Raw genomic sequence first — 144,179 nt, 5'->3', positions numbered from 1 at the left:
CACCAGAGTCATGTCATACCCTGGACTTAACTAATCTATACATCACGTATGGCAAAGGTAGGAAATATATCCACAAAAGGTAACTCAAAAAAAGCTCATTTTTATATTTTTAGTTTGTTATATTTTTAAAAAGTGTTTCCGGGAGAACAGTACAACAGTTCAAACAATTGGTTGCTAACTCCATACAAAGTGAATTCATTCTTACACCTTAGGAAACCGAACACGAAGTGTAGGCTATTCAGCCTACTTTACTTAGTCTGTTAAATGCTAATGTGCTCTCACAAAAAATTTCAATGGAAGTACCGTATAGCCTACTTCTCAACCACTGTAAGCCTACAGTCCTGATAAAACTTTCCGAAAAAGGGGGGTCGGTTTCTCTGCTGGGCTTCAAACAATCAAAGCTTAGGCCTACAGTAGTTTGCCACGTATAACGATTATATTGAAGTATGACAAAATTGTTGAAGTCTTGACAAAGTACTCATTCGTTTGTTGTATTAAGCTTTAGTAAAACATTGTCAAAAACTTTGCTAAAACCGTTTTAACATCAACTTTTCTTACATCTTATCACAATTTTAGTGATAGGCCTATAATTAATTAAACAACTAGCATTTAAAACATAAAAAATATGACCAAACAACCAAATAAAAATCTAATTAATCTTACTGTAGGCTACAATAAAAACATAAAATGTTAATTAAAGAATAGAATAGTCAGGGATGGGTAAAAATTACAACTCTCTCTTTTGAGGTATTTTTGATGGCACGTTACTAACAAAAAGCGATTCATTTCACATTTAATTTAGCCCTTTAAACTCAATGTGACCAATAAGTTTGTATTGGGGATGAAAGCATTTCCTTAAAACGCACAAAAGACATGGTGACCCAAAGAACATGAAGAAAACAGTTGATATCATAAGACATGTGTGAAAATTTTCGATGGCTCTTTCCGATTATAACAAATGCTTGGAACATTAACAGAAATATATCAGAACCTAAAGAAATTACCGCGAACACAAGCGTTCGCTTTATAATGTTTTTCACTACGCAATAAGTTTTTTCTTCCGATGTTTTCAAGATAGACTTGTTATTTGGCTTTGAAACGCACTTGTTCGCACTTTCATCACTTTTTCCAGGTTTGTTGGCGCTTTGATTCAAATGCTGATGTGATTCATTATTGTTTTGATTGATATTGAGCTCTGTGTTCGTTGTGTGGTGGCTCGGAGAATTTTGGTTAATACTTGCGGTTGCGTCTCTTTCAGAAATCACTGCAGTCACACTTTTGGAAGAACTCTGAAAACTTCCTCCAGTTATTCCTTTTCGTAATGGGTAAAGTAACAATCCCAATAAAAGAATTTCAGAAAACGCCAAACCTACCCCAATCAAAACCAAATTGACTATATTTTTGCTCTGTTTAGGGGCATATGTACATCCGTACATACTTGATGAATGGTTATTCGGAACGCCATTGGTACATACGCCAGCAAGGCCAACTGCGATGATCATCGCAATACTGAGAGTGCTGCAAACTTTTATACTTTTGCTTAGCTTTAACGTAAATAATTTACTGATGTAAAACATTCTTTGACGAACCCACTGGAAAAGAAAATTAGATAAAAGCACAAAGCCGTACATTACAGAAGCTGCATCGGCTGCCATTTCACATTCTTGATTTTTATCTTTGCCAAACCCGACGTTCATTGCCACTTGGCTTGACACCAATCTTCCTAGGCACATAACGCAACAGGTCACAAGAAGAGTGTAAATTGTTCCACCATTAAGTTTGTCTGAACTGTTTCTGTTATATGTCTTCCATTTTCTGGTTCGGATTCCATAATCGATCAGTGAAATGAGAATCCAAATTGTCATCATGGTCAAAATGATGTTGACGCTGACAGGAACAATCCATTCTAAGTCTTCAGTTCTGTCATATGCAATTGTTACGTTTTCAGTCTGATTAATGTAGTCGTGTGTTGTAGTCATAATGTCAATGTCAAAATAATTTTTTAGTGCTAAATTTACCCTACTTTCCTGTAAGATAATGTTTTGATATTAACTTGTGATATCAACAGTACTCCTACTAGCTGCTGTATGGTATATGCAACTACGAACAATAATGGTATGGTTTATTCGTTGTCGCTCCACAGTTGCTAAAATCTTTTATCTGCAAGGTATCGCCAATGTTCCATTAAGCTTAAAGATGTTTCCGATGACGATGGTATCTACATACGCTACCGTACCGATAGCTGTTGTTTCGACCTTCAGCGTTTTAGAACTTGTACAAACGCACAAATAACTTACAACTAATCATGAAGTGCAGTTCGCTGATGATGCAGCCTTGCTTGCCCACACAGAGGAGGCACTGCAACGCTTTAACTTATTGTTTTGCAGAAACTGCCATAATGTTCCGGTTAGTGATTAGCCTAAAAAGACAGAAGTGCTACATCAGCCTGTACCTAAGGAAGTATTTTTCCATCCTCATATTTTTGTCGACCAATTGGAGCTCAATGTAGAGCAACAGTTTCCATATTTAGGATGCACCATATCTTCAGATGCTAAGATTGATAAGGAAATAGAGTGCAGACTCGCCAAAGCATACTCTGCTTTTGGAAGGCTTCACAAACGAGTTTGGAACAATCATGACTTACAAAAAAAACAATAATAATGGTATATAAGGCAGTCGTTTTAACATCTCTCCTCAATGCCTTAGAATGCTGGATGCTATATCGCCAGCATGTAATACTCATAGAACGTTTTTTTCTAGCGTTGCCTCAGATTTATTCTAAAATTTACTGGAGCAAACATGTCCCAGACACTGGGTCTTCAACAGGCATCTATCTCTAGTATTGAATCATCTCTGTTAAAAAGACAACTACGTTAGGTCGGCCATGTTTCCAAGATGGACACTCACAGACTCCTCAAGATCACCTTATTCGGAGAGCTTTTCACAGGCCACGCAATGTTGGTGCCCCCAGGAAGAGCTTCAAGACACCTAAAAAAATCACTGAAATTATTCAACTTACACTCGACTTTGGATTAACCTTGCAGAAGATAGAAATGCATGGAGGCTCATTGTGCATGAGACCGCCTTCAAGTATGAAGAAACGCATATCACAAACCAAGAGGAAAAGCAACGCAACAGACAAAACCGTCGGAATTTTCCATCATCACCGGTGACAGGATTTACATGTTATTGTTGCGGCCGCACCTGCCAGTCATGCATTGGACGTTCTAACCATAGGAAGGCTTGCAAATGACGTGATTTTTAAACGGCTATCTTCGTTCCACAGTACTGCCATATTCTCATTCTTAATTTGTGTCGTATTTAGGATGTTATCACATTATTACCCGACTTATCCTTCCTGCGATATGCAGAAAAAACACAATCGGCACCGTTTTTAATATCTTCCTGATGACCTGACCTGGAATCGATTTCAGAACTACCAGCACTCGAGCTGGCGATAACAGCTCTGTCACTAAGGTGGTAATTACGCAGAATGAACGTTTTAACAAAAAAGGTAACTCAACATTTTGTTGGTGGAGCCTACTGCAAGATTTTGCGTAAACTGCAATGCAATAACCAGTCTTCCCTGATCTTACAACTTACAACCTAGACTCCTATGAGCATAAAATGATGTCTACTATTTGCAAGTTTGCATGTATTTGTTACCGAATATTTTGCAAGATTGTTTATTATGATAAGTAATAACCTACGAGTTTACTATTACACTTAACCGATGACGCCTGCTCAATACCGACGTTTTCGCTTTTTAAAACACTTCTGCATACGAACGTTTTCGCTACTTGTAGGCCAATAGGAACAACTTTCTGATATGGTTTCACTTTGTGGCGTTCAATGGTGACTAAACTTCCAAAGTAAATTTTAAAAAAATGTAAAAATAAAACAATGCTTCTGCATTGTAACAGACTGTATCGAATGGGGCTTTACCAAAAATTCAATAGAAGTATACATTCCAACTACTTTAGCCTAAGCCTGCAGTCCTGACAAAACTTTTTGAAACAAAGTAGCCTAAGCACTTTCTGCAGTGGGCCTAAGACAACCAATGTTTGCAGAAGCTTTCCAAGTAAGACAATGATATGAATGTATGACAAGATTTATTTTCTGGAGAGAGTTTGCTTTTTTGTACCAAAGACAGGCAAGATACAACAATACAACAGGGTTGAGCATTATAACAATATATTTGACATATTTACAAATAGTTTTAACAGTCAAACGTTTTCAAGTTAAGCCGAAAACGTTCGACTGTTAAAACTATTTGTAAATATGTAAAATATATTGTTATAATGCTCAAACCTGTTGTATTGTTGTGTCTTGCCTGTCTTTGACAAAATTGTTGAAGTCTTCACAAAGGACTCATTTGTTTTGTGTGGCCTACTAAAGATGCAAATAGCAAGGGTAGGGATCGCGAACAATTCCCATTGACATGTTAAAAATAAAAGATTGTTTTTCCGTACTTTTGAATAAACGTTAAGTAGATCGCACAAACAATATGGCCGATCGAATTTCAATAGATTCGCTTGTCCATGCATAGGCTACTAGCTACGCCAATGCTTATTTCATTCACAATTAAGCTCTTAGGCCCATTGTGTTGTCTCTTTCACTCAATCTTTTGGCTAACTAGCAACTGGCCTGTGTGGTTTTATTATAATTGTGTTTTGTTTTCCGTGTTGGTCGTTGCGGATCATGATCAATGCAACGTTTGATGGATTTTTACGGCTCCACAACAGAAAAGAAAATACTACAATACAATATTAACATAATCATCGCAGTTTTATAGATTTATATGCGTAGCCTTGTAATCTTGGCCACTAAACGCACTTGAACTTTGTGCCAACACCATAAGCTTATGAATCATTATCATTATCAACTTGTCAATGGTCATTAGTTGGAGATAAGTTGGTTCTCGTATTCCGCTCAACCTCTGGCTTTACTCATTCAAATGTTACCAATTCGTTTTTCGTGTTTTTCGCCCTTCTTTTTGGTTTCCCTGTTTGCAATGTTTCTTCAGTAGTTATTGTACTTTCCCGTTTGCTCGTTACTTTTGCTGTACTGTCCAGCCCCTTTCACTGACGCTTTAAGTATTTTTGCTGTTTCAATATCATGTTCGATTTTTCCCCTATTTTTGATAATTTTATTCTAGATGTAATTTTCTGTTTACTTTGAATATTTTTCCCCATTTTCTTGGCCGAATTCCAGTTATTTTGTTTGTGATTTATCATGCAACTGTTCAAATGGTTCATCGTCATCACAGTGCTGTGTGATCACCATCTAGCCCCCTTGGTAGAAGGTTGGCTTCCTTGCCTTCCCGTTCACTCAATCTAATTCTTCAACCACCGGGCGTAAGCCTGGATACGAAAAAAAAAGGATTCAGAAAATATTTCAGATTCGGCGGCACAGCTTTTAGACTGTAGCAAAATAAAGAAATAATTAAATAAAATGTTACTGGTTTCATTAGCATAGCCTATAGCTTATTTTACATGCCGTAACTTAGCCTACAGCTCTTAGTTGTTGGGCCTACCTTCCAAAATGACACTTTTCATAAATAATTTTACTTGTGGCAACTGTACACCACTGCATAGCTTGCTTATTCCATGGATCGACCATGGTTGCATCTACGCTGCAGGGATTGTTAAATGTAGAGGTCCGCTTTGCTCATTGTGTAGGCTACCAGTCCGTAATAATCCGACCTACACATTTCAAAATCCTTTGATAATTAATCAGTTTAAACTGGGACACACCAGCAAAGTATTGCTAATCGATCACCAAACCAAGAAGTAAAAACTTAGTAGTCTTTCACAAAAAATTGTCACAGAATTTTTTATTTGCTAAGCTCTACAGTCTACTGTATAACATCAAAAATGTCGCGCTAAAATTCATGCAAAGAAAAACGTCGCAGTTCAAGGAGAAACAAAAACCGGAGACATAGGCTACCTACATTATTTAAAATTGAAAAAGACAGTTTTGTCCCATTTTTCTCCCCTTAGGCTATCTAAAACCAAACGGTGAAACAAAAAGGAGCTTGTTTTAGAAGTTGTGTTTTGATTTATGTTGTTCATATTTCTAACTATATACAACCATGTACTGTAGAAGCGGTAACCTGTGCTAAAGTATGAACTTAGTAAGTAATATGTAAAATAACTATATCAAAGTTTTTATCAATGGTTTCGTTGTTAAATTTTGAAAGGTAAAAATTATTCTTGAGTTAGCACGTGTTCTTAGCTTTTTTTTGTGCATCATTTTTTAAATAGGCCTAGTGCCTGGTAAAACCAAAGCTGCCTGATAAACTGCCTGCTGAGTGGTTGGCCCCACTTTGAAATGACCAAACAGTTTTCCCACCCCCTTCTAGAATGACTTAAAAGTAATGTTGTTTGCACGAGTAAATACAAAAATTATTGTGTTTCTTTAATCCTTATTCTTATAACTGACAATGCAATAACACAATATTATGCTTTCCCTTATGCGGGGATCTGACAATTGGATTGTTCCTTTCTTGCTGTTTTGTGCATCCATTTATCTGTACGATTTAACCTCTCCTGTTTCCGGTAATGCGAGGGTTTGTGTGGCCAACAATCGTCTACTCATTGACGGCATTTTTCAATGCCACCTGGTCTTGGAGATGAGGCCTGCCGACCGCAGATCTTCTTTCACGTAGTTTAGTCAACGCTTCTTAGGACGGTGCGTTATCCCCATTGACGTTGAAGAACTGAATTTTCTTTAGCTAATCGACTTCTCCATGCGTTGTACGTATCCGTGCTGAGGAAGCCTTTTTCATCTCATGACATCTTCAAGCTGATGGATGCCAAGCCTGGATCTCAGCTCTTCCAACGTCACCTGATCAGAAAGACACTTGGAACAGATCCATCGTAGCCTACTATACATTATCTTTGCAAAGTAGCAGGTTTTTCTCTTCAACAGTGATGAGCCAGGTCTCACTTGAGTGCAGTAGAACACTCTTCACACACATATTTTACGCGTGATCTCAACTACCGAAGGAATACTCTTGACCATAAGAATAAACATACTGTATTAAGCACACGAAAACTCCTCCTGCCTAATTGCACGCCTTACTGCAAAGGCATCCGTACAGCCTCCCGATTGCCAAATTAAGTCACCAAAATAGCAAAAGGCAGGTATACGACGTCGAATTCTTCATCACCAGTTGTCAGAAGTTGGCTACGAAACTATATCTGTATTTTGATGTGAAGAATGCAAAATAAACTCTCCGTAGCGGTGATTAAGCAACAAGCTCAGTGACGTTTTTAATTTTGTTTCCGGTTGATGATCGCATCAAATCGTGGTGTGTTAGCGCGGAGTACTACTCGCATGTCAAGGATCAAATTGTTGTTTTTTGTTATGTGAAAGAGGCAGAAAAATCCTGGTTTCTTAATTATTCCTTTATAGCTAATCTTCATCATTCAGCATTCCCACACCCCCTAAAACAGCTCTCGCAGTTACCGTTTTTTTTCATTTGACAGATCATTTGATTGTTGTTAGCAATGAAATTATGACGTGTGTTTTGTGACAAACGATTCATGAAAGAATGAAGGAAAACCTTTTCTGCATGCAACTGGTTTTGTGTCTCGTTTGTTGCGTAACCATTGCTTTGGCTGAAATTAAGTATTGCAGAAGACAATATGAGCTTGATTCCGAGCCAGAATACAATCGATGCTTGGAGCCTCTTAAACCAGAGGATGCGTTATGTGGAACCACCAACAATGCTCAGCTCCAGTGCCACACAAGACGAGCCAGTTACAACTTTCACGACACCAAAGGCTGGTGGTTAAATGTCTGCCTCTTTCCCGTAGATCAACCTGGATTTAACAATACCGATATGTACGAGTGCGGGGTGATGTTTGAATATTACGGGAAAGTGAAGTGTGCAAGAAAATCCGATCCAAGCATATCCTTCACAAAACCTTGCAACTTTACTTTTTATTTTTGTCAAGAAAGAGACCCCATGGATTGCGTGGAGACATTTAGAAAAGTACTTGAAGGTTTGTGACATCTTTGTGACGATTAAAAATGCAAATCGTACTTTAACCGTAAAATGTTTATTTTAAGCACCTGCTGTGGATGAGAGGAGGTAGCTCAATAGCACGTGAAAGAGCATCAACAACTCAACGACAAGATATGCGGCTTGATGTCAGCTATAGTTCAGAATTAGGCCTAACCGGTGGATTAAGCACGCTCGACAACAAGTTTCTATATATTCTGTAGTTTCATTAAGTTAAATGTTGCATAATCAGAAACCTTTATCAAGTTACACTGCTCAGCATTATACTTCAACTGGGTTTTATAATATATTTTCACAAAATTGGAAACCAGTATTTTTAACGTTTTAGACGGAGGGAGTTGCGAAGCTAGCGACGACTGGTGTCCTTCCGAAAACCTTTATTCTCTGACAAACGTCATTCGGTGTGACAATATCACCAACATGATCCACCCCCCTGACTTCAAGTATCTTACGGCACTCAGCATCAGGTGAGTAACACCATCGATGCATATTATGTAGCAATTACCTACTATAGTCCTGCGCTCATGCTTTGTCATCAATGAAAAAAAAATGCACAAAGGCACGATATAAAAGCATCACTTTTGTGTGTTAAGGCATGTAGCTCTGTGGTTCTCAACATTTCAGCACCGGTCCAAATTCAAAATCTAAATTTTATAAAGAGTTTCAACAAAAGAAACGCTATTTAATGTGAAACTTGACGTTGGATTTGACTTAATAAGTTTTCCAAAACCAAGAGTAATAAGCTATTGAAAAATGCAGTTCTCAAAAGCTAGTTAAAATGATGGTTAATCGGTTGTGATAGTTGGATATAAATTCCGATCATTTTGCTGATAAATGCTTTACACATGTAAGTTATGTTGAACAAGCATTTTGTGGTGCATTGCTTATTAAGTTGGAATATTTTCTTTTTGGGACTCGATTTCAAAAATGAAGTAGATGATCACATTTGATTGCTTGTATCAGCATTACATCTGACTGCAAATCTAACAGCTTCAGCTGAAAATCATTGAAGGGCGATGGCTGCGTCTATTGCCATAGGTGTTGCAAATATTTTTATCAGATACAGGAAAGAGTTGATACCGATAATGGGACTGACTGTCAAATTCATCAGTCATGTCGCCAATAAGCCTTGTGTACTTTCGAATGATCCGTTACTTGATGCTCTGACTTAACCATAGCATGGCTGAACCATCGAAAGGGCAGTGGACATGAGCAGTTGAGCACGTCTCCATTGTCAGCATCAATATCTGCTACAAACTGCTTAAACCTTAAACTTGCCATAATCAATGATCAAGCACATTTGCATGAATCCTGTTTACTGTTGATGTTACGATTTCTGTCAAATTAGACATCTTCCGTGATTTAACAAAGATATTTATTGGTGTAGAATCTAGTGGTGCCATATCATAGGGGTAACATTATTCTATTCACAACATCTGTTAACGAGTCCATCAAGACCTTGATTCTTCCCTAAAATGGAAGAACACTCATCTGTTGCAACTGAATACAGCTTTGACAGGTCAAATGTGTTAAGGCTTGAATGACATTCACAAAACATATAAAACCTATCCATTTTATTATGCCCTAAATGGAATGCAAAGTGAGAAATTGCTCGCAAATGTTAAAGTCTGGTGTAACTCCGCTGATAAACACGGCTAATTGCTCTGTATCTGTAGTGTGGAGAAACGTTAAGGCATTTTTTGCTAGCACCTAAATTATGTGATAACTATGCATTCTCGCCATTTTGAGAAGTTCTTTTAGCACAAGTAATATCTTTTGATTTATTGATGAAGGCCGCAGGAAGACTGGTTGTGGGCGGTAAGCGGCACGATGGGTCGAGGTTGAGAATTACTGATGTAGCCCCTCAGTTTGGATATTGCACTATTTTTATGATTCGCTGTTTCCTCTAACGAAATTGCGGGTTATTGTATCTTTACTTCGAGTTACTTCAGTTCTTTGATCATATTTTTAGTAATAACAATACGGTATTAGAAAATAAAATTGATCATCACTGTAAAAGTAGCCTACTTGTAAAGGCACAAATCAATTTGCCAGTTTTTCATCGCTGCGTTGGTTGCTTGTATGCTGTAAGTGGAATATTTACTTGCGTTTCACTAACAAAATTAATGTTGTTAACAGGAGTTACCGTAAAAGAAGTATTTGAAAGCTTTCGTTTAAAATTGAGACATTAGCAGAACAATTATAATTTTCGGTTTAAACATTTTTGTTCATAATTTCTAATTGTGCTTTCAAAATAATCGATATTGGATTGAAGCTAGAATACATCTTCTTTCTTAGACCTCCTGATCATTGCTTGAAATCACTGAATTTTGCCGAAGAAATTCTCTTGATTGTTGGAGTCATCGGAATTATAGCGGGCTTGGGTATCGGAGTTTGGTGGTACAAGAAGACCACGAAAAAGCACCGGGAAAAAGAAAAATCTGATCCGATCATTCAAACAGTGGTAACCAAGCTTTTTCTACTTGCACAATTTAGTGAAAATAAAACGCAACTGATGTTAACTTTTATTTTATGGTTGTAAGAACTTTTGAATCTTCACAATTTTTCCTAAATTTGTTTAACAATAGGCAGTACACATCAATGACAGTTTTCATTACCATTAAGTTATTCTTCCGCTTTCCGTTGAATGTCACCATGCGTGGCTGCAAAGATCAAATATGTTGTGTGAAGCACCAAATCCTTAAATCAGCACGCTATTGCTTTCAGAAAATTGATTGTTAGATCAATATTGAGCAATACAAACACTGTTCTGCCAACAATTTGAAGCCTACAAAAACTTAAGAAACCATTGTTCGACTTTTTTCAGTGACGCCACGAAATACTTTGTCTCGTGAGTCGTGACAAGCCAAATTTTACAAAATCTTAAATTTGGTTATATTGCTGAAAAGTGTAACCTATACAAACCGTGAGCCTCCATACAAATATTCTACTTGTTATTGAAAATATGCAAACTTCTTCAATGTTATCATTTTAGGGTCATTCCATTTCCATGTCAACTCAACAGGTTATTGGAAAAGTGCAAGCTCGACCCTCTTAGATTTTCTTGAAATTCACACTAAAGTTTCATATTGATGTAGGTAATGAACACAAAAAAAATTTCAGTTCATTATTTCAAGACGTTTAGAAATAACAGCCCTTCAAAGTCACCAAAGTTCCTCAAAATGCGTTCGCATGTAAATTTTCCTCCATGTTTGGGTCTTCACAACTTTTCATGTAAAGCATTTACAAATCTGAAATTTAGTATTCTGATTAAGAAGCAGCCCTAGCTTTCATATCTACCATCAAAATTGCTAATTTCAAATTAGTTTTAGATATAGAACCTTTCAAAAATTGAAACTTTTTACATTTGAAAAAATTACATCAATTTTTGATGTCCGCTATCTCCCAAACCAATAGTCCCAGAACTTCCATTTTGCATATTATCATTCTATACTAGTTGGTAATTAACCCCAATGAGACTGACACCAAATAAATGTGAAATTATTGAAGTTTGGAGGGTGCAAAAATGAAGCGCAAGCAAAAAACTCAAAATGCGCCATCTTGTGGTTAATATTTGACCCTGTGGACAGTCATTCAGGAAGTTGAAACTTTCAGAAAAAATCTTCTTTGCCTAAGCTATAAACAGTTCAAGTTTCAAATATGTAACCCAACTCCTTCAATAGTAAATGCAGCTGTGAAATCATGAGTTTGACCATCACATGCAAAAGTCTTGTGGGTGTGAGGTAGTGTGGCTTACTTGGCAAACATGAAAATGTTTTGACTTTTGCTGAGGACACCCTTTTAAATTGTGAAGTTATCAGAAAAAATAACTCCTTCAAAACATTTTTGAATTTGAAATTGATTTAGGGGTGGCCCTCTCCCCCTGAAGTTCTGCGCCTTCCCCCCAAAAAACCAAATCTGCATATCTCAAAAACTGCTGGAGCTAGAGAAACAGTTTTTGTGTCAAAAGATGCAGAAAACATGATTTCCTATCTGCTTTCTGAACAGTGATTGTGCCTATCTTGAGTAGAAAAGCAGTTATTTAAAAAAAACCTGTTTTGGGTATTCTAGCACAAAACAGCGCTGAACAAGTATTGTGGTCCAAGCTATTCAATACACAAAGTTCATAAACTAACTTGTATATAACTGGTTAGTTTCAAGATAAAAATGAAACTAAACAAACAAGCAAGCAAACAAAAAAAAAAAGTCAAATGAATCAGTAATAGGTCACAACTCGCAGCTATAACTAAGTCAAAACAGGAGAGTTGTATTGTTTCATGTTTTTGTGAATCTCTGCTATTTACTGTTGACTTTTTAAGATCATAGCATGCATAACCATCACAACAGGTAGATGGCTTTTCCGTGTTTCAGCATAATTATCTTTAACTGCCTTGCTCAATAGCCAGGGCCCGATTAACCATGAGGCACACGAGGCACAGGCCTCAGGCCCCCTGGTTTTGGGGGCCCCCAATTTTTTTTACATTAGTACCGTAGACGTCAATACTTTTATAGGTTTCAAGCAGTGCCGTGTCAAGGGGGGCCTGGATCCCAGGCCCACCATCTCAAGGGGCCCACAAATAATACATTTTTGCATTTCAGAAAAGTGTTTTTTGAGTTGCTAAAGTTTATTGCATGTACTTGTCCATTAAGAAGATGATTTAGGCCTTTATTATACTAAAATATCTCAAATTTGGGGCCTATTATACAAATTTGGGGCCTATTGTACAAATTTGGGCCCTAACTACACTGAAACATCTCTAAAAACACCATTACTATCTAAAAACAAAGTTAAAATGCGATAACGTTAGTAACATGATCTGCAGAAATGTATTTAACATATAACAGGTTGGATGCAATTGAATATATGAATTCAAAAAGGGCCCAATTGCCACAAAGTGTTTTTGGCACAAATGTTTTAATTATTTTGGTCATTTACTTTTGTGGTGAACTTCGATAATGATTATATGCTTAAACATACTGGTAAGCATCATACCTATAAAGTTCACTCAGTGAGGATTCTGTGGAGAAACTATAGAGAAGTTGAAGTGCAATTGCTGTAGTTGGGCCCATTTCAAAATCAATGGAAAAATTGATAGGGTATTTTTTATGTGTTTACCGATATGTTTGAAAAATCTGGCTGTTTTTTTTAAGTATCATTTAGAAGACATAGAAAGAAATTGGAAAGCACAAATAGTGAAATAAAAAAAAACAACTGGAGGGCCCTTTTTGAATTCATCATCATCATAATCCATCGTCGGTTTGTTCCCCACTAGTGGGGGTGGCCGATTGTTTCCGCACAGCAATTGTTTTTATCCCTTTTCTCCATTTCACCCTGTCCCTTGCATCTTCCTCCTTCAGTCCGATTTTTTTAAATTCATCCTTCACTTGTTGTTTCCACGTTCTTCTTGGACGACCGCGTTTCCTCTTCCCATCCACCTTTAGATCTAGTGCTTTTCTAAGAAAACTTCCTTCCTCCCTCCTTATCACATGTCCATACCATCTTACTCCATTTGCCCTTGCCATTTGGTCTATGGTCTCTCTCATCTCTAGCATATCCAACAATTCTTCAGTCCTTTTTTCCCTTCTCGTTTTCACCCCACACATTGCTCTCACCATTGACCTTTCCGTTCTTCTCAGGATTGCCAGTTCACTCTCTCTCAATACCCATGTCTCGCTACCATATAGCATTGCAGGCCGCACACAGCTCCGATATACTTTTCCTTTCATCCTTAGTGAAAATTTTCTGCCATACAACATTTCCCCACATTCCCTGAACTTTGCCCAGCCCAATCTTGCCCAGCCCAATCTTGCCCTTGTTGTCACCGCTGCTTCACATCCACCACTTCCATCTATCCGATCACCCAGATAACAGAAGTCTGTCACTGTTTCGATGCCATGGCAGAACTCATCATCATGGCCTTCCACTTCATTCCTTCCTTTACTGCATTTCCCACAAACAAAACACTTCGCCAATCTTGTTGCGGCTCTCTTTACATTAGCACATCTTGCATGTACCCACTTTCCACATTCACATATTCAATTTCTTTTCATTGAAAGAAACCGGAAAGCACAAAAAGTAAAATAAAAAAATGGGGTTGGGCCCTTTGTGAATTTACATATTCAATTTATTTTCATCAATAAAAGTGTTTTGTTTTAAAAAATTGTTAGCTGTAAGCAAAATAGCATTTCAGATAGTTTAATTATCATTTCAATGTTAACATTTACAATACTATAATTATAAATATCCTTGACTAGTGATGTTGCGAGCAGGAAAAACCTGTCAGGACTGTACTTTTAGCAGAAACGTTCTTCTGTATTTACTTTTCCTGAATATATGCACAATTGCACATGAAATTGCTCTTATCGTCAAATACCTTATAAGCCTGGCATATCACATGTTGTACAGTACAAAACAAAAATCATTCTTAACACAAGGGACCTGTTTATTCATGCCACTAACCTAGGCTACCATACCCTAAAAACTTTAATTAACTTGAATACCTACATAAAATTATGAAAGCTTTGCCTTGGAATGAAATAATGTTGAATAAAAATAATTGAACACCTGATCCTCAAAACGCTTCACACTGCTTTAGTTTATAAATTCCGTACAATCACAATGTTTTCACCTTGGTTGACAGAACAAGTAATGTTGCCAGATAAAACATAAAAATTGTGAAAAACAATAATGTCACCAGATGGCCAAATCTGAATGGAAATTAATAATTTCTACAGTTTTGGTTTTATCCTCAGATTTTATCTGCGCGGTACCGGGCGGCAAAGCAGGGCAAAGTTAAAACAGTCAAAATTTTGTGTGATACGATGGTATGACCGCGTCGTGACCGATAATGTTCCATTGCCAGTATTGGAGTGGGTATACAAGTCTCCCCCCACCCCCCTTGGCAACTCATGACAAAGACAGGACTCAACCAAACATATAGGGTGAAACTACTTTACCTTTGCTTTACTGTTCACACACTTCAATCCACATGTTTTGGTCAATTCCTCTTTATCATGAGTTGCCAAGGGTGGGGGGGAGGGCTTGTATAGCCTACCAGCTCCCTAGTATTTTTTTTATTAGAAATTGTTAACACTTTTGGCTTTCATTCCGAGCAAAGATGTAGCTAAGAAATGATAGACCTGTGTTTGCGGTTACTTACACTTGTGTTGTTTTCTAAACTGGTGAGAAAGTCTATTGAAATGAACCACATTTCCATGTCGATGCAGTGAAAATATACACAATGTTATAGGTCTGCTTGACGATAGAGGGCCCAAAATTATTCTGGCCCCGGGGCCCACAAAGGGTTTAACACAGCACTAGTTTCAAGGAACCATTAATAAAATCTGCTAGTTCAAATTCAAATGTAGCCTATATTTTGCTAGTGTTTCCTGTATGAAATTGAAATGAGCTCAATTGCCAATCTGTTTTTTCATCAGATTTTTCAGAGATTTTTCATCCAATAATTTTTGTAATAAGTATAAAAGTGTTCATACTGTTAGAAAGTTGTAGGTAAATTGGCTAAAATAACATTTATGAAGTTATAGTTTTGCTTGAACTATATTTTAGCCCATATTTCATCATTCGCAGAGACTACATGGCATTGCTTTGAATTTTGAAAGCGATTACCAACAGGGGCCCCTAAACTTAGCTGTGCCTCGGGCCCCCGTGAGCCTTAATCAGGCCCTGTCAATAGCACATTGAGTTGGTAACAGTAAAATAAAGCAGCACTAACACAACAAAGCAAGTATGGTAGGCTACTGTAGTTAGCAAAGCACATTCAACAGTATGAGGCAAAGAATATTGCACAGCAAAATAATATAACTCCATAAGTGTACAGGATATATTTGTCACAGGATATATTTGTCACAGGACATCCCCGGCCAGAAATAAAAAATAAAAAAAATAAAACACTGAGATTTGCAAGTCAGAACATCTTACATAAGACTTAAACACTGAAAGCAAAGTAACGGACACAAAAGATTGTGGCAAGTCATTACAATTCATTTGCAGTGTGATGGCAGAATAATCATAATTCGATCATAGTCCATTGTGTTTAATCTGTACTGTCTGCCACCATGCCCTTGCAACTGTAGAGGACTTATTATACACAAAATATCCAGGAATGGAACCCAGTAGCCTACTCATTCGTGAGTGTTGAGAGCATCTTCTGATGTGATGCTGCTCTGCTACTACCTATTGCTGATTCATTTGTTTTTTTTTTTCTGTTTGCTTGCTTGTTTGTTTAATTTCATTTTTACCTTGAAACTAACCAGCTATACAAGTTAGTTTATGAACTTTGTGCATTGAATAACTTGGACCAAAATACTTGTTCAGCGCTGCTTTGTGCTGGAATACCCGAAACAGGTTTTTTGAAATAACTGCTTTTCTACTCAAGATAGGCACAATCACTGTTCAGAAAGCAGATAGGAAATCATGTTTTCTGCATCTTTTGACACAAAAACTGTATCTCTAGCTCCAGCAGTTTTTGAGATATGCAGATTTGGTATTTTGGGGGAAGGCGCAGAACTTCAGGGGGAGAGGGCCACCCCTAAATCAATTTCAAATTCAAAAATGTTTTGAAGGAGTTATTTTTTCTGACAACTTCACAATTTAAAAGGGCGTCCTCAGCAAAATTCAAAACATTTTCATGTTTGCCAAGTAAGCCACACTACCTCACGCCCCCAAAACTTTTGCATGTGATGGTCAAACTCATGATTTCACAGCTGCATTTACTATTGAAGGAGTTGGGTTACATATTTGAAACTTGAACTGTTTATAGCTTAGGCAAAGAAGATTTTTTCTGAAAGTTTCAACTTCCTGAATGACTGTCCACAGGGTCAAATATTAACCACAAGATGGCGCATTTTGAGTTTTTTGCTTGCGCTTCATTTTTGCACCCTCCAAACTTCAATAATTTCACATTTTTTTAGTGTAAGTCTCATGGGGATTAATTACCAACTAGTATAGAATAATAATATGCAAAATGGTAGTTCTGGGACTATTGGTTTGGGAGATAGCGGACATCAAAAATTGATGTAATTTTTTCAAATGTAAAAAATTTCAATTTTTGAAAAGTTCTATATCTAAAACTAATTTGAAATTAGCAATTTCGATGGTAGATACGAAAACTAGGGCTGCTTCTTAATTAGAATACTAAATTTCAGATTTGTAAATGCTTTACATAAAAAGTTGTGAAGACCCAAACATGGAGGAAAATTTACATGCGAACGCATTTTGAGGAACTTTGGTGACTTTGAAGGGCTGTTATTTCTAAACGTCTTGAGATAATGAGCTGAAATTTTTTTTTGTGTTCATTATACATCAATATGAAACTTTAGTGTGAATTTCAAGAAAATCTAAGAGGGTCGAGCTTGCACTTTTCCAAAAACCTGTTGAGTTGACATGGAATGACCCAAAGAGCCTTTCAACAAAGACAACAATGTATTAGAATAGAGTCAAAGCTTTTTTTCGGTTCTGTTGACCCGGTCTCGAGCAAAACTGATGACTGTGGAACACCGGTAGAAAACCTTTGACCTCAGTAAAATCCTTATTTTCTTTGTTAGTGCAAATTCAAGAAATCTATCCATATCAATTTTAACAGAGACTGGAATCTTTTCCTTCTGTTACCATTCGATCAAAAGTATATTTTAACAAGTATATGCTAATGTTAAATCATGAAGGCCAACAAGTTTACAAGAGCATGGTTTGAGATGCATGGTTTGAAAAATATTTTCAAAATGAGTTTTGAAGTTTTGACATCCGTAGGCCTACTCATGAAAATGAGGGCTGTAGTGTCGGAGTCGGAAGGATATTGGCATATCCGAAGTCGGAGTCGTTAAAAAAGGCTTACTGCGACTCCGGCTTCATACATAACAATAAACAATACAAATTTTTTTGCAATTTTTTCAAAATATTTTTTCTTGTTCCCTGAATTGCGCTCTTAGATTTTACCAAAAAGTAGAAGTGTTTGTTCTTGCCAGTTTAAAGTTGCCATTTCAAGTTCGATTACAAATGAGATTAATTTAAAATCAAAATAAAAAAAGACAACAACTTTAAAAAGTCTGACAACCCTAACAAATCTGGCAACACTGAAAGCGGAGTCGGTCAGTTATAAATTGAGGGTCGGAGTCGTATAATTTTTGCCAGACTTCACAGCCCAGGTAAAATTGCATAAAAATGTTGGTGCATCATTTCAACTATTCAGTTTTAAAGCAGTTGTGCATTTTCAGCTTACTTGGTTTCGAATCAAGTAAGTTATAACAATGTCTTATCATGTTATAGTTCAAAAATCTGTGAGCAAACATTGTCATGTGTAAAATACCAGAGTGACAAAGGGTGGGCTATATGTTGTGACATTAACTAATATGATAGTTTTCATTAGTTTAGTTATTGACAGATGATGTTGATAAATTGTAACATTACTTGATCGATATTATAATCATTTATTTTACTGAGTAGGCCTATGGCGTCATGATTGGTGACCTTTGCTTTATGTTCAGGAAAGTGTACTGAAAGGTCCTGAACCGTTCTTGCGATTTCGCGTCAACTCAAATCAAGAAACAGCGGAGCCTTTCACGGCTAAGAAGTTGCTCGTCAGGGATGGTAGTGATCATTCATCGCGTGACACTGGATTCGAGTCTGTATGCATGGCCGATCTTCTTTCTGTTGTGGAGGAAGATGAGGTGCTGGAAGTTGCACAAGAACCCGCTCCTCTTTACATGAAAAAATGTGAGACGTCCTCTTGGTATGACTCGAAAAAGGAAAATTGCAAGGCTCTTGTGATTGAAAAAGATCTCTTACCACAAATAGATGGTTTATCTGATCATGCAAAGGAAGTAAATTTTATCTTTACAGAAGACAATTCTTCAAGCTACCCTGTACCTCTAGTGGATTCTTCCAGTAACATTAATTTGGAAGATACAAATGATGGAAGTGGGTTTTTCGTTCAAACCTATACAAGCCAACAAAACGACACATTTGGTGCTATATCTGGATATAGTCGAAAAACTGACTTTCGATCATGTATTGATTAATTTTTCTGTACACGTTTCAAGGATTACGATCATTGAGTCACTTTAAAATTTGGAAGTCTGAAGATGAATTAGCATAAACAATGTGCATTGGAACGTGTTTTGTCAAAATAAAATTTTTGAAGAACTGCTTTCCAACTTTGGTTTACGTTTCGTACTGTACTGCAGCAGATGGGGGTGTTTCGTTCAGTATAGCCTACACTTTAACATGGGAAAAATTCCTCTATAAACCAGCTGACTGCAGCATTATAAGATTTCTAGCACTCGACCAGAGAGTTGATTCTTGCTTTGAACTTTGTTTGGTAGCCTAATTACAGAAAAAAGAGTAATGGCAGGGGTGGGAATTGCACCTACGTCATCTATTCTAAATGACTACTTTCCTAGCTTTCAAATCGCTAGGCCATGGTGTCGAAGGCGAAATGTTCACTTTACTTTCTATCAAAAATGTTTCGAAAACAACACAATATCACTTGCATAAGTCACATGATTGCAATCAACTGATCTGAATCTTGCTTTCTGATTGGTTAACAAACTTCATCTGCTGCAGTGATCTGCAGATTATAAATACCCATACCGTACATAATAATATTTTTATTGTATTTATTTTAGTGTTTATTGTTTGTTTTTGCATTGCATTGCTCACATTTTATTAGCATTATATATTGTTTTCCTTGCGTCATTAGAAAATGTCCAATTGTAAGTCGTTTTAAACAACAGGCCTGCAACAACCGTACAGTGTTCCTCAAGTAAACATCAAGTCCACAACAGCCAACAACAACTATAGAAAATTTTTCATGAAAATGTTGAAGAAAAAAACTGCTACGTTGAATTGTAACTACGTGAACCTAACTCTAATGCCCAACAGAAACGATAAAGCAGTTATTAGCCTACCATACGTATCATCGCAGAATGGGACCTTTCTGGTTTTGGCCCATATCTTCCTTGCTTCAGTTTAAACTGACGGCCCAGAAAGAAGAATACAAGTCATACTGATGCCAATAGGAGTCCAGTTTTTGGGTTAATCTGATAACGAAGTATCCATTTAATTTTTTGACTATTTTAAATGATGAGTTAGGGTTAGGGTTTGCAAACTTATCATTCTGAACAGCTATCACGATATTTACTGCAACCTAAACTAAACACAAAACAATGAGTTTTAACTGTGTTAAAATGTCTACGACTAGGCCTAAGTATAAAATTGAATAATCGTCACAGACCGATAAAACATATCTCATTGAAGCGATATTATGCTTAAAACAAATCTGTTATAGTCGTCATCTACGTTGAATATATGTAACTCGTGACCAGCGTCACTACATAATCACCGTTCAGCGTTTTCTGGTACAGACGTTGGAATTGATTACCACCGCACTGCGCGTGTAATCAATTGAGCGTTCTGTACCACGTTCCTCAGTTGATTGCTTTGCGTTTCTTTCTTACTATATATTGCGTTGATTTCATACACTGAATCAGTAAGTAACAAGAGGTAAATGGTTTTCTCACTTGGTTGGCTATCGCTACAATTATTATTGTTTATTTTATATTAAACGTCTGGAAATACAACAGACATTTAACTGGCGTCGTCGGCAGGATCTTTACAGAATTTCTACAGGATTTTAGAAACATGGAGAAACTGATCGAAGTCCTGCAACAACAAATTGCCAACCAAGAACGCCAGACGAAGGAGCAAATTGCCAGACAAGAAGAACGTCACCAAGAACAAGTACAACGTCACCAAGAACAAGAACAACGTCATCAAGATCAAATTGCCAACCAAGAAAAGCGCCACCTTGAACAACTACGAGAAATACGAGCCCAAACTTCAAGACCACAACCAACAACAATACAACAGCAGGTATCTTTACCTAAGTTCGTAACGTTCGATGCCACCACTGAACTGTGGACAGACTATTGGAAGAGGTTTAACACCTTTGTAGCAGCACATTCAGTCGCACAAGACAAAATGCCGCAGGTTTTTCTCACCAATCAATCACCTACAATCTACAAAATGTTAACAAATTTGGCTGCGCAGGAAACAAACCCAAAAGAAGTCAACGATCTCACCATGACGGAAATTACAAATTACATGGCTCAACAATTCGACCCAAAACGCTTCATCGTGAGGGAGCGATTCCGTTTCTGGAGCGAAATGAAGCGCAAGCCCGGTGAAACAGCTCAAGAACTAGCCATCCGCATACGCCAGGCAGCTGCCACCTGTGACTTCTCGTCCATTTCAAATCCATTGGACGAAGCTTTACGTACTCGTTTTATTTGTTCAATAGGTAACGAGGCGGTGCTTAAGGCGTTATTCAAAATCAGAGCTGATGAACTTACTTTCAAACGTGCGGTGGAGGTTGCATCAGAAACCGAAGAGGCAGCCAAGGTGGCCAAAGAAACTGTTTACGGCACTCCACCAGTACCAGTTGCGAAAGTAAGGACCATCAGTAAACCTCCAAAAACTAGGCAACTTACAGGTACTTTCTTTTCTTCTAAAAATAAAGAATGCTATCGCTGTGGTAATTCCAACCACAACGCCAATGACTGTAGGTTTAAGAAAGCCACTTGCCATTTCTGCAATATTACGGGACACTTACAGAGTGTTTGTCGAAAGAAAGCTAGACAGTTCAAACCTTCTAAGGTAAATTGTATTAAGGAAATTAACATGCTTTCTAGTTCTTGCAGAAAACCTCGAAATTCAAAGTTGGAAGTACCGATCTCCATTAATTCGGTAACCACACACTTAGAACTGGACACTGCTACAAATGGAAATTTCCTTTCCAACGACGTCTGGACTCGGGTAGACGCACCTCAATTGCAAGCACCAGTGTCGCAGTTCCAATCTGCTACCAAGCATCTACTACCAATCACGGGTTCTTTCACGGCCCAGGTAACTTGTCCTTCCACGGGAAGGTCAGATAATATTCCTTTTGTAGTCACGACAGTCAAAGGACTAAACTTGCTAGGTCGTGATGCAATCTCGTCTTTAGGAATTTCTATCGATAAATTCCTTCTGTCTAACTGTTCTACTTTACAGAGCATCCAGTCATGCGACAAGCCTGATAAGAGTCTGGAGAAGGCATGCTCCCTCTTATGTGACGAGTTCAAAGATGTTTTTAAGCCTGAACTCGGGTGCTTGCGAGATTATGAACTAGACATAGATTTTAAGTCTGATGCTAAACCTGTTTTTCTAAAACCTAGGCCTGTACCTTTCGCGCTAAAGGAGGACTTAGCACAAGCCTATGATTCGGGCATTGCACGTGGTGTATGGACACCAGTTCAGTTTTGCGATTGGGGCACACCGGTTGTTCCAGTCCGTAAGCCTTCAAACTCTTCAGAAGCGAAGGCCAAGTTACGCATATGTGGCGATTATTCAGTCACGGTGAACCCTTCCCTGGAGACCCATCGTCACCCGTTACCCTTACCAGAAGACTTAATACAAAAGTTGGGTGGTGGGTACGGTTTCAGCAAGATAGACTTGGCTGATGCCTACAATCAGATTCGACTTGGTCCTGACAGTCGAAAACGACTCGCATTAAGCACTCACCGTGGCGTACTTTTACAAAATGTTTTACCTTTTGGCATATCTTCTGCTCCAGGTTATTTTCAGAAGATCATGGACGACCTTACAGCCGACCTTCCAGGGGTCGCAGTCTACCTAGACGACATTCTTGTCAGTGGCACTACTGCTGAGGAGCATCTCCAGAATCTTAGACGGCTCCTCGATCGACTTCACTCAAAAGGCCTGAGGTGTAGGAAAGACAAGTGTAAGTTTGCACAACCTCAGGTAGAGTATCTCGGACACATTTTGTCCAGGCAGGGCATCTCCAAAGGTCCTAAGGTAAACGCCATACTGGAGATGTCTGCCCCCACTGACGTATCTTCTCTTCGTTCGTTTTTAGGTTCCTTACAATTTTATTCGAAGTTTCTACCGTTGAACGCTTCTACTGTAGCAGAACCACTATACCATCTCACGAAAAAGGACATTCCTTGGAGATGGGGAAAACAAGAGGAAAACTCTTTTGCTCAGCTGAAGCATCATCTATCTACTGATGAGGTTCTTACACATTTCAATGCGTCACTTCCGGTAGGTATCGCATGTGATGCTTCTAGTGTGGGCATCGGTGCTACTTTGTTTCACCGTTACCCAGATGGCACAGAACGGCCTATAGCAAACGTTTCAAAGATATTAACAGCTTCGCAGAGAAACTATAGTCAAATTCAAAAAGAGGCTTTGTCGATAATTTTTGCGCTAAAGAAATTCTATCAATATCTTTTTGGTAGATCATTCATTTTGGTCACAGATCATAAACCATTGCTTAGTCTTTTTGGCCCGACTAAATCGACACCTTCTTTGGCAGCAAATCGTTTGGCTCGTTGGGCACTCTTTTTGTCGCAATTTACATACACTATTGAGTACAGGAAGACGAAGGATCATCAAAACGCTGATGCTTTGAGTCGCTTACCAGCAGGAGGGGATAAAGTCTTCGATGAAGAGGAAAGTGCGGATGACATTGATATCGTCTGCGCTATCGATGCTTTGGATTTACAGGTCCAGACCCCAAATGCTGCCTCACTGCGTAAAGAATCTTCTAAAGATCCTACCATTTCCACGGTAATGCGTTTCATTCATGAAGGATGGCCGGCCAAGTCTTCTCCACAAGACCCGGTCGAACCGTTTCGTAAGTACGCAGACTCTCTTTCTACTTGTTACGGATGTCTACTTTACGGTTCCAGAGTGGTCATCCCGTCCAAACTTCGTCCTTCCGTCCTTCAATTGCTTCATGAAGGACATTTCGGCATTGAGAGAATGAAGCAGTTGGCAAGAACGTCCGTCTACTGGCCAAACATTGACCGAGACATAGCGGAACTTTGTCACAAGTGCAGTACCTGTGGCGAATATCAACCGCAATCTAAAACCCAGGTCCAATCATGGACGGTTCCAGAAGCACCGTGGAGTCGCTTGCACATAGATCATGCGGTAGAATTCATGGGTTACCATTGGTTACTCAGCATTGATGCTTTTTCTAAATACCCATGTATTCATGCTACTACTTCTTTATCTTCAACAGCTACTATCAACCTGCTAGAAGAAGATTTTGCTCATTTCGGCTATCCCCATACTATAGTTACCGATAATGCTACTACTTTTAAATCCACAGAATTTCAAACTTTCTGTAAGGAGAGGGGTATGGTACACATCACGGGTGCACCTTACCATCCGGAAACCAATGGAGCGGCGGAGCGCCTCGTACGTACGTTCAAGCAAGCACTTCGCAAATCTTCCCTACCCCCGAAGCAGGCCGTCTTGGAATTCCTACAGCAATATCGACGCACGCCCACTCCGAGTGGCTACTCTCCAAGCCAATTACTCAACAATCGTCAGATTCGAACCAAGATCGACACGCTTCTCCCTACACCGTCTCAAGTGGTACCCCGACGAAACCCTCACAACACCGACGCCTCCGAAGGTACCAAACGACATTTCAAACCGGGAGATCCCTGTTACGCGCTATCATTCACTCCACGACGGAGCCAGGATCCTCGTTGGGTTCCAGCCAAGGTGATCAAGCGACAGGGTAGCCGAATCTTCCTGGTACGTCTGCTGCCACATGGTCCGACGTGGAGGCGCCATATGGACCAACTGCAACCTCGCTATGCATCATCGGAGGACCAGGAGCCGGGAGATACTCCTGCACCAACAATCGACTCTTCCGCTGTCTCCACCTCAGCCCGAACGAATTCGGACGACACACCGACTGTACCGGAATTCGGGCCACACAACCCACGAAGGTCGAGCCGTCGCCGCAGACCTCCGGCTCGTTTCGGACTTTGAGTTTTATTGTTAATTCGGTGTCTTGTTCATTTTTTATGTTTGTGTATAAAAATTATCGGGGAGGTGTTATAGTCGTCATCTACGTTGAATATATGTAACTCGTGACCAGCGTCACTACATAATCACCGTTCAGCGTTTTCTGGTACAGACGTTGGAATTGATTACCACCGCACTGCGCGTGTAATCAATTGAGCGTTCTGTACCACGTTCCTCAGTTGATTGCTTTGCGTTTCTTTCTTACTATATATTGCGTTGATTTCATACACTGAATCAGTAAGTAACAAGAGGTAAATGGTTTTCTCACTTGGTTGGCTATCGCTACAATTATTATTGTTTATTTTATATTAAACGTCTGGAAATACAAAACACGTACTTGCAAATGTTGAATGAATTATTATTTGTCAGTTTAAACTGATGCAAGGAGCAGGAAGGTACAGTCAAACGTAAAACAAGAATTTTTTGTTTCCTACATTTTTGTTTTGGACCAACTTATAAACCCGTAGCCTAATCAATAAAACTATGGGATATTGTAATACTGTAATTATAAAAATAAAACTGAAATGGTCATGGGCAGGTCATACAATATAAAGAAAACAAATATAAAGATATAAAGGCGACAAATGGACCAGAGATGGACTAACAAACTAACAACTAACTTGGTCACCCTTGAAAAACAAAAGTAAACGAGGAAAGCCAAAAATGGGATGGAGAGTCAAGATTGACTTGTGGAAGTGGAACAACAAACTGGTACAAAAACACGCGATCGACTGGATTGGCAAAAAAGGAAAGGCCTTCGTTCAGCAGTGGACTACCACAGGTTGAAAATGATGATGATGAAGAATCAACAAAGCTAGAACACTCTACACACTGTGTGTCAAGTAAACAAATAAAATTAATTTGGCATAATGCCTACTTGGATTATTAAAACAAACATAGGCTACAATACTGTAGGCTAGTTTGTTTTTTTTAACAAAGAGTAATTTTGTTTCTGGAAAAGTTTTGTTTCCTTATAGTTATACAGTAGGCTACCATAAAAAACTTGTACACCAGAGCATCATAGAACGCAGAAAGCTCAGACAAATTTGATGTTCTTGAATCATGTTATGAAATCATCAAGTTATTCATGAAATCATTTTTAAGTTGTTTAGGCTTAGGCTACGTGCCCTAAGAAACAAACAATTAATTTTGTTTCATTTTCTGTTGTTATTTTTGCTCAATTTTTTGGCTTTAGTAGCCTATATTCCATTTTATTTTGAATAAAGTTTTTCAGTGAATTTGTTTTATTTCTTACTTATTTTTATGGAATAAAGTTTATCGTCGTTTTGAGTAGTCGCAATAGGCTATGGACTGAAAAGTAGAAGTACATTAGTGATAAAATATACTCAAGATGGGATATGAAAAGTATGTGGCGATAAAAAAAATCAGTAACTTTTTCAAGCACATGTTACTCCACACTGTGCTGATAAACGATTAGAACATGTTGAAAATAAAAATTGAAGAAAGAGCAAGAATTCGTTTCTAGGCTAAGACGAAACAGTCATTCAAGATGTGTCCAAGAACTTTTTTTTTTACCAGAAGTTGGTTACTAAAGCCAAAAATACAGATTAAAATCGTAAGAAAAAGATGAAGTGTAGCCTACCTGCAAACACCTGCAATTTGTCGGATTGGTCCATGACGCAAGACAATGATCCAAAAAAGATACAACCTGACTTGGTTGATTTGGTTTTGGTTGGTTTTGAATCTTATCTTTGGACTGACAAGCCTTGGTAGGTTATTCCTAGTAATTTCGCATACCTACTGTGTAGACTTGTAGAGGCTTTTGACGCAGGGCTGGTTACCGAGATTGACAGAGTGAAGTAACTGATTGTTAGAGGGTTGTTGCCGGGGAATTATTTCATCCATTAGGCACCGCTGAATGGAGAGCAGTCCTTAGAATGCGTTGCTCATTCGCACACACCGAGAGTCGAGCCAGCGCCGCTTGATCTTGAAGCTTCTTCGTTCACGAAATCACGCTGAGTAACTCAGCTATCGATGCAGACAAGACATAAGTCAACAACGAAAAAAATCAAAAAAACAACAACCTCCCAACCACACATAGTTTCACATACAGCGGAAATGAAATGATATAACAACAATTCTTTGTTTTAAGAAAAGAAAATGCCAAAAACGTATTCCTTACTCAGGGCCGGATTTAGCTGATGGGGGACCCGGGGCACTTTTAAATCGGGGGGCCCCCATGCAAAAACGATCTCTACGTCTACAGTAGCATCAGTCCAGTACTGCACAGCATTTTGCAGAAACTTTAAAGGCCAAAAGGAAAAAAAATAACACAAAATCACATTTTAACCACATAGGGGGCCCTTCAAAAGTCGGGGGGCCCGGGGCAACTGCCCCCTATGCCCCCCCTAAATCCGGGCCTGTCCTCACCGCAAACAGAGACAAACTGTTTCAGACGAAATAGGTTTGCACCAGTGCAGCTTAATTACAAGCTAAAAATTTAATTTGAATGGATTGAACACTTCGTTCTTCATTTGTTTGCAGCCTCTCTTTCTCTTACAATATTTGTAAGAAATTGTTCGATAAATAATTTTCATACGACATATTGTTTTGAAATTTCGTAAAGTGTTTTTTTTTCCATTTGAACCTCCATATATTTTAAGCCCAGTAATCACTGAATTGAAATTAGAAATGAATTCCTAAAATACTGAAGTTTCTAAATCGGGATGCCAAGCCAACAGACAAGCTTTGGCGATCTTGTTATCCCAGACAATCTGATCTACTGCTCTATTTCCTGGACAAAGTATTGTACTCGGAGAGAGAAACCGAGGATTCGTGGCGCATAAACGCACATGTTAGCTGGTTCCATATTATCCACTCCACATTTTCCACCAGTCACATGGAAGTTTGTAATTCATTCCTCACCCTGCCAGGTTGTGACGTGAGCGCATGTGATTTTGAAATGTCTCAAGTCAGGTTTAAAAAAAAAAACTATTTCCTGATTTCATGCAATTTACTGTTTTAAATGATTGACCATAGAGAGCTAACAAGTTTGCGGCTTGAAAATATGAAGTAAAATGATATCACCAGTTCTGCAGCACCAATGCTGCTGCATGAGTGTAAGATAGTGTAATTTGTGTGTTTAGTTGATGTTGTTTAAACGAAAGCCGACGAGATAGACGGAAAGGTCGTTTTACAAATTGCCTATCCATTGGTGTAAATGCGATATTGGACACATCATAAAATTGCTGCGTAGGCAAATCTTTTACTTATCATTTCATATGTGTGTAACATAAGCAGTTTCTTAAATGTTAAGATTAGATCATATTCATGTTGTTATACTGTATTTTTCTCTGGTATTTCATATACAGTGCAATGTAAAATTGTTTTTTCATTTAAAGGCTTGGTGAGGGCCATACGTATAGCCGAAAACGTTTGCTATTTTGTTTTGTAGTGTTAAATGTTGTGTTGTTGCTCAGTCATGTTCGTTAAAAATCAAAGCGAAGCACCAAAACAAATCAGGTTATATTTGGAAGATTTTAATGCAAATCAAAAGCTGATGCAGGGACCGTAGCCTAGTCACGCGCCTATCCAAAATCGAAGAAAAAACATGTTACTTTTCTGTTTTTGCAAATTCTTCTCGCTTACTTTACTCGCTCAATCACATTTTATTGACCTAACCAGCGATATTGGCTATATTTTTTTTTCGGCAGAGGGATTAAAAAAGTAGGCTACGCTACAAAGTTTTTTGTTTCAAAACTAAGAGTTTATTCCATTATTCCGAATAAACTCGTTTATGGAAGTTTTAATTATATAAGCTTGGTCAAATACCAAGTGTGCATTATAACAAAAAATGATTGCATCTAAAAATAGCCATAAAGTCGCCAACACAAGATTAAATTTGTTAAAATTTTCAGAAAAAGCAAGCCCCTTACATCCCCCTTTCCAACTTTTCTTCGGATGAAAACCTTTGCATTGTCTATTAACTAATAACTTTTGCTTTGTGAAAACTCTGGCCTCCACTGATTTTGGTTTTTAGATTGGTTACTGTGTTGTCCGTATAGTAATTAATCTTTTCCAGAACATATTATAATTGTCTATCCTTTGCTAATGATGAGTTATGTTTCCCTACGTTGAAAGAGTTTACGGCCTAACCTAACGCTTTCTTGCAAACAAGCCTGTGTCCATGTACATTCACAAATAATACCAAAAAGGTGTTAGGTCAGTGGTTCCCAACCTGGGGTTCGCGGACCCCTTGTGGGTCCGTGAGAAAGCATTTGGGGTTACTTGATTACCTTGATAATTTTTGGAAGAAAAAAACGAAAAGCGATCTTTTTACTTTCATTTCTCTTTTTAAATGCAAATATGTCAAGCTTAAGCCCGCGAGAATAAACTGTACCGCCACAGTACCGGTATGTATTAAAACAAATCTATGCTGCTGCCTACAATGTGTACATTGACCTTAAACTCTATCTACCACAACGGACGTCGAGTAGGCTAAGCTACATTCTCATGATTTGCGATCGAAAGAGTTATTACGCATTGAATTTCATTCAAAAGCTGTGGAAGAATTATGGTGCTCACAACTGCAAACCTACCCATTCTTGGCAAAGCAAGCAATTATTGTTTTGTTGCCATTCATAACCACTTACTTTTGCGCGACAGGATTCTAAACTCTTGTTACAATAAAAATTAAACATCGAAATCGCCTGGACGTTGAAGATGACATGCGTGTTGCATTGTCAAAAACTCAACCACAGTTCAGTCGTGTAGTTCAGGAAAGGCAACAACAACCCTCTCATTAAATTTGATTACGTTGAAAAAGTTTCGGCATGGCACTTTGGGTCACCTTAATATTGAAATACTGCTGACATTTCTTGAACAATTCACTCATTTTTTTATTTGAGCAACTGTTTAACGTGATATTTGCGGCAGGAGTCATAGCGGCAATGCAATATGACACAGTACAGTAGTTGAGTAGCATAATTATTACAATAGTCAATAGTATGTTAATTGAGTTTCAGGCAAAATTTAGGTGGGGGTCCGCAGAATTAATAATTTGTCTAAAGGGGTCCGTGACAACCAAAAGGTTGGGAACCACTGTGTTAGGTGAAGGGCTGGTTTAAGCGCCATTGCTAGACATAGATGCCTACTTGTGGATTTCGGGGGAGGGAAGCAAAAATGATGCTCACACGGCCCTGGCAGACGTCGTCTATCCAAGTTAACAGAATTTACAACTCTTGTCATTTTTTTGTCATAATAAAACATCAGTCTTACTCATGTTGACGCGCTCAGTCTACTTCCCATATTTGTGTCATAGTAGACTGTAAGAACAATACGATGAAACTATACAAAAGCTTACTGGGTAAGCTGGAAAGACTACTTGGTCGAGGATACGAAATCGTTTCTGGTTGGATTGAACAATTCATTAGACATACTTCGTGTATGTACGCGCGCGTATGCTTAATGCTTGTTTGTATATTGCCACGCACGACGAAGTAAAACCAAGCATTGTGCGTCACAGAGAAGTGATATTTCATGTCGATGCCTCTGTCACTGAAATTTCTGAAAATAAATATCCGAAGTCACGATGCAGTGTTAGAGTTCGACCAATGCTTTAGGAAACTTTCTCATGATGAAAAAAAATAGCAGAAAAAACTATAAAGATATGCTACCTGTGTTTTGAGTTTTGAAGCAAGTGCAAGCTCACAGGCATCAATATTGTTAGTATTGGTCTTGTCACAATCGATGAAAGAGTCACGGAGTGTGTGGTAGAGATATCTAGATGTTGGTCACTTAGCCAACAAAAAGTTTATTATATACAGATATAAGTCAGCTAGGAATAGTTGTTGTATTCACGACAGACTAAAAAAAAAGTTGAAACATTGACACACAAACATGACTAGACTAATGTTAAGACTAAAGTATGTAATATATAAATGACAAAGTGACAATTAAATAAAGCTGTAGCACAGAAACGTTGATGTAATGGAATAATTAACACAGAACAAGAAAACATTAAATCAAGACCATTCTACCAATAAGACACGAACGGTAATTGGAAATTAGGCAATGTTCTTCTTCTTCTTCGTTTGAACCTTCTTCGCCACTCCAAGGGTCGAGGGGCTCTGCCTTTTACCACCCTTGGGCAGTGGCGGCGACGCGGTCTAGATGTTTGGGCAGGTGTCGAGCAGCCATTCAATTGATTTGTCATCCAGTTCACGCAGACCACGCACACCATTTGGCGCATGGTAGATGGCGCAATTACAAATGGTGTGGTCTACGGTTTGTTCCTCCTTGCCACACTCACAAATCGCGGATGGAGCCATCCCCCATTTGTGCATGTTCGAGCGGAATAGTCCGACGCCAGTACGCAGGCGGTTGAGCCGCACCCAGGCCTTCCTTGGCAAATGCATTCCGGTTGGGTGGTTGCTGGTGTCGGAGATGAAACTTTGGAGTCTTGAGGAGTTCTTCTTCCACTCCGAGCTCCATTGGTGGTCCGCCCAGGTAGCCGCACTGATGGATTGGTCTTCAGCAGTTTTCATCAGGAGTTGTGCGGCACGTACAAATGGGTGTCTCGATTTCAGTCGCTGAGGTTTCTCGTTCACAGACTCATAGAGACTTGAGTAGAGCAAGTGGTTGGGGTTCGTAGGCAATGTTGAAGTGATATAAGAAAACGCCAGGTTTCAATCCCATTATAGTAGCCTACAGTTAGCCTAAAACAGTATGATAGCAAGAAAATTTATTGCCGCCACCGCTTTTTGGATTTAGAGAGAGTTTGTTTGTAGCATACAGTACACCATAGCAGTACCGGATGAAAACATTTTTTGGCCAGTTTGTTTAGGCATAGCCTACGGATCAAAACATTTTAGGGGTCAAAACAAACAATTCCTTAAATTGTAGCCTACTACTTGATTAAACTTGCTTACATAGGCCTGTGCATTGAAACAGCTATTAACTGAGCTTAAGAACACTTACGTTATAACTGCGAGAGGGCCACTGTGATCAAGCCGATGGAAACTATGCATCATTGCGTTGACGCCCTCCTTTATACACTAGGTTACTGCGACCAAAGTTGAAAGCCTACTTTAAGCTGCGAAAGAATAATCCCGGTTAGGCCTACTTCAAAGAAACATTTTCATGTTGCTTTCCTAAGTATTAATTGCAGAGCTGATATCAATTTTGTTTTATAAAAGACGTATCAATATCTGTAGGCTATACAGTATGGCTGAAATAAACGTTCCTATTTCATAAAAGGAGTGACTGTATCTTTTTTTTTTCCTTTTTAAACAAATACCGTAGACTAAACGACTTTTCAGCTAAACATGAAGTAGTAAATGAAATAAATATGCGGCCCGCGGGCCGCCATTTGGTGACCCCTGCTTTAGGAGATGCGATATATCAAAATTTCAGATAAACTATTTTATTTTGGTGGCTTCGAAGCGGTCGCAGACCCCATAAAATAGTTTATCTGAAATTTTAGTATATCGCATCTCCTAAAGCAGGGGTCACCAACTGGCGGCCCGCCACGCAGTTATGTGCGGCCCGCGGAAGGCATCAGCGCACAAGTATAACCACAAATACTTTTCTTGAGAAATTAAACAGCATGAAGGCAAAAAATACTATTCGGAAAGCATATTTTCGTCTTGCATACAATTCCACCGACCGACCAATCTGATTATTATAGTTCTAGGTGGGGGTCGCTTAAAGTTATTCCAATGCGATGTCCAGCCGCACTGTCCCAGTGGTGGATTAAAACGTCTGTTTTCGAATTTCGAAAATGTCTGTGAGCATAGGGTTGCTTATTTTATGTTTGTAAATGTCCTGTACACACTAGTGTGCGTTTCACCGTTATTGGGTTTCACGGGTTTCTTTATGCAAGTTTTTGTTGGCAAAATAGGTCGGTGTGCCAACTCAATTCATAATAAATTGGAAAAATATTATATATCAATTTAAAAACTTTTTCTAGTTGTATTATGAAAATATTTAGCTTAGTAGCCTACTGCAAAATGTTGTTAATAAACAATACTTGCCATGCTGATAAGCACCACAAGTGACAGTTGTCTAATAATCAAAGAAAGACGGTTTTATAGATTCTTACAAAAAGGATGAAAAACAACTCATTGCTTTTTTAGAGAGAACACTGTTCATGAGTTACGATAGAAACGTTTTTTCGGTGGTTTCCACAAGCGTTTGTTTCAAGGTGCCTGGTTTCTTTTTCCTTGTTATTGCTGGAGCCTTTTTCTGCTGATGTGTTTGCAGGTCACTATTGTTGCCTGTATTGCGATACGTCGAACATTTCCTTATTTACTGAAACTGTTCATTGCAAGATATCTTTTGCGAAGCAAAGTGACAACACCACTCTTGCTTGGCGATGAATTATCTGATGAAACAGCTCGCCTGGCTATAAGTGCGCAAAACAAGTGGCCTCGTTTATTAGACATTGTTAAAGAAGTCAAAAGTGTTGTTAAAGGAGTTTGGCCTGGCAGTAGCGTTGCTTGACTAATCTTGTTGCTGCGGTATTCTAAGATAAATATCAACAACATGTAACTCTGGATGCTGGGTACGAAACGAGTTCTTTTCTAGCATAAGAGTCAACCTACCTAAAATTTTATTAGTGCGGCCCGCCACAGCTCTCCTAAGTGCCAAAGTGGCCGGCATGCAAAAAAGATTGATGACCCCTGTCCTAAGGAACAAACATTGCATCAGTATATCGTATCTCCTAACACAAACAAGTAAAACAAGAGAAACGAGGCCGTTTGGGACTTTAATTGAAAATAAGAAATATTTTGAATGTTTTGTGTGTAGGAAACGTCTACATCAAGGTTTCTTTTCATAAATTTAACTGTACAATTGAAGGCCTAAGTTAAAAAACTAGTCACATTTCGTAGAAATTGATATCACCAAAAATATGTTGCATGATGGTCAATGCTTGTCTCCGCGCAAACTTTAATTTGAAAAAGGACACCTAATTTCGCTCTAACACACGCTGGTGTTTGCATAGAAACAAAAGATTCAACAAGTTTGAAAGAACTTTAACTCGCTTTTTTTCACAAGTCGCATTTTGGAGTTAGGTACAGTTCTGTAACTCAGGTCTTCAATTTTACGACCAAACGTCCAAACAAATTCTTCCTCCACAAACGGAAACGAAAACCAAAACAAACTGTTGAAGCTTGATTAAAACTTCAAAGCGTAAAAACTCAGGCTCATTATCACAAGGGTACCTTCAATTGCAAACACGTTTACCTTATGTTTCAAAATTTTACCAGATTAGGCTACACGCAAACAAGTTATTTTCAAGTTTCTAATAAAGTTTTCAAAAAGTTTTGTTTTTGTGAAACTTAAGATTTTGTTGTTGTTGTTTTTAAACTAGCGGTTCTCAAACTTCTTTTTGAACGCCGTTGGAAAGTTTGCTGGACTTGCGACGCACCTAGCGACAGAAATTTCAGTAATTCTGATTTATTTGTGTTTTTGTTTTGTCATTTATTATTGTTTGGTGTTTCCAACTTTTATTTGTCGCTCGGCGAAATGAATTTACTGCTCTATGTAATTGTTAAACCATATTCAATTACCACAGTTTCATAATAAAGAGTTCGAATGCAACGGTTTGGTCAGGGATAAATAATAAAGCATATGTAAATATTTTGTCACCGCTATTGAGTTTAGATACGAAAAGGAATGATTGTGCGACGCCCTTGGAATATTGAAACGACACACCAGACCGTCGCGACACACAGTTTGAGAACCTCTGTTGTAAAACTTTCAGTATAATGTAAGAAATTTTGTAATTGCAACTAATCATTTTAATTCTTTGTATCATACAGATTTTAATAAAACCGAAAAAAAATTGATAGAGGTTATCAAAAAGGGGTGCTGCCCTTTTAGGGCACTGCCTGGTCCACAAGATTTGTGACGTGAAAGACAAGGACTATCATACAATGACGAATACAGGAAGCTCAAAAAATGAAATGAAGTCACTTTCTCGCTTACTCGCGGTGATTCTTGTTTTGATATTTGCTTTGTCGTATTGTGACGGAGAAGGGACCCACACAATCGCATATGCGACATGCAATAGTACCGTTGATATGGAAATTGACCAATGCAAACGATGCGTGACAGTGATTCAGAACTCTCTTCATGAAAGTAAGTGCTTCAACAATACTGATTGTTGCTTTTTTACAACATTAGTCTCAAATACAACCAAAATAATCACTATTATCACCAACTGTAACGAGCAAAAAAGCATCGCTTTTTTGGTGTCTGTGGCATGGCTTAATATTTTCAATTCTTGTTGCATTCAATAAGGTTTACAAAGCCGGCGCGAAGGCTTTCAAAATTAAAAAACGCTAAGATTTTTAAATCGTTTTCTGAAAAGCAATATCATGGTGAAATATAAACGCATTTAACCTTAAGCCAATGACATCATCAAACATGTCTAAAAAAAGTTCAGACATTGAACGTTTTTTATTCTGTCAGAACGGCATGACAAAGCAAAAATAAAACTTGGGGTTTGAAGTTTTTATGTCTATTCGCTAAACTAAATGCAATTACCTTTTAATCAGTGCTTTTGATTAGTCAACTTTGACAATGCAGTTGATTAAGGCTTCATGATAATTGATCGATTACGTGAATTTTGAGACTGAGAAGCTTCTTTGAAAGCATCATTCTGGCAGTCTGCATACTTTTAGCCTGCTATAGGCTTTGAAGCACAGATGCAGGTCCAGTCACCGAGTTTGAGAAAGTGAAATATTCGCCTACTGCTTAAGTGTTGTTGTCGATGAATAGTATTCTACAAGATAACGTTGAATGGAAAACTTGAATGGTGTTGCTCAAGCGAACACGCCCTAAGAGTTGATTAGCATTGCTTGATTTTCATAAAGCTTAATCATATAATTCATATTTTCATAAAAGGCATAATTTATAAAAGCTTAATCGTATTCGATTATGGTTGATGTATATTATCCCACGACTAAAACACAACGTTTAGTCTATCAGTTCGGAGTGAGCTTGAGTAACGTATTTCAAGGACATCTCTATATTCAGCCACATCTGGTGGGATGGAATAATTAACAGTCAACAACACTTTAACAATTGGAAACTTCACTTTGTGAAACTCGGTGACCGAGCTTGCGTCAGTGGTTCAAAGCCTTTACAAGCATAGAGACTTCCAGAATGAAACTTTCAAAGAAGTTTTCTCAGAACGCTAAAATATAAAAAACGCTTTATCCGAAGATATTGACCAGCCAATACTGACAGAACTGTTGCCGTAAGAGGTAGCTCTTTTTAACATTAGTACTTTGTTGTCGCATGTTGATAAACGAAAGAGATTTATTGGAAATTGTAGTCCAACTTGGCATGGTTTCTTTATACTCACTCTGTTTTAATGCTATCAGTCACTGACTGCAATCACGACTTATTGCAGATATAGCAGCAAGACTTTTCGAAGTATGATTTCCTTAATTATTTAACAATAGTGAACGTGCTTGAACATCATCACCGTGTTCGAGGATGCTTATTTATTCATTTTTTAAACATGGAGAGCTTTTCCGTGTTGTCTGCGAGTAAACGATTCAATATGACAGGAGTCAGCTGAGTTTTTATTTTACCTCTATTTCTTGCCAAGCTGTAGACCAGGAATTTTCAATATTTTTTGCGTCGCAACCCCCTACGAGCAATTCACGTATAGCCTCGCGACCTCCTATAAAAATATTCAGTAAAAGCATGTTTAATGCAAAATTTAACCAAATTTTATTCTCGACGACACGACGACATCTAGAACAGCAGAACGTCTTGATGCGCTGTGCTAATGCAAACTTCTAAAACCAAAAACGCCTTTTCGTGATGTTGTTACAAATTTTATTACATTTTCTTTATTGCAATCTTTTATAGATTTATTTAAATCAGTTTTAGTGAGATGGTTGGAGTTGCATTTTTTTAACAACTAACTAATGCGTGAAAGGGTTGCTGATAGAACTTTCAACCAAAATAGCCTACACACTGAAATTTTTTAAAGGAATTGGAAACGATACTGATAAATCCACATTTGACATAGGATTCCAAATAACCTTTCTTTTGCTACAGCATGGTTATTGGTTACTGGTTACATTTAGTCTTCACAAAGCAATACAAAAACTAAGTGAAAATAATGTCTGAAAGTTTAAACAATAGTAGCTATAACCTCAGGTCGAGGTATAGTTGATTGCGAAAAAGCACAGCTTTTTATATTTCTGGCAAAAAAAATAATTTAAAACAGGACAGTGAATTTTCAAGCGTCTCGTGACCTCCCGAAAAACGACTTGCGACCCTCACAGGGGTTGAAAACCCCTATAGACCATGAAGCCTAGGTCCTATAGACTATATGATGACTTCCATAATGATGTTTATTAGCTTAAATACATCACAAAATGCTTTGAATTTGTGTCCTGTTTTTCTTTTACACCTTTTCAACCAACAATCTGCATTCACATAAAGTAGCAAGACGATTATTTTAATGAAGCAGCAAGGTGTTTTCAAAATCTAGTGTTTTACCGATTTGCCTGTCTCTTGGCGCTGGCAGAACAAAGCAAGATGATTAGGCCTGATTTGTTTAGTTTTTGACTTTAACAAACGTAACTTTTTTTTAACTTTCAGAACAACTTTTCCTATATATGAATCTGAATCACATTAGGATGCAGAAATCTAAGAGCGGTAAAGATGGAGATGTTAATTGGATATACGATGAAAATGTGGTTTTAAACCCAAAGAATATAACAGTCTCTTTACTTATGTGGAATCCCAGAAAGAATTTAAAGTGAGATTTAAATAGGCAGCATATCTGCATTTGTTGTATCTTGTCGTCTTCATTTAAACTTATTGGTAACACGATTTTATCTTAAGTTTTTACTTGTTTCTCTTTTTCCACCTCTTCTTGCTTGAAGCATATTTTATGTTTTTTTTTTTTGCCTTGAGAGGAGGTTCTATATAGCCTACTGTGTTGGGTAGCCTGATACAAACTCATCATAACTAACTACGTCACGATTAGGTTTTGTTCATTTGTATCAAAGAAATCACAAGAATAGCCTAATAATGTGTTATTGTACAGTTACGATGAGTGGTTGAGAAAATATTAATCCAACCTCTCATACTTGGAGATTTTGATTTATTGCTGATACAATCCCAAAAGATTACAGTTCCATTTTTTGGCTTGTACCGTAGTTGAAACGTTTCAGTTTGTGGACTGTTTTATCTCTTGATTACTGCTGAATGCAGGGGCGTTGACAGGGGGGTCTGGGTGGTACTTTTGGAACCGGGCCCGGAATAAGTAAGGGGCCCGGATTTAAAAGATTCCCCGCGACTTCAAACATTATCAAGATCTTAATATAATCAGATCTAAAAGAATTGCCATCAGAGGTTAAAACAGCCACTTCAGCCATCAGATGGTAAAGTACCGGGTCCCCTTCCGGGTACTGGGCACACTTCAGCTCTCTGGTGGTAAAATAGCCACTTCAGCCACCAAACAGTAAAATAAAAATTTAGTTTAGTTTAATGATTTCCCCAACCACGAATATTTGGTGAAATATAACCCGAAACACAAATTTCAAAATAAACAAGCTAATGTTTGTTTAAACTCAAAAACTGAAATGGCACAGGTAAGAAGATTACTAATCCTATTTCTGGACTAAAAATTAGACCAAAACGGCTTTTCAGATTTCAGCTATCATCAAATGTTTGACCTAGGCCCAAAAACCTTTCCCAAATCAAATTGAAAACTTTCTGACTGTCTGCACTAACTTTGCTGTAAATTTTCTTCTGGTGAGCCTAGAACAGGGGTTCCCAACCTTTTTATGTTCTCGTACCACTTAGCCACCACGGATTGTCAACACGTACCACTATTTTCAAAACAACTAATTTGATCCAATATTAAATTATTTGCAAGATGATGAATCTGGATGTAAAGTCAGCGAAAGTAGTAAAATTACCAACAAAACATCACAGAGTCCATTACACCACACAGCACAAATCGCATCAGAATAACAACGAAATAGACACAACTAAACACAAACACGATACAACTAAATTTAATGAGATTTTTGTTTATCTTTCACCAGTTGATCGATGCGTGACATAACTTTGCTAATAGCACATCTGAAGTCATGTCCAGGGGCACTTAGTCGGTTTTGATTTTATGATTTGATGTTCATAAGAATAGAAAATCCCTGCTCGCATTCCCAAGTAGAAGGAAAAATCAGTAGTTGTGGAACAGCGTGGGAAGCTAGCGTTCGGTATGAAGAAGCTATACTAAGCCAGAAGTTTATTGCAGAACATTCTTTGCGTTGTTTTTTTGCTGTCTGATCCTCCTGCATGTCTATCAGTTCCGCTTGTTCCCCTGTACCGACAGGTAGGTCGGCTGGGTCCACTGAGAAAGGATCTGTGATGTATGGGCAGCTTGTGGTATCTGGAAAGTAATGCTGCAATTCAGCAGTTAGCAGCGAGAGGTGCTGGGTAATTTCTCTTGAAAAGTCATCACTCATTTCCATTTCAAGGGCTGACAGAAATTTAAACATACCATAGCGCTTATTTTCCACATTTTTCCTCCATAATTCCACGTTTTGGATAAAAGCTCCCAGTTTTGAAACAAAGTCTACGACAGTGCAGTTTTTCCCTTGAAATGACAGATTTAAATGATTGAAAGCTTCAAATATATCTGACAAATAAGCCAATCTTGCAATGAATTCCTCGTCCTTCAGATCGTTTTGAAATTCATGGTCTTTCTGTTGAAAAAATAAAAGTAATTCATTCCTCATTTCAAAAAAACGCTTAGTTGTATTTCCTCGATAGAGCCAGCGCACTTCTGTGTGATGCGCACTTCTGACTTCTGAGGAGACAAGCGCACTTCTGAGGAGACAAGTATGGTTTGAGCCGAGATCTTCACAAAGAACCAATCGAGTATTTAAAGCTGATGTTTTAACAAAATTTACGATTTTGACTATCCTGTTCAAGCACATTAACAACTTTGCAGGAAGAACCTTTGTGCAAAGAGCAAACCTGTGTATGAAACAGTGAACACTTATGACGCGAGGTGACACAGCTTTGACATGGGCTTGAAATCCAGACTTTCTACCGAGCATAGAGGGAGCCCCATCTGTCGTACATCCGACAGGATTTCCCCAATCCAGTTCATTTTCCTTGAAAAAATTATCCAAAGAGTTGAAAATATCTTTTCCTTTTGATGTAGTGGACACCTCATGATTCAACAATAATTCCGTTTTTACAGCATCGTTCTGTGTAAAGCGGACGTAGACAAGCAATTGGCAGCAGTTTGTGACATCTGTGGATTCATCAAGTTGTAAGGCAAATCCAAACTTCGAATCTCTTACTCCTGCAATCACTTGGTCAGTGATATCAACTGACACTTCCTCGATGCGTCGTTTCACAGTATTGTTAGAAAGCGACACACCATCCAACTTTACCACTGAATCTTCTCCAATCAAATTTCTGACTAATATCTTTGCTGCTGGCAAAACAAGTGACTCCGCAATGACATGAGCTTTTTTGTTTTGGGTCACGAGAAGAGATACTTCATATGATGCCTTCACAATTCCGGCATTATTTCGGTAAAACTGGCCTGTGTGATCCATGCGCTGTCGCTTCACGTTCTCCCCAAGTCGCTCAAAATAACTCTTATGTCGATTCATCTTATCTGAATGATTGGACTCAAGATGCCGCTTAAGCAAACTTGGTTTCAAAGCTGCATTTGAAAGGGTTTTCATACAGATCACGCACTGAGGTAAGCTATCTCCACGATGTTGAATAGCAATGAAGCCATACTTAATATAATCTGCGCTATACTTTCGCTTCGACATTTTCAAATATTTAGACAAAAATGTAATGCTGTTCAGGATTCAGCCACTACACGTCGGAACACCAACATCAGAATAAACGCAATTCTGCAATTGCACAGACCACATTGCATACGTAATAGTTTTGTCACAGACACCATTCACATTGCACACATAATAGTTTCGTCACAGACACCATTAAGTTCGCACAGCAGCATTGTATTAATAGCAATGACAGCAGGGAGCAAGATCGAAAAAAGTAGCTTACTGACTGCAGAGAATTTAGTACGGAAAGAAATAAAAGTGTTGTTCGCATATTTTATAAACTCAAAATTAAATAATTGTTGCAATAGGCCTACTTTATTTGACAATACCACTACTTATCGCATGCAACGGAGAGCTGCTCGCGTACCACCTGAAAAGCTCCCGCGTACCACTAGTGGTACGCGTACCACCGGTTGGGAACCCCTGGCCTAGAATAACCAGTGAAACATCAATGGAATCGGGAAGTAATACGCTGGCGCCATGTGACAAATAAAAGTTCAAAAAGGCAACCACTAAATAAAGATAGTAAGTTTCGCGGTTCGGGAAATTTTAAGATTGCTCAAGATTTGTTAAACAACCATGCTTTTGGCATATCGGGTTTGATCTAGACTCTTAATTTTCTACTTTAATCGGCATGTGTCATCCTCATTTTAACAGCAACCTTAATCTACTAGTACTACCTTAATCTACTTAATCTACTAACCTTAATCCTAATCTACTAGTAGGCTACCAAAAATTTGGACAACATTTTTTAGATGTTCTTATATATTTTACTATTTAAAAAAAATTGATTAGGTAGCCTATACCAAAACACTTTTTTATACTACCCCACCCAACGCGATTAAGATGTAGTTACGTCATCAGGGGTCAAGCTGTTCCTGGGTGTTGCGGGATTCCTTTGACATCAGGTGGTTGTCAAGCCGAGTCGTGCTTTGACGCTCCAGTTTATATGTCGGTGACTTCTCAGTCGTCGATGGTGGTAGGTGCTGAGTCGTTGAATGGTTTGAAATCATGTGAGTATTTGATTTTCATGAGAGATGTCGTCATTGATTAAAGAAATGTGTATTATTAGCAGAAAAGTAATGTTTTGCAGCTAAGGTCTATTTGGAAAAGTTTTGCATTTACTTTTGCAACATGTCATTCAAAGCATCGAACAGTGTTTGAAATTTGTTCATTGTACATAACATATTAAAACAAATTATTGTCATTCAATCCATTCAAACCAATTCTTTGAATAGTGTGCCTATTTCGCCAAGTCAAGTCAAGTCAAGTCAATTTATTTGTTTTAACAGCGCCATATATTAACAAACAATCAGAGTAAATGGAATTGTCAAAACAATGCATTATACAACTGTTGGTTAGATTATGGCGCAATCAGGATGGTAGCGAAAGACCATAAGCAGTCATCTAGTCAGCCACCACGCCAAGTTGATCCTTGTAGACCTATAGGCCTACTAAGCTTTCGCTGTTTAATTTTAATTCCTTTTAGTTTGCAGAGTCACTTTTATCTTCCCTGTAGAACAGAAATATGTAGCCTACAAAGTTTAATTGATTATTTCAATGAAAACTTTATGTTATCATTAGTATGTGTGCACTTAGGTATAGGCTATTATACTATCGTATCTGTATAATGCACCTGTACCTCATCAAGGTCAAACCAAGACTGTTTATTGTGTATCTTGTATCTTAAGAAATTCAAAGCTCCTGACTTCGACACCTATCATAGGCTACCCACCCGATGCACGTACCCTATATTGGAAAAAAATAATAAGAAAACCAACACTGTCATAATAAACATCGTTCAGTCCTAGTGATACTCACCACACTGTTCAAGATTTTTACAAGCAACTTTCCCAGATAGCTGACTAGCTGGTAGGCCTATGTTTACAGTTATACTGAAATCTCCAAGATTCTTTTGAAAATGGCCCATTCTTGTCACACAGCCGATGCAGGGCCTGATTAAGGCTCACGGGGGCCCGAGGCACAGCTAAGTTTAGGGGCCCCTGTTGGTAATCGCTTTCAAAATTCAAAGCAATGCCATGTAGTCTCTGCGAATGATGAAATATGGGCTAAAATATAGTTCAAGCAAAACTATAACTTCATAAATGTTATTTTAGCCAATTTACCTACAACTTTCTAACAGTATGAACACTTTTATACTTATTACAAAAATTATTGGATGAAAAATCTCTGAAAAATCTGATGAAAAAACAGATTGGCAATTGAGCTCATTTCAATTTCATACAGGAAACACTAGCAAAATATAGGCTACATTTGAATTTGAACTAGCAGATTTTATTAATGGTTCCTTGAAACTAGTGCTGTGTTAAACCCTTTGTGGGCCCCGGGGCCAGAATAATTTTGGGCCCTCTATCGTCAAGCAGACCTATAACATTGTGTATATTTTCACTGCATCGACATGGAAATGTGGTTCATTTCAATAGACTTTCTCACCAGTTTAGAAAACAACACAAGTGTAAGTAACCGCAAACACAGGTCTATCATTTCTTAGCTACATCTTTGCTCGGAATGAAAGCCAAAAGTGTTAACAATTTCTAATAAAAAAAATACTAGGGAGCTGGTAGGCTATACAAGCCCTCCCCCCCACCCTTGGCAACTCATGATAAAGAGGAATTGACCAAAACATGTGGATTGAAGTGTGTGAACAGTAAAGCAAAGGTAAAGTAGTTTCACCCTATATGTTTGGTTGAGTCCTGTCTTTGTCATGAGTTGCCAAGGGGGGTGGGGGGAGACTTGTATACCCACTCCAATACTGGCAATGGAACATTATCGGTCACGACGCGGTCATACCATCGTATCACACAAAATTTTGACTGTTTTAACTTTGCCCTGCTTTGCCGCCCGGTACCGCGCAGATAAAATCTGAGGATAAAACCAAAACTGTAGAAATTATTAATTTCCATTCAGATTTGGCCATCTGGTGACATTATTGTTTTTCACAATTTTTATGTTTTATCTGGCAACATTACTTGTTCTGTCAACCAAGGTGAAAACATTGTGATTGTACGGAATTTATAAACTAAAGCAGTGTGAAGCGTTTTGAGGATCAGGTGTTCAATTATTTTTATTCAACATTATTTCATTCCAAGGCAAAGCTTTCATAATTTTATGTAGGTATTCAAGTTAATTAAAGTTTTTAGGGTATGGTAGCCTAGGTTAGTGGCATGAATAAACAGGTCCCTTGTGTTAAGAATGATTTTTGTTTTGTACTGTACAACATGTGATATGCCAGGCTTATAAGGTATTTGACGATAAGAGCAATTTCATGTGCAATTGTGCATATATTCAGGAAAAGTAAATACAGAAGAACGTTTCTGCTAAAAGTACAGTCCTGACAGGTTTTTCCTGCTCGCAACATCACTAGTCAAGGATATTTATAATTATAGTATTGTAAATGTTAACATTGAAATGATAATTAAACTATCTGAAATGCTATTTTGCTTACAGCTAACAATTTTTTAAAACAAAACACTTTTATTGATGAAAATAAATTGAATATGTAAATTCACAAAGGGCCCAACCCCATTTTTTTATTTTACTTTTTGTGCTTTCCGGTTTCTTTCAATGAAAAGAAATTGAATATGTGAATGTGGAAAGTGGGTACATGCAAGATGTGCTAATGTAAAGAGAGCCGCAACAAGATTGGCGAAGTGTTTTGTTTGTGGGAAATGCAGTAAAGGAAGGAATGAAGTGGAAGGCCATGATGATGAGTTCTGCCATGGCATCGAAACAGTGACAGACTTCTGTTATCTGGGTGATCGGATAGATGGAAGTGGTGGATGTGAAGCAGCGGTGACAACAAGGGCAAGATTGGGCTGGGCAAGATTGGGCTGGGCAAAGTTCAGGGAATGTGGGGAAATGTTGTATGGCAGAAAATTTTCACTAAGGATGAAAGGAAAAGTATATCGGAGCTGTGTGCGGCCTGCAATGCTATATGGTAGCGAGACATGGGTATTGAGAGAGAGTGAACTGGCAATCCTGAGAAGAACGGAAAGGTCAATGGTGAGAGCAATGTGTGGGGTGAAAACGAGAAGGGAAAAAAGGACTGAAGAATTGTTGGATATGCTAGAGATGAGAGAGACCATAGACCAAATGGCAAGGGCAAATGGAGTAAGATGGTATGGACATGTGATAAGGAGGGAGGAAGGAAGTTTTCTTAGAAAAGCACTAGATCTAAAGGTGGATGGGAAGAGGAAACGCGGTCGTCCAAGAAGAACGTGGAAACAACAAGTGAAGGATGAATTTAAAAAAATCGGACTGAAGGAGGAAGATGCAAGGGACAGGGTGAAATGGAGAAAAGGGATAAAAACAATTGCTGTGCGGAAACAATCGGCCACCCCCACTAGTGGGGAACAAACCGACGATGGATTATGATGATGATGAATTCAAAAAGGGCCCTCCAGTTGTTTTTTTTTATTTCACTATTTGTGCTTTCCAATTTCTTTCTATGTCTTCTAAATGATACTTAAAAAAAACAGCCAGATTTTTCAAACATATCGGTAAACACATAAAAAATACCCTATCAATTTTTCCATTGATTTTGAAATGGGCCCAACTACAGCAATTGCACTTCAACTTCTCTATAGTTTCTCCACAGAATCCTCACTGAGTGAACTTTATAGGTATGATGCTTACCAGTATGTTTAAGCATATAATCATTATCGAAGTTCACCACAAAAGTAAATGACCAAAATAATTAAAACATTTGTGCCAAAAACACTTTGTGGCAATTGGGCCCTTTTTGAATTCATATATTCAATTGCATCCAACCTGTTATATGTTAAATACATTTCTGCAGATCATGTTACTAACGTTATCGCATTTTAACTTTGTTTTTAGATAGTAATGGTGTTTTTAGAGATGTTTCAGTGTAGTTAGGGCCCAAATTTGTACAATAGGCCCCAAATTTGTATAATAGGCCCCAAATTTGAGATATTTTAGTATAATAAAGGCCTAAATCATCTTCTTAATGGACAAGTACATGCAATAAACTTTAGCAACTCAAAAAACACTTTTCTGAAATGCAAAAATGTATTATTTGTGGGCCCCTTGAGATGGTGGGCCTGGGATCCAGGCCCCCCTTGACACGGCACTGCTTGAAACCTATAAAAGTATTGACGTCTACGGTACTAATGTAAAAAAAATTGGGGGCCCCCAAAACCAGGGGGCCTGAGGCCTGTGCCTCGTGTGCCTCATGGTTAATCGGGCCCTGAGCCGATGTATATTGTTGTGTTATCTTTATGTTGTATTTAAGCTTAACTGACAAGACTTGTTGTTCATAGGCACGAAGAAAAGATCCTCTGCAAGATATTTCAATATCTGTGTGCATAAACCCACGGAATGGACGAGCTTATATAACTGCGAATGTGTAGTTTATGATAGCCTGGAAGGCAGTCTGTTGCCTGGTAACCACAGCACCGAAGTGGAAAGCAACCGAACAGATTTGGGTGTGTGGTACAGCGTAGGCGCCTCAATGGAGCCAATAGAAGCTTGCCAGTTTGAAATGAGCAAGGGTAAGTTCAGGGTGTTGAATGCTTTTGCTTATCATTTATTGAAAGCTTTGCGAGACTGTTGAAGCAGTTTCTGATCATTACGTTGCACTTTCTATGCAGTGACTAATTCACAAGCAACAGCGAAAGAAAGACATTTAACACACTTTGCTACTTGCATGTTAATATCAAGTATTTATGTCATAAAGTGTATGGATTTAGCTTTAATATTCTTTCAAAAATTAATTGTTGTTCATTATCGTTTGTAGCTCAAGTTCTGAAACGAGGAATGCTCATCAACGATTCGTCGTCTATGATGGACACCACTCTCTTCAACCGCAGCGTTTATCAAATGCCTGGTTTTAACTGGACAAACGGTTTCGTTACTGACACATTGTGGGGTCAACGATTCAACTGTACATCGCGGTTGTTCAGTGGGACTGAGATGTTTAACTTGTCGTCCACGACCGCCAACAATGAAACATTCACGTGCCTGATGCCATGGCCCAACGGAACCACTAAGTATCGGCCTTACAGCAGACATGTCAAGTGCATGCCTCACAATCGTAAGTTTATTTTCGCAAAATTCCGCAGAAATACTAAATTGCTATAATGTGAACTAAGTATGGTAATTGTTAACGCCCTTGATCAAATGGCAATGCATCATAAATACAAACGTGGTACACGGCGATAACCTCCAAAATTTGTTTCAATGTCCTTGTTTCAATGTCCTTAGATTTGGATCAACGCTTAAGATAATTTGCTTGGTAATGTCTTTAGGGTAAACTTTCTTGTCACAGACTCATCCTACTAAGAAATATGTTGAAAAGGTTTTCATAAGTGACCACTTTGTTCTTTGAAATTACACTTTTACTGTTATAAGCACAACAATTACTCGTAAAGCAATATTGCAAATGATCATATTGCACATACACTACTTTCAAAAGTATAAAATAAGGTCAAATGGTCTTGATAACTTATCAAGCTCATAATATGGGCTAAACGTCAATTTGTAAATGCAAAACACTGGTATGCTATAGTAAATAAAAGTTGCTTAATCTTTATTTGGTTTACTGTGAGGTGTGCTTACTTTCACATCGGTTTGTGCTACACGACTTGCTCTCGACTTGTTAATGGTTTTTAATAAATGTATTAAAAGTTTTAAATTTACCTCTTTGTTCAATTTAGCTAACGAGTTGGTAAGCTACTTGTCTGCCAGATGAATTCTTGAGATAAACTCATCACAGCCAAAAAACATTACATGATAAAATATTTTCGCTTTGCTTTGGTTTCAAGTTACTGTCTATTTTAATATAATATATCGTGTTTAACACAAATCGCATGAGTTGCATTTTGATGGAAGCTTATTTAAAAAGCGAGACCTTTTATTGCAAACCTCATATGGCTAGGTGTAGGTCGCACATTTAAAATTTGCATTTACATACAACACTGATGATTGCGGATTGCAAATACTTGTCAAGCATTTGCCACATTTTTCACTACTGAGACATAATTAATAACTAATCATAATTGGTTAGCTTTCATACCAAGAAGAATTTCCATCCAGTGTTTCTGGCTGATGAACAATCGCTGCCAGCCAGATCCAATCAATCTTGGTTTCAAATTCTGATATTAAAAAAGTTGAAATGTTCTTGCTGTTAAACAAACTATCTTAACCAAATACATTATTAGAAATTTGCACATTAACTTTTAAATTTAAACATTCAAATCATAACAAAAGATATGTAAAGTATTGGACTACTCTATACAACTATAGTAGTTTGCAGGCTTAACAAATTAAACAACAGAGTTTATCTAAAAAAATGATCAGTTGTGCAAATGTATTTGAAAGATATTTTTGCAATGTACCTGACGTTCGTTTTGTTGAATTTATCTCTTTGTTGTCGACAGCAAAGCCCGAATCACAAGTCTACAAAATGCCCCCTCAGCAAAGTCCGATTGTGTCAGCTATGGTTGTCATCATACCTGTGTGCGGGGTGGTGGCTCTTTTACTGCTTGTCTGTCTGCTGGGCTTCCACTGGCGGAAGAAAGTGAAGAAATTCCTGAAGGAAACAAAATCGGTTCCAGATGAACTGGTGGGATAAACTGTCATATTCTTTCATGATAAAGAACACGCATTAATTTTAGAAAAAACAAGTTTAAAATACAATAAATTGAGTTTTGCTTTTAGCACCACAATCGTTGTTTACTTCACAAATGTAGATACAAACGACCACTTTTAGCTTGATGCTGCGGGTTCACTGTGGTATTAGCGGTTTGCGCTAGCTTTCGGAACACAGCTCCACTAGTCATGTGGTATGACGAGTCTAATCGTCATAGCACATGACATGAGGAACAGTGTTCCGAAAGCTAGCGCAAACCGCTAATACCACAGTGAACCCGTGGCATCAGGTTAAAATAGGCCGTTTGTAGGTTATCTACATTTGGAAAGTAAAGTTTACATGGATTGATAAAATTTTGTGTAAGGTCAAGAGCGCGCTCTTCAATAGTGCGATAGAATTATTAACTCGTTAATCTCTATTCAGCTTTTATTCGATATTAGATATAAAAGCGTGATAATTTTGATAGATGCAATATAGAGTAAGACAACTTTGAACCACAGATTATCACAGAAGATTTGTGTCGTATTGCGATGTATACGAGGTAATCCTGGCTTTGTTATGGTATGAATTCCAGTTGATGTATATCTGCAGAGCGAGAATATTCTGATTCTCTGTGAATGTTAGAACGTTACCATCAATAAGTGTTTCGAATGATTTTTGCTGAAACGGCTTCTGCTTTATTCAAACAAAATCTTGCTAGTGCTATTGGTACAGTATCACGAAATATAACATTCCAAGACATAGTGTCGCATTACTGCTGTAAGACAAATCGTCAACAAAGCAGTGTAAATCATTCGCTTGCAATTAATATGTTGTTGTCAGTTCCTTTCCTGGGTTTCTTTGCTTGGGGAGCTGTTCTTGAAGTGCTACGTTGCACATGGCAAATGTTGACGGATATTTGCTTATCTTGTCGCTTTTTCATTCATAGGTTTGGGAGGTGCTCATATTGGATTGTAGCCATGTTTTAGTTTTGTGATTACACTTCATTGAATGAAACGTTTTATTGAGCTCGACCGACAATTTTTATTTTTTAGTTTTATAAGTTCAACTTTATTTAACATTTGCGTAATGTCGCAAAATATGGTAAATAAAAATTAAATTATTATTCATTTGTTTTTAGTGAGCTCAACAACTCAATGACCAAACTATATTTTTATCATTCGCCAATTGATCACTGCATATGAGAGTGTTGTTTGGAGACATATTTTTGTTCTAGACTTGTTTTCTTTGTTATGCTATTCCAGTCGCCGAAAAAGTTGTGGGGTTGCAATATATGGTTGTTATATTATTCAAAGCACGTTTTCTTGTTATTTGCTGCAAAAGAGTAATCACATTTAATATTTATTCATAACGATTTGTTCGGTGAGTTGTCTGTTGAAACACGAGCTTAAAAGTTATTTAAACTTTTGTTTTGAACATTTGTAAGTTTAAATAATTAGTGAATCTTTAAAGATTATCACACAAGGCCACCGCACATTTTAATATTGGGTTGGAAGATTGTCGTTCTGTTTATTTCAAGTTTTCAGTGAAACCAGATTTTATGAACTTCGAAACGGAACGACACAAAAGTTTTCTCTCAGCAAGAATTTCGAAAAGAAACATGAAAATAAACAACAAAAAGAATTTTCCATCAAATAATTGTGTCGAATAATTTTACCGAGTCAAGTCGGTCGTATCAACAATAAAGTGATTGAGAGAATAGATATCTTTATCCGCTTATCTATCTCATCGACTGTCAAACGAACAAACCAACACGTTACCATGACATAACAAGCAAAAACCAATAAAATACCTTTAAATTGTCAAATCGCCATTTACTTCATCAAAATGAACCATCTATCACTTCCTTGTGACGTCAAAGCACGCAAATCGAACACTGAAAAAGTAATGTTTCTCGCAATATTTCTTGCAGGACAGTGTCATGAAAGACGACCATACAACTTATTTTATGGGAGAAGGAACATTCCTGCAAGAAGAAGAAGAGAAATGTCAAGCTTTTGATAACGAAGAGAGAGAAAGGGTTTGCTGTAAGTGATGCTGCGATGAAACTGTCTATTTTGTAACGGACTGAGAGCACGACATATCCGCAATATTCTAGTTCTTATCTTGTGATTGAGTTTAACAGAGCAAACTTGCATTGCTTTTTGTGTTCTGCTGATTTTATAAGGTCATAGACTTGTGCAAATCTAGGTTTACAGAATTTATATTTTTATCAACGTTGAAGCATTTTTAGAAAAACTGTTGTGGTATGTCTCTTTTTCATTAACCATGCAAAGATAAAAAGTATCATTTACTCACTAAACCACCCATGGATGTGATTGAGAGTCATATTTTATACCAGTAGGCTACTAATGAAAAAAAAATTTTCAATGTTTAATTATGTTATCCAAACTGTTATCATACAAGCATTGAGAGAACTAAATTATTAAAAGAATCAAATTGAGGTGATCCTTCAACAAATTCAATGTTTTAAAGATATGCTTGGTTTAGACCTGTAAAGCTTTAGTTTCTATAATAATTGGCTAAGAAACATCATATATATCAGCGTAAAATAGCTGCTTTATGAATGAAATAAAGTTGTCCTTCCAAAACGGAGAAACAATATGAAAATTATTGTCGAAGGTTAGCTTCCTGACTTGTATGTTAGATCAATTCAATGCAAGTTTGAATAACTTTGATTAGAACTTTAATCTACGAAGTTGTGTTTGAGCTTCATTCCCTTCGTACATTGTCAGATGGAAAAAAAACAAGACTTGGTTTTTCTGCCGCACACCAGCACAACTTACGCCTACACAGTATATGAACAATTTGTGTTGGTAAAAAATAATTTGATTGATGTTAAATTCAGTGTTAAAAATATCAGTAACGGAAGAAAAACGTTTACTAAGTTGGGTTATTAAACAACAGAAAGTCGTGACCAGAATCTATTGAAATAGCCCACCACCATTTCCGCTCTTTTTGTTGCGTAGAAGGTTTTCGTGACCTCACAATGTCTGATCGTGCCACAACTTGTAGTGAGCTGACAGCCTATAGGTGCCCGAGTTAAAATAACATCAGTTTTTAGAAACTCATTATGATTCATTTCATATACTTTGGAAAATATACATAATCGGAAATAAACATCTCATATAATGAAACCAATAAAATTATTTATTAAAGACGAATTCGTTGAAATCAATCATGCGTCATCTGCAAGACTGTATAACCGTCGCTTGAGACGCCCCGGAAAACGTATTTTGATGATTGATCAAGTTTATATTCCTCAGAAGCAAAACTAAACAAACAAAATATTTTTTTTCCTAATTCGAAATGAACGTAGATATCGGCAGAGATTTCATTTCAAACTATTCCTAAAGTAAAAAAGTAAACTCACAAACGTATATGTTCATATCCTGTTCCAGTACAACACTTGATGTTGAATCGGCCAAATTTTCATCTGCTTCGAACATATCAATATAAAAATTGTAAAGAAAGGTGCGTTCTTCACGGCTATCAGCACAAGGCTGAGCACTCACAAGTACAGTGAGCAGTTGCGATTCGCTAACCATAACGGTGTAGCTTCCACGCTTGCCATTTGGACCATCCAATCAATCAAAAATATAAAAAATTTCCATTGTTTTATTTTCTATTTCTATTGTTTCTATTTCGATTATTTCTATTGTTTTCAACAGAATAGCATATGGTTTGTAAAACTACATCTATGACTCTATGAGTGTAAATGTTTGTTATGCTTAAGTGACTAAAACAGATACCCAACGATTTTTTGCAGTAAATGTCTTGATTCAGAAAAACATCAGACTCTTTCTTAACAATTTCAGGTCGAAAACAAGTAAAGAATGAAGAATGCAGCCATCGTTATTTGCTGAAGCATGTCAATGTTTCCCCTGTATTGGCTGACTTGGGATCAAACATCATCAAAGGTTAACCTAGATAATGTTTTAGTTAAAAGTGGTTGATAATTATAATGAATTATTCATTACAAGCCAACCACATTCATTCATAAGCATCAGCCGTATTGCTTACCACTAAAGCTCTTCACCTTACACAATTTATATCACAACCAGCAGTGTTTGTTTCAACAGTAACAAAGCTATTCTCAAACATTATGACCACTTGGAATTTACAAAATTCAACAAAAAGTTATGTTGCTAATAAGCAACTGTTGTTTGGTTTGAATTTTTATCCTCGGACCGACAAAGCCTCTAATTTTGTTCCGTAACTGCTCTGTAAAAACAAATCCCATTTTATCTGATTACCGATCCCATAAAACGTCATGGACTTATTTAAAGGATTAAAAGAAGCCTATATGGAAGCCGAGAAAGTCTTTGTGGAATTGTAAAAGAGTTAAATAAGTTTGATATAGAATTAAGATGTTTTGCAAAATTATTTTATTTAATTTTATTCAGCTGATTCTGATGAAATATTGCAGCTGACTAATGTAGCGTTGCATCAATTTGTGCCAGTCTTATCTGTCCAGATGCAGTCAAAGCAGTCTTGGTTATTCTAATCAAACCACAGCTTTTACTCTGTAATTTAATTTTAAAATTACAACCACCTCTTCTGCTTTTTTTCAATTTTTATTTATTTTACAGCTGCATGTTCACCAGCACACAAAGAAAAAACAATTATAGATGACTCCGGATTGTCTGGTGGCTCAGAATCATCCAGCAGAGTGGGCACAACTCAAGAGGAAAGCGCGCATCAGTTGAATGAAAGGCAGCATATTGTATTTATGTCAAATGGACTGCCAGAGCCAACTTGTCAGGAAGGCAATCAATTTGTTGATAACGATAGTGGTCTTTCCAAAGGAAGTCAAGTATCTTTTCCTTGCAATAATTCTCCCTGCGGCCATTGTAAATGGAGCTCCCATCATGCATTTTGTCATGATGATGTGTTCATGCCATGTTGCAACGAAGTAGAAGACACAATAGATGTCACCCAAACACAAGGAATGTATTGGTCTAAAACTCTGACAACTGACAACATTGTTACAAGCAGGCATTCCCAAGCCAGTGATGAAAGTGGTTGTGAGATGGGTAGTGACCCAGAAGATTGTGTGAGTACGGATAATATCCCTGGAAGCGGAAAACATCCCTTTTTAAAGACGACGTCGAAGGATAGCGGTGTTGTGAGGGATTATCTTCATGTTCTTGAAGACTCTGACAATAAATGCGCAGTTCTTGGCTATCTTCCAAAGACATTCAACAGCAATCAAAATATCATTGAATGCATTTAATACCAACACGTTTGTGTGGTCTAACAACAAATTGTTTACTTTTTACTGATTTTGTGGAATAAGTTGATCATTCACCGCAATTTGTGGACCAAGAGTTTAAAACTGTTTTTGGCAACTAAAGCATTACTGAAATAACACTGAACACTTAATCAGCTACTTTTAACTCGTTCTAGGTTTTTGTGCGTATGTACATTGTACAGTGTATGTAAAATATGGTAGGCTATACTTTCTTTAAATGCACATTGCACAGTATGCAGGTGATTGCAATGTAACTGCTTTCATGGAAACTGCTACTTATAACTTAGTTGGTTCGGTTTAGTCGTTAAAATATGAAAATAGCCTCTTAAATTTGTTGGTTGTTGTCGGTATTTTTGTTGAATTTTTTAAGCATTGTGTAACTTATCTAGGTTTATCTGTCTCAGAAATCAATAAGCCACGTGTACTTTAATCATTAAGGTGTAGAAATGCGTTTTATTATAATTCTCTGGGTGGTACAAATGGCTTTTTTTTCACATTGGCCCCCAAGTTTTTCATTAAGCTTACTGACTTCTCTCAATGATTCGAATTTTTGTTGTAAAATAATCAACTTTTCGTTTAGTTTTATGATTGCATGTTGTCATCTGGACGTCATTCGAAAGCTTATTTTTACACCTGCGTTAAATATTCACAAAAGTTTGAAGAAATGTTTTTTGCAAGTTTTAGTCTTCAATTTCTCTAAGAAGCGGATTAAGGCACTAAATCTAGAGACGGATTCTGTTATTTTAAAGTATAGCGATGTACTGGATATAGTACACAAGCCTTGCCAACGTGTAAACTGGAGGCCTGACTGAAGGCCGATGTATTTACGATTTTAAAATGTAAGCTAAATTCACTTTATATCCCTGAGAATCCAAATTGCCAAAGTGTGATCACTGAATCTCAAATCATTGCAAAACTCCTATTAAAAAAATACAAATCTTTCCCAATTACCAGTGTTGCCAAACCTTTTTTTGGATTTCCAGCACGTGCCAAATCCAGTCCGTTATTTGAATGGTAACAATAGTACAAAAGTAACTCAAAATCACACAAAATATACACAAAGACTACATGTTTTAACGAATACTCAAACTATCTATTTATTATACTAACAATTTTGGCTACTAACAGATCGGCATTCACTCAAAGTTTAAGCTACACTTTATCATAGCCTGTGTATAAGGGCCGCCATACTTTGAAATAGCAAAATTAAAAGATTAAAAATATAGACAAAGGTAGTGTAGCAGTGCACAAGGTAGAGTTATAAAAAAATTATCCTATATATTAATTTCTGTAAAAAAAGAAAGAATTTGATGTACACCTAAAGGTGAAATTCAAAACCATAAATGTTTAAAAGAAGGAGAGAGATTGTTTATTTGCCTTTCAATATTGCAAGATATATACATAATAGGTAAGCAAGAAGCACCAACTATGATTATATTTGAACATTAATTCAAAAATTCTAGTACGTAAATGTATATTTGTTTTTAGAACTTTTAGTTGCTTGACGTAAGGTTTAACGTGTTCGGACAGCATGACTTCAGCAACTTCAAAACTAAGTTCTTCTTTTTATAGAGTATTTCAAAACTGTGAATAGAAACATGCAGTATGTTTGACATACGGTGCTATTAACATCAAAGAACAGAACCATGTACTTAAAAAATTAAAGGCCAAATTTCGATTTTTGTTTTATAGGACAGAAGGACACACTCAGCATACAGTATTAAAAAATTCAAAAAATGTTGATGATGTATATCTATTAAATGCGAGGTGACGAATTTTTATTCAGAACCCTTGACAGTGATGATAGGTTTATAACATTTAATTAATAACATCACCTGTTAATGACATTGCTAAATCATCATTGAAAAAAGTTTAAAACTCTACTATCATTCATTCAGTTTTCGCTCGCAAACTATCAATCTAAGATATAAATGCTAGTTGGAAATGTAAAAATTTCAGGAATCAATACATTAATAATGAAAATATATACTTGTGGTGTGTGATTTTTTAATCAAGTTTATTCTCAATATAACTTAAGACACCTCGTGTTTATAAAAGCAACCAGATTGTAAGACACATCACTATTTCACAAATAACTTATGCTAAAGCTGCAACGTGGCATCAAAAAGTGATTAACTAAACCAGTGGTGCTCAAACTTTTTACCTGATAAAACCCTTATGCTTCCTTGTAATTATACAAGACACCATCAAATTTTAAAACAAGCAAAGGTAAAAAATGACATTATAACGATTATACCAGTCACAAGTAATTATTTTACGGTATTGTCTGCAAAACAATTAAAATGGAAACTCTTTATCAGTAAATTTTGCAAATAGTGTTTCAATTAAACATCAAGTTTGTGTTAATTCATATAACAGCCATATGGCATAAGCTTCTGTCTCCAATCAGCACTGGATAGTACTCCACCCATCAAATTAAGCGTTAAATTTACGCTATATACGATATGGCTAAAGTAAGTTGTTGATTGGTCGTACAAAAGGCTGAAACATGCTGTCAGAAGGTCTGACAATATGCACACACCGGTTATGATGGCAGCTCGCTTTACGATCGGAATGACAGATGAAACATCAAAGCTTTGTCGTAGCATGTTGCGATTGTGCATGTACAACGGGTAGGTAAACGTAAGTAATAATGATAGTTGAAAGACAACCATGCAACTGATAAGAACAATCCATTTTACTTCACCATTGCTGCTTGCTACATATTGACATCCAAACTCATTGGAAGCATTTGGAGGATCAAAGAAGAACAAAGCCAATTCAACAACAAACGATAAAAGTAAAAATACCACAAACAAAACATTAACAACCTTTAAAATCAGAGGAACTCGGTCATTGAACATGAGTGGGTTTGTGTATAGAACTTTATAAACTCTGTACCACAATGCAAAGTAAATCAAGATAATACTACAACCAAACAACACGTTTTGAATGTCGTCCTGGATGGAACAGAACGTGTCTGATGCTTTCCCAATGAGAGGAAGTCCGGTAGCTACGTGAAGAGCTGTAAAGATAGCGGCTATCCAGATAAGCAAGTTTACCACGGAAGCGGCTTGTCTTGCTCGGGTCTCTCTTGTACCTTAAATAGACAAGGTGAACAAATTTATCTCCAATCTGTGATAAAGTTTCATCATATTTTATCTGACAGTTTCTTTTCAAAATGTAACAAGTCAAAGTTAGTGTTGGTAATTGTAAATAAAATTGTAGTTGACAAAACGTCGTTTCGTCTACCACAATTTTATTTATGCTTACAATTACCAACTTTATTCACATTGAACTTAGTCTGATTTGTGTCGATGAATCGATGAAAACACAATAAAAAATATAAAATATGAAGTTATGAGATAAGTTATGTTGACAAACCAAGTTTATGCATTTACGACTTCCTTTCTTCGTAAAACAATTCTTCGTAAATCATTTCTTCGTGTACATCAATTGTTCGTATAATGAATTGTTTGTAAACAGGTGATAGGTCAATTGTTTGTGAACAATTTTTCAGTTGTTATTCAGGGGCGCCGAAAGCGGGGGGCAGGGGGGCATCATGGAGGGACAGGGGGCAATGGTGCCCTTTTAAAGTCATGTAAGCTACTGCACATTTTGCAATCTAACAATTTTTGCTATTCGCTTTTAGCCTAATTATAACACAGGCCAACAAAAAATTTTTGGCACAAATAAAGGTGAGAGTCATTTTAAAGTATTTCATGGCCCCTGATTCCGAAAATGCACTTAGTTTTTTCGAATTGGCTCTAGTTTTCAAGATATTCGACAATGAAAATATTTTTGAAATCGTTAATCAAAAGCTTTCAATCAAAAGCTCAAAATAATATTCACAGCACAAATTCTGCAACACAGTAGGTTACATCATTATGACATAACATGATGTCCTTCTTTGTATACCGGACACTTGTATCATTACTCGATAGTGAGCTGATAGATGAGCGTTATCGCTATATCTTATCTTAAAAGTTTTAAAAAAATTGGCCTTTCAGCAACAAAAGTGCCCTTTTTTCCTAATCCTGCCCCCCAGTCAATAATTGTTTCGGCGCCCCTGTTGTTACACGTGCAGAACATTTCCTTTGAAAATGCTCAAATTTCCAATAAGTAGTTTCTTGCCTTTGTGCGTTAAGTGCACTATAATCTTTGTAATAAAGCTGGCCACCATACAAAGTTTTGGCTTTCCTTTTTTGCTGCCATTCTGAATCAGGGACTCTACACTCTGTGCTCGTCTACAGCACGTCACATCTAGCACATCTCTAGCATATACGCTACCCTAATTAATTGTTCGTAAAGAATTATAACTGTTTTACGAACAATTACTATTACGGTCAATTGCATGTACGAAAAAATGCTTTACGAAGAATCGTGTTACAAAGAATTAATTTTACGAACAATTGTTCTACGAACAATTGTATACGAAAAAAACGTCGGACACCAAAATACCGCACCTCCGCATGCCAGCATTGTCTTGGCCTTGTATCCGTGATAGCTAAGTGAAATAACAATGTAACACAAAATGGGTGTTGTGATGTAACAAAACGTCATTGACAACAACCACATGATTTTAACTTTATGGCCGTTGTAGTTCTGTAATTGCGTCGTGTTAAAAGTTTCATTTGGCGTTGTAGCAATTGGATCTTCCATGCCACCAATGATTTCCATTCGGATAGGGCTTGCCTTATTGATCATGTCCAAATGCCAGGCCTGATCAATCAGATATTTAACACAATTCAAGTTATACGTCACTACAAAGAAAAAGTATCTATTTATATATTTGCTCCCAGCTAATAGGAAGTTGTAGGATTTGATGTTTGCTTTGAATTTTGAACAATAATGAAAAAGAAAAAATGACACAATTATTCAAAATCCATTTCCAGCAGTGAAAACTTCAGCTCACAATTGATTGTTTGATTACGACACTTTTTTCCTCAGACTAAAGAAACTTTTTTGCGAGCATAATCCCACCAGATTCTCATACTTGCAGAACCTGGACAGACGCAGGCACAGTCACAGAGATTGAGAGAGTAGAGTTTCTGCTTGAAGATCAAGTGCTGTTGTCTGTGAAATATTCTATCCATTAGGTGCCGCTAAATGGGAAGCTGTTTTCGAATTGGTTATGCTCACACCTCAAGAGTCGAACAGCGCTGCTTGAACCAATTACCGAAGGAGAAAAAGTGGCGTAACCTATAATGTTAGACCTGCACATTTATTAAATGCATAATGTAGGCTATGATGTTTTATGAAGCCCTAATGCGATAACCATGAATGACATGCAAGATTTTTTCTATTTTTTTTTTAACAAACCAAGTAGCCTACACTAAACGATTAAAAGATTCAATTCAAATAAATTTGAGTTTAAATTAGAATTTGTAAGGTATACCATAAGGTAGTGAGTTTGCCTTGTTGAACCATCAGCATACGAAGCCCAGCAACGTAATTAAATTTAACATTTTTAAGTTTATTACAAGAATAACTTATTTACAAAAGTAAAAAAAAAACTACACAAATAACACACGTTTTCGACATCACAAGACGTTCTCTTCAGGAATAACAGTACTTTTACATCTAAACAAAATACAATGGTTAAATACTATATATTAAATTTATCAATTCATGTCACATCATGTGATCTGTTTGACGCCGTTTGCAGTGACTTTTGAGATTCTAGTGTTTATTGTTGAGTGTTGAGCTAGTCAACACTGTGCAGTTTTTGTTTTTTCCTGTTTCATTTTATTTTTCTACGTATTATATATGATGTTTGATTTGTGTAATAAAGTTTTATTTCCATTAACTTTCATCCTACCTGATGCATTTATTCCTTAAGCAGTTATGCTTTTTTTTTTGGAAAATGCTGTAATTTTAGAGCATTTACCTTTTTTCATAAACGTTTTACGTAATGTCTTTTGTGTCTTTATATCACGTTTCAGTTTTCTTACAAAACACTATTGGATTTTTTTCGGAGCTGATAGATTTGAATTCCATTCTAGGTAAGGGTCTCTTATAACAAAGAATTGAAAAATGGCACCAACTGTGTTCATTCTTATATAAAGCAATGAGAAGGGGTACAATATGTTTACATTTATCGATCGACTGTAGCCTACAACTGAAATGTGTATTCTTGGCCAGAGAAAGCCTCGTCAGAACCTTGATCTTGGCAGTTTCGCATTCTACTAAAGACTTTGAACTACTGAATTAGGCTTGGTTGCCAAGACTGGCAGGGTAAAGTTTCTGCGTATTGTTGAAATGCTATTGTTTGTGAATTTTCCCATTCACTAGATGCAGTTGGATAGGCTACACAGCTTTTCTGAGAGTGGGTTACTCAAGCGCATGGCACGAGAGTTGAGCCATTGCTGTTAATTTTGACGTTGCTTCTTTCACCAAGTCAGTTGCTTATTGCAAATACAATACAAATTGAAAGACACCCAACAGCCAAAAACTCACTGTAGTTGTCGAGAGATAATAAAACAAACCCATACTTTTATGAGGCATAGTATTTTTATCGTTTTGTTTGATTTATAGTGGCCAGCGTACGGTTTGCTGTAATAAAAGACGAGTATCTTTTTATAAATCTGGGCTGCGATAAAAAATCTAACCGTAAAATGTTCTTCGACATTTTGCAGCAATACTTTCAACGACCTTAGCGAAGTATGAACTAGACCTGAGGGTTGATTTCATCCAATAATACTGCCCAGACAGTAAAATCTTTACTCAACTTCCAATACACGAAGCTAAAACTGAAGTGCAACGACTGTTATTTTATCCTAATATTTTTTGCTTGCACTTCCTCAACTTCCCACAATAACGGCAGCGGTTTATTTTGATTTTAAGTAGTAACTGTCTTTTCGTTCTATTGTCATGTAGCTTCCCAAACCTACTTGCCGTATTACATAAATGAAGCAATTGCTCAACATTTTCTTATTTTTAAAAAGTAAGGAACTTGGTCGAAAAAATGAGTTTGCCTCCATCTTTTCGAGTAAACAAATACCATAAGTTTTAAGAGCGGAAAGTTTGTCTCCGTTTCGGCTCGTTGGCGCGTACTTTGCCAAGCGGCCAGAAATCAGCTGCAATTCAACCGCTTTACAACATTTCAATCAATCGTCAACTTGTTGATTTGAACTTTTTCGTTGTGTGACCAAGTATCTTCATGCTTGAAAGTCTGATCCTTTGCAAGCAACGTTCTGAGAAATTTCAACCGCAAATCGTAAATGACAGTTCAGTTCTTTTTTTATATTTGGTTTTCGGTTACTTTTTACACTACTGTATTTGCGTAATGTGGTTTAAAGCTGTCAATTGTTTTGAAAATTTCCAGATATACTGTAAGGTAATTTTAAGTGAGCCGTAGTTTCGAGTGGGTTCATCAAAAAAACGCGCTATCATATTTGTAGTTAATCTCATGTGTCGAGCAAGCAGCATCTTGAAGTCGATTTATAATAAAAAAGGAAAAGAAATTACAAACCTTCTCAGCCCATCTCGATAACATCAAAGCTAGAGCTGCAAGTATACATAGCCTATATGCACACTAAGCTGGGACTTCAAGCTGTCTGTAGCAAATCATTTACAAAGCTTATAAAAGTAGACCAGATCACTGGTTTATTTGGCCACAGTTTTATGACAACACATTGAATTGATAACTCTAAAGAACACAAAATTTGGTGAAAATGAGTCTGACCTCTCTGAATTTTGACAACGAATGATTAAAAAGTTCTCCTCTGTGTTACCAATGAAAAATTGTTTACAAGTAACGGAAAACTCGTTGCTAAAGTTAACAGACGTTACAGAATAAGTTAAAATGTAGCCAACAACAATTCGGGTAAGACAGGCTGTTGGTAGCTACTGGGCTCATATTTTGATAAACTTGTTCGCTTTTGTGCATTATTTGGACAACCAGTGACGCATATTTTTCAAGGGGTCCACTTTATACTTGCATATCAAATGACAGCAAGAGTTTTATACCAGTTTAATAATTTTAATTTCCAATCAGTGCTTTCACTTCTGCGTCTGTTAAGTCTTGATACAATTACAGGTCTTGTTATACCAAAGACATTAACAATGGTGTTTGCTTGTTGATCTTCTTTCTTCATACCCTTTTTTCTGCTTTGTTTATCGTAATAAAAGCTTTTTTTCAGCTACCGTAGAAACGGAAACGGACAACCTTTAACTTTTTTAACAGTTACAGGCATTTCTTTATTGTTTGTACTGGTAGAGTTTAGAATTAGTAGAAGGAAAGGACGGTAGATCTGCACAAAAGCATATTTGGTGCACGCGAAAGCATCATGGTCAATCGTGGGTTGCATTGCCTAATGGTGAGAAGACTGGCTCGTCTTTTGAAAGGTCGCCTGTTCGACACCGCTTAAGAGCATGTGGCTGTGTCTTTGGCAGATACTTAAAATCATGCCTGAAAATGGACACAAAGAGTGGCTTCCTTACCTTCTCGTACTTTTCCTTGATCTATTGCAAATATTCAACTACTGGGCGTAAGTCTGCATACGACAAAACATCTCTACCTCTTCATTTCTTATTGCTCGCATTTAAGATATCGTCCTATGTCAGTCAATAACCATTTTTTTGGGGGGGGGGGGGGGGGGGGGGCAGAACGTAAATTTGCCCAAATCTGCACGCTTTTATAGAAATTTCCCAAATATAATGTATGCGGTGCATGATACTAACATAAAAAGAAAAACTAACATAACAAGATCACCAGCTAGCTAGAATTTCTTACGAAAGTAATCTTCATCTTTGAAGATACGCATGCAGCTTGCCAACATTTTTTTGCAACCAGAAAAAGCAGGTCAAGTTAATGCAAACAACTAGATCTGTCTCCACAGAACAGAAGTCAAGATATTAATGAAAATAAGTGGAGCTGCCATGTTTCACACAAGATCTTGCAAAACAAATATTTTGCCAGCTTGCATGGCAGGTTTTGAGTTTGGAAAGCTTTGAAATAAATGAATATAGTAGCATTTTAAATGTTGGTGAAATTAACATGACACAGTTGCATAAACAAACTAAATAGGCTATATATTTTTTTACTTTAGGGCGCAACTGCATCATTTTAATTTGGGTAGTTTTATAAAAGTAACCAAACAAAGCTAAGCAACACCACAATATTAACATTACATTTAACAGGTATAACATTTTTTTTGTTAAATGTTGTGGTATGTCCGTTTATGGTTGAAAAAGTACTGTAACCTCTCTACCCGAATTGTTTTATAAAAGTATTCACCAGATTTATATAAATTCATATTTTGTAGTTGCCCAAATCAAGATGATGCATTTATGGATATTATAAAAAAAATTAAAGACTTTGTAAATTTTGATGCCGAAGCAACTGCATCATGCCAATTTGGGCAGTTTTACAAATAGACTATGATCAGATAATTTCGTATTTTTTTGTTGCACAAATCTAAACAATACAGTTATGTAAATGGGAAAAATTATTGAATTTGTTCATTTTGGAGAAACTGTGTCACGCTAATTTGGGCAGTTGCACAAACAGACTAATCAGTTTCATCAGATAATTTCATGTTTTTAGCTGCCCAAATCAACACAATGCATTTGTGAAAATTAATAAATTTAGCTAGGCTATATAGCAAATTTTGCGTTTTGATTTGGGCAGTTTCACAAAAGTATTAGAGACATATTTTGGTGGCTGCCCAAATTGGCATGATACAGTTGGTTAAATGCATTCGTAGGCTACTACAGTTTGATCACCATGCAATAGGCTACAATACATCAATACGAATGTGCCAAATGAAAATTTTGCGGCACATTTCTTGTGCAAATAAGAAGCTGTACTTAGTTTGATAGGTAAAAGATATAAATTTATAGTTTTTCTTAATTCATGCAATTTTGTAGCTTTTCATATAGCAATTTTTGGCCTAATAATTGCAAGATTTTGCCCGAATTTGTGATGTTTTGAAACAACAGGGGGGGGGGCAGTTGCCCCCCTGCCCCCTGGCTTGTACGGCTATGGTCTATACCACCATAGAATCTCTGAAGTTGACTAAACAAACAAAGTAAGAAAGAATAACTGCTTGTTAAAAAAAAAACAGAACTAGAAGCTGAAGAGAAGAGAGCACAACATGAATTGGAATAGTTGAGACTTGATTTTGGAAGACCAAAATTGGACATTGGTGAGCCACCTATGGCTACGTTTGCATGATAGGCGAAATGAAATTTATCGAAATGAAATCTCAAAGCAGCGTAAAAAAGTTTTTTTTCACATGCCATCTCATTGGTGCTGCTTTTGATTTCGGGCGAAAGGTTGACATACGATACGTTGTAGCCTACAATAAAACGTGCAATGCCAAAGTGTAACCACTGCTGAAATAGCACATGTAGGCTACTTTCAAATTTCTTTTGGGTCAATAACACCAAAAGTTCAGAGTAAATTCATTTGTGATTTTCAAGAATAGGCCAGCTTAATTTATGGATGATGATATTATTCTTTATTACTAGCCTACTAGGTTACATCAGTGCATGTCTTTTGCATCTCTCAAGTGATTGCAGCTAACACTGGCAAATAGTCTTTTCAAGTTATTTTGTTCAGTCATTAGGCTCATCATGAACATTAGTATTTAGTAGTTCTGTGACATACAAACAAGTGGACGTGGCTAGGTTTACGGAACTAGCGAGTAAAACCTTAACTTTAACCTTAAGTAGGCTACCCCTAGCTTAACTCTGACAACACCTGTGACTAAGTTTGGTTTTAGTTTTTAATTACAACCAGCGCCGTAAAAATAGCTTCTTCGAAACAAAATACATCTGACACTCAGTTTTGAGAAAGTTAGCCTATACATAACATCAGTGACGTTCGGTGGCTTAAACCGTTGGGAAAGCAACTTGGAAATATTCTGCAGCAAGGTAGTAGGCACGAAGGGCGTAACCGTCGGGCGAAGCCCGAAGGCGTGTTGCCGAAGGCAACACTTCCAGCGAGGAGTCTGGGGGGCCTCTTCCAGAAATTTTTGAAAAACACTTTCAATTTGGTGCGCTCTGAGAGCATTTCCAAAAAACAATTCAAAAATAAAAATCTGTCAAATTGTGCTTCGCCTATGTCGTGATCATACATCCATTTAATGTTTAGAAGTCATGAACAATCTTAATTTTAACGTTGCAAGACCAAAATCCAGTGTTAGACATGGAATAATAGTTGTCTAAATATTTAATTCGTCATGACTGTTCATTCTCAGATATTCAGTTAGGCCTACACTACAAAAACTAACACTTAGGCCTAAACATTACAACCGCAAGCAATTTGTACAAAAAGCTGGATAAGTTTGCCTCCTGCGTATAGAAGCTTAACGAACTAAATATTGCATCCGCACCTGAACGTTCATTGGCGAAGTAACGTTATATCAACGCTGTAAAAAGGGCAAAGGCATGACTATGAAAGCTAGTAGGCTAAAGTACATGGCGAGGAGACATAAAAAGATAGCAACAATCTTTTCGCCTTTATGATGCTGTGCTGTGTACCGTGACAAGAGACCATTCTGTGCGTATGACGAGTTAGTCTAGCTCAGGGGTTCTTGAATATTTTCTCAACGCGGACCCCTTAAAAAAAAATTTACTTTGCGTGGACCCCCTTTATGGCCTAGTCCGAGAAACTTTTTTGATCAGCATGAATTGGACATAACGCTATAAAATTAAAATGAATTGGTAATAAAATTTATTTCTATTTGAATAAGGACCTTCTGATGATCTTCCTTTTCGGGTGAAACAGGCTGTCAATGGTTTAGAGGGTAGTAGGCCTAACTATATTTGATTTGAGGTATCAAAATTTAAGTTTTAATCATCATCATTAAGTTCCTTCCTCTCGTCAAGGGTTGGAGGCAATGAGACGCCAAGTTTCTCTGTTGTGAGATGTTTTTACTGCAGTTTTATAAATAAGTCCTGACCAGTCTTCAATATCATTAGTCCAAACTCTTGGTGGTTGCCCCCAGTAGCGTAGCCAGGAATTTTGAAAGGGGAAGAGGTTTGACGACCCAGCGACGGGGGTCTGGGGGCCTCCCCTAGAAAATTTTGAAAAATTACTTTGAATTTGGTGCATTCTGAGAGCATTTTCAACAAAAATGTGGTTACGAATATTCCTGTAAAATGGTGGTGTCTGGTGGCATAGCAAAAGGATAAGATCATGTTTTCTTCGGCATTTTTCGGAAATAAAGCTAAGTCTCTATGTTTTCTTGTTGCTAATTCCTGGCTGAGATGTTTGGTATTGGCAAAACTTGCTCTTTTAATGCAATTTTGTTTAAAATTAGGCATTTTTTTTAGACTGAAAGCATCATTCTCAATATCGTGACGTCACACGCGTGCCAAAGGGGGGGTTGCAACCCCCAAAACCACCCCTTGGCTATGCCACTGGTTGCTCCTATTTCGTTTGCCGTTCATTTTTCCTTCTAGTAGTTGTCTTTGAACAGAATTATTGCGAATCATGTGGCCAAAATATTTCAATTTTCTAAATTAAATTGTTTGTAGAATTTCCATGTTGGTTTGTATTCTGGATAGTATACATCTTTGTTTGTGAATTTATCCTTCCATGAAATTTTAAGCATTCTTCTATAAATCCACATTTCAAATGCTTCAAGTCGTTTAACCATTTGTGATGACAGTGTCCATGTTTCTGCATTGTAAAGTAACGTAGTCCATATATAGCACTTCATAATTCGTTTTCTAGTGTTGATGTTAATTTTGCGTGTTGTTAATGTCTTTTTTCATTTTTACGAAGTTGTTTCTTGTTATTTCTATTCGTCAGAAGTTGCTTCTTGCTATTTCTATTTTATGTTTTAATAAATTTAAGAAATAGCGAATGCAGATTGTTTTTCAATATCTTCGATTTAGTTCCATTAATGTGAAGGATGCTGCTGTTTGTCTTCAACAAGAACATGAAATTGTGGCTTCGTCTTCGATAAAGCAACATGCATGTCATCCTTTGCATCTAACCGGTTTCAACTCTTTATTTTGATAGTTAGGCTACTAAGGATGAAAATCGTGACTCACATAAATATGTAGTCGCAAAAGGGATTCTAGCAGCCATGGCTCTCTTTACCAAAAGAGGATATGCATAAACATTTCACAACCTTAACCTAGCTGATATCTAGCTTAGCTGCAACTGATAAAATTTTGCAATGTTCAAATAGCGGCAAAAACAACAATGTTGAAAGTGACATAGCTTAATAAATATAGGTACGGTAACAAAAAACAGACAATGCGATAACAATTATCTGGAAACGCCAAACTAGAAATCATCAGCGCTGTTTGGAACTTAATCTCTTTTCTTTTGAAAAATTTATTCTACACTAAGCTCTTTCTGCCCTAATAGGACATATTCGTCCTGTTTCGTTTAAGTGGATGTATGGGATATTTAAAACTTTTATTTTGCTCAACCAACAGTTTGGACACATTCGGCCGTTTTCAGTTTTCAAAAAATATATTTTTCTACGGCAACACTGCAGTAAAAATTGCGCGACAGTTGTTTGAAGTGGAAGTTTCGGTAAGCACTTTAACTGGAAAGTTTCATTAACTGCCTGTAAAACCTCGAGCCAATCAGAAGCTACGTTGTCTGTGACATTGGAATCGTAAAAAACGTGCGAAAACCCAAATGGACGACATTTGCATTAGCTTCATAGCTGGCGGCGTGACGACATTTGCATTGGCTGACATTTGCATTAGCTTCACAGCTGGCAGCGTAGTGCAGGAAAACGCAAGTAGCCCACATCATGAATGATCATCAGGAAACTCAGGTAAGGTTTGTTTTAGTTGAGTCAGATCTATTCTTCAGGTAAACTATCAATGCTAGACTGCAGTTATATTATTCACTCATACACCCATATATTATGAATGGAATAGCCATTTGGGGCTCTACATACAAAGCATATATTGAGAAACTACAAAAGTTGCAAAACAAAGCAATAAAAATAGTTGCTAGAGGGTTGTGGTCAGAACACGTTACACCATACTTCAAGCAGATAGAAGTTCTAAAAATAAAAGACATTTACAAACTAGAAATTGCTAAATTAATGTTTAAATATAATCATAATTCTTTACTCTGTACTTTTTCGAATTACTTCAAAAAAACACCAAACGTTCATAATCGCTCAACTAAATGTTCAATCAAAAATGATAATTACTTTGTTCCTCTGTATGGTACAACAAAACTTCAACAAAGCATCAAGCATAGTGGAGTAAAAATATGGAACTCAATCCCACTAGATATTAAAAAAGGATATTTTGACTCATTTAAAAAACTTGACAAAAACTAAGTTTGCTTCTGTCTTGACTCTTTGTTGCTAGTGTAGATATTTTAGTGCAATCTTTACTAAATGTTTATCATCGACTTGGCTGAGGGTGGCTGCTTGACTCGAAGACCGTCATGGTCACTTCGCAGTTTCCCGTTGTGATTTACTTACTTCAACGATGCAGTGTACATTTGTTATTTTTTTTTGTTTCAATTGAGTTCGTTAAGTGTGCTGCATCATTTAATGATTTTGCTGTTATGATATTGCACAACAAACAGTAACAGTAGTTGGTTTTAGTAGTTGGTTTTAGTAGTTCATAAACAGTAGTTGGTTTTAGAAAGATTGCTACATTTAGTGCGAGCCTTGAGCTTGCACATTTGAGCATAGCATATCCAAACGAGGTGTAATAGGCCTACTTGAAAGACCCAATCGGAGTTCATCTTCGACTTCAAATCGAGAACAATACTTTGTTTTTATTGTAACCAATGCAGAAAATCCACATTCACAAAGATAAGATGTCGCAATAGGTAAAATTATTTTCAAAGCTTTCTGAGACAGTAGTGAATACTCATGTGCAGCTTGTATCTAAAATTTTATCAAGCTCACTCTCAGATGGATGCAACATATTCAAAGTAGAGAAATAAAACAGACTAACCTTAGCGGGTTTAACATATAATTTATTTTACGAATTTTCATTTTATCTATATTGCAGATTTAATTCCTGATGAGGACAACACGTACGTGTCGAAAACCTTTGAAATTATTTTGATTATGTTATATTTTTTTGTGTGTAAAAAAATATGTTAAACCCGCTAAGGATACTTTGTTTTATTTCTCTATGGTTCAACAAAGCAAACTCTCTACAAAAGCTTTAATATTCAAAGTAGTGTCACTGGTCAGTTCACGGACTGGAAACCAATGAAAACTCCAAAAGTTCAAATCACCAAAGTACTGTAGAAGTTAAATTGAGAACCGCTGCTCTAAGAGATGTAGCTAGTATGGCTAAACATTATTTAGTTGCCCATGATGAGAAGTTGTCGATCGAAGAGACATTGTTATGCAATAATGACGAGGAGCAAACAAATGATTTTAAAAGGGTTCTGTTCCTCGAGAAATACGATATTTTAATTGTAATGGCTCAGGTCATAAGGGTGTCAATTGTCGAAGTAAGCCTAACAGAAATCATCAAGATGCAAGGAAGTGGTGCAATCGTTGTAGTAGGCAAGGACACAAAGCAAAGGAATGTAAAGATAAGTCATTTTCCCTAACCAATCAATCTGGAAAGAATGGGAAAAACACGGACGTTTATCGAGGAGGTTGTGTGATAATAATCATTCATGAACCATTGATTGAAGAGGAGACACCGGATGAAAGTGATAGTCAGCTGTAGAAGAAAACGGGAAAGAAAACGATAAAAGGTGATTATGAAAAAATAATGCCCAAAGATTACTTGCCCGTAGTGACTGGGACAGTTGAAAAATACCCGAAGATTACTTGCCCGTAGTGACTGGGACAGTTAAAAACAAAAAAGGTAAAAGTTTTACGTGATACTTGGTCTTCGGGTATAATGGTGAGGAGAGAATTAGCAGACTACATTAGCAGAATATGCAATAAATTTTGTTTTCCATTTGTTTCAAATCAAACAAGATTAGGTCTACTGATGGACCAACAAACTTTTTAACATTGTTGAACAATCGATGTGGTTTTCAAGAAATAATGTTCGGGAGATGGCTATTAGACAAAGGTTCTTCAAAGAAATGCATATCTCGCTCGTCATGTAGGCTAGATGTGCTCCTTGTAATGTTGGGTGACAAGAATGAAAGTGTCCAGAACTGTCTAGCAGTGAATAAAATACTTTAGTCTTGTGTTACTCTGCAACAGTCAGTTGGATGACAATGCCCACATGGTCATGTAAAGCTCTAAACGTAGTGGACTTCCTTTTCTTTCGAGTCTTATAAGTTTGGTTGATAAACCACAGATCGACACATTCTTGTGCGACGGAGTTGTACATTGAAAAGTCCCACTTGCCGCATTGCTGCATTGGGTGGTAAGCTGAGAGCACAAAAGAAGATGGTCCGCTGTTTGGGGCTTGTTACGACATAACTTTGCCTTTGTTGTAGTCCCACTTTACCATTGTAGATTTGGTACGGGCAACACCGGTTCGGAGTCGATTCAAAGTTTTCCACTTTGCCGGACGTTTGCTCCTGGAGGAATGAATTCTGATGGTGGAACCTTCATTTCCACGTATGATTGGTCATTTCGAAAGGTTGTTTCCATTGTTTAAGCCTTTTTTTTTTGAGATTAGTGGCCGAACGTAGGTCAGAAAGTTTTTTTTTATTTCAACCGTGTCTGTGCAACAGTTTGTCCATAGAGATGGTGTCTTTAATCGCATGTTTTCTTTAACCTTTCAGCTTCACTCTTAACATCTCTTGTAATGTGTGGTGGTGCAATACCAGCGAGCAGGTAAAGTTTGTTGGTATTTGTAGGCTTCAGGCATCCAATAATAAGTTACGCAAGAATGGTTAAGTGCAGGGTTGAGTTTTGTTGAGTGACAGGACCTGTTCCAAACAGGACATGCATATTCTGCCTTGTAGTAGAAAGAGCCAATGGTGTCATTCTGAGAGTTTGTGGGTTAGTGCCCCATTCAGAGTTAGTAAGCTTTCTCATGATATTGTTTCTGATGTTAATAGGGGTAAAATAAGCCTTTTCTGCCTGATGGGGTTTTCAGATCCTTTAACCCTTTAATGCCCGGACTACTTTCTACAAACGAAAAAAAATTTTTTTTCGTTTTTTAGTGACATTTGTGACCCAATAAATCCATTTTTATCAAAAATTTTATTTTTTGTGTTTTAAATAAAAAATTAAAAAATGTTGCCAAATGGCTACATTGGGCATACAGAGTGCGCAAATATGAAAATTCTTAGATACAAATTATCCTGTAAATTCGATCGCTGAAGGTCAAAAACCGAAGAAGAAATGTTATATGCATTTTACAAAGAGTAACCAGAAAACTAAATGGCTTTAAGATTCTTTGGCAGGCTATTTGCAATTTATATTATATTCCTCCGGAGGAATTTGCTGACATTTCCATTACAGATGCTCTATCAAGGGATTCACTTCGATTGTCATAGCCTTCCTCGTCTCTTTTCTTCATATCTGTGTTATCATTGAAGTTCATGCAACAGCGTTTCAAATCTGTTGCGTGGCATTCAGTCAGCTATTAGAGAGTATCTCGTTCGTCTTTCCCATTACATCCTTCTCGAAGGCATCTTTACAATACTGATGTGTAGGAGGAGCACTCCTATAAGCTTTTTCATTTCAGCAATAGATGTAATCAAGACATGTCCGTCTTTTTGATGAGCGTAGAGTTTTGATTCACGGACAATATTTCCAAACAGCTCGTCATCAAAAAACTCTAAAAAATACTCCAAAGGGGTTTCATATTCAGATAGAGTATACCCTTGATCCTCCCACTGAACATCCAAACTGGGTTTAAATACCTCCTTCTTCCACGTACACTGGCGTTTTGTGGTTTTACTGGTTGACCGTTTTGTCGGTTGAACCTCTTTCACACTTTCCACAACCACTTCAACTTGTGGCTGTCTTGTAGTAGAAGGCGCCGAAGATAACCTTGATGAAGAAGTAGGCATTCCGCATCTTCATCGGACTCATCCTCTTACTCTGAAATGTCACCAGCGGGCACAACTATCGCAATATCCCATTCAACACCAAATCTACATTATTTTCATCAATTGTAGATAATTCAGGCAGCGTTACAGTAAAGAACGTATCTGCATAAAAAGTAAAAAAAAATCAAAAATTTATTCTATTCCATGGAATTTGGACTCTTTCTACGCCCAATGTAGCCATTTGGCTACATCAAAATTTCGGGTAACATAACTAAGATTAAAAACATTAACTTCAAAATTAAAGTATTTAGGCTAGTTATTTGTTGATATGACTTTGTGAAAACACACAAAAGTGCAATCATTTCTTCAAATAAACAAATCTGCAGTGCTCTGAAGCTGCCTCATTTTCTGACTATTTCAACTTTTCAATGGTCACCTCATCACCATGCTTTCTTCGAAAGGGAATTGTGGGTAATTAGTGTTTCCAATAAATTTCTTTGCTATTATTGTCTTCACAAGAGATAGAATGGTGGATTAAACCATGACAAGGAAACATATTTGTTTTTAAAAAAGTTACAGGGGCCCCTCAATTAAGGTGTGCCAATTGGCTACACTGGGCATTAAAGGGTTAACTAAACAAAAAATGCCATAGCACCCAGGTAATACCTTGTGCCGAAATCTCACAAAAACTACAAAGAAATAACATTATAAACGAACACATCAACTCAAACAAAACACTGTTTGCACTCTGCTTCTACTCTACTATAAGCATAACAGTCAAAAGTCCCAAAAGACTTTAAATTTTTGTTCATTGTTGAAAACAAATTATTTGCAGATTTCATCTACACTTAGTTCATCCAAATACATACATGATGGGCATGGCACATGGCAATGCAATTGAGTCTTAAAGCAGTCATTGTGCTTAGGAGCCATGTTTTTAAGCGGCGTAGCGAGCTAAACGATCTGTCAGCTTCTGCAGAAGAAGTGCCATTGACTAGTAGCAATCTTACAAGTTTTTCCGCACTGGCATACAACTCTTTGACAATAGGTTTAAGCCCCATTAACTTGTTTCGAACATCGCACACATACTTGGCCCAAAATTTTCACGTCGAAGCCATATCGTTCCAACACTGTCGTTGACTGTGCCAGATACTAAAACTTCTTCAAGCATTTGGTGAGTCTTAATTCTTTTGCCATTGAAGCGGTGGGTAAGGCCTTGCACTATGCTGTCAGTAGATGCATAGAACTGCCTTCTGTAATGAGAAGCGAGGTCATGGAAAACACTTCGCTCACAGCGCCTTCTTGAAATTTGGATTTTAGCTATAAGCCTAAGCTATCCACTTGCTGCTGAGATTCCTTGTAAGTTATGACTGCATAAATTGTTCTTCATTTCTAAAACTCTGATAAATAACTTTTGAGTTTTCAACTAGCTCCATCGTGCCGCTGATAGTATAAGACTTGGTCTGCAACAGGCCAGTTATCTTTTCAAGTGGTTTGAATAAAACCTGGCAAGGTTGCAATGCAAAGTAAGTGTTGCCTTGCAATAATTGGGAATAAAGGCCTAATGATTTCGCATTGTTGAAATTTTGAAGTGTGTTTGGCAAGGCTTCGTAGTTTTACAACACTGAAGAAATGGCCGGAACACGTGTCAGCAATCTTGTTTGGCACAAAGTGTGCAAAGTATGATGGGATTCCTCCTGCAGGGCGATTTTGAACTTGCCAGACTGATTTTGTAAATACAGTACAGTAACTTAGCTCCTGAACAATTCCCATAGCATGTAGGTCTCTATTGCATTCAGAAGTAATGGCAGCCTGAGCAATTAAATTGCAACAATGGCTACCGCAATGTATATAGCCTACAAAGCCAATGATTGCAAAAAAGCGATTAGTGGGGGGGTGGGGGGGGAAATTTTGCATTAGTTACCCCCACTCCAATTCGTGGGGAGGTAATCACCCCTTGGCCCCCCTCTAACGGAGCCCATGAGTATTACAAATAATTATGTTTTAGACGAAATATTCTAATTTGTTAGGGTGTCGGAAGAATCCAAAAATTAAACAAAAACACCTTGATAGGGAAAAATATTAAGATTTTAGTGACCCATCTAATACACATGCATCAAGAAGTGTTGTTTTTTATTGTTGAATTGTGTAATATAATTTATAATGAGCTAGCATAGTAAATTTTAGTTTTCCATTACATTTACAATAAAAGTTTATGGGGTCCTGAAAATGGCAAAGATTTCTATATGCTACCTCCACATTTCACAAGTCAAAAACGAGGGTAGTACTCGAAATTCAAATGGCCGCCATAGACGTACCATTCGAGGAGATATTGATCTAAAACCTAGGATTCTTTTGTATGGTAGCCTAAGGCATAGTATGACAACTTTTCAGCAAAATCTGAGAGGTATCGTATTCGAGACATCTTCATATTGGCTGTTTTCATGTGGAATGACCCTATTTTTCGCTTTAGCTCGCTGTGGACCCGGTAGAGTTCATCTAAATTTTGTAATATTTTGAACAATTGATTTTTATATGGATAGAACAAATTTAATATACTGCCATAAAAAAAAATTATGAGGGAGGTTTGATGCACCCTATCTGTAGGTGTCGCAGATGGTTGCGCAAATTTCACTTTATTTTTTTTGGGTATGAGTGGTTGGCTATAAATCGGAAAATCTCTACAGCCCCCATCTCTTCATTCAGTTGGAATCCAATGTAATCAAATCGTTTAGAGATCGAAGAACTTCACGCTACAAAGTCACATGGTGGCGGTCTATTACTCGGAATTGCAACATAATCTATACTTGTTTAATTATCAAATACTTTGGTATTTAAAACAGCACAACAGTTTGTTGCGATTGCATAGTTTGCAACCCGTCCATTCCTATTCCTACTTCCCATAAGGTTTTATGTAAAATTGATTCTAGATTTATTTTAGATACAAAATGTGGTATCATACTATTTCTCTTCTTTTAGCCACCTTTGAATGTTGGAAGGTTTTCTGCACTACGATTGTTTTAGGCTAGGGGTTCCCAACCGGGGGTACTCGTACCTCTTGGGGGTACGAGATAGAACATCAAGGAGTACGAAGATCCTTGGGCCACAGAGCAGCTTTTCAAACAAATTTCACAGTAGAGTTTTATTTTGGAATTGTAAATGATATTATGCCATTACGGTCGTTGCTTTGAAAAAAAATATCTACAAACTTTGTTGTTATTTAGTAGGTTGAGAAGCCTCATTGTCTCATAACAATGTGTTTTTTACTTTCTGCTGCTGAAAATGTCCGCCTCGATAGCTCAGTTGGTTAGCGCGTGACTTCTGGAACGAAGAACCTTCAAGATCAAGCGGCGTTGGTTCGACTCTCGGGGTGTGCGCTTAAGCAACGCATGTTAAGGACTGCTCTCCATTCAGCGGCATGTAATGGATAGAATAATTCCCAGGCAACAAGACTTCAACAATCGGAAACTTCACTCTGTCAATCTCGGTGACCGGGCCTGCGTCAGTGATTCAAAGCCTCTACAAGTAGGCTATGCGAAACTGCCAGGATTAAGTGCTGCAAGAAGCTTTCCCAGTCCGAGGATAAAGATTCAATCAATCAAAATGAAAATGGAAACCTTGCTAATTTTCCTTGTCTTGATGACATTGCTAATAACTCTTTGCTACTGCAAAATGTCAAGTGAAATTATTTCCCATTTAAAGATGCTGGTTGATTCTTTCATGGTTACTTTCTTGCTGGTGAATTGAATTATTTCCAGCATTGGATCATAAATCCATTTCTTTTTGATTTAACAAAATGTCGAATGAATGATAATTTGAAGGAGAACATCAACGAAATGAAAAGCTGCCAAAAATTGAAACTGCTATTTGACAAATCAAAGTTAGAAGATGTTTGATGTGTTGTTATGAAGCCTTCCCAAGTCTTGCTATGACAGTGTTAATTCTCTTCTCAACAACTTCTCAACAACAATTTTTATGAAAGTGGCTTTTCGACCATGATGTATATCAAAAATAAGTACAAAAATCGTCTGCAACTAGAAGATGATTTACTAGAATGTTGGCTTGAGTAAAATCGAACCATCGTTTGAGCGAATTTTATCAATAAAGCAGCAACAAATATCTCACTGAGAAGTGTCAAAACAAAGTAACTGACATTTAATTTCTTTTGGTAATTTTTGCATTTTTGTGTAAAATATCGGTTTAACGTTTAATTGAGCTATAAAAGCAATTTAATTTAGCAATATATACCTAAAAAATTCAATCAGAACTTTTGGGGGTACGAAGAATGCTCTGACCTGACAAAGGGGTACGAGCAGCAAAAAAGGTTGGGAACCCCTGTTTTAGGCGAACATGGTCTTGTTGCCACCACATCAATATAATGTTTATGCGTTGTCATTGTCGCCGTGCATAGTCAAAACGATGCTTGTTTGTGGTACAAAAATTTCTTGCACGAGTTGGTTATTACTTGGAAATATATAATTCAACCTCGTTAGCTAAACACACAATAGGCCTGATAGAACACTAATAAAGGAAGACGTGTTGTCGGAACGTGCCAAACATACGCGTCCACGTGCTTGTTTGAATTGCATTTCAGAAAACTGACCACCCTATATACCACTGTCTTTAGACTTTACCCACCAACTTAGTTTTATAATTGCTGTTGTTTTGTGAAAGATAGGTCAGGAATCTCAAGACTAACCAATATTCAAAGATCCCAGATATAGAATAATTTGTTTTTGTGCATTCCGAGAAACCGATGAACGCGGCGTCATTTTATAATCGGCATTGCACTAATCATCCCAACAACAAATACCACTTGATGTAAACGATAAAGCTGCAATAATTCTGGAACGACACGCTAAGTGGTAATTGAGGTTATTTTAAATGTTATAAATATGAAAAAGAATCTTCGTTCTATTTTTTTCTTCGTCATAACATTAATCAAGCATCTTTCCACAACCACAATAAAAACGACATTTCAAAGATTGAAGATCAATAAAAACCATGACAATATCGAATATACGTATTTATGGAAAAAATTTTAGTGGAGTTTTCTTATTTAAATGCCATTTCATGATGGTCTATATTTAGAGTATTTGTGTATTGCTTACAAAACCATTCATGTTGTCACGTTGCTATGTTTTCATGATGTAATTTTTTTAAGGTTTTTTTTTATGTTGTTCATTTATGTTTTTTAGTGACGTAATGTCATACGCTTGGCCGTGACGCTTATTCTATTGTGAAGACTATAACTCGGCTTTATAAGCTAAGATTTGATGTTGCAATCTAAATTATCACACTCAAAATAAAAACGATCACTTTTTTCAATGTCATAAATAGTACGATTTAAGTACGTTGAAGTTATAGCATTTGTGTAAACGTAGCAGGCTTGTACGTAGCCTATGCATACTTTTCAACAACCCAATAAAACAATAGTTCCCTAAATTTTTGTATTTGTGGTTTATTAAAACCCCAAGAATTGATTTACGAACCCGATATCATAGTAATGCAAGACCACATGTCAGAAATTAGTTTTGTTTATTGGGCGCTTTATGATATTTTAAAAATACGGATATATTTTCATTTTTAATGCATAACCCAAAGAAAAGCAAAATTTTATTGCACTTAAGAAATCTTTTGATGCAAATTTATGAAATTTATTATTGCTTCGTCGACAATATACGAGATAGACGTGGCCCCAGCCAACTTACAAGGAAACGAAGCGAGACATCTACTCGATTTCTCTGTTTCTTATCTATCAGTAGTAGCCAAAAAAAACGCCTTTCGCACAAGTATGCACTCAAAATATCAGTTCACATTGGATTGATTTCTAATAGATACCGTTTTTGTTTTTAATTGACCACCAGAATAAAATATTATGGTTGAACATTACAACATTCAACATTACATTACAATGTTCTCGTTTTGTCGCTTCTTCCTTTTTCGAGACCTCTGCTATGTTTGGCATATACAGTATTGTTTTTCGTTGTGATGGTCAGAAATAAAAACAAACTGAACTGAACATTATTTTTCACACTGATTAAATATGCATTATCAGGAATCTTCCATGAAGGCTTTATTGTGCAGTATTATTAATCAGAGATTTTTTTTCTGAGCATCCTCATATTTGGTAAATGTTGACCAAAATTTTTAAATGAATCTCTAAATGTTTACTAATATAAATGCATATCAAGTGCAGTTAGTAATTTCCAAAAAACTTTGCAATCTGTTTCACCTTGATCGGGGTCATCAGAATGTTCTTATTCAAATAGAGAAATTTATTTGAAATCATATTTCATTCTGCAGAAGCTCCGTCAGTAAAGAGTTTGTCTCTTGCAAAGCTCTTTTACTTCTTTCTTGATTTTAAAAACGCACATAATAACAAGCTTTCTGGAAAGCCATTTCACGGCTGGATAAAAAGGGAAGTGATGCTACGACTCCATACTTTCTAATGGTGCATTTCATGGTCTGGAATTTAAAGCTTGATTACGATTCTGGACCACGGTTCCTTTCATTTTTCACTTGTGGAGCAGAAGTGCAACCGCTAGAGATCAAAACGTAGCCTAATTAACTACAAGTGTTAGAGATATCCGGTCTACATACAAATCAGTCAAAAGATAGCGTTGAGGCTGTATACGGGGTCAAGGAAGTATTAAATCAGATTGTTTTATTTCCTGGCGTTTACATTAAATTTCCTTTATTTCAGCGGCATTTTCTCCCTAATTAATAGGCACATTAGAAAGAGTCATTTATTTATTAACCACTAATAACAAGGTTTAATTTTCCAACTGATCCCACGGTCCTCATTTGAGATCGATTTGACCTTCCGAAAGAACTAACTATACCTCTAGAAAAGATTTCATGAAAACATCCCATTGTGTTTGTTACAAACTGATTTCGCTCCTCAATTATAACCTTTTGGAAAAGATGCTACTTTAACTTATGTTGACGTTTTCAAGCGTTTGTTTTTGTAGCTTTGGTTGAGAATAAAAGTGCTATTTAAATGTGATAGCCTACCTAAACCAATATAAACGAAATGTATTCCTCATGACTCATGAAAGTTTATGCGTATACCACTCAATTGGATACTGGATAGGCCTACTTCGAACCCATGTATTCTTGTTGCAAAAAGGTACCTAAGGATCTAGGAAAGGTGCTAGATGTTCTGCAACGGCAGCTACTGAGCGACTGATTGCAAGATGTATGATGATGAATTAAATAAGATGTAGCCTATACAGTGATAATCTGCTTTTATGATCTGTATGATGATGATTTGAAGGAGCACATTGTCTGAGCAAAAATTTTGCAACATTTTGGTAGTTTGTGTGTTTTTTCGCTTTCACAACCGTGGAAAAAATCCAAACGACTAATTACTTAATGACTAGACTGTCTGATGACTAACATTGCTAATATTAGTGACTTGTCATAAGCAAAAGACAATCGGAAGCACGGAGACGTAGCCACGGGGCCTGGTAGGCAATCACACTCCACAAAAATATTAAATTTTCTATTATACCCCATACAAGTTTTTATTATATACATTACACAAGTTATGATTATTATCTAGATTCAATATCTTTGAAGTAGGCTTAGATGTGCAAGTCACATTGTGACATTTCAAGATTTTTTCATTGTCAGTAGGCTACCTGCAAAATCCTGTATTTTTTTGATCGTCGTCGCTTGAGTGCCTGGAGCCAAAAAGTTTTTTTTTTACCATCCCAGGTTGTGGTTGCTTCCTCGAACAAAACGCAGGCTTTTAGAGGCCAGCCAAACCTTACTCTTTTCATCATCCAAGACACGAGGATATTTTACTTTATTTAGTGGCAGAGGATGGTAGGCTATTATCTTTAGTGGCAATGTTTGGCTGGCCTCCTCCTCATCTCAAAACTTGTAGGGAAGCAAAATGCTAACTGCTCATTGGTGCGTGATTGAGTGCGAAAGCCAGCTAATTAACTTGGACTTACTTGTTTACTGCGTATTTTTAATCAAAACCCACTTCATTGCATAACATAAATACTGAAACTTATAAAGACATACTGCACTTGCACTTACAATTTACATTGTATACAATACAGTATCTTTCAGCCTATACGTTTTAGTTTATTTATTAATGTCATATGACTTAGCTCACTCTTGATTGTGTCACGTAAATTTTTAATCTGCCATTAATGGCAGTAAGCATGGCTAGCTACCTAAAGATACGGCTTGATTCGTCACATTTTGCAGAAATTTCCAGATTTTGCTAACTTTTGGCGAATGTTTAAGCAAAATTTTCTAAAAATTATATTTTTACGCTTTGTTTGCTGTTTTCCCCAAATGACACGATAGGTTTTACATCCTCACATGTTGAAAAACAAAGAAAATTTGATTTCGAAGATTTTAGTCAGACTGTTAATTTTTCAATAAGAGTCTGATTTAGCGTTTTTCAACTTACTTTTTTTCATTTGCTATTGCTTCTCCAAAGCAAAAAAAGCTTTTATGTCATTAGGAGACAGCAAAAAGTAAAAACATCTCAGAAAATGTCAGTCAAACACTAGCAGTAGGAATCAAAATCTGCAAAATGTGACAAATCAGGCCGCATCTCCAGGTGGCCATGCAGTAAGCTACTGTAGATACAGTATTTATATTTTAAATAGACTATGTTTCAGCAATTAAAATACTTGCTTTACCAAAAAGTTTTGCAGCTCTCTGAAAATTTTCAGTCTGGCTACGTCACAGGGGTGCCTTATTTGTATGAAATTACGATAAACCGTAGTATAGAAAATTGTTAATGCATCACAAAGTAACTAAAAGACTAACATGCTGTCTCAAAAACTACAAACGTCAAACAAAGAAAGGAAATATACAAAAACCAAACAAGCAAACTAGTTACATGCAGTTATCTGCCCAGAAGGTGGCTTACACTTGTTACGCTTTTATTGGTCAGCGAATTACAAAGAAGTACAATATTACTTTTATGAGGTCAATAAATCGGCTTTGTTAAGCGGAGTTGGAGATTTTAAAACTTCGTTGACAAACTAAAGATCGAGATTAAAAAACTACTGCTGCTTTATGCGTCACGCAAGATCTTTACACATGATAGATTACGTGTCTGTTTGCTGGCTTGATTGAACCAAATAATACGTCTAAAAATTAGTAAAATCCTTTCTCGAAGGAATATATTGCGACAAGTACACAAAATGTCAATGATACGTCAGAGAAAGCAAGAGTGACAAAGTACGATGCGCAATTATGTAATTTTGTCTTACGCACGCAAGAACAGTAAGCTAATGACGTAGGAACAGTGTGCGAAGCCACTGTGGAGTGCACTTACGCCACAATGAAACGTGATGGAACTACGAGTGGAATATGTCAATTTAGCACAGAACGGATTTGAACGCAAATCACCAGTTCGCTTATTTGACGTCGAAAATGTTTGTAACTTTCCAAAATATGTTGATCGCTGCCTGAACGCATTTATCAAAGAATATTCATGAATGTAAATTACATAAATTGCTATTTAAAAAAAATAGTTGCTGATTTTTAGTAAACTTGCGGATAGGACCCTAGAGTTTTAAGTATTTAAGACCAATTAAAATTAAATAAAAATACCAAGCTGAAAACCTAAATATAGTTTTTCATAAGTTGACTAATGTCTTTCATTTTATCGTGCTTTTATTATTATGAAAACATGATAGACTTAAGTCAACTTACACGAACCACGAACCTATCACGTCTCCGACATTTGCATAGAAATATTCGAGCAATGAATTCTACGTTGATTGTGGGGAAGAAAATCGTTTATTTCGGCCAAGCAATGTTTTCTTATGTAGAAGAAGCAGCCGAAACAAAACATAAATCCTTTAATTTCAGGGATAATTCGACGTCGTGAGCAAAATTTTTGACCGATTTTACACATTCAGAGAATTTTGTCTATTTCTATCCATTCACTCCACGTTGCTGGTTTTTCATAAACTTAAAACTTCATGGGTTTTAAAACAATTAGATGACGTCACATTAAACTCGCGTGCTGCCTGTTTGCAGGGTTGGTGAACATTAAGTAATCAATCCGTTAAGCGTAGTTGAAAAGAGTTTTTCGGTTACAGAACGTTTTTTTCTGAATGTCAATGAAGACTTCATTTGACGCAACTCTCGACCTTCGTAACACAAACCTTGTTGTCATGACGATTATTAAACATTGCAACCTCAATTGAGTTTACAAACGTGAAGTTAAAACAAAGGTTAGCTCTTTTTTTGTGACTCAGAAAGTTTTAAAACAGATTGAGACTGCGTAATTATTTTCATATTTTTGTGGTGAGGACAACCAAAATGCTGACTTGATTACTGAATATCCTATAAGCTGGTGGAGTCTTGATGATGATAGTTGACCAGAACTTCAAAAAAATGTGGATTGTTTTTTTAACAATCATGAAGTGTAATGCAATGTAGCAGCTTGTATGTGGTAACAACGCAAACAATTTATTTGAACCAAAGCAAGCCAGTGGGAATATATTATTGTTTTCCATATTTTCGCACAGCAGTTTGCACTATCTGGATAAGAAGTACCAGTTATGATTGCAGCACGTTCTTCATGATTGAGATTGAGATTGAATGCGGATTTCTGAAAAAAAAATTTCAGTGAATTGTTTTTATGTTGCCTATAAGGAGATTTAAATGTAAAATGTAAATGGATTTTCTGTTTCGCTGAAGCGCATTGGCAATATGATACTTTCCATGCCCACCAATTGCATTGCAAACATTGTGGTATCGATCGATCATATCGAATAGAAAATTATGTTCCGAAAGTGTGCAGCAAAATAGTATGCAAGTTTGTTGGCAATGTAAAATACTTGGAAATGAAATTGCTTTACATGGTTAAGCGAATTAAAGAAATAAAGTACAGCATTGTGGGAAGAATTTGACTCCCAACAAACGATATGAATCACTTTTGTTATGCAACAAAAGTTATTTTTGTCGACTACCGAGTGGTGAGAGCGCCTGCTTGTCGTTTCAAAGCACATCGGCTCGACACCACGCCAAAGCACGCCCTTGTGCATCGGAAAGACATGCATGAAAAATGATTGGAAACAAAACTTCTGACTCGATGTCTCTGCGCTGTTTCCAGCTCTCTGTTGTAATACGTGATTCGTAGTAATAGTGCACAGTATTTTGTCATAATGACTTCAAAATGAAAATTATACCATTTTAGTACGTGGTGATATAGCTTATACTGTAGCAGCCTTTGTTTCTTTGTTGTAACTTATTGAACAGCTTTACCGTGTTTTCTACGCTTTGTATAGACAAGGAATAAATAAAAGTCAGTCAATTAATTTACACAAATCTATAAATAAGAGGTTACAAAAATATCACACCTACGAATACAATTATCATTAATTAATTTCTTATCATCAGGCCCATCCGTACGCTATTCAGTTGATGGTATGGTGGTTTATGTTAGTCATAAAACATTGCCCATCAAGAACATGACATTGCCCATCAAGAACAGGACATTGCCCATCAAGAACAGGACATTGCCCATCAAGAACAGGACACTAAAATGTTATTTAGGTTCTTAATTAGAAACACTGGCTATTGTTTCGGTGAGAGAATATTTTTATCAACACGAAAAAAGTCTTACACAAACATATAAAGCTTAGTGGCAGCAGTAGCTTGTCATCTTGAAAGCCATCATGCCAAAAGTTACAAAAACGGTCATCAATATTTCATTTGAAACACTTCTTTGTACAAAGATGGCTTCATTAGATTCATGCAACTTTCCAAAATCACTCATTTTAAAATTACTGGGTTGATCTTTAGCTTCATGTAAGGATTGCACCGCGAACTGGCTCCAGTTGTCCTCTGTATCTTGGAATTCTCAACCTTTTAAAGCATAATCTACTTATTTAAGAAAGGCATGAACTTAGAACTCATCAATGTACCAGTTCTAACAGTTTTGAAGACACGTATCGAAGATATAGAAACACTTCCCGTCCAATAATGAAAGGGGATTATTAAGCAGAATTTTTAAACGACTCAAGAACGCGTCGCGACATACAGTTTTAGAATCTCAATTATTGTCTGTTGTAATTTATATAACTTGCTTAGGCTGTATGCGTGATGCTGGGCGACCGGGATTTTTTTAAGAGATGATGTGTTTATTCTATTTCACATTAAGGCAAGCATCGTCAAAAACATATAAATGTGTTTTAGAAAAATTGAACAGAAAACAAACTTCAGGATGAAAACAAAATGAAGTTGTCTGTGCAGGTATTTTTCTTGATTAATTGGTACAAGAAGATTCCATCGGATCCTCAAGCATAGCACCATGCAAGAAAACAAGCTGAGTGCTAAATCAAAATTACGAATATGACTAGCGAGTTTCTTGTAAGAAAACAATTAAATGGTCAATGTACCGTATGTAATTGGACACATTGAATACCATAACTTTAATTTTTCATACCCTGCGTATTTATATTAAATTACGTAAAATTCTAATAACTAACTTTAACATCCATCACAAATTAAGTTATTTTGGAATCTTGGCTGACGACTGACACTTTTAAACAGCTTTTGGCATCAGTGCGTGTGAAGGCTGTTATTAGCAACCGAACAAGCCGCACTTTCCAGAAGCGATCTGGGCGTGGATTGCGTGGCCTGGTCTTGCGTAACGATTAATGCTGCATAAAACCAGCTGGTATTCTATGCCTTCCAACATTTCAACTCAGTGGCCCAGAGGTAGCGGAACAAAATTTAAAAGTTATTAGCTTACATGAAAAGCGACTGTGCAATGAATTCTCGATTTACCGTTTCAATGTTATTTTTGTAATAATATTTAGATTGCTGTGATTTAACGCGGTTGACGGCCTTAAACAAACTTTCATACCTGTTATTTTCTTTGAGATGAAAGGTTGAATGCACAATCATAGTCAGAGCGATCATTTTTTACATTACAAAACAAGAAATTTGATTCGGTGAGCTGTGAAAGTTTGCTTGATCTGCTTTGCTAAGCAATACCAAGTCATAGTTGTTGCAATAAATCAGTCGATCAAATTGTATGAGGGTTATTGTTTGGTAAGCTGTGGTTTCAAAGTACGGTATCTAGAAGCATGCTAGAAGTAAGCAAGAACTGAGGACATAGATTTCACTTTTCTGTTAACGGGACGATAACAGCGATAAAATTTTCAAACTAAAATTTATTAGAAACAAGTTCGTGACGTCAAAGAATTGCAATCAAATCAAAGTTTCTCTAAAATTCAAATCCTGAAAATGCATTTGTCATGAGCTTCCCAGATGGGTCGATCACAAACTTTTAAGTCTTCGGGCCCACGAGCCTCAGCTAAAAGCAAAATTATAACTACAATATAACATTATGCAGTGTTGATTAGTCATTTGACTTCTTGTAATTATGAGGTTGTTCCTTACCGTAACCATAGTTACGGCTGTCGTACTTGCTGTTACGGCATTTGACGAGGAAGACGAAATACTATCCCGGTCAAAAAGACAAGCAAGATCTCAATCTGTACGACCCAGAGCGAGAAGAAGATCTAACATAAATGTGGAAAATATTAGATCAACGTCCATTCAAGTTGGATTCAACTACATCAGCGGCGCAAAGGGATATCTGTAAGTAAAAACTAATTCAAGAAAACCGACTTCTTAACGCTCTTTTATACATATTATGCGTGTGCAGGTTATAGCAGTAATGTTTTGAAAAGAAATTCAGTCACTACCGTAAGCTACGTATTTTGATCCACAAATAGTCTTTTCATAAACACTGAAGGCCTTATTTACTAACCGTTTTAGAATAACCGGAATTCGAAGTTCTTTATTGTAACCACAAAAAAGTTTTAAAGCTTCATAAACAAGTTCAACTATTCTTTAAGTCAGTGATAAATTTGCTGAAACTATTTGATCCGCAAAAAAATAGTTATTTGTTTTAATCTTACAATTAGCAGATATTTCTGCTTTGTAACAAATTAAAATGAATACTGCATAAGTAGCAGTTTATTGTTTTTTTATTAGATAGTATTCAAAGGGTTGCCTACAGTCTGATAGTGCTTTCAATCTAATTGTTGTCACAGGAAATTATCACTTTAAAACATCGTCAGACACTAACTAGAAACAAGCCTACAAATTTACTTTAAATTTTGCTAACTTTGTTAATGTGCAAATATTCACGAAATAACATTTGCTACAAAAAGGTTGATTTTTTTCAGAATCAAAATAATACAAAAAAAGAAGCAGTATAGGTTCAATCACAGAAATCCCAAATAACCATATTTTTTTTAATAAAATAAGTTGCAGCAAATACAATTGACAGCACAGATATTATCATTGTTTTCGATTCTGAACAAGAAACAGAACAATTTTTTATAACCAATAAGTTCAAGTTTACTTAAACGATTTGTATCGTTTGATACAAGGCCTATTCTATATTGTTATGGTTTCACAATTTGATATTTGTTAAAAGTTCTTAGGCCTACAGTATATGTCAGATATTTTGCAGTAGCCTATGCTACTGTGCAACGTATTTATCTATTTTTTTTAAAACATAACTTATGGCTATCAGAAGTACTGATATCAGAGTAATTGCTGCTTTTTCAGGTTGCTGACTAACTATGTAAGTGGATTTATTCAAGTGGGTGATCTGAAACTTGACATTATCTGCATTTTTTATCACATTTTATATTATGTGCCTCAAATCTGTCTTAAAATATCAAGTTTATGCAAAAAGTATTTTGTGTTGTACATCGTTGTTAATAGTATTTGACAACGATATTACCAAACCGTAAATTCCACAGCATCACCGCAAAGGAATACAGCGAGGAGGAAGGTAAAGTGACACAAACTGTTGCTACGTCGGAAAAAAAAGTTGATGAGCATAAAAGACAAGCGACTTTGATCGAGCTGCACCCCGGGGTAAGTTGGAGGGACCTATGTGAAATTATCATTACATCATGCCTGTAGGTATATCATAATCGTGTATGCTACAATATTACATTTAAATAATGAGTAAGTTACATACTGTAATGTGGGAAAACATCGGATTTCAAAGCCAAGACGTAAAAAGTATGTTTGTAAGACTAGCGTTAAAAGATGGACTTATTGTAGACGCACTATTTTATACAATAACATGGTTTTATAGTTTGGTAAGCTACTCACTATTTTATTTCATGGTCCAACAATTTATACTTGATAATCCAAACTCTAGTTATTCCTTGGAAACACTGTTTCTGTTACTCAGATGAAAGATTACTCGAAAAATTACGCAAAACCAGGATTTTAAACTTAAAATGAAGAAATTCGCTGCTTTTGATGCAATTTACGCCTTTGTATTTGATGTTGGATAATAATTATGCGCTATGTAAGATATCCAACTAGTATTGTGTAATTTTTTCAATTTCATTTCTCTGTGTCAACATTTTACAAGGCTGAATATTTAACAGCAAATTAACGAATTAAACTTCACCGAATATTTCAGAGAAGCTACTTGATCGAAGTTCAGGCTTTGAACAGGGCTGACAAACTTATAGGCTCTAAGGCCTCGGGTGTAGTCAAAACAGCTCTCCGATGTTTCGTTTGTGATGGACGAGCTTCTAACAACGATTGTAAAGGACCGTCTACTATTTTGGAATGTCCTAGGGGAACTGTAAGTAGCTTATAGGACAAATATATTAAATGTCACTTTATCTTTTTTTGTGCTGTGCTTTCAAAAATCAGTGTGTCACCAGTGTGAATTGTCTACATCACTCTGTCAACATCTTCATCTTTTTTCACTCAGACTGTTTCATGGTTTTCAGCACAGTCTCTCCATCTGATCTTTGGCTTTTCTCACCTTTATTTCTAAACTTCCAATCGCCCCATTCTTCTTCCAACATAATCTTCATCTTTTTGTGTAATGTGCCCAACCATTTAAGATTTAGATATGATCTTTTTTTTTATTCACTATTACACAACAGCGTCTACGAAGTGCTCTATTCGAACATTTTACATCACCCTGTCTGAAGCTATCAAAGTGCATTCTTACCTTTAGAAGTACATAGCGGCTATGTTTAACGTTTGCTGATATTCAAAGCTGTGGGGGCATGGACGAGTGGTGAAAGTCAGTTCGATACAATCTTTGCATTCGGTTGTGTCTTGCCAAGACACTTGATGACGTGCCAAGATAAAGACACTTGATGACGTGTTAAAACACTCGATTACTGTATTACAACAAACCCGACTGTTTCTCTAAGGTCGGCTACATAGCATTGTTATAATGCTTTCAATTGCAATACAATCCACAGGACAGTTGTTTGAACGAACTTCGATACCAGAATGGGCTGACCACAGTGACCAAGCGATGCACCCAATATCGCCCAGAGTTTGCCACTAAGTTCAGAGGCGGTGTTGATGCCACCGAAGCTTGCCAGGGGACTATCGCGTAAGAAATAAATGATATTCGTAGGTTATTGAGTGCATGAGGTGAAAGTCCCACTCAAGATCTTCATCATCTGTTACCGGGAAAAGCTTTTTGTAATTTTATTTCTCTGAAGAAATTGCAAAGAAACGGAATTGTTGCGTCAGTTGGTCTACTTTTCCAGAACTACTACGCTATAGTTATATTGTCTCTAGTGAACGTCGTTTTGGCATAGGCTTTCTTGTACTTTTACTTCAATTCTTGATTTAAATTTTCAATTAAACGTGGTTAACCTTGCATCAAAGTTATTTGTACAAAAGTAAAAACTTATCGATCGGCCAAGGCATTTACTGTTGCATATTTTGTCGTATTTGATAATGGCAAGTTTACGGTTCATAATGATACGTCTAGGTTTATTTGTATGTGATATAATAATACTGTACTGCATATCTATTTTGCCATCTCAGTTTAGAAAACGTAACAGTGAGCTGCATGCGGTAAGCCTAAATATGTTTTAAAATATAATGTATTTCGCTTTAACGATAAAAAAATAGTTGCCCCCCAAAATAGTTTTTCTGCTACCGCACACTAAAAGTTTTTGTCTGACATCAACACTGGTTTTGGAGTATTCTGATTTGAAACAAACTTAGAATTTTCGATCAAAAGATGAATTCCCAGACAGCAAATGGCTCTGCACCAGTTCTACAATACGCAGAGGTTCTCATTCTATAATTTAAATGTGCCTGGGCTTACCTCTAGCTATTGTCGACTTAAACTGGCGTAACGACACAAAGTTTAATCTTAGTTTAGCCTACTAGCAAAAGCAGACAAATAAATGGTGTTTGTCTTACAATGTAGAGCCAATTCGAAGAAATCAGTGTATTTCTGTAATTTGAGTCGCCTAAATATTTGAAAACAAACTCGCAAATTTTGTGCCTTCAACGTTTTTTCCCCAAATGAAATATGTTGCAAGAAAGCTGCCATTACGTCATGTACTAGTCAACAGAGAAATCTATGAACACAATTTGAAATAGTGTTGCGTAAAAGTTAATATAGAATGATTTTACATTCCATTTTAAACGGGTGTTGCATTTAGTATTTTTGGTAAAATGAAAATAAATCGTCCAAATAAAGAATTTCAGGGTCGTCAAATCAGTCGCCAAGCGAGAACTCAGCAAATGCATTTCAGCTGCTGTCCAAGTCAGCAAATGAAATTATTAGCTAACATCGGACTTGCTTGGTTATTGCTTGCTAAACTGAATTTGCTGACTTATAACATGCCAAATTTCAGATTTCTCAGTTTCATCGTTTGTCAACTTCAGCCACTTGCTGATATGTTGTGAGCTCAGTTAATTGTTACTTGCTCAGCTGCCATTTGCTCAGTTTACAACTTTTGTTGTCCGCCCCGATGACTCAGTTGGCTGGTGCGTGACTTCGTGAAGGAAGAAGCTTCAAGATTAAGTGGCGCTGGTTCGACTCTCGGAGTGTATGCGCTTGAGCAACATATTTTAAGAACTGCTCTCTATTCAGCGGCACCTAGTGGAAGGAATAATTTTTCTGCAACAACACTTCAACAATCGGAAACTTCACTCTGTCAATCTCGATAACCGGCTCTGCGGCAAAAAAACACTACAAATATGCGAAACTATTAGGAATAACCTATCAAGGCTTTGTCAGTCCAAAGATAAAGATTCAAAACCAACTAAAAAAACCAACCGACTTGTAGGAGACTCAAACTTCAGTTGCTAACATATTATTTCGTTTTCAGGAGGGACTCATTTTGCTTTTGTGCGTGCAAAAGTGACCTATGCAACGCGCAAGAACTGCCTTGTGCCACACGTAAGCACATAAAATATATTGGATTTAATATATGTGTAGTCAGTTGTAAAGTTATGTTGATATTGACAAAATTCTATAGAAAATTAATGTTATTAGCCTTTCAGTCCTCGGGTTTTGACACAAAAGCTTAGCTAATTATATTTCTGAAACACTAAATTCAAGTCGAAAAATTACTGTTTATGGAGCTACAAAAATAAATGCATACTATAGCAAAAGAAAATAGAAAAATACAACAGAAAATAAAAATGATAAACTCTCTTTAAAAAAATCAAGAAGAAAACGAAAGTTTAAGGTTGTTTATGAAGTTTGCTTGCTTTTTACAAAATCGTTTTTTATTTAGGTTGTTTCCCTGAATTGAAACCACCCAGTGGAGGATTTGTTGACTGCACAGACAGCAACCGGGGAGGGTCTATTTGTAAGTGGAGCTGTGATAGAGGACGGAATTTGATTGGAGTTGATTCTTCCATATGCAGGAAGGATGGAACATGGAGTGTGATCACTCCTCCGAGATGCGCTGCTGAAAGTAAGGATCGTTAAATATTAGGATGGGCAAAGAAAACTTGTTATTACTAATTCCATTCTAAATTGCCTTTCTGAGAAAATAGAATAAAAATATTAAATAGTAAAAACGGTCAATAAAACCGGCAGCCCACAGTTTCCACGCAACATAACCACGTGGAAAATAAAAAACCTATTGTTGCGTTTGTGCATGAAATACGTTTCTTAGAAAAAATATGAATGAAACAATTTTCTGTTGTAATATGTTTATTACAATAATATTGTTTTTAATTAGTTTTGTTTAACGGACATTGAATTTTTGTAAACTGATTATAGAAATACAAAGTAAACAGAATTAAATAGAAAGTTAAACTCAAGTTTGTATTATTTCGTTGTTTTGGACATTGGACATTGGACATTGGGCAGCTTTGTCTGATTCAAATAATAAAATGATATAACCTACTTATAGGTCTACGCTGGGTAATCTCTTAATGTGCAATTGTTTTGGCGACATAACATGAATAGATATTTTTAAAGACTTTTAAAAAGTTTGTATTTTCATCTGTACAATGGTGTAACTGTACAACATCGCTTTTTGTTTTTGAGCTATGGGTTTCTTGTTTTTTTATTTTTTATTTTTTATTTTTTAGTGCCTCGAAAACAGCCAAACAGACTTCCTTTTCGATGCCCAGAATTGAATAATCCGAGGAACGGAAGGATAAGTTGCACCAATGCAAATCAGCCGAGATCAGTTTGTTCCATTTCTTGCAATAAGTAAGCACGAAAACTGAAAACCTTAGGTTTCTTTGTAAGGTTGAGTATCATAGTAGATCCAATTAGACTAAAAACATATTTTATGCTCTATCCTACTGACAGGCCTATTGATTTTTATTTCATTAAAGCATCCTTGCTTCAAAATGTTAAAACTATAAATTTCGCACTTTCATATTTTGCTACGATTTCAAAAGTTGTATAACAATCGATTTGTGGATACAGAATTTTTTTTATGAAACTGAACGTTTTGTTGTTTTATTCTAGTGGTTACGAATTAACCGGAAGTCCATCTAGAAGAACTTGTTCAAGCTCAGGAAAATGGACTCCATCATCTTCCAAATGCACAAGTAAGCATATACAAATTACTCGGTGGGTGTAACTACATCCATGTTTTGAAATTTGATTCGTAAGAGAGATTGAATAATGCAATTTTGGAAGCGGTGTCATATCATGAGCAGCCTGCTGGTTGCATTCAACCGTTTGTCAAACTACTTCGACCATTTATCGTTGAAATGGTAGTTATAAATGAAATCGTTTACTTCCGTTTAGTTTGATTTTATGTCTGACTATCATATGATAAAAATAAATGGTAGGCTATTAAATTAGATCTATTGTACGTAGTGGGGGTTTAAGCGACAAAACGTAAGCGACAAATTACAAATATTCAAACGTGTTCAAGAATAAAAGAAAATACAGAGTAAAAAAGAGTAGCTACGTCACAACATAGGCAAAAAAAGTGGAATAGTAAAGTAAGTAAATACAGTATCAATAGATATCAAAACATGTAGATGCAATTGTTTTGTTGGTCGTCAGTGCAATTGTTCATGCAATTGTTTTGTTGGTCGTTTTTCAAGAATGCTTACTGCATCACCTGGTTTGTTCTGGTTATCGTAAAGATGAGAAACTTATGTTAAGGCAACCTCACATAAAGAATTCTTTTCACAAACAATACTTATGCAAATACTTTACATTCATGACATTGTCCGCTCGTAATATCTCCTGAGTAATTGACGAATGAGGTGGAGATGGCTTTTTCTTGTTTACAACCCAGACAGCAAATCAATCGTTTTTTACATTGACTCAACGTCTGCACACGTTAAATCAATGTGAAAAATAATTGATGTTCTCTCTGGGAACACACGTTTGCAAAATAATCCTGCTTTTTCAACAACCAACATCTCTTTCCTTCACCAGAGATCACGTGCCCCATTATTACAAGGGCCAGCAATCGGGTCATGACTTGCACCGATGGAAACCGTCTGGCCTCTGTTTGTAAGTTCTCCTGTAGCGAAACGTACACTCTGACAGGCGAAGATTCTCTCACATGCCGAAGGAACGGGCGATGGTCGAAGGCTCCACCCAAGTGTAGACGTAAGATAGGTTTCTCTGTTTAATTTGTGAACTATATTTTCTTTACGACGGTACATGAATCAAATCGAAATAGGCTACCTTTGCAAGACATCATAAATCCTTGTTTGACAAATATCCTCTTAGAGTCAGTTTAAACTGACAAAAGTAAAATCATCAATATTTCACGAAAAACTATTTTTTCTCGAAATAAACATTCATTCCTTTCAAGTTACACCTAGCGAAAGCTACCTTGAAGGAATGAACAAAAAACTCGGATTCATGAGGAAATGGGTTAAAAATAACCTTTGCAATCTAACACTCAAAATTGTGTTATTGATTTAAAGGAACAAACTATTGCAGCATCTCTATGCAGATTGGTATATCAGAGCTACATGTGTAGTAATTAAAATCAAAACAAGTATGTTTGTGTTATCGAGTTTTGCTTCGAAAAGTCTCAGTGAGAAATTAATTGCAGTCATAGTGTTTAAAGCTACTCTTCTGCAGGAGATATCTTTTTATTTTGAAATTAGAAAACATCTACAAACTGTAGACAACTAACACCTAACAACCACACGACATTGAACATGACATAATAACATGAAAATAAACTAAAAATTGCAAACGTTTTCGATCGTACTCATATCAACCCTTTTCAAGTAACCAACTGACTTATGTTTTTCATAAATTGAAATTACAAAACTGATCTACATAAACAAAATCGAAAAAAAAACGCATAAGAATGAGTTTTATTTGTCTATGGTTCAAGAAAATCACCTCTTTACCGAAATTGTATTTACAAACTGCTCCTGCTCCAAATTTAATTTTTGTGATCTTGTATCTGCATCCACTCAATTCCCAACACGAGCTGTCTCTATTCGTTGATTTTGTCTTCTGAGTATCTTGAGACAGTATTAGTTGTTCTTCATCTTGCTTATAAAGTGGTAGCATTCACGTTATTCCATCCGGACACTGCTACGATTGGACTGTGTTGCTATCAAACACTGTAGGATTGGCATTTCTATATTAAGGTCCGTAAATGGGACAGTGATGAATGATGTTTGATGTGTTGTGCGGTTTAGGAGTGTGAACCACATATACAGGATGACGATTCGGCAAGACCCAATTGAAACATATTGCAATTAAAGCGTCTCACTCCGGCGCGAAGACGATTGAGCCTTACCCTCGTTGAGACAGCATCTTGTGAAATATTTATTATATTTTTTGTTTATTAACTTTGATTCTAACTCAGGTCAGGGATGCTTCTTGAGACCACGCACGCCCCAAAATGTCTTGTCGGAATGTCAAGACATTACTGAGCCTGAAGAGGGCGCAATATGTCAGTATTCGTGCATGGTTGGTTACAAATTGGAAGGAGACTCGACTCAAAGATGTGCAAACAGCAAATGGATTGGAGACACTCCGTCATGCATAAGTAAAGCACCAAGAATATTTTACTACTCTTTTGTAGAGATGTAGCTATCGTTGCTGAACACCATTACGCAACAAACTTATACCGTACAATGAAGCAGAAAAGCAAAGCTCTACGTATTTCTATAAGAAGTTATTAACCAACTCTATCGAAATTGCCATGATTCGTAATTTTGCTGTCGTAAAATGATTCCATGTTAATTATAATCTTGAACAACTTAAATTCTTGCAAAACATTTGAATTACAAAAAAGCTTGTTGATCTGCATACTGATACCTGCCACCAAAAATTTCCAGGATTGAGTTGCAGCCCTGTTCTTGCACAGCCACAATTTGGTTATGTTCAATGCTCGAAAGACCAGTTTGTTAACTCGGTTTGCTCCTTCCGATGCCAGAACGGCTTTGCAGTAATTGGTCGACGCTCGGTCACGTGTTTACCTACCGAACAATGGAGCAGTCGTCCGCCTAAGTGCCGACGTGAGTAAATCATGCTTTTGATAACAAATGTTGCTGTTTCCGCCTGCCAACAAACTTGTGTTCAGCGGCAAATTGTTTCTATGCAGAAGCCACATATGCAACTGCAACCTGCGTGAAGTAGTCTTTTCTGTTTAACTGCTGGCACACAAGAAAGAGACTACTAAAAGCATGAGCTCACATTTTAATGGCAATAATAAAACATTAGCTTTATACTTTCAGGCAAGATCATTAAATTTCTTAGTTGTTTTAGCTTTTTGACTTGTGTGCGTATTCCGAAAAATAATACAAAAAAGTAATTTTCCTGTTTGTAAATAAACGTATACTAACAATATTTTGCGCGACATCTATCGAAGCAGTAAACTGTTACGCGAATGTAATCTCCGTGTTTTACCCAGGCGTTCGTTGTCAGCCTATTGGAGACTACAGTGATGGATCATATTCATGCAATAACGCAAACGGTGTTGGAAGTGTTTGTTCATTTCGATGCAACACTGGCTATGGATTGCCCCGTAGGTCCAAAAAGAGGGTAAGTGATTGTGGATTAGGAAATAATTGGGATTGCTCAACAGAACAAAATAGTATAAACACAGCCTGTATTCAGATAACATGCCGTGCGCCATCCGGGAATGTAGATCCTGACGTCACATATCCAGGAAGGTGGAGCTACCCCATTCCTAGATGCGAAAGTGAGTTTTGTGGCCGTAGTCTTCATGTCATAGCAAAGATGGTTGAAATTTATTTATGTTTATTGTTGCCTTTAAGGCAAGATCTAATGTTTGCGAAAGATTTCGGTTTTTCAGTTTTGGGCAGATATAGTCTGTGTTTTCCGGTGTGACTACTGGAATTCGTCATGAATGTTCATTACATATCTAACCAAAATAAAAAACACAATAGAAGCCTACTTCTTAATGTGGTAGTCTACTATAGGTTACTGTTGATTTGGCATTATCTGCAAGTCTTCCATTGCGCAGAGGCTCGATGTCCGGATAGACCTCTCACCAACGGCCTGTCGAGAAGTTGCACATCCAGGGACTACAGGGAGGTTGGAAGCGTGTGCTCTTTCCGTTGTCTTCCCGGCTACTACGTAGCTGGCAGGACGACGATCCAGTGTCTGAGAAATAGATTCGGATATTCAAATGGAAGATGGTTAACAGAAAACCCAACATGCATTAGTAAGTTCAAAGTTACATTACCGTAATATAAACAATTAAAGCAAAAACAAAACAAAATTCTGTTGCCCCATGCACTTTTTTAGAAGAAGTTCCAATCAAAATTGTTATCGCTCTTGCAATGGTTCTGTTATCGTACTGACTGAAGTAACGTATGAAGTTGAGATTTTTATCGCAAGGACAGAAAACTGCTATCTGGCTTTGTATTAAAATAGGCCTAACTCTTTTTTTTGTGCTCGTCAACCGCAATTATCAACAATCATTCATCGTTGCAGGGAGGCAGTGTGACAATCGAGTTGTGCCCAGTGGCTCTTTGAACTGCACTGACGGAAGGTTTGCCGGATCAAAATGCACTGTAGTTTGTAACTATGGATACCAAGTTACTGATAACCCGGATGTTGAATGTCAGATTGATGGAAGATGGAATCGTCGGGTGCCGCTTTGCATGCGTAAGTTCAACGGTGACGTAATGAATTCAACAAAAAAGGTGAATAATGTCTGCATAAAAAAGGTTATTTGTTAAAACATCGCTTGATACGGTTCAGGATAGAAATCTTGCATTAAATGGCATGGCTCATTCTATCCGCTGTTATCGCATGAATGGCTCCCTTCCGCTTCAACAACAACAACAACAACAACAAATTAAAAGTGGTCTTGTTCCAATGCAGAAAAAAATAATAGAAGTTTATTGCAAATTTTAGGTGTGGTATGCTTGGAAAAGGGCTTTTCACAGTTCAGGCTCCGCAATCTGGCATTCAATTGTGGTCGTCCGCAACAGTCTGTGAGGGGAGTCAACCGATACTTTGCCGACCACAAGTGCACGTTGAGGTGCAGGGCAGGCTACAACATAAGAGGAGGAAACACTTCAGTTTGCAGCAACGATGGCAAATGGATGGTAGCAGACGATATCACTTGTAATGGTAAGCGCCATGTTTTTTTCTTTACCATTTGCACTTTTTAATATTCTGTAGCCTACATTATTACATTTTAAATCTGCAAAATTGAGAAAGTGTTTAGGTCCTGTACACATGTGTACAGGGTTTTCGTTGTTGTTCCAAAGCATTACAAAGTCAAGGATCAGTTTCTGCTGTGAATAATTTAAATGATGTTATACGAAACTGAGTGTTATGTAGCGAAAAATAAAATACACTTCGTACATGCACCTAAAGATTACCAGCTAATATTATTTAAAGTTATGCTACTATAATCGGTTCATAAATCGAACAAAACTTTGTTTCGTTTATAAAGATAGTATAGTTTCGGGAGAGAGTTTGCTTTTTTATACCAAAGACAGGCAAGACACAACAATAACACAAATAACACAGGGTTGAGCATTACAACAGTATATTACATATTTACAAATAGTTCAACATTCAACCGTTTTCGGCTAACTTACTGTAAGCCCTCATCAGGAATCTGCAAATATTTATAAACTACAATAAATTTTACTTCTTGACAGTAACTACCGTAACTAGCTAACTATTTGTAAATATGTAATATACTGTTGTAATGCTCAACCCTGTGTTGTTGTTGTGTCTTGCCTGTCTTTGTTATAAAGATAGTGTTTTTAAACATTTTGTTTTTAACATCATCAGGAATCTGCAAATATTTATAAACTACAATAAATTTTACTTCTTGACAGTAACTACCGTAACTAGCTAACTATTTGTAAATATGTAATATACTGTTGTAATGCTCAACCCTGTGTTATTGCTGTGTCTTGCCTGTCTTTGTTATAAAGATAGTGTTTTTAAACATTTTGTTTTTAACATCATCAGGAATCTGCAAATATTTATAAACTACAATAAATTTTACTTCTTGACAGTAACTACCGTAACTAGCTAACTATTTGTAAATATGTAATATACTGTTGTAATGCTCAACCCTGTGTTATTGTTGTGTCTTGCCTGTCTTTGTTATAAAGATAGTGTTTTTAAACATTTTGTTTTTAACATCATTTGTAAGCTAAGTCGTTGAATTGTACATTTAACGATTTGTTGACTTTTTAATTAAATTCATGTTTTATCATTGTTATTATATGCGGATCAGACCAAAAATGGCGGAATGAGTTCTACTTGTTTAAATGCAGAGGCTGATCTCATTTCGTTGTTTTCTTCCAGATATAAACGAATGTGAAACAGACAACGGAGGATGCCAGCAAAACTGCACAAATGTGGACGGAAGCTTCCGATGTAGTTGCGGAAAGAACTACAAACTAGGAGCAGATGGAAAATCTTGCATGCGTAAGTTCAATTTTTTTTTATTGTACTTGGTCTTTTTTAAGAATTCAAGTTTACCGTCTGCTCAAAAGCATTGAAAAAAATCAAACAAATAATAAAACGCATAACAAGTTTTCTCATTTATCATCACAATACTCATTGTAGTTTTCTAGGGTCACATAGTCTCCTGAATGCATGTAGCCTAAACGGAAAAGCATGTAATGTGATTAAAGTTACTTTATGGGAGGATGTGACATCTTTGCTCGTTTCCACCTAAATCTATCACTGAGTAGGCTATATCATTCATGATTTTAACATTTGACATTGTTATTCTGTACAGTGACGGTATGTCCTGAATTGAAGCAAAATGACCGCTTGGGGATAGAATGTTCGAACAGGAATCTGATTGGTTCCCGTTGCAGCCTCACTTGCATTGTGGGATATGATTTACGTTTCGGACCAAGTCAACTAACCTGCCGCCAAGATGGAGCGTGGAACAAAAATCAAGGAAGATGCAGAAGTACGTGCCATTAATTAAAACATTTAATGCTCTTCCGCTGCTTGTCAATAAATGAAGGCAAAGGTTTTAAATGACGTTGTGTGAGATTCTATGCAATTTTTATGGTAAATTTCCAATTAAAAAATTTTCGGCAGTTTTATTTTATTGCTGTGGTTAATGACAATTGTGTTTGTTATACTCTTGTGTCTTTGTTGTAGAAATCAGATGCGCTCTCCTTGAAAACCCGATGCATGGAAGTCTTTCGTGTAGCAATCGTAATGTCTTTCAATCAAGATGTAGCAGTTCATGCGATGAAGGATATGAATTAGTTGGAGAAAGTGAAACAGAATGCTTGTCCACTAAAACATGGAGCAACCCACTGCCAAGATGTAGAAGTAAGTACTTAGGTTTCATAGCAACTACTCGCTGAGTTAGCCTACCTCCGACGCGTAGTCGGCTATATGACGACTAACAGGGATTGTTGCCAAAGAGAAAATACTGTAGGCCTACATGCATAAAAAATGACAAACTTTTCAGGCTTACAAAAAATCAGCATAGCCTATACATAGTAGCCTACCTGCAAAGTCAGGCCAGTGTGATTTGCTTCGACTGATGCCACACGACTTCATCGCTCATATTATAGGCTAGTGTTGCATTCACTTAAACAACAGTTAACGCCGAGATAACGTAATCTTGGTGGTAACGATTAAACCTTTTATTAATAGTTTATTGTTGAACGTCTTATGAATTTCATTTTTGGATGTGTGAAGTTTGATGTTTACTTTGTGTGCTGCAGAAATCAGATGCCCTGAAGAAGGCACAAAAATAACCCAGGGTCGAGCGGAATGCACAGATAACAACTTCTTTCTATCACGATGTCGCTACTTCTGCAATCCTGGATACGAGTATGAAGCCACTGAAGGACAAAACCCGATTAGGATAGGCCAACGGCTATCTGGTACTTGCAGAAGCAATGGCACTTGGTCGATTGAACCACCTCGATGCGTGAAGTCATCATGCAAGCCGACAGTCGAAAGCATGATTGCGGTAAGCGTTTAGCCTTATTTGGTCGTAAACTAATGAGTCATTTGATCAGTTTCGTGAACTACGTTTTTCATCTCAAAACACAAAAGTTCATTTTCAATAATATCAACACGTAGGTTAGTTATACGATATCGCATATACTTGAAGCTCGTATATTTTTATGGCTCATGTGATGAGTGTGTAATTGCATCGACATGCCTAATTTTAGACCAGTGAATGTTAACGAAAAGAAAAAATTCTTAAAATCATATTAAAAACCATCATAACAGCAGTCGAAGAAACTGCGAATGCAAAATTAAAAATACGGTGAAGGCTTGGCTTTAGACAAAGCGTATTCATTTGTAGCCTACTAGGCCTAGTGATAATCCACATAGCAGCATAAAAGAAGTTGGTAAAGAGTGCATGTCATAGAAACTTGATTTTCAGGAAAGACCGAATAGCGCAGTATCATGTACAGAAGGTAACCTGTTCGAGTCGGTCTGCACCATGGTGTGTCAGATCGGATATCAAGTCAGTGGCCCAAAACGAATCACGTGCACAGAGTTTCAAACATGGTCACGAAGCCTCGGTCGGTGTGAAAGTAAGAAATATATTGTGATTTATATATTAGTGTTATTTTGCTTTTAAGTTACCAAAGGCCACTCGTAGACATTTTGACAAAATATTATTACAAATATAATAGAAACCAGGCCTATGCGGTAAAAGCAAGATAGCAGAACTGTTAATTGTAAATACATCATGGTAACAAATGTGTGTAACCTTACAGAAATCCAATGCTCGGAATATGCCCCACTACTGAATGGCCAGATCACTTGCACAGACTCAAACCTTTATCGATCCCGGTGCAGGTTCGCATGTGAGGAGGGATATAACCTGATAGGTGGCGCAGTCACAACCTGTACATCAGATAGAACATGGGATCGCAGAAGGCCTCGCTGTCAAAGTACGAGAATGAATAAAAAGTTGTTTGTATTTTTGTGTTTGAGGATAAAAAGGACTAGGATTATCGCAAAGTTTAAACAACGCCTACACTACTGGCTACTTTCAGCTATAAAACAACATATCATTGCATCACCACAATCATTCGTTTTGTGTTTGGCAGTTGTCCAGTGTGATGAGTCCCAGACCTCACTCAAGGAGGGAGCCGTGTCATGCACTGCTGAACACTTTTTCGGGTCGGAGTGTACATCGAGGTGCAATCCTGGCTACCAGTTTGATGCTGCGAGCATACGATCAATTTCTGATTTTTCACCAAGAAATTCTGCTGGTGTGGTCAGCTACAGGTGTCTTGCAAGTGGATTGTGGAGCAGTGCCAAACCAATATGTGTCAAACATAGTTGTGTGCCGCGTGTAGCTGTGATGGATCGTGTAAGTAAAATTAGCTCCAGTCAACAATTCTATTGGTTTGAAACGGAATAGTCTAAGGGTGTTCCAGAGTTGTTGTCTAAGCAAGTAGCCTAGAGCCCTAGATGGATATTTGATTGAAGTTCTGTTAGTTGCTAAGATCAGTGATTTTCAAACAAAACGCCGTGAAACTATGTAATCATTGTTTGCTGCTACGAATGTCGTTTACCTTGAAAGCCCATGCACATAAAATCAACGTTTATTCAGATGTATCAACGACCAACGTATCTACAACACAAAAGAATTGCTTGTGTTTTTTTTTCAATCTTAGTAGAATTTTTAGCCTTTTTCTAACAAAAGTGGTGTAAATATTTTGGCATTGATATTCGATCTGAGAGAAACTTTATTTGGTAATAAAAATGAAACTAATTCATACTTGGCTCAATATTAACCCAATCAATATTGATCAAAAATCCATAAAACATACCTGTCGCAGCCGTAATATATGCTCTGTTTGCTAAAGAGTTTGAAACTATCAGTGAGAAACTGATCCTTATAAACCAAAAGCTAAGAACTTCCACTATACAAAATGCGTTTATTTCGTTGCAGCAACGTCCAAACGGTCGCATCTCTTGCACCGATGGCGAGCGATTCTTATCTGTGTGCCGGTTTAGATGCGAAGAAGGTTATGAGATCGTTGAAGGAAGTGACAGCACTCAATGCACAGAAACAAGGCAATGGTCTCACCAGCTTGGCCGATGTACAAGTAAGACTTTATCATTTATACAGCTTTCTGCAATAACATTGGTGGATATAGCAGTCGCACAATTTAACAATAACTAATATTTTAAATTAAACACGTTATACTATCCATAATTGCTCAGAGGGATCTTTTTTAGTCTAACAAACGACGCCAACCTTGTATTACATTAGCTTGCTTTGCTTTAAGGAGTGCAATGTCAAGCTTTTGATGAGTTTGAGAATGGCCGGATGACTTGCAGTAATACGAACTTTTACCAGTCGACTTGCAACTTCCAGTGCTCGCCTGGTTATGATTTGATAGGAGCAAGCAGCTCAACCTGTCAGTCTGACCGAACTTTCAACAACCGTCAACCGTACTGCCGAAGTAAGTGAATTACAATCAGATTTCGTAAGAATGTCATGTTTAAATCATTGTTCATGCCGAGTTTTGTAATTTAATTAATCTTTTATTGTATTTGGCTTAATTAAGCTTTTAATTTTTTAAAACATCACTACTCCTGATGATTTCCAACGGATTGTTGTTACAATAACAACAGCGCAAGTGATTTTTTGCATTTTAATGCATCTCGTTTTTCTAGAGATCGAATGTTCAGAAAATCACACAACTCTTATCAATGGAAATGCCACGTGTTCTGATGGGTCCCGGTTCGGGTCCCGCTGCGTCTACGTTTGCAATCCTGGTTTTGAAATGATTGGCATTTCAGCATCTAACGTTGTTGATAACGTAGCTGAGCTCATGTGCATGGCTGATAGAACATGGGGGGGTTCGCTCCCACGATGCAGAAGGAAGAGATGTTCTGTCAATGACGGCGCTCTTACTAAAGTAAGTTCTTGTTTTCATAGCTGCAAAAAGAAAGAGACTAAACGTTTGTGAATTTTGTGAGTTTTCAAAAGTGACCTCGCCGTTGTCCATTGCGTTTCGTATGTAGATAAATTTATCTACCATGTAGGCTAGTTGTTTTTACATGCTTACAGTATATGATACTGTACTGTAGTTGCAGTGACATATACAAAGGTTAGGTTGTGGGGATCAAAGGCTACTACTTCTACCGTTTATTCGGCTGTTCGCTTTAACTTTGGTCACATTAACTTGGTTTAGTTGCGATGAGATTTAAATTTTTTAATTTGTTGTAAATCGTGAAGTATTTAAAATATTGTTATTCGGTTTGACACAAACTTTCTTTCAATTTAATTTCGTTTCGTTATGTGCAAAAAATTGACTTCTACACTTGTTTTAACAAAATTGTCTCTCAATGCAGTCCCACTAAATTTGAATCCCAATCTTTCGAAGATGCGTTTGCGAGCCAATGACAATGTCAGGGATTCATAATGCTATGAATCCCTGGACAATGTTAGCTCAATTCAGCGTTGCGAAAATTTTTGCGTAGTCTCATGTGTAAACATTTTTCAAAACCCTTTTTCCTAGAAAATTATCTACGTACGCCACTGTGTAACCCTACTTGTGTAATGCGTTTACCGTTTATTTTGTTTTATTCCAGGCAGCTCAGAACGGTGTGGTGTCTTGCACGGAGAAAACCTTCTTCCGTTCAGTTTGTACGGTCACGTGTAAGGAAGGCTACCAGCTGATTGGACCGAGCAGAACCCGTTGCACAGCAACAGCTGATTGGGCGCCTACTATTGGATATTGTCAAAGTTTGTACTGTTTTCCGATAATGTATCAACAATAAAAAGTGCCGTTTGCTTTGGAATAATTAACCATTCTATTATTTTTAGAAATCAGATGCCCCGAGCTAAGCAGACCACGGGACGGAGCGATGATCTGCACTGATGGGAACAGATTTAAGTCGGTGTGTACCTTCCAGTGCAACTTTGGTTACGAGCGAATAGGATCCAATTCCTCCAGTTGTCAATCGGATAGAACATTTTCAAACGAAGAACCAACTTGCAGAGGTTGGTATTAACATTTCATTGCAAACTTTAACAGAAATTATTTGACACATAGCTTAACGATGTCAATTATCTTGCCATGTGCACTTACAGCTGTTTATAGACAATTTGATAAAGACAATCACTTCAATCACTCAATCCATAATAATAACATTATTTCCTCCACTAAGTTCATGGAGTAGTTAGTCAGTGTGACGCTAGGCCCACTGCATTACACTAACATACCGTGGTTATATTTGAAGTTATTTTTTTATAGAAAACGTTTGTTGAAAACATTAAATGAAAGAACAGCGCGATGTTGCATTCCAAGACTTGCACAGCCGTTGAGCATTAAATAAACGTTGTTAAAGGTCAATAGCATCGCTGAAAAATTCAACATGTTTCATTTTTTGACAGAAATTACGTGTCCAGTTTCCTATACGTTTCTTCGGAACGGTGTAGCAAGCTGCACCAACTCAAACAAGTTCGCATCTCGTTGCGAGTATGCATGCAACAGCGGCTACGAATTGACAGCTACAAGTGTTTCTGCTGCTGTCTGTCTCTCCAGCTACAGATGGGATGCCATTGAACCAGCGGCTTGTACAAAAATTCGTTGCTCTCAAGCGGATCCAATCATTCTTACAGTAAGTTACGTTTTATTGTCGACAAAGATCATTTCTGCCCAGCGATAGTTACCGTATTTACTTGATTGTAAGCCGCGGCTTATAAAGTTTTTTTTTCCATCATGTTTGCGGCTTAAATTCAAGGGCGGCTTACAATCAAAGGCGGCTTACATTTTTTCTTTTTTCTTTTTGCCTTTTTCCTTGTCGACTTTGCCCTAGATGTTTTGCTGTACTGCGTTGTCTGTTGCCGACAATTGTGAAGTTGTGACGTGCATTTTAAATTGTCACATGCATTTATGACGTGCATTCGAAAGAAAAAAAGGAGTAGTCAGTTTTATTTATGGTACTTAACAGTAAACAGTTTCAGCTTTGCGTGTAAACAGTATTTGCGGCTTACATTCAAGGGCGGCTTACATTAATTTTTTAACACTATCACATGCGGCTTACAATCAAGGGCGGCTTACAATCAAGCGCGGCTTACAATCAAGTAAATACGGTATATGTCCTATTTACGCTAAAAAATTATCTTGTTGAATTTTAAAAGATTTAACTTCATACTTGTTTGCGGTTGACAAGCCCAAAGCAGCATTAACATTTCACAAACAATACGCGTCATCAGATTTTGTGAACTGTTTTATAGTTGGATGTGGATGCTGCCCTGACAGGTTTCATAATGATGTTTGTAAATGTTATTGAGTAACTGCAATCTGCAATTTTAATTCTTTTATCTTTGTACATAGGCGCTGGAGCGTGGGAGTATATCATGCACTGATCAAAATCGCTTCGAGTCCGAATGCAGTCTGACTTGCAATTTGGGCTACGAGCTACGAGAGGGCACAGGAGTAACAGTTTGCCAAGCTAATCGAATGTGGAGAGATGCTTTTGGAACTTGCAGGAGTAAGATATTATGCTCTTTATATTTTGTGACTCGTACGATATATGCTGACATGGGACGTCAACATACAACTATGTAAATCAAAATAAATAAGCTAATAGAATATTAATCAACCTGCAGTAATTATTAAACAACCTGCATAATTTTTTCATTAGAGATCCGTTGTCCAGCTTTTGATGAATTTGCGAACGGAGATGTGATGTGCTCAGATGAAAACAGGTTTCAATCCACTTGTTCGTTTACTTGCGACTCGGGATACGAGTTGCTTGGAAGCAAGGATACCGTCTGCAAGGCAGACCGGATGTTTAGCAATCCACAACCACGATGCCAAAGTAAATACAAGAGTTTTGGAGTTGGGACGTTTTGCATATGTTGTAATTGTGGGTAGATACGAATGACGTGTGTGGGTGGATACTCTATAAAAATGAAAATAGAAGAGTTTGCCTTCAGTTCACTGTTTTAATGAACATGTTTTGAGGATATAGCTCGGTCCACGTGACTGTGGGTTTCGTGTCTACTTGACCTCGCAAAATATAAGTCTTACAAGGTTTTGAATAACTGGCTATGACTTCCCTCATAGGTTTTATACATTTCGCAATAGGTCTAGCAAGACACAATGCAACTTTTCACATTTTAAAATGTTCAGAATAACAGATCATACTATTGTTTCTGGCTTTTATACACCTATTGTCAGGGATTTTATGGTAATTTGTTATGAAAGTGTCCACCCACTAACTGACAGATTTCATTATCTTATTTTTGATACTTAAATTTAACATTTTCAAGAGATCAGATGTTCCGAAGAATACCTCAACATAGTCAATGGAACAACAGAATGTTCGGATGCAAATCTCTTCCAATCTGTGTGCGAGTATCGGTGTGCAGCTGGATACGAGATTACCGCTGGAGGAGAGAGGACGCGTTGCGAAGAGGATCGATCGTGGAGTCAGGAGAAAGCAGTGTGTGAAAAGAAGATTTGTCCATCAGACGATGCTAACTTAATCCGGGTAGGAATATGTGAAACAAATACTAATGAAGAGTTTTAACAGAGTAACTTTGGATATCAATTAACTCTTTAAAACTTACCAACGAAGGTCAAGCGGTTTTCCAACTTTTGAAAAGCAGAAACGTAGAACTTTGCATATGCTATTCTTTTCACAATTAGAAGCTTTTTCAAAGGGAACTAGTATGTACAAAAATAAAGATATAGTGATGGATGAAGTGGACCGTTTTTTTTTTCGTTTTTTTTTGAAAGCTCATTTTGAAATGAACTTATACATAGTCTCCGCGCCAAGATCGCTTTCGGTGTTTTAATATGTTGGAATGCTTTAGATTTGTTTTTGAACCAATCAAGACCTTTTGTGTAAATCTTGTCTCTCTTCTTCCAGGCTGATTTAAACGGTTTCGTTACGTGCACGGAGGGTCACATGTTCAATTCTATTTGCTCTGTTTCCTGTGACGAGGGATATGAATTATTTGCTGGTTTGTCACAGCGAACTCGATGTAACGAAAACGCACAGTGGGATAGTGGCATTGGGTATTGCACTAGTAAGTTGCACCATGAAATTAGTTGACATACTCTTGTTTACAATCTTCATCCAGCAACGGCAGTTCAGCTTTTCCAAACAATTTGCCATAAGCCGTGTGGTATAAAATCACTCTCAGCTCTATACCCTCGAAAAAACTTGCAATAAAATTTATTACTGCAGCTTTGCGTATAGTAGGCTACAGATTATAGTCACTGACATACATCACACTAACGAAGGATACAAATGAGGTCCTTCACTTCAATCTGAAGTCTTCTTTTATTGGAAAGCATTTTGTAAAATTGAATTCTGAATTGTGCTTTTATCTGATTGATCACGTTGAGTAGCTGGCGATCTATGGCAACGCGTGGAAAAAACGTTGCAGAATGCTAGGTTGTCCAAGAATGTCTGTAGCTGCAATTGGCCGTGAATGACTATTGTATGACAGCACTATTATTGACAATGGCTAACGGTTTAATAAAAGCATGATTGTCAAAACATGGTTATCGTGTTTACCAAACAAAATTATCTCCTTTATATACTGTATTTTAAATACTTTCCTTCCAGCATGGCTTTAAACTTTCTAGAATTTCTAGTTTGTTTCAAGCCATCATCATCTTTCTAACATGATTCAATGTAATCCGCAGAAATCCAATGCCTTCAGTTTGAAAGCTTGCTGAATGGACTAACAGTGTGCAGCGATTCGAACAAATTTCTATCGTCCTGCGAGTTCAAGTGCGACTCTGGTTATGAGATGACTGGATCTCCTCTAAGCACTTGCCAAGCTGATGGAACATGGTCTTCGCCGCTTCCTGACTGCTCCAGTATGTCGTTTTCAAATACTGCATGGATTGACACTATTCACTTGATGTTGGAGAGACGTTACTTTCCACAATGATAGCAAAAGCAACTCAGCTGGAAAGACGATCACCATAATATTAAAATATGAATTATAATCGACTACTTTGCATCGCACTAGTAGTTGAAGTAAGCTCATTTGCAAATTATTATAAAAAACCAATTACTACATTTATATTTGTTATGTGTGCTGAATATAATAAAACATATTTAAATAGTACCTTGATTTTTGTTAGTTAAGTGCCCCTAAGCATAAGACAGTTATTAAATTCACTTAATATTTTGCAGAAGTCCGATGTTCTGCTGATTACTTATCCCTGGATCATGGCAGCGTGCGTTGCTCCGACGCAAACCGCTATCAGTCCACTTGCTCCTACGATTGCGTCAGAGGATATGAGGTAGCTGAGTCTAGCGTCACATCCGCAACGTGCCAAGCTATGAAAACATGGTCCCATCCTAAACCTACGTGTTCCAAAGTAAAATGTCGCCTTGACGATCCTAACTTATTAAGAGTAAGTTTTAACTACGTTAGCTATTGCTATGAGCCAAGATCATACATCTTGTCAAAACGTATACATGAAACATGCATTAGCAAAACAAAAATCTCTAATTTGCTTCTGACTAAGTGATTAATAATCTGTTGATTTAATAATGCAATGTGTTATCAACAGACTGTAGTGGGTTACCTCAAATTTGCTTGTGACCAAGAAAATTATACCAATTTGTTATTTGAAAAAGCTTTGTTTCTGGTCGAAGTTGGTTTAACTCGGTAGTTGTACTTGGATCCTTGTGTAACTTTGTGTAACCATTAACAACGAGAAACTAGAACAGTGATTAAGATATTAATGTCTACTTCACCACTCACTCGTATGATTTAATGTATTTTTGCAAGAAAAAAAATTGAAAATCTGATTGACCCTTTTTCTGAGTACCTCATTGAGTTTTAGATGCCATTTTATCATTTCTTGACGTTTTAGGCGGGGAGTACAGGCACTGTGACTTGTTCTGATGACAATCTGTTTGAGTCCATATGTTCGGTTGTGTGTCCGATTGGATACGAACTCACTGAGGGAGCAAGCAACATTGTGTGTCTTGATTCAGCGCAATGGAGCAGAAGGATTGGCTATTGTCAAAGTAAGTATACAAATCAACTAAAGAAGTTTCAACTAACACATTGCAAACGTAACCTGGATGATGTTACAATAGCATGCATTGCATACAATACTTTTTGGATAGGAAATTGCTTTGTTATGTTGTGAAAATACCAGTGATAATGCTTCAAGTATATAGAATGTGGCTCTAATTCCAGAAATTCAATGCCAACCACTTGCCAGGCCTGCTAATGGGGAAATCGAATGTTCCGATGCTAATTTTTACCAATCCGAATGCAACTTTGCCTGTAATGTTGGATACTACATGCTTGGAAACGATCTGTCAATTTGTCAAGCAGATAAAACATACACGTCGCCAACACCTAAATGCGAGAGTAAGTTAGAGTGAACACGCATATGAAAATATGACTATGACGCAATTCTATTTTTGCTAATACTTCACCTATAACTTAGCTGATTTTTTTTCCACAACATTATTGGTTTTCGCAGTATCCTCTACAGCTAGCGTTTGTCGTTCTGTCAATAATAGTGATACAGTTTGTACTAAAAAATATAAGATTTATCTACTATAGCCTACGTTTTTAATTGTACGATGCTTGCGATGTTAGCACATTACGCAAAAATAAGACACAATCCGTATAATTTCTAAACTTTTTGGTACCCCCAGTTTGAGCTACAATTTACTAGAACCAGAGACAAAGACACAAACAATTGTTTTCCTTTTTTTGTAAACATCTATTAAACAGCTAAACGTAGACATCCTAATTTATAAACTTTTAATTTTGTAGCCAATGGCTAAACATTCAATAGGTTATTGGGATCTTATAAATTTGTATAATGCCTTGTTGATTAATTTTTGTACATTAGTAATAGAAATAAGCTGTCCAGATGGCCATTTTGATATACGATTGGGCACAGCCAATTGCTCGGAGACAAACCTGTTTGGGTCGGTGTGTGTTTATGAATGCGATACTGGATACCAGTTTCTTGACAGTGACTTCGTCTCTCAAGACACAGTGGAAGCCGAATGTCTGTCAAACGAACAGTGGAATATTGAAGTTCCTATTTGTGAAAAGAAAACATGCCCAGTGAAGGAAGACGAAGATTTCTTGGCTGTAAGTCCATAATACAGATTTATAGCAAGCTGATAACTCTCACAATGATTCGCAAATATTCCAACATAATAAAAATGTTATAGTTTTATTCATTGTCGTTTTAAAACTGCTAGGGTTTTTTAGCGACAGGGCTCATTTTTAATTTATATCTGATTTTCGATGTCATTACATTATCCAACTTATCCTCACTGAGTTATGCAAGAAAGAACACAGTGGGTTCCATTTTTAAAGTGTTCGGTATGACCGACCTGGTATCGATCTCAGGTCTGCCCTCCTACACCGCACTGGTAATGTTTTAACATTGCATGATGCAATGCATATTAGAAGATTTAAAGATTTTGCTGATTGTACAGCAGACATAGAGAAAGCGAAGTTTTATCCTTGAAGAGACAAACGTGAGTAAAATCCTTTAACTGTGTTTTTCTTCAGGCACTCAACCAGGGAAAGGCCGGCAGTGTTTCTTGCAATGAAGGCAGCCGGTTCGGCTCAATATGTCGATTAAACTGTGCGCCTGGTTTCGCGACAAACGGAAATCGTGTGATACAATGTACTGAAGAGGGAAGATGGAATGCATCTATTGGAATCTGCACAGGTAGTTACCAAGCTTAACGTCAATCTATGTTGCTATAAACTTGAAACAGAATATCTTAAGAAGCTACTTTTTACATTTTAGGCAATCTTTTTGAAGGACGCAGTTTTCACCCACGATAGAAGAATATTAGCTTCAAAAACTAATAGTACATACATAATTTCTAAACAAACGATTTTGTGCAGGAAGCTGCAAAATTTCCTCACACCAAAGTGAAATCTTTTTCACGCAGCTTATAACTTGAAAAATAAAGCCGCAATTGTTGTCCTATCAAAATAATTTCTCCAATGGAATAATTCATAATTATGTTAAACGATCCAGATTAGTCACAAACTTTTGCACAACAAAATTTTCGTTTCTTTTCGAACCTTTTATCTAACCAGCAGCTTAAAATTTTGTCAGTGTGATTTTTATCATGTAACCTTATACTGTACAGTATTTGAAGATTTGACCTATGTAGCAGAACAAAAAAATCATGTTCATTTTCAAGCAATCCATTTTGAAATGCCTCGCAAAGAAAAAGATGTGCGATCGCGATAGGTGTCTAATTGAAGTCATCAAAGCATTGTCAAGACCTTTTGGCTACTCGACTATACGCAGACGACTTCTTGCAACAGCAACTGGTTACAACGTTTATGACAAAACGACCAATCCTGCAGGCTCATTTAAGCTTAGTAGCCCAAGGACTGTCCGTCGTTTGCATGACGCTGTAGCGCCGATGTTTGCAACAATGAAATAGCGAAGCTCTTGTTCAAACAAAACTGTTTTTACCATTGGAACACTGTCTAAACGACTCAACACAGACGTGATGCAGTTTGGTACTTTTACACTTATTTATTTTTGTTCAGTAATTGAATGTGCACCCCGGGACGAGCCCATTGACGGGTCACTCAACTGCACGGACAGCTTCAACTTTGAGACCGAATGCGAATTCACTTGTAACGAGGGTCATCAGTTTGTTGAAGAGTCTGTGGATAGTGAGATACTAAGAGATGATGACGGAAACTCTTTACCCCTCCCGTCGGCTATTAGAGCTGAATGCACAGAAGAAAGAACATGGACGATTGTCCACACTCCTCAATGTGAAAGTAAGTTTGGTAGATTAAACAAACTTGAAGACTATTGCAAACTAGTTGGGTAATTTTAAATAATGAAGTAGAATATGCTAGGTGGACTCGCTGTGAAAAAAGATAACGTTTGACAAATTTTACCCAAAGTATAAGTTTATAAAGAAAATAGTAAAATTTTTGCTTATACCTTTTTCAAATGAACACACTTTTTGATTTAATGGAAAATGAATGATGGTGATTAAACTCTACAGTACAAAATGCAATTACACAATTAAGAGAGCGTTACATTTTTGAAGCATATCAACAATCTTGCAACTTCTTCCACTTCTGTGATAGTGATTGAAAAAAAACATTAGCCATGAGTTTTGGTTGTAGTTGACGTGATATTACTACACCAACGTGTTTTCAATGGTTAAAAGATTGGAGATTTACTCAATTGTTCTGCTTGACCAACTAAAGCAAGAACACTATTGGATTTCAAACCATTCAACTTTTACTAACTTGCTTCGATGAAATGCTTTACTTTACAGAAAAGCTGTGTCCCTTGGAAGGTTGGGATCATCTTGACAATGGCAACGTATCTTGCTCCGATAGCAATGTATTTTTGTCTACCTGCTTTTACCAATGCAACCCTGGCTACCAGCTTGCATATCCTAGGGATGACGAGAGCACTATTTCAGTACTGGTGACGTGTACAAGTAGTGGGAAGTGGGACTTGAATGATGTTCCAATATGTGTACGAAGACCTTGTTTGCCAAGTGCAACGTCGATGCAAGAGGTACTGTAAGGGTCTGTGGTTATTTCAGTGGTGGAATCATCTCAGTAATAGAAAAATATTTTGTTTTCTGACCACACTAATATTTGATTAAGTCATAACAGAATTACGGTATAATTTATTTATCGTTCGAAAAATTATGTAAGATGGTAAATTGCTATTGTAGAAGTTACAGTTTTAAATGAAGACTATTTTGCTTCAATTGAAATACTCTTTACTTAAAGCAGGTTTGCCTATGTGAAAGTTTTATTTGGGTACTCTTCTACGTGTAATTATCTATATAGTTTTCATTATGTTGCAGATGGAGGAGCACGGCACAATAACTTGTACTGGATCAGATTTTGAATCACGCTGTGATCTTGAGTGTAATGGAGGTTACCATGCCAGGAGAGGCCTGAACAGCAGTGTGTGCCAAAGCAATGGGGAATGGTCTGTTGCTATAGAACCATGCGAGAGTAAGTGCAAACAAATGCAGTTTGGAGCAGTGTAACAATGATTTTTGATATTTCCAATTCAAGTAGCGACTTCCTAAACGAAAATTGGTTGAAGTACCTCGTTGTCTGAACTACTTACAATGAAGGTCCTTCATAACAGAAGAGCCTTCGGTGAAAATACAATTAAGTTTTGATTTTGGAAGCAAAAATATAAATTTGTTATTATCAAACAATCACATGAATGTGTGAAATGAATAGGATTGTGTAGTGGAAGAACCAATGGTATAAATACAGTAACTGCTTTGAAAGTACAAAAATCTTCTACAAAACATAAAAAATAGGGTATCCGACAGATGTTTTCATCAAGTGTAGCTTGTGTCTTGTAAAGAGAGAAAAGAAAAAATAGTAAAGAGAGGAAAGAATGAAAGATCATTTGCAATTTAATCGGAGATTGGTGACTTCCGAGATATTGAGAATTTAGCACGATTATGGTGAAATGCATTTTCTCTGGAGAGTGGATGCAAGGATAAGAGCTAATACTGTACAGTAGTATTTGCGACTGAGCCCAACCAAAACCATAAGTGTAATATAAGTTGTGTAGCTACATCAATTGAGAAGCTTGAGGACATTTCATGTCATCTCCCTTTCCTTAAAGTTAAATTGCGTAAAAAAATTAAATGTTTGAGTGTAAATTTTAGTTTCGAAGATTGTAGCTAATGATATTGATGGTATCAGTTTTACCAGTTGCATTTAAATTTTCGTCTAACCTATCAATGCTTTATAGAAATCGAATGTGTTTTGTTGGAGACTCCGGCTTATTCTACGGTGACGTGCACGAATAGAAACTTGTTTAAGTCCCACTGCAAGGTGAATTGTGACGATGGTTATGAGATCATTGATCCTGAAGACGAGTATGACCAGGAGAAGGGAATATCCTGCCGCAGTGATGGAACATGGTGTGGAAAGTTGCCAGTGTGCAGAAGTGAGTCTTGTTTTTACACGTGTTCTGCCATAAAACATATGTGCTTACTTTGTGCATGAGTGAGTGATAAAGAACTTCAGTAAGTATTCACGTTGTTTAGCTACAAATCGTTTGAGGAAAGCTTCTAGTCCATTGTAACAAGCCTTCAAGTGTTAAGGTGCTGTTCACAAAACAAGCAACCCGCCTCGTGTCCAAATCCCAACTGTGTCAAGATGCCCTTAAACTGATTGTGTCGGTTTAATTTTAGAAATTACATGTTCAAACGACCACCTCAACATAAAGAACGGATCTGTCGAGTGCACGGATTCCAACATATTTCAATCCGTGTGCAGCTACACATGCGAGCAAGGTTTTCATATGATCCAAGGACAATCCGAGATTTCCACTTGCACCGACAAAGGATTGTGGTCAAGCACTGCTCCAATTTGTGAAAACAACAGATGTCCTGCCAATGATTCTAGTTTGAAAGAGGTAAGTGTGGGCTAAATGGTTATTTGTAATCGGTGACATATAGTCGAAATAATGGGGAGAGATAAAGCACAAATCACTTATATAAAAACTAAATATGACCATAAGGATTAGCATTATGTCACAAATAAGAAGCGAAAGCAGAGTTTTTAAATTTCATTGAGCTGTTGGCAGAAATGTAAATAACTGTCAAATATTATCGCAAACATTACTTCAACAACAAAAAAAGAGATCTGTTTGTTGCTTTTTAACAAGCATTATCTACCTGGATAGGTAGCTCGTGGTTTGACACGTCAAGCATTCATGATTTCTTTTATGTTTCATGTTGAAAACCGTAAGCAGCATGCTACCCTCTGGTGTTATCGTTTAGAAAGGTAACAGCTTAAAGGGCTACTACCAGAAATTAGTAGGCTGTATAGCCCAGTGGTGAGAGCCATTACCTGGCATTCAAATGGGCGCCGGCTCGACACCACTTAAAAGCATGTGGCCATGTCTTTTGCAAGACACTTAAATGCCTGAAGTTGGACATAAATATTGATTTCTTTGCCTGCCCGTCCAATTAATCTACAGTTCAACTACTGGGCGTAACTCTGGATATAACAAAAAAAAAAGAGAAAATGGACATTTTATGAAAAGTGGGCCAGACAATATTACGCAACGAACTTCATTAATTCCTATTTTATCTGAAAATTTTTAGACCAGAAGTGGAAATTTCTGGTCAATATTCAGTGCCTTGTTGTGAGAGAATCCACATTGAACTTTTTCTTGTTCACAATTATAGGCTCAAGAAAACGGCGAAGTAACCTGTACAAACGAAAATAAATTCGGATCCAAATGTCTTCTGCACTGTTTTGATGGTTACGAAATGTCAGGAGAGTACACAACATCATGTGAACAGGATGGAACATGGAGCAATGGACTTGGTCTATGCAGAAGTATGTCATCGAAAATTTATTGGTTTGTTGAAAAGATGGTTACATTAGAACAGAACTCTAAATCTCAGAAAATACTATCAGTATTAAACTCGAAAAATGCAGTTCTCTGGACTCGAATTGGAAAATATAGGCTTGAATTGAGTTTTATTAGTTCTGAGTTGACTGTATGAAAATAAAATATAAATAATTTTCTCAAAAATACTTTCAGTAATCGCATGTTGGATAAGGAAATATAATCACAGGCTTTGTTGCTTTACACTTGTTTGTTTCATTGCTTGAAATTATATTATTTGAAGACAAAGTTACTATCGATAAAAAATAATCGAATTTGAACTAAACAAAAAAAAACGTCAAGACAGAGTTACAAATACTTTGTACATTATCGAGTAAAGCTCATCATTATGCCAGGAGCCTGGTTCATCCCCAGATCTAAAATATTCCCTATCTTGTTGGTCGATGACTCAATATAGGTTGCTATGATCGGCAGTTAGAAGTTTAACTTTAATTTTAAATGAATATATATAGAAATACAAGTTTTAGATATTAAACACTCAATATACTGTAAACAATCAATACTAATAATACTAATACTACAAAAAGTGCTCAATGCCAAGCAAAAACTCCAAGCAGTGCAAATTACATCTAGTATAGTTATTACTTCAAATAGAATATTCTATTTGAATAAGTAAAATAATACTACTGATTCTATTTGAATAAGCACCTTCTGATGATCCCTTTTTGAGGTGAAATAGATTGTAGAGGTTTTAGAAAGTAATAACTATACTTGATGTAAACATTTAATATATGTAAACTTGGAAAAAACACTTTTGTGAAAATAAAAGTTTTCATAAACCAAGATTAAATTCAGATAAATGAAACCAAGATTAAATTATAATTAAAAAAGATGGTAACACTAGAGAGGATAAGGTAATCGTTTTTTTTTTTCTTCTTCTTCTTCTAATTTAACTTTAGCTCTGATTTTAGGCTACAATATATTCTAAGACTCTTAATAAAATAATTTGAAATTTGTGTACAACCCTCTCCTCCCCTACCCCTCCCCTGAAATTTGCCTTTGCTTAGAATTGCCTTGTATTGGCTACGCGATGCGCAAAAGCGTGACACAAATAACTAACCCTAACCTACCGTATTTCCCCGATTGTTTTTTGACTCATAAACCAAATGTGGAGAGCTCTGGGTCCACGACATTTATTAAAACTGTTGGAAGACCAGTCAGGTTGACCCTATATCCATAGATACTCATTTGACTATTACTAATAAGCGATTGCCATCACTAATCTTTCTAGCAATAGTTGCAACCATCACTAATTTACATGCATTAGGTCTACTTCTAGGTATGACCTACATCGAATCTTGTCATTGAACTTTTGACAGTGTTTAAAAATCAATTTTACGTTACAAAATAAAGCATGTTTTTAATGTCGTAGCATGTTGTTAAATAAAGCATGTTGTTAATGTCTCTTTATTTCCTCAATATATATCCAATATATTTCCAGAATAATTTGTATTTTTGGTAAAGTTTTGCGCATTCGCGTAGTCATGCGCAAAAATCGAAAATAATGATTTTTCTATGTGTTTTACGTTGAAATCTAGACCAAAAGAAAAACGATTACGGTTGTCTTGCAACGTGTTTAAGTACAGTAGAAAACAATATTTGAACTTTAAATACCATAAACAGAACATGACGTCTATGCAATATAAGACAATTTCACCTGAAAAGTAATTTTCAGGGTAAGGGAGGAGGGTTTGGACAAAAATTAAAAAAAAAATATACCAGAGGTTTAGAATATACTGTTGTATCCTAAAATAAGGGATAAAGTTAAAATTAAAATTAACTCCCTCTCCCCTAATAATAAGAATATTTAAAAGATGAAACAATAAAAGTAACAACGCAAGGATCAAAAAGTAAGTGGAGTAGGAGTTAATTGCAAGGCTTTGTAAAAGCAGCCAAAATTGAGCTTCCGAAGGGATTTTAAGAATTAAGTTTGATGCACTCAACAAACAAGAAAAGCTGCATTCTAGCGACGTAAAGTTCTATTTAGTTCTTTACGTAAAGTTCTTTAATATTCAATTAGTAATCTTTAATTGTTTTGTAAGCTAAGCTACATGAAACCTAGGTTAATAAACTCTTAATTCTTAATATTTTGCAGTGCTCCTTTCTTAAGCTAATCATTTTTTTTTTTGACAAACTATTTTATTTTCCTCGATTTTAGGAATTAGCTGTTCACCACTGCAAACCCCAGAAAACACTACTTTGATGTGTACTGATGGGTACAGATTCCAGTCTTACTGTGTGTTCAAATGTCTTCCGGGATACAAGAGAACAGACGAAGCACTGGAAGACCGTTCACATGACGTCACCTGTGACGCAGATGGAAGTTGGACAGGAGCAATCAGATATTGTGAAAGTAAACAATAAACATTGCCATAGTAAAGTAAACGTCGTTGGTTGCCTACTACTTCTGTGTAAAGCATAGCCATATTGTGGAAACTGTGTTCACATCTCTTTTATATAACACTTTTTTAAAACTGATTTATTACGTCGATGTTCTAGTATGTTCCGAACAAAAAACATTGAAATCCATTTATTATTTGCCCTTACTGTAGAGCTAACTTGTCACTCGGAGGGATATGAAGTTCTTGAAAATGGAAGGATCAGTTGCAGCGACCAGCACTTCTTCGCCTCTGAGTGTCTCTTCATCTGCAATCCCGGCTACCAACTGGTGGATCGTTTTGACAAGGATGTCGTCGATCCGTCAGTCCGATGTACAACTGATGGTTCGTGGAGCATGGACGAAGCTCCTCACTGCATCCCATCCGAATGCTTTCCTACCGCGGAAGAGATGGATGAGGTAAAGATCTTTTTTTGCTTTCGATCTTTTTTTGTTTATAGTCCAGGATTTACATCCGGATAATTCAACTGAACAAAGGATTGAGAACTTAACTTCTCTTTGAGTGTAGTGCCGGTATCTTTAAAAAAATTTTATTGTTCTTTGTTACTTAATTAAGTAAGCATTTTCTATGTTTTGTCGGCACAGCGTTTAAATTACTTTTTTTTAAAAGAAACTTAAAAGAGACGTATTTGTGTGGTACTTTAGCCAGGACCATTGTTTGCGGTACCGTACAATTGTTAAGTGTTAAGACTATCTAATTGAATGAAACATGCGTAAAGATGACTTACCGTCCACTTGTTTACTAAGGCCAGCGATGTGCAACTTACAAATATTACAAATATCCGTGACTTTCCTTTATGTACTTTTTCTGTAAAAATTCTAGAATATTAGAAATTGCTTTAGCATCAAAGCTCCCTTTGAGACCCATAAGACAAGCTGCAAGTTCATTTGGCTAATTTTATCATCTTGAACGTCTCATATACCGAACAAAGTACTGTACTGTACTAAACTAAACCATATGCACAATACACACACGAAATAAAATCTTTTTTTCGTTGCAGTCAATTGCAAATGGAGAACTGTCCTGCACAAGATCATCACAATTTGGATCTCGATGTGAACTAATTTGCAACGAAGGGTATTCCCCTGATGGAGAATACGCGTTCACACATTGCGAAGCCAACAACGCGTGGTGGCCACCACTGGGAGGCTGTAAAAGTAAGTCCAGGAGTATAGGCCAAAAGTGTCACCATGTGATGATGAAGCATACTACATTTAGAAATGCTTCTGAGTAAATTCTGACGTATTATCAGTTGTGACTTTTCGGCTGCGTAAACAAGTGATAAAAGATCGATTTTACAATGTCTAAAAGCTCTCAAGTAAGTTTTGGCAAAACGCTTAATAATATTTTTGAATTTGGGCACAAACTTTGGCTTCTTTGCTTTTCCATTCACTTAATTTAAGTATTTAACCACCGAGCGTATCTTATGCCTTGATACGAAAAAAACTTTTACCGACACAGTGGCCTACATCAGAATATGTCTCTCTCTTCACAATAAGTGACGATTTTAAATATTTCTATATCATTAGAGATCGGATGCAGCCCAATGCCGCTTCCTCCGAATGTTGAGGCGATCCAGTGCAGTGATGGCAATAACTTTGGATCTGCCTGCTTCGTGTCTCGATGTCACAGCGGATACCGGGCCAGAAATCCTGAAAGCAACATGAGGACGTGCAACAAACAAAGACAATGGTCCGGCTCAGAGTTGGAATGCTCAGGTATTTGGCAAAAACTAAGTTAATCATGCCGTTTTATATTGATTTATCTTTAGTTTTTTTGTATTGCTGATCCCAAAAAAGAAATAACAATGACCCTTGATGAAGATTTTAACACTAATCATTATTTTTAAAACCTAGCCTTTCTTGTAAAAGTAAAATCTGTCTTGAATATAACTTAAATTGGCGAATTAGTGTCAGGCTATGTCTGACAAACAGCAGTAAAACTTATTTTTTACTAGGAAATCTTTTCACTAATTAAAGCTTGAAGGTTTGCAGGAATGTAAAATCTTAAAACTAATGCATAACTTAGCTCACTGAGGTTGATACCTTAGATTTTACGCTTGTACGTATGTATTTGAATTAATGCAAAAGGCTTTCTGTTCATCTGATCCCACTGACTCAGCTTATACATTCATCGAACTGCTCGAATTATTTTAAACGGAAAATACCCAAAGAATATATAGCAAAAATTAACATTTTTTTATCCAGAACACGTTTGCTTTATTTAGAATTTATTGAATGTTCATCATCCCATCTTGTACTGGAAAACGGAAATGTTGTTTGTTCTGACGGAAAACGGTTCGGTTCCCAATGCGACTATTATTGCCATCCTAGCTACCAAATATCAACCAACCGGGATAAAGCCACTTGCCAAGCCAATGGCGAATGGTCTGTTAAGAAGCCTTCGTGCATCCCTCGAACCACTTGTGTGTCTACGGTGAGTGTATTTTTGAGCGGTCAATACAAATACCCAGACAAGCCATTAATAAGGATTTATAATATCTGTTGCTTTTACCAGTGTTGGATTCAGGGTGACACATAGTCACGTGCCTCACAAGTTAAAAAATTACAGTTTTGTTGTGTTTTATATGTGTGTTTTATATTTAAACAATAAATACTATTAATACTACAAAAAGTGCTCAATGCCAAGCAAAAATCCAAGCAGAGCGAATTAAATCACACATAGTTATTACTCTCTGAATCCTCTACAGAATGTTTCACCCTAAAAGGAGGATCATCAGAACGTCCTTATTCAAATAGAATTATATTTAAATATTTTATATTAGAATTCTATTTTAGAGAGTAATAACTATGTTTGATGTGTTTTATATTTATGTGTGTGATATGGCATTTCACCTTGCTTTGCTTACTTAACCACTTAACCTTATTCAAGTTGACACATACCCAACAAGTTGTAACAAACCCTACAAAGTAACTAAAACAAGATAAAAACTGTGGCTGTTTTCTTGTAAGAAAGCCTATCCCTATACTTCCTGCTTAGGTTGCTGCTTCTTCGGGCCTCAGAAGTTGTATAGTTTATTTTAAAACTTTTTTTTCGCTGCCCCTGTATTGCTTCAATACATTTTGTAAATTTTCTACTTGCTATCGCCTATTAGTTCGTCAGGCCGGGTTTCGCAAAAGGGGTATCCATCCTTTCATCTTTATTTGCAGATTGATCTATTTCACTGTTTCAATTGGTGCTCGCTTTATAATGGAACGACCTTTGCTTTCATTGAACGAACTGAATCTACTGTATTTCAATTTTATACCGCAATAATAAATTAGCTATAGTTCCACAATCTCATCTATCTTCAGTACTTTTCTCTTGGAATCGTCCATTGCCATACTGACGGGAGCTGTCGTTTAATCTGTGATCCTGGTACTACTCTTGTCGGACGAAGAAGAAGTGTTTGTCGTAGCAGGGGTGGAAACAGGAGGATTACATGGATTCCGCCACTTGGAGAATGTAGAAGTGAGCTAACAGATTTGTAGATTACTAGATATACTATTTTAGTTTTTGAGTCAAACTTTTGTATAAGATTCAGTTCACGATTATTTCTTGTGATTATTATGCAACTTTTTATCAATATTCTCCAACATTTTTGAAGATTTTTTTGTGTTCAAACACTTTTTGTGTAGAATCTCACCGTTAAATTTAATGAGGTTTATATTATTTTGATCCAACTGCAAGCATTATTTGCGTCTTTGGTAAATCCATTTGTTCACAATTTTCCTTAACTCTAACTTTGATTAGAACGATCTTGTTCCGCCCAACCGAGACTCGATAACGGAGAGTTCCGATGCAGTGACGGATTCTTGTTCCGCTCTACCTGCCGATTCCGTTGCAACTTGGGCTATCGCTTATCAGGTTCCGAAACAACTACATGCAATGCTGATGGAGTTTGGGAAGGCCAACCTCCAAGCTGCACAGGTGCCGCATGCAAAAGATCATTTATAAAACACGTGGTGTCTTTATGCGATTTCGTAGCGCATTATTTTTCAAATTTATTAATAAAATTGTTTAGTCCATCGTAGTGCTAAAGTAACACAGATAAATCTGCTTGATGACTCCAATGGAAATCAGGTTACCACCATCACTTTATCATTTTTTTTTGGTCTAAAATCTTTAAAATAGCTTCAGTTTAAGTTATCAAATTTTTCTAAACAAATTATCGATTTTAGCCTGAAACACTCTATTGTTATAGTTATAGCACTGTTGAAGTTATAGCACTCATGACAAAGCATTTTTTTGTTACAGTAATATCTTGTCCATCCAACTTTTTGACACTTGACCATGGAGTGGTGACAGCGTCAAACAGAAACAGCGCAGGGTAAATATTTTTATGTGATGTAAATATTGTATTGCTACTGACTGAGTTCCATGGTGTAAGCACAGTAGCATGACAGTAAAATTTGATATCAAACGCTCTAACGGTGTAAAAACAGATTTTGAAGAGATACAATAAAATTTTAACGCTTATAGTCGTGGAGATCTTTGTAATATATCATGGCAATATTATTCACGTTCGACGACGCTGATCTTTGCATTAAACTGCTATACAAAGACGCGTGAGTTTGATCGAAATAAATGTAATGACTGCACGCTGTGTGTAAACAACATTGTTATAATCAGTATAAACACATATTAATTAGTATAATAAATTGATGAAATTTATTTGATTATTTTAGGTCAGAACTTGCCTTTTCATGTACACAAGAAGGACACGAGTTGATTGGTTCATCTGAAGTCACGTGTCTACTTGGTGGCCAATGGAATGAACCAAAACCAATTTGCAGACGTAAGAAAGATGTTGAATCTAGTTGAAAATACGATATGCTTATTTCAAGCAATAAACACAAGAAGAAACTACTAGTAAAGAAACCGCATAACCACACGTGAAAATAACATTCCAAGGGGCAGCTCTCTATTGATGTCTAATGGCAACTAGTAGTCCAAGGGGTCTTTAAATATGAGAAAACTAACTATTCAAAGAGTTTTTTTCTTATCCACGCTCCTGTCATTTGCTGCCCACGAAATAGCGTACGTTACTGTTACTTTAAAGGGTTTCCTCGTAAACTGCTAATCAAGTAATGTTAACATGTCTGTAAAATATTGGGCAAGCAAAATATTTCGTGAACAATTTTCATTTTAGCGGCTCCACTTCAATCAATTAAATAGACTTTAAAACTTCTATTTGCGATACTTTGCTGGCTCCATTTTTAAAGCCTGAAGGTTGTTTAGACTAGAAATGTAAAGCGATGTCAAAAATTGAAATTTAAAAGTAGCCTACTTTCTCCGTAAGAAGATAAGCTCTCTCACATTCCAAAGTTGGTTTCGTGTTTTATCAGTGTATGATACCATAAACGTTAGGTAATTGTGACATGCACAAACTTTGAATACATTTTCACTTAAATTTTATGGATGTGGCTCGTAAAAAACTGATGGGCGACATTTTGTCTCTGATTGTTTCAAAGTTGTTTTCCCAATCTCACTTCTAAGAACAATTATTTCAGTGGGAAGATGTTCGCCTTTGCATCTCCTAAATGGTCGCGTAGAGTGCAACAAAAATGTGCACAACGAGTACGGGTCGCAGTGCCACTACGCATGTGATGACTTATATCAGCTGCAAGCCGAATCGAACACGACGGAATGTGCTTTCAATGGAAAGTGGTCCAGTCCTCGTCCTTACTGCAGAGGTTGGTGGAATAGAATGTAGGATTGTCAATGTTCATATATTTAAATTCGTTAAAGAAAACGTAAAGCTGTTGCAAGGTAGGCTACGGCAAAGTGAACCAACCTGTCCTTGGCTTCAATGCATTTGTTAATGTTTCGACTAATAACTCGCCAGGTAGCCTACTTGTTTGTTTGACAGCAATTTTTTGTTAATCAAAGTTTGATACTTTAAAAATCAACGTAATTTTACAAAAATATAACGAATGACGTTTGGAAATTTGTTATGTTTAGGCCATTGTGACATCAACGTTGCTGAATTTGATAACGGGGTTGTTTTCTGCACGGATTCATACTGGCACAACTCCAAATGCAGGTATGCCAGACAGCCAGAGTAAATCTTTTGATAAGTACGATGAAGCCTCATCTAATAGTCATTGCTGAAGTTTTCAGTGCACTGCGTAACAAAATTTGTACGCTGTGTAGTGCAACCGTAGCGTAGGCCTAGCATGAGATTTTGCTTCGCATTGTGCCATCTTTTTATGAAATTTCGACCAGAATACACAAAAGCGCCCCACTTTTCTGTTTTAAGTAGTATAAAAGGTTTCATAAAATATCAAATATATTCAGTGACTATCAGTCACAATGACATACAGTATTAAATTTATTAGTTATACATTACAAGTAGCCTAGGGTTGATCAGTTATACTGTATGGCTATACAAGTACAGTTATACAAGTTTTGATAACCAGACCTGGAGAGCATGAATTAATTTGATAAATGAATTTTAGATTTTTGATTTTGGTGTGTAGCTTGCAAAGCTTATTTTCTGAATGGCCTCTTGATGCGCTTTGGGATCTCAGAATATTGCATAGATTGTACCCACTCTTCTCCGGTCTGATATTCTCTAGGCTACAAAGTGTTTGTAAAGTCACTGCAGTTTTGATTTTGTTCTAGTTTTTCTTGCGGGACCCATGGGTCGGTAGAGCCACCCTTCCACTTATACGGAAGCTCTGAGCTAAGCTGCCAGAAAAACGGCCGATGGAACGAGGCTCCCCCCTGCTGTGCAAGTAAGCTGTAATCTTTTAACCAATAAGCATCCTATAGACCAGTGGTTCCCAACCGGGGTGCCGCGGCACCCTGGGGTGCCATTTATAAAACTCTGGGGTGCCGCAAACTATTTCTCATATTCATTTTTTATCTATCTTCAATATTTCCAAAACAATAAAGAAAGAAATCCTTCCATTAATTACACAGCATTTCGAATCTTTGTAAACAACGTTGAGAATTATTTTCCAAAGATGTGAACAGAAAAGAATGCATGGGTAAAAGGTTCATTTTCATCACCGGACTCTCATGTTATTTTGAATCTCAATAAGGGAGAAAAACTAACAGACATACGTAACGACGGAAATATGAAGCTGATACACAGGAAGTTGCTGCTGCGTCTGGATAAAAATTCGAAATACATATCCTTGCATTGGAGACATGGCATCAATTGGTGATTTTAGTACAGTTTTTCATGGATTTTCCGTTTTGACAAACATCAAAACAGAAAAATTAAAAGGCCACTTATAGTCAAGAAAGAAATGAGAGTAGCTTTATTGAATGGGCACCAAGGTGTAGGCTAAATGGGATTCTAACGCAAAACTAAGAAGAAATTTCTCACTAACTTTGAAATAATTAAACTGTAGCCCACTTTGCCTTTTTTCAAAATGCCGTTTCAGAGTGGCATTTAATCTCCAAGTAAAACTGCTGTGTTACGGTAGGCTACTATATTTATGTTGCTGTCTGAAGTTGTTATTATTAATTGTCTTTTCTGAAGGTAGGCTACAACAAGCGAACGTGACCACTTTTCTCCACACTACATTAGAGCTAAAAGTCAAGCAGAGAAGCTATGATAATGAATACTATTTTTCAAAGTCTTTGGTATGAAACGGTTCCGGTTTATTCCAACAAACTGCTGCAGGGGTGCCACAACATATTTTTCACTCCTGTAGGGTGCCGTAAGCCCAAAAAGGTTGGAGACCACTGCATAGACATTTGACCAAACTGCTGTTCATATTGCTTTACTGTAGCCTACTATAATTTAGAGTGTTAGATTAGAGACTGAACTTATCATTTTTTACACCAACACATACAGCAGCATATACGTTAGTGTCACGCTGTGCCAACGCAGCAATATCAAAAATGGATGCAACTACAGTGAGCCTATGTTGATTGCAACTGTGTAACTGTTCAAAGTTGGTGTATTCAAAACACTACGGTAAAATTGGCGACAACAAATACGCATTGATACGACAAGACTTTAGCTAAACACATTGTGTCTGGACATGGTTGTGACAATCAAAATGTATTCACAACAGAACCATGTCCACCTTCCGGGAAAATCGACTTGTTCTTTGTACTCGACAGCAGTGACAGTGTCGGCTATGGAAACTGGACTAAAGTTCTTTCTTTTGTAAATCAGGTGAAGTAACGTGTTTTATCTTTGTATGGTGTTTTAAACTTGATAATGTTTTTCTCAAGACCTTGAAATTTTTGACAGTAGACAAATTGGATAATGTGTGAGCAAGTTGTGAAAAGCTTGCATAAGATAGTTCACAAAACTTACCGTATCAACAGTATTGATAAATTGTTCATTGGTTGTTCATTGTTCAAGCCCGTTAGCTGTAAGCTTGCTTTGTACCAATATATTGCCACAGGACTCTTGACAACCGTTACAGCCTAAATCGATGTCGATGTAGGCCTACTCGTGTTCAAACCAAATTACAATTCACCAGTCCATTTTCAGTTAGAATAATCACAATAGACTTCAGTCGTCTACGGGTATTTCCTAGTTTGGCCTAGACACCAACAATTGAACTTATGTAAATGCTCCTTAGATCTATACGATGGCTACAACAACAACTGTTTTAACGGCATGAGACAAAATTAACTAGTTCTTAGAAAACACTTTAGCCTAATATACCGGTAGACTGTTATCTTTTTGATGCATTTATATCAAATATAGTTGCTAACCATCTAATACCCTTGCAGTCTTTTTTGCCCAAATTAGGTCATCATAGTTTTTATTCAAATAGAGATTTATATATCTTATGTTGCAATGCAGATCATATCTTCTTTTAATGTTGGTTATGACGACCTTCTTGTTGGAGTAGTTCGGTATCACAGAGACGTAGCCGTCAGAGACGAAATAAGAATCGGAGAATATCGGGTATCATCGGATCTCCGACACGCTATTAGGTTTCTTAACTACGGAGGATTCGGTTAGTGAATTGTAGGCTACAATCAAATTCGTAAATTAAATATGTTGATGCAAAACTATTAGCACAAATAATTTTCAGGAAAATTTTTGCTTCAGCAATGTTTTTGAAAGCAGTTGTTTCCATGAGAACGTTGTCCTTGCATATCGCTTGGATCGTTAATTTTACTCATCATGTTCCTTCAGGAACTAACACCGGACGTGCACTTAACCACGTGACCCAAAGTAGTCTCAAAGCAGTGGGAAAGCGTTCTGATGCAATGGAATACGTCATCTTGATAACCGACGGAGCCAGCCAAGATGACATCACCGTCCCATCGCAACAACTCAAAGAGAGCGGACCCACGGTAGGCTATGTCGTTATTAGCACATTTGGTGTGTTAACATCACGTTTGAGTGCGTGAGCATCATGCTGTTGTACCGATAAAAAAATGAAACAGTTTTGCAATATCATTTTACTGTAGACTACTGTATGATTCACTCTTTGAAGTTTAGTGACTAGTGGCACAAAGAACTGTTTTTTTTTCGGATTTTAAAACCATCTGCGGAACCCCTATCTTAGCACTTTTGCATACTTGTGAAGAATATAAACCGCTGACTTAGACTAGGTCGCCACAGCTGAACGGTTAAAGCTTCTTGTGATAATACTGTAAGTCTAAGTCTATGTTAAATGAACTACCTTGTCTACATGTCTAATGAGAATTCGTAATGAGACAATTAGTGCCATACGGCAAGCATATCAGCATGCATGGGTTGAACTTTTTGGCTTGATACCAAGCAGGTACATTTTCTGATTCTCTTCTGTTTTCCTTCTATTCTACATAATTATATGTAACCATATAAAATTACAACGATTAGGGTGAATACGAATATAAACAGAGATGCAGAGGCGTAGTCAAGGGGGCAAAGAGAGCAAATGCCCCTTCCGAATAACTTTAAACGAACATTTCATTCTCTGGTACAGCATCATTTGACTGAGTTTTATTCTTGATTGAGGCTGAAAATATTCTGAAAATGTGATATTTTTAGGTATTTTTATTTTCAAACTCTTCTGGAAGAAGGCTCAGATCCCCCTCGGGGTGCTTTGCCTTCGTGTTTCGTTGCCCAGGTCATTGACACGTACGATAATTATTATTTGCCACCCTCAAACATTTTCTGCTGGCCTGGCTGGATAATATGACATTTAAAAAAATATCGACCTAATGAAGACTTGCAGTCTTGTTAGTTTTGAATATAGTCTTACTATATTTGATGTAGGCTAATCTACAAAATAATGTTGTAGGCTATGTATTCTTGCGATTTTGTGGAAACAATACTTGATGGATGTTTATGTTCAGGTATTCACCGTTGGAGTTGCCGGGTCGCCGCTCAACAGGGAACAGCTCGATGTCATAGCAACTTCACCAGACAACGTATTCATAGCCGACAATGGCTTTGACGATTTGACGCCATTGTTGGTAGAGAAAATCACTGGAAGAATGTGCCAGAATCCATGCTTGTGAGTTTTTCATAACTTTAGTACAAAAGTTAAAAAATAAAAAAGTTTTGTAGAAAATGAAACAACCAAATGCCAATTGAGCTCCTTCTTCTTTAGTTTTGATGAAGCCGACTACTACAATATTTTAAGGGTCATTTCAAAGACCTTACAAAAATGATTTCGATTGTCTAATTGTCATACTTGATACTTCATTAACTTTACTCTTAAAATTCAACAGATTCAACAAGAAATATCAAGAGAAGGCCAAAAATTACTTCACGTGAATCTTCCCATAGACTAAGTTTTTCCGCAGTAGTCTTCATAAGACAAAGAACGTCGAAATACCATTTGAAGATCAAACTTTAATACAAACGTCGTTACAGTATGTGGGTAATCACGGTGTTTTTACATCAATGACTCGAAGACAATGTTGTTGCAACAAATGCAGTTTGTCTTTTTTCTGTTGAAAAACTCACTGTACAATCGTAAAATTTTCTGTTTTTGATGCGTTTTGTTAATGTTTACGTTTTGGTTCGCTACCAACAAATAGTATACCACTTGCGTAAGCTGCATTGATATCATTACTATTGTGTGGTTGAGTACTGAGTAGCAACTTTTGATTATGTCAACTTTCATTACATAAAGTCAGCTCTGTTTTTAAGTCTGCTAATCTTTGTCGACCTCTGCTTCTTTTTCCTTTTATCATGCTTAATAGTGTTACCTTTCCGGATCCCATGTTTGTGGATGTGAACTGTTGTTTTTACTGTTGTTTTAGTAGTCCATGAAATCCTATAAATGTAGTCCATCAAATCCTAAAGATTCTTCTGAGAAACACACCTCAGCAGCTTTTAATCTAATTTTTACTTTTTTTCTTGCTTATTGTACTGCATTAGTCTCCGCAGGCTGGACTTGACTCCACGTAGGATATGATTTTAAGACTTTAATTTTGGTTTTTATTGTCATATTTCGATTCTTAAAAAATGAGTTTCTTTTGTTGAAAATGTCCTTTGCTCTATCAATTCTATTTTTTACTTCGGTCTCCCTCTTACCGTCAGAAGTTGCAATGTAACGAAGATATTTGAATGTGTCAACTAGTTTTACTGTAACACCGTTAAGTGTAAGGTTGCATTTTGGAAAAAAAATGTTTTGATACAGTCATGCACTCTGTTTCTATCGAATTTAACTTATTAATTTTTTCGACAACAGAATATTATGTTTGTGTAAATACTTAGTGACATCTTTGTACGTCTATCTGGCGTCACAAACCTCTCACTGTTGATGTCAAGTTAAAAAAAGAGGTTTTCCTTGTACTTCAATTTATTTATGAAATGAAAAGTAAGTTCATACATATACATTGTTATACAAATACATATAACTTATGGATATCGTGCTGGAATCTTTGCGAAGGCCTGTATGGAAGTTAAACAAGAATACTTTCGCAGTCGTTGGTTTGTTATCTTTATCCTCTGACTGAGAAAGCTTCTAAAAAGTTATTCCTGGCAGTTTCGCATACTTGTAGAGACTTTAAACTCCTGAAGCAGCCCTGGCCACTGAAATCGATGAGTAAAGTTTCTGATTGTTGAAGTGTTTTTGTCTGAATTAATCCATCCACTAGGTGCCGCTGAATGGCGAGAAGTCCTTGAAATGCGTTTCTCAAGCGCATGTCAAATGGAAAACATTGAACGTATTGTAGCCTATACGCTTATTGCAAAATCTCTCTATCACGATCACAGAAGCATCAATGATAATTTTATTTTCAGCACAAAAAAACAAGAAAATAGTTCATGCATAAGTTTGATTCCAAATTAGCAAATTGGGCAAACATGGTTGTAGACTACTTCACCATCACAACCTCATTTATTAAAAATTTCTTTGGATCGTGCTGTTGATCTAGAGCATATGGCTTGCAGGTCGCTCTAATACGGACGTTCACAGGTCATGCATCACAAGCTAACCGGTCAATTTTTTGGTTCTCATAGTCTAAAACCGAAACTTTGAGATTCCCCAAGCAAAGCTAAAACAATGCTAATTTATCACACATTGTTCATATATGACTGAAGATCAAGACATCAATCAGGATAAACAACTATAAAACATTTTGTGCAACCTTAAAAATTTACAAAATTATGTCAAAATCAGCCATGAGCTCTGTTGTCCACAAATCAATTCTAAACATGACCACATTTTCAGGAAAATCTAATGAAGCGTATCAAAATTAAATGTATCCACAATTGGCAATAAAGAGCTGTAGGCTATAATTAGTTTTAAAGGGGTTGGTACCAAGTCTCCCATGTTCATAGGTTCGGTCTTTTCCTATTTAAATATAAAATTAGCTTCTCTGAACGGCTATTCAGTGGTTTCCAGCCTTTTTAGGCTTGTGGTACCCTTCAGGAAATAAAAACATTCCGTGGTAACCTATGGTAGACCAATGATCTTTCACCTCGAATGCAGCGGGTTGTTGGAACAAACCTCAACCGTTTCATACCAAAGATTTTAAAAATGTAAGTTTCAATTTATGGCTTCTCTACTTGACTTTCAGCTTTCATACAGTGTGGCGAAAAGTAGGCAAGTTCGTTTGTTCTGCGTGTCCTTGGGAATAGCAATTAATAATAACACTTTCAGAAATCAATATAATAATGATAATAATAACACTTCAGTTTTACTTTGAGATTAAATGCCACTTTGAAACAGTATTTTGATAAGAATAAAATAAAAGTAAAGTTGACTATACTTATTTCGAAGTCATTGTGAAACGTGGTAGGCCTATAGGCTACAGTACAGTCTAGGCCTACTGCTCTTTCATCAGAAGACAAAATGGGCAAAAAACTTTCCATGCACAGCATTCACGTATAAAACTACACTCGACAATCAGATCAAGTTGCGTCGATATTTACTGTGATATTCTAAAGCAACAACAATAGGAGAGTGTCGCATTGAGAATTTGTGACCACGAAAATCATATACGGAATCACAAAAAATGCCCTTAAATGATGTAACAAAAACAATCGTGCATGAAAATTTCATGAGCAACAATGATTCTAGCTAACTATTTGAAAATACAAAAAAAAATGAATATGAGAAGCAGCTGCTCCTGGCACCCAGAGTATTGTAAATGGCAGAGTATTGTAAACCTGTTGAGAACCATTTGGCTATATCTTTCAGTTTTATGTAAGTTTCCTTTAGTATCATATAAAGTTTTCGGTGAAAACAGAAACTATAAAGTGCCGATTGAATTTTTTGATTGGTATTTTGCGCCATTCAGTCTTTGACTTCAAGGTTCTGACTGTAATGGTGTTAATAGATAAAAGAAACAAATAGAAAAATTAAAACGTTAGTTCAGTCAAAGTGGAGTGATTTAAAATTGAACGACAAGTTTTTGAAGAAAGTCAAACAAAAACTACTGCAATAAACTATCTCCTCGCCATCATAAGGTTTCTGGATTTGGCCGAAAAACCAAACCGTTAGGTTTTGCACTACCGATACAGTTTTTCCGATACCGATCTTCAAGTGTTTTGGTGTGCTTGTTACCAATAGATAAAAACATACAGAAAATATTCTTAAAACAAATTTAAAAAATCTATTTTAGTTTGGTAACAACTTTTATCATCAAAATTTTGCACATCCTATTATTTGGGCAGTTCATGATGCTCATATTGTTTTATTCGAAAGTTGAGGATCACCGATTTTTCTTCACTTGCGTGTAAACCCCCCCTGCTGTGTCTTCTCTTGCTATGTTTTCACGTGGTTTCATATTTATGCAATCGTAGTCATCATTTGCGTTCTCTGGGTTGTTGGCAGTGGGCTTGTATAAGACGTTGTACATGACCTCTGGTGAAGTGTTTGTTACGTCATTGCTCTGGTTATTATCTGGAGGTTCTTCCATTGTTGTTGTCAACTTTTCTTTCACTGTTGTTTTTCGGCACCTCAAGCAGAGGACAATCAATCCTGCAATGACAATGATTCCTCCCACTACGCATACCACAATGACAATGGTTTCGTTTGAAGTAAATGCTGAAGTAGACCCGTCATGATTTGTTGGACTTGTATATGTCTGCATGGCGCTTAACATCACAGAAGTAGTGTCAAGCGGTTGTTGATGTTGACAATCTAAAGCAAAAATATATACGTTATGCAACTTATTAGCTATTTTGTTTCACTTGTACATGATGGTTTAAAACGTAGACACAACCCTATTCAAATATAAGCAGTTCAAAGTTTTTTTTTTTTTTTTTTTTTATATGATATGACACAACGCGTACACCAAACAGTAAACAATATTTTCTTTATCTTAGCTTACCATCACCGAGTTTAAGCTGGCAGGTGGTTTTACAGTGTGCAATCAAGCAATGTCAATACTTGAAACCTTCATCGTGACCCTTTAATGAATCTTTTTCTTGGTTACATTTCCCACAAACAAAATATTTTTTGCTAATCTTGTTGTAGCTCTCTTTTTATCAGCTCATTTTATATACCCATTTTTTATTCTCATTGCATTGAATTTTTCGTCACTTTTTTACCACATATTGCACATGGATCTACTTCGCTCTTTACAACCACTGTTTAGTCTACTTCTGCTTCACTCGCTAAAGTAACCAAACCATCACTTTTGGTTTTCAAGATTTATCTTTATACACTTAGTTTCTGATGCTTTTTTTCCATTTCCCAAACTTTTTTCTAGTCCCACCACTATCACATGTCAAAACAAGATTATTTGCATACAAAGGTTTGCTTACAATCCGCCCCTTCTCCATCAAATGCCCCGTGAACAACAACAGTAAACAACAAAGGTGACAATACTGTATCTCCTCAATGCCCTGGGTCAATACGTTGTCGTCGTGTGGAGACTTGCGAGCACCGAAGAATCTGTCAGGCAAGCAAGGTCATGGAACTCCCATATTTGATTTGACTACAGATGAACTGCCAGACCATTGATCCGACACCGGCGTCACGCCAAAACAGTACCACTGGTTCTTCGTGTATATTTGCTTTCAAAACAAACCTGAAACAATTTGATCCAATCTCCATTTTGTTTGTGCACCCCTCATACATCGATATCACTGCTCTACTCTGGCAGGCATGGCACAGACTATAGCAATCATCAAACTACAGTATACACAGAAAAGTTTGAGAGTACTGTTCAGGTAGTGGAAAAAGGCAGGTGCACCATATCTAAATTAAGAAAAAGACTAAGCACTTAGTTTTTTTTATCGCAGCTTAGGGTTATTATCGCTTTCTGTTTTGGTACCTTCTATCGAATCTTCTAAATTTGGTTTAAATACAAAAGATTGACACATTCTTTTAAACTGGAGTTGTATACTGAAAGGTCTCACTCACTGCACTGGGTGATTAGCTGAGAGTACACAAAAAGATGGACCGTTGTTTGGAGTTAAAGTGCCACAAATACTGTACATGTACCTAGGTTCATGTTGTAGCCCCACGTTACCATTGCATATTTAATACGGCCGGTTCAGAATTCATTTCATGTTCTCCACTTTTACCAAGGGGAGTTTGTTCCTGGGGAAAGGGATTCTGGTGGTGGAATCTCACTTTCAGTGTATGATAGACGTAGCACAGAGTAGTACAGAGTAGCACCGTAGATTTGCACAAGGTCAACGGTGTCATTCTGATGTTTGTGGGTTAGTGACTTAGTGTCCACTCAGGGTTGGTGGTTAGCCGTTGTGTTTTTAAAGTGCTTTTTTGTAGCTGTAAGTGCAGTTCAGGTACTCCAAAGTGCACGGGGTTAAGATAATGTTCCAGCTCTGTTCGTGACCAAGAGATTTTAACTGTCCCTGCAGTTTCTATTGTTTCTGTTGGGGTGGTAAACTTTCAGTTTCAACATTCGTCTTTGCTTTCTTGAGCTTTTCTTGCAGCTGCGGACTGTCAAGTGAGTAGAAGTTTTTGAAAAATTATCTTTTTTCCATGTTATATTTAAATTTAGTAGTTAGAACAAATTTATTACCAAACATTATATAGCCTACTGCAGTTATATTTTTTCGTTTTTACATTATAACTATTTTGTTAAATCAAATTTTTGGGGCTCAGAAGTTGTGGAAAGGAGATCTGGTGAATTCATTTGTTTGGTAAAATTTGAGCAGCAACGGTCACCATTTTTCAATGACACAAATTAAATTGTCAAAATGAAGAGAAAATTGATGTACTTAAATGTACAAAAATACTGTGGTTTAATTTTAAACCCGTTTTTAAAAACAAGCATGTGTACTCTTTTGTTAAATGCAATGCTAACACATCGATTCCACAAGGAGAATGAAAAGTATTGAGTGGTACTGCATTTTTTTGATCAAAGAGAAATTTCGTTAAAGAAGCATCATAAACCTACTCACAAACATTGAGAATTTTAAAAAGACTATTTGTAGCGCTTACTATTTGAGACTTTTAGTAAATCGATGAAAGTTTCTATATGCAAATTATTACAAGAGTGCGTTAGTCTAAGTTTCTACTTTTCGTCAAGATTATAACCAAATACTAAAATCGTCTGATTTAATAATCAAATCCCGTTTGTGATTGCTTACTTAGAGATGCTTACTTAGAAATAAACTATTTTAAATTTGAATGATTGTTATATTCCGTATATTTGATGAAATATGTTTGACTTGTCGTTCAACTTAGAAGATACCGTAAGGTAACGTCACCATCTATGTAAAAGTTCAGCTCTTTTTCGTCGAATTGATGTTGTTTCTATTGATAAACTTAATACACTGTAACCATTTCTACATACAGTATATCTGATGATAGTGAAATAAATGAAATACCTTCCATTGGATAAGTGCCATTCCAGCATCTGGGATTGGTAAGGTTCCCACATACATGATCAAAATTTTGTTGCTTTAAGATTTTCGAAATATTCGCCATGATGTCATCTGGCAACTCCATCAAGCATCTATGGAAAATAACAGTATCAAACTGTAGATGGAATCCAAGCGATGAAACATTGTCATGTTTTATTCAATACTTAACTAGTTATTGTTTAAATCTCTGTCCCAATAAGATGCTTGTTGCAAAGTGTGAAAATTGCATCATCAAAATCGAGCAATATACGTAAAAGGGTATTGAAGAGTTTGATTGATTGAATCTTTATCCTCGGACTGAGAAAGCTTCTTGCAGAGCTTAATCCTGGCAGTTTCGCATACTTGTAGAGGCTTTGAATCACTGACGCAGGCCCGGTCACCGAGATTGACAGAGTAAAGTTTCCGATCGTTAAAGTCTTGTTGCCGGGGAATTATTCCATTCAATAGGTGCCGCTGAATGGAGAGCAGTCCTTAACGTGCGTTGCTCAAGCGCACACCCCGAGAGTCGAACCAGCGGCGCTTGATCTTGAGGTTTCTTTGTTTCAGAAGTCACGCGCTAGCCAACTGAGCTATCGGAGTTTCGCAGTGTTGCCGGATTGATATGTTAAAAAACTATAGAGATTTTAAAGAACTCAAAGCTACTTTTATGCGATTCAACATTGATTAAAAAATTTATAATTGTATTTTGATATTTTTTTGCATTTTTTTTTCTAATATAAAAGTGAAATAAAATTTTAACTCTTTTACAAAAAACTTCAATACTGTATGTTTATTTTTCTATTTAGTGAGACAACTAGCAGTTTCAGATGTACAATTTGGAAAGTGAAAGTTAATTTCATAAGTTTTCAACACCTTTTGTTTCATTTTTTCTGGTAACTTGCTGTGAATCTATGAAAATTTTTGTTTAGTTGAAGTTTTTTTAGTGTAGTTTAAAAAAAATTATTTGTTTATTGCAAACGACACTGAAATGATACCTGCTACATATGTTTACTTTAGAAGGCTAGAAGCTATATATTTTGTTGCGAGTTACAATGACGACATGATGAAAACGTAGCAGGTTGGAAAAGTATCTTGATAGAGATAACTCACCAACAAGCAAAAAGCAAAACCCATTATTAGCCTACAAGCCATTTATAAACACTTCCACCATGACTTCAACCAGTTACAACCATGTTCAGCCTACTAGATAGCCTACGTTAGAGGTAGGCTACTAAATTTGAGAAGCAAAAATTTGTACATCTGTAGTGACATTATATTACTGACATGTGAAAACTGTAAATAATTCTACAAAAATTACAAACTAAGTTACTTTAAAATTCTTAAAAGCATGTCTTTAGTCGATGTACCAATGGGAGTTACTGAGCACAACTCAACTATCATAGACTATATATACACAAACAGCATAGCCACTAACCAGTTATAGAAGCCATTTATTGATCAGTGCCATATCAAATAACTTTCTTCTATTCATTACAATCATACCAAAACTCATTACAAAATTTAATTGACATAACAAAATATTAAAAACTTCAGTTCGCAAGAATTTATTTTAAATTGCTGTAAATGTTTTCATACCGCATTTAAAGTTAGCCACTCTATGAACAAAACAATAAGCGATTTTGTTAAAATATTTCAAACACTAGCCTATTGCAAAATCAGCACCACTGCGGAATCTCAATCAAAAATAAAAATATACAGTAGCACAACACCTAAAGAACAAATGCTATTCTTATTTCCATCAAACATGGAAACTGGTTGTTTTTTTGTTTGTCGTATCCAAGCTTACACCTGGTGGTTGAAGATTTAGATTAAGTGGACGGGGAGGCAAGGAAGCCAATCTTTTGTCCACCTTCAGGCATGCCTTTGAGTGTCCTGCCAAAGACACAGCCGCATGCTCTTGAGCGGTGTCGAATTGGCGCCCTTTCGATTGCCTTTCCCGGGCTCTCACCACTCTGCTATGCAGCCGACTTATTGTTTGACTATTGTATAAGACATAGATTACAATTACGCAAATCTATAAAAATGATACAAAAACCAGCTTAGCCTATATCAAAGAAAGTTCAAAAATAAATTATCATAAAAATCTATTCAACACAGGAAAACTATGGAAAATGACCAATCACGTTACCAAATACAAAAACTCGCACACCTGAAAAAATAAGTTTGAAAATGGAAAAACTACAAATGATCTTCAAACAACTATCTAAGTACTTTCACTTTTTTTGAGATGTAAGAAACAAAATGGCATCAAAGATAGCCCACCAGCTTCGACACAACAGTAGGTTGTAGCTTAAACATGGTTCACCAACACTAATTCTATTTATTGCTCAAAACTTTTTTTTAAAGGTAATCATAGCTGAACAGGTTGCGAAACACATTCGTGGAATATACACTAACAAAAGTAAGGGCAACTGTGGAAATCCTATCAAATACTAAGAGCCTGTCATTTACTATAATTTCTCCGATTCTAACTGACATCTTTAGCTAATGCACTAAACAAGGCTTACACTCAGATAAACTCAAAATTGCTCAATAAATTGCTAAAATAGTTTCAGTATACAAATCTGGCTTAATGGAATTCCTTTCAAAAAGGGGGCAATTCATTATCATCACCAATTTCCAAAATATTTGAAAAGTTTTAATTGTCTATAGCAAGAGTCCGCAAAAAGTGGGTTGTTGGGTCGAAAAACCATCCACTCTGGGTCGCAAAACAGTTAAACTTACTATGAATACGACTTGTTTGGCAAAAATAAATACACTCATTTACTTTTTGATGAGCTAAGTTTCACACAACTTTGTACAAGAAAATTTATATTTTCAATAGTAGTAGGCTACAGTAGTCCTCGCACATTGAACCCAATTTGATCCGTTGCAGAATTCCTGATTGCATAGAAGTGGCAGAGAATCGTCCCCCGCATAACAGCTCCACTTGCTTATCCAGCCCAAAATCGTCAGGTTCCGATGTGGGTTTAATAAGCGGGGAAAATTGCATTAAAATTGATGTTAAATTGCAAAGTATTTTGCGCAAAATTATATGCTTCTGAAACGTTTGGGCCGCAAAGATTTAAAACGATTGTTTTTTGGGTCCCGTCAAGAAGTATTTGCGAATCCCTGGTCTACAGTAGACTACATACATTGTTTCATGGTTTTCTATTTTGAAATATGTGATCGGTAGGCCGAATGACAATAACACCTCGACCAGTAGGCTACGTTGTATTAAAAAGTTTGAGCAGCAGTGAACTAGCCTATATCTTCAGTTACTAGAGAACGACCAGTAAGAAAACACGGAAGTCGGTTTGCTTGGAAAAAGCTATGCTTGGCAGTACAGTAATGACGTAACTTCCTAGTTAACAATACTTTCCTATATTACAATTTTGGTACAGAAGTGGAGTTTTAACCACAACAGATAAATAAAACCTAACAACCAGAATGCATTTAACATCATAACATGAAAATAAACTAAAAATTACAAACGTTTTCGGCCATACTCATGTTAGCCCTTTTCAAGTAACCAACTGACTGATGTTCTTCATAAATGATTATGATATTAGTCCGGTTGCCAAATCCAATTTTTTGGCTGAACCTGGAAATTTTATGCAAAGTTGTTTTTTTTATTGATTTTGGTAGCCTAGGGTCTACTCTTTCAGAATCTGCCGGGTGCACTCCGTGCATTCTTGAGCGTTTTGAGAAATTCAAGATGGCGTCCAAAATGGCTGCCGTTTCAGATAACTCCCTATAACTCAGTTAGTATTTGACCTAGGATGATACTTTTGGTGTCTAACCATATGTTTTGAAGGGCAAGGAATACATTGAAACTATTTATTTGACTGGTTGGGGATTGCATCATGTAGAAATGCAATAATGTCGCCAAATAGGGCTGCCATATTACAAATTTCCAACAAAAACAAACAAATTCACTTGTATTTGGTCTAAAATGATAATTTTGGTATCTATCCATTTGTTTCGTTGACAAGGAATCCATTTAAGATTTTAAGGGATTAAAACAGTCGCATATCAATTAAATCACAGGAAAATCCAAAATGGCTGCTGATATATTTGCCGAATACTTACTGTAAACTTCTTATTCCCGAACTCCCACTATGCTGCGTAATCAGTTAATCACTTTGCTTTCTGACTGATAAGCGCGAACTTGCGTCTCAGTAGGCTTGTAAGAAAGATCGATAAAGCGTTCTCTCTTTCGAAGCCGCAGTGCTTGTTCTCATTCAATGTTCTAGTTATAGGCTAAGTTCTTATTATATATATTCTTCGAGGAGTACTTGATTGCAATACACTTGAGTTAAAGGAGGATTTTGTGAAGGTCTTGGAAAACATAGCCAAAAGGAGTAAGACTGCCAAACTGTGGGTGGACATGTTGATCAAACCAGTGTTCCTTATCATGAGGTTTGTCCGAGCTGAGCCGGAGGCTGATTGGCTGTTGCATCTTGAGGCATGCAAACAAATGCTTTCCTATATCTTTGCCGCTGGCCATGTGCATTATGCAAGGTATGGGATATGTTACCTAAGGGCAATGGAAGCCCTCCTAGAAGAGGTACTAGTCCGGTTCATGAAAGGGGAGCATGTGATGAGGCACCAGCGCGGACAATGGAATGACCTGTGGAGTGATATGTTTATAAAAACTACTTTCATGAGATATGGCCATGACCCAAATGGCATCATAGGAATAACCTTTAAGCCGGATACGCTCAAGATCTGGGCATTGAGTTTTCATACATGTAGTACCGTGGAGGCTGCTCTGGGCAAAATTCTTGGAGATACTGGAGACCAGGGAAGTGGACATAAGGAAGAAATGAAGTCACGGATAGAGAATGACAACAAAGACCGAGAAGCCATAAGGACGAAGCTTCAAAATGTATGGATCTACTTGATCCCGAGAATTATCCAGAGGATCTAGTGAACATTGCAACTGGTCAACATGGAACCCCGGCAGTGAATGTGCAGGAGGCTGTGCAGAAAAGATTTAAACAGATGTGCGAATTTGGAGAGAATTTACCTGATGGCTTACATGAAACAATTCACAAGACTGTGACTACCATGGTGGCTACAAAGAAACATGTGAATGTGGGAGGTAGTAAAGTGTACGACATGAATGTCATCTACTCCAGGGTCATAGGCCAACAGGCTAGTGGGCGTGATGTTGACATAAAAGATGTCCTATCCTACGAAGTGGCCCCAGTACCAACGTCTATGTTTGACCCCACAGGAGAAATGAGAGCTGCAACATCAAAATCTTCCTTAAAGCGACAGCTTCAGGTTGAGTTATCTGCTCGGACAACAGCAAGTGACACTTCAGTAGTTGTGATTGATGGTTCAGCCTTACTCTGGGTGATTCCTTGGCCTGCAGAGGGCACCGCTACAGACTACGCAAACAACTTGAAACACGCCATTGCTAAGAGACTAAAAGTTGGGGACGTTCACCTAGTGTTCGATCGGTACTACAATTACAGTAGGCTACTAAGAGTGTCACCAGAAGTGCTAGGGCTACTGGAGTTAGCCAAGTCCACGAGCTGCAGTTGAACACCAAGTTACCACTTAAAAAGACTGTAGGCTATTGACGGTGACCGAAAGCAAGAAGCAGTTGATAAACCTGATTGTCAAACTTCTGATTGAAGACGAGTCATTCCATGAATACACCCAACCCAAGTCACAAGCTGATAGTGATTGGTGAGGACGTTCCCCATTTGAGATCAGCCATGGTGGTGTAGTGATCAGGAGGGCGGATCTTTTAACTAGTCATGAGGAAGCGGACACTATCATTGTCCAACAGGTGATGCAGTCTGCTCGAAATAATGAAGAGAGTGATATAACTGTGATATCCGATGACACTGACGTTTTCGTTTTCTTGCTTCATTATTATCACGCTGGAAGCATGAAAAATCGTATCACCATGGAATCACCAATTAAGGAATGAACAGTCATTGACATTTAAAAAACCGTAGAGAAGCATGTGTCTTTTGTGAATGAACTCCTGCCACCCCATGCCCTTACTGGGTGTGATACGGTAGCATGCTGCTATGGGGTTGGCAAAGGTACCGCATTGAAGGTTCTGAAAGATGGTCACTCACTGTCACTTTTAGGGGTCATTGATTCTCTCATAGAATCAGTGATTGCGCAGGCAACCACATTCATGTCAGCCTGTTACGGTCAGGCCTTTAAAGAGAATGTAAGAAGGGCCCATCACCAAGCCATTGTGTGGCGTTCACTGGAAGACAGCAATCCGCCTGAACTTGATGCAGAAATGTACGGATGGGTGAAAGACTCGAAACTTAAAACGCTACAACCTGTCCTCCTTCCCGCAAATGTTGAACTCGCCCCAGAAACTGTCATGCGCATGACCAGATGTGGATGCAAGAGTGACAACCCCTGTAGAACGCTTTCTTGCAGCTGCGCAAGAGATGGTTTGAAATGTACAATATTCTGTGCGTGTTATGCTGGAGGTTGCAGCCAGACTCTTACTTAGCATTTTAATTGAATTGGACAACGTCACAGATTTATGGACTAGGTGACTTAATGACGAGATGATAACTACAACTGACTGTCCTGTGACTGTGGGAGAGGCTTGTACAATACTAATGGTAACATTTGTGATAACTAATGGTGACATTTGTGAGTGATGTTATATGTTAGATGGTATTTCACAAGCAAAGTCGCAGAAATAATGATTTTCTGTAAGTATTCGGCAAATATATCAGCAGCCATTTTGGATTTTCCTGTGATGTAATTCATATGCAACTGCTTTAAGTCTCTTAAATGGATTCCTTGTCAACGAAACATATGGCTAGACACCAAAATTATCATTCTAGACCAAATACAAGTGAATTTGTTTGTTTTTGTTGGAATTTTGTAATATGGCAGCCCTCTTTGGCGTCATTATTGCATTTCTACATGATGCAATCCCCAACCAGTCAAATAAATAGTTTCAATGTATTCCTTGCCCTTCAAAACATATGGTTAGACACCAAAAGTATCATCCTAGGTCAAGTACTAACTGAGTTATAGGGAGTTATCTGAAACGGCAGCCATTTTGGACGCCATCTTGAATTTCTCAAAACGCTCAAGAATGCACGGAGTGCACCCGGCAGATTCTGAAAGAGTAGACCCTAGGCTACCAAAATCAATAAAAAAAACAACTTTGCATAAAATTTCCAGGTTCAGTCATACTTCTGCCGGACTATATTGATGATTGTCATAAATGATTATGAAGGACATCAGCCAGTTGGTTACTTAAAAAAGAGCTAACATGAGTATGGCCGAAAACGCTTGTAATTTTTAGTTTTTTTTTATGTTATTGTGAATGCCGTCTGGTTGTTAGGTTTTATTTATTTATTTTCCTATATGTTATGACTGACTGTTATCAGTAACTCTATCGTAAAAGACACGATATAATGAAATTCTACACACATTATAAAAGTTAAAAGTAAAGTATTTTTAATAAAAACCTCACGAAAATAATACGCAATAGGCTAATTACTTTTTCGTTATTTCAGTGCAATATTGTCCGCAAGGGAATATAACATCGGGGTTCGTTGGTACTGAAATGAGACATTGGTCGGAAGTATTGAACGAACATTGTGGAAGAATCAATCGGCAGAACAACTCAGTAGTGTGATTTCTGCAGTTGCATTTGTCTTTCAAAGTAATTTTTGCAATATTCCTTAAAGTTTCTTCCATTTCCTTGATTGTGTTGTTGTAGAATCGAAGACTGTTAGCATCAGTGCAAGTGTAGTTTAAGATTTCAGAACAAGTGGTAGCAGTGGATGGGAACTTATCACATTTTGGCAGAGAACTAATAGCTTCGTCACTTTCATCTTCACTGTCCTCTTTATTTGAAGTGAATTTGCAACTCTGGGAGATTTGAATCACTCCGAGCAAAATAACCACTAAAATATTACGCAAACAACCCATTGTTTATAACGTCTGTAATTACAACAGTTACACAAAATTTAAGAACTTTATTAATTAGAAAAAAACACAGCGATAGCTATTCTTAGATTGTTCAAACTTTCAGATAAACAACTACGTTAAAAGCACGTTTCTTGTCTAAAAGTAAAGGGTTGTTTTTTCACCCCTTTCTCGTTGTTTTTCCACCCCTATCCTAATGCAACCAACGATAAAACCCACTCGTTTACAGCACAATGGCATTATTCAGTAATGTAGCGCATGTCATGTAGGCCTAACAAATAAGCTGGCTCTAACGTCTACTACAGGCTACTTTTGTGATCCGTTGTCACTTCCTACTGCATATTCTAGTCAGATAAGCCTACGCAGAAATAAACAAGTTTCATCATGGCCTGTGACTTAATGCTAAGCACCAACATATATTTCTGCCCACAAATCATAAATCAGTAGGCTTGGCCAATGTTTTTAAGTTTAGTTAAAATTTCTAAATACCGGTACTTCTGAAACGGTACCAATTTACTCCTAGATTTGAGAACTTATATAATAGTTACATGTTGTTATTCAGTTATTCATGAAAAAATCTGGTGTAAGATACAAGTATATGTTTGATTACTTAATTGGTTGCGAGAATCTTTATCATAAAAACGAGAAAGTCTCTACTGAAGATTAATCCTGGTAGTCTTCCATACTTGTAAAGTAGAGGCTTTGAATCGTTGACACAAGCCTGATGTACACTTCGGTTCTGTGAACTTGTAAAAGTATTGGTCTTGTTTTGTTGGAATCTATCATTGCCATAAAACAGTCATTGTTTTGCAATTCTCATATTGTGCATCTCAGATAGACCGCCAGGTAAACGATTTAAAATTACACGTGTGTCGACAAACCATTAGGTTTCTCCATCATACTGAATCATACATTTTGCTTGTTCAGTTTGGTTGTGCCGGAAATCGGCACCTATTTAAAAAAGTACCAAATTACTTCACGGTATGAAGCACTGGTACTTTTTGGAATTTTACAAAATACAAAAAGGTTTAAATCTCCGTAGCCTAAAAGGACGCAGTAGAGGCTAGATTAGAGTAAAGGTGTTGTAATGATAACCAGAAGCGTATGAATCATAGTTAGGGCTCTTCATTGGTTTCGCTTAAGCTCATGTATGAAATGAATAAACGCAACATGCTAGACAATTTTGTATCAACCACCCGTATCAATGGTAGGCCTATTGCAAAAATAAAACTCTTTATGTTTTACTGAATAAAAATGACTTATTCCGTCAGATGATATTTGCATAATTATGATTGCCTCGGACGTAGTTTTTCTTGGCATCACATTTCTCTATCTCGAAATAGTTTCAAGCCATACAGTGTGTTGGAATTTATAAGTAGCTTACTGTTTACCAGCATAATTAGCTAAGTTAAATACAAAACAACTATTCTAAAGCATATTAAATGTACCGTAGCTATAAGGTATAAAAATATCTACGAAAAGAATCGATTTTTCTAAAATAAAGCCATCGGTATTCCAAGATAAATTTACCACCTGTACTGGACAGCTACCAAACAAGTAATTCGGTACCGCCAACCTCTGTTTGCTTGCATTGTGTTCAACTATTCCTGACATCATTTCAAACATTCCTCTAAACTACTTTTAAGCTTACTCTGAAAATTCGTTTTGGCTTAAATTTCCTTGTGGTTTAAATACTACACAACGTATTCTTTGGCCTTACTACTTTTGTTACAATTTCAATCTCAAACTCATAGTCTGAAATTATTTCTTTGCAGCCGTTATTACGTACAGAGTGCAACACTGTAGAACGCGGAAGTTGCTAACACTGACGCAAATGAGTCACGGCGTGAAACCACAGTTTCACAAATCTTTTTATTGCTATGTTAAACAAACGGCAACGAATGTTTTGTAATTGAAATGATTTTTGAAGTTTAATGATCAAACTTTTATTTTTCATAGTGGATAATCTCATGATTTTTGCGCTGATTTAAAATTGCGC

General features: G+C 36.8%; 5 protein-coding genes across 5 annotated transcripts; 3 read left to right on the top strand and 2 right to left on the bottom strand.

Moving 5' to 3' along the window:
- The first annotated feature begins 7,558 nt into the window (after nucleotides 1-7,558).
- Nucleotides 7,559-19,066, top strand: LOC145788410 (uncharacterized). The gene is made up of 4 exons (XM_082600177.1): nucleotides 7,559-8,012; nucleotides 8,361-8,499; nucleotides 10,331-10,496; nucleotides 18,533-19,066. The coding sequence occupies exons 1-4, from the start codon at nucleotides 7,559-7,561 to the stop codon at nucleotides 19,064-19,066; spliced, it is 1,293 nt and encodes a 430-aa protein (XP_082456303.1).
- A 15,658-nt stretch (nucleotides 19,067-34,724) lies between these two features.
- LOC145786381 (uncharacterized) lies at nucleotides 34,725-54,320 on the top strand. Its single transcript, XM_082598028.1, has 9 exons — nucleotides 34,725-35,036; nucleotides 37,524-37,683; nucleotides 41,621-41,769; nucleotides 46,060-46,290; nucleotides 46,536-46,832; nucleotides 48,178-48,362; nucleotides 50,302-50,416; nucleotides 52,208-52,309; nucleotides 52,982-54,320. Exons 1-9 carry the CDS (start codon nucleotides 34,832-34,834, stop codon nucleotides 53,623-53,625), a joined length of 2,088 nt encoding a protein of 695 aa, XP_082454154.1. The 5' UTR covers nucleotides 34,725-34,831; the 3' UTR covers nucleotides 53,626-54,320.
- Nucleotides 54,321-54,631: 311 nt separating this feature from the next.
- LOC145786427 (uncharacterized) lies at nucleotides 54,632-58,400 on the bottom strand. Its single transcript, XM_082598083.1, has 2 exons — nucleotides 58,110-58,400; nucleotides 54,632-56,743 (listed from the first exon to the last, which is right to left on the bottom strand). Exons 1-2 carry the CDS (start codon nucleotides 58,348-58,350, stop codon nucleotides 56,007-56,009), a joined length of 978 nt encoding a protein of 325 aa, XP_082454209.1. The 5' UTR covers nucleotides 58,351-58,400; the 3' UTR covers nucleotides 54,632-56,006.
- Nucleotides 58,401-84,905: 26,505 nt separating this feature from the next.
- LOC145788409 (complement receptor type 1-like) lies at nucleotides 84,906-127,738 on the top strand. The gene is made up of 62 exons (XM_082600176.1): nucleotides 84,906-85,123; nucleotides 86,302-86,419; nucleotides 86,982-87,149; nucleotides 87,787-87,923; nucleotides 89,668-89,738; nucleotides 90,079-90,261; nucleotides 90,887-91,010; nucleotides 91,275-91,357; nucleotides 92,205-92,381; nucleotides 93,610-93,792; nucleotides 94,085-94,264; nucleotides 94,660-94,790; nucleotides 94,866-94,950; nucleotides 95,236-95,436; nucleotides 95,709-95,882; nucleotides 96,135-96,353; nucleotides 97,554-97,676; nucleotides 97,993-98,172; nucleotides 98,370-98,546; nucleotides 98,948-99,198; nucleotides 99,622-99,775; nucleotides 99,962-100,138; nucleotides 100,298-100,563; nucleotides 101,149-101,305; nucleotides 101,489-101,665; nucleotides 101,880-102,124; nucleotides 102,801-102,954; nucleotides 103,036-103,212; nucleotides 103,606-103,832; nucleotides 104,552-104,708; nucleotides 104,862-105,038; nucleotides 105,493-105,713; nucleotides 106,095-106,254; nucleotides 106,880-107,056; nucleotides 107,379-107,602; nucleotides 108,068-108,224; nucleotides 108,400-108,576; nucleotides 109,070-109,317; nucleotides 109,747-109,909; nucleotides 110,755-110,994; nucleotides 111,507-111,754; nucleotides 112,053-112,206; nucleotides 112,970-113,167; nucleotides 113,415-113,638; nucleotides 114,417-114,570; nucleotides 116,802-116,996; nucleotides 117,196-117,440; nucleotides 118,043-118,199; nucleotides 118,572-118,760; nucleotides 119,270-119,478; nucleotides 120,357-120,513; nucleotides 120,796-120,972; nucleotides 121,300-121,372; nucleotides 121,731-121,840; nucleotides 122,556-122,738; nucleotides 123,007-123,088; nucleotides 123,670-123,782; nucleotides 125,079-125,182; nucleotides 125,825-125,981; nucleotides 126,164-126,324; nucleotides 127,315-127,475; nucleotides 127,693-127,738. Exons 1-62 carry the CDS (start codon nucleotides 84,906-84,908, stop codon nucleotides 127,736-127,738), a joined length of 10,515 nt encoding a protein of 3,504 aa, XP_082456302.1.
- A 1,443-nt stretch (nucleotides 127,739-129,181) lies between these two features.
- On the bottom strand, nucleotides 129,182-142,183 carry LOC145788408 (uncharacterized). The gene is made up of 3 exons (XM_082600175.1): nucleotides 141,750-142,183; nucleotides 134,225-134,352; nucleotides 129,182-131,561 (listed from the first exon to the last, which is right to left on the bottom strand). The coding sequence occupies exons 1-3, from the start codon at nucleotides 142,181-142,183 to the stop codon at nucleotides 131,131-131,133; spliced, it is 993 nt and encodes a 330-aa protein (XP_082456301.1). The 3' UTR covers nucleotides 129,182-131,130.
- Between the last annotated feature and the right edge of the window lie 1,996 nt (nucleotides 142,184-144,179).

Source organism: Aplidium turbinatum, chromosome 2 (genome assembly GCF_918807975.1).
Source record: "Aplidium turbinatum chromosome 2, kaAplTurb1.1, whole genome shotgun sequence".
NCBI lineage: Eukaryota > Metazoa > Chordata > Ascidiacea > Aplousobranchia > Polyclinidae > Aplidium > Aplidium turbinatum.
Note: the sequence above shows the minus strand (reverse complement) of the source record. Positions and strands in the feature narration are given on the sequence as shown.

What these genes read in the sequence shown, in the direction of transcription:
- LOC145788409 (XM_082600176.1), top strand. Translation starts at nt 84,906, where the DNA reads ATGAGGTTGTTCCTTACCGTAACCATAGTTACGGCTGTCGTACTTGCT. An exon ending in GCTTGCCAGGGGACTATCGC is followed by an intron (nt 87,924 to 89,667) that starts GTAAGAAATAAA and finishes TTTCGTTTTCAG; the next exon opens with GAGGGACTCATTTTGCTTTT. An exon ending in AAATCAAGGAAGATGCAGAA is followed by an intron (nt 98,173 to 98,369) that starts GTACGTGCCATT and finishes TCTTTGTTGTAG; the next exon opens with AAATCAGATGCGCTCTCCTT.
- LOC145786381 (XM_082598028.1), top strand. Translation starts at nt 34,832, where the DNA reads ATGACGAATACAGGAAGCTCAAAAAATGAAATGAAGTCACTTTCTCGC. An exon ending in CCAGTTTGAAATGAGCAAGG is followed by an intron (nt 46,291 to 46,535) that starts GTAAGTTCAGGG and finishes TATCGTTTGTAG; the next exon opens with CTCAAGTTCTGAAACGAGGA. An exon ending in CAAGTGCATGCCTCACAATC is followed by an intron (nt 46,833 to 48,177) that starts GTAAGTTTATTT and finishes TGTTGTCGACAG; the next exon opens with CAAAGCCCGAATCACAAGTC.
- LOC145786427 (XM_082598083.1), bottom strand. Translation starts at nt 58,350, where the DNA reads ATGATCAATAAGGCAAGCCCTATCCGAATGGAAATCATTGGTGGCATG. An exon ending in GACAATGCTGGCATGCGGAG is followed by an intron (nt 56,744 to 58,109) that starts GTGCGGTATTTT and finishes TGTCTATTTAAG; the next exon opens with GTACAAGAGAGACCCGAGCA.
- LOC145788410 (XM_082600177.1), top strand. Translation starts at nt 7,559, where the DNA reads ATGAAGGAAAACCTTTTCTGCATGCAACTGGTTTTGTGTCTCGTTTGT. An exon ending in CTTACGGCACTCAGCATCAG is followed by an intron (nt 8,500 to 10,330) that starts GTGAGTAACACC and finishes CTTCTTTCTTAG; the next exon opens with ACCTCCTGATCATTGCTTGA. An exon ending in ATCCGATCATTCAAACAGTG is followed by an intron (nt 10,497 to 18,532) that starts GTAACCAAGCTT and finishes CTTTATGTTCAG; the next exon opens with GAAAGTGTACTGAAAGGTCC.
- LOC145788408 (XM_082600175.1), bottom strand. Translation starts at nt 142,183, where the DNA reads ATGGGTTGTTTGCGTAATATTTTAGTGGTTATTTTGCTCGGAGTGATT. An exon ending in TGCACTGAAATAACGAAAAA is followed by an intron (nt 134,353 to 141,749) that starts GTAATTAGCCTA and finishes TATTTTCCATAG; the next exon opens with ATGCTTGATGGAGTTGCCAG. An exon ending in TGGCACTTATCCAATGGAAG is followed by an intron (nt 131,562 to 134,224) that starts GTATTTCATTTA and finishes TTTTTGCTTTAG; the next exon opens with ATTGTCAACATCAACAACCG.